Source organism: Thamnophis elegans, chromosome 12 (assembly GCF_009769535.1).
Source record: "Thamnophis elegans isolate rThaEle1 chromosome 12, rThaEle1.pri, whole genome shotgun sequence".
In the NCBI taxonomy this organism is placed as follows: Eukaryota; Metazoa; Chordata; class Lepidosauria; order Squamata; family Colubridae; genus Thamnophis; species Thamnophis elegans.
In genome coordinates, this window is record NC_045552.1 from 5,393,676 (window position 1) to 5,524,974 (window position 131,299).

Here is a 131,299-nt window from a genome sequence, read left to right on the forward strand (position 1 = left end):
TCTGGCTTCCCCCATTGACTTGGCTTGTCAAGAGGTCGCAAAAGGGGATCACGTGAAGCCCCCCCCCCCCCAATGCTGCAACCATCATCAATAGGAGTGAGTTGCCAAGCGTCTGAATTTCAATTCGCTGACTCTGGGGAGGCTGCAATGGCTGTAAGTGTGAAAAAACGGTCACAAGTCACTTTTCTCAGTGCCGTGGTCACTTTGAACGGTCACGGGAAGAACGGTTATAAGTCGAGGGTTATGTGTGTGCAAAAGTTAAGCCCATGTGTGCGTTTCGTGAGCCCCTTTCCAAAATTTGGAATTTATAGAATCCAAAGTTTGGTCTAGTGGTGAATAGCAGAATTCACTGATCAGAGAAGAGATTGCAGGACCGCATTTTAAAATCGGGGGAGAGAGTATCTCAACACAGAGGAAGGAGAAGGAATCATTTGTGGTCTGAATGGCAGGTTTTCTTGGGTGTGTTGTTGAGAATGGCATCTTGCAGCTGTCTTTGGCGTTTAGTCTCAGAACTGTGCAAGACTGCAGCTTAAATAGAGATTTAACCACTTCCACTATCTCTCTAAAAACGAAACTGCGGATGGCAGAGTGTCTTCCTTACACATTTGCATCACGGTTTTCTCGAAACAAATAGTTCTATAAATGTCATAACTAAATACTGGTGGGTAGCTCCCGGGGTTTACTACAGGTTCGCTTTGTGCAAGCTTGGCTGCGTGCGTGTGCGCAATTCAAAGTGAATTGTTCCTCGCGCATGCCGGTTCAGGGGCGTGGCCAGCCTGGGTCGTTGCCGGTTCTGCAACCCAGCCCAAAATACCACTACCAATTCAGCCAAACTGGGCCGAACCGGTAGCATCCCATCTCTGACTTAGTCCCGATTATCATTCCCAAATCACAATTGTGACAAAATTAAAATAAATCAATAAACTAAGAGCTAAAAGGCAGTTTAGATATTTCCCAGGAGCATCATAACAAGATTTTGGGGAGGGGGGGAAGTTCCATTTGTTTTCCATGTGTTTCTCTTCATTTTTGTGGTTTTTGACTACAGTGTTTTTCTGGTCTCGGTATTTTTGGGTGTGACATTTTATAACCATCGCTGCATTGTATTAATTCTAATGTTTATTTTGTCCCACTGTTTGATGGTACTGTAATAGCTGCCTTGCGGGGGGCTTTGTGCCCTAAAAAAATGGCCTAAAAGTAGTTTATAAAAATAAAACACAATATAAACAACCCTTTTATAAATAAGAACGACAACACCACCCCAAATAAATTTAAAACTTCAGTCCCGTAGCAAAAATCATACATTGTTCATGTAAAACTCGGTAATTTCACACCATAACCTGCTTCCCAGATGCTGTTCTATGTGCCTCCTCACCTGAATTTTTCATTTAGTCTACAGGTAATCCATTCACTTACAATCCTAAAGGCCTACTCATTAGGGTCGTAAGTCACATCAGTCATAACACAGGTCACCCATGTGACCCAACTACATTTTATGACCATTTTTGCTGTGGCCATTAGCCGTAAAATGAATGGCACGGTCGTAAAGTCATTCATCGTAAAATGAATGGCACGGTCGTAAAGTCACTTGTCGTAAAATGAATACCACAGTCGTAAAGCAAACCAATTGTTTGCCGTGGACCGATTTTGCTAAAACTGGAAATAAATGCCGGTTTTCCGGAGAGAAAAAATGTTGTAAAATGTAGATGTTTTGATGGCAAGACACAGCAAACAGCCATAAACGGGGGGGATGGTTGCCAAGTGACCACACAGAGGGGGGCGACGACCATCAGAATTTGTGGGCCTTTTCAGGCCTGTTGTAACTTTGAATGGCCACTAAACAGCTGGTTATATAAGTAGAGGACTATCGATAAGTGTGTGATCGAACCAAATCGCTGGGAAGAAGAGATGGAAGATGGAGCAGAAGAATGTAGACGGAGAAACCAATGTGCTTCCCATTCAATGCTTTTGTTTATCTCAGAGATAGTTGTAGGCCCTGTATCTTCACCACAAACTTGTCCAAGGAAGAAATTGCAAAGGCTAAGCACCCTCTCCTTGTGTTTGAGGATGGGGGTAGGAGGCTTTTGAAGCAGACTCCCAAGAAGGAAGCCCAGTAGGTTATCCTTTCGCCTGACATAATCGGGAATACTTTATCCTGGAGGCTGATAGAATCTAGACCTCATTGGAAGCCCAAACCGCAACTGTCTCTATGCAAGGATGTGGAGTTGAGGTCTTGAAAGAGAAAGATTTACGGTTTATGGCTGCAAATACCCTGGAGGCATAGATTTTAAAACAAACATGTCCGTGATGGCAACAAAGCAGGGGAGAAGAGGAAAGAACTGAAAAGGCCTTCTGCAAACAGCCTAGGGGAGTCGAGAAAGGGTATAAAAGCAGATGATAAGATGAATGGCTAAGGAAGAATGTCCAGACAATGGACTAAAAGCACATGATGCTATTAAGTTTGTTGAAGCTAAGCAGGGATCAAACTTCGGTGGGGGACATGCTTGACAATTGGCTTGGCTACTCTGGAAGACCCTGGCAGTTACCTCCAGGGCACCTGGCCTGCCAGCAGCAGACCTCCCACACAAATGAGGTTAGACCCCACTCCCACAGTCCTGGGAGATGCAGAAAACCATGGGGGGGGGGGAGATACTGTTATCAACTAATATATCAAAGTGCCTGGGGATCCGGCGGTGGTTCGAAGAAGCTTGTTAGGTTGTCTGGTTCTAAACCAGACAACCTGGTTTCCATTGGGTTTTAAGGGAGTTAATTGTTCTTTATGGACCGCTGCATTGGGTTTATGGCTTGTTTTAATGCGGCGAATTGCCCAGGGCCACACATGTGAGATGGGCAGCTGTGAAGGAAGGAAGGAAAAGAATGTAAGGGAAGGAAGGAAAAGAATGTAAGAGAAGGAAGGAAGGAAGAAGAGAAAGAAAAAAGGGAGGAAGAGAGGGAGGGAAAGAAGGAAAGAGGCAGAAAGAAAAGGAAGGAAGGCAAGGAAAAAATGAAAGACAAGGAAAGAAGGAGGGAAGGAAGGGAAAGAAAGTGAAAGAAAGAAAAAAGAAAGGGAGGGTGGGTAGGAAAAATGGAAGGAAGGAAGGAAAAAATGAAAGACAAGGAAAGAAGGAGGGAAGGAAGGGAAAGAAAGAATCAAAGAAAAAAGAAAGGGAGGGAGAGAAAAAATGGAAGGAAGGAAAAAATGAAAGACAAGGAAAGAAGGAGGGAAGGAAGGGAAAGAAAGAATCAAAAAGAAAGGGAGGGAGAGAAAAAATGGAAGGAAGGGAAGGAAAAAATGAAAGACAAGGAAAGAAGGAGGGAAGGAAGGGAAAGAAAGAATCAAAAAGAAAGGGAGGGAGAGAAAAAATGGAAGGAAGGCAAGGAAAAAATGAAAGACAAGGAAAGAAGGAGGGAAGGAAGGGAAAGAAAGAATCAAAGAAAAAAGAAAGGGAGGGAGAGAAAAAATGGAAGGAAGGAAGGAAAAAATGAAAGACAAGGAAAGGAGGGAAGGAAAGAAGGAAGAGAAAGAAAGAATCAAAGAAAAAAGAGGGAGGGGAAAAGGTAGGAAGGAAGGGAAAAATGAAAGACAGAAGGGAAAGAAAAAAAACAGAAAAAGGGGAGGGAGGGAAAGAATGAAAGGTAGAAAACGAAGGAAGGAAGACTAAATAAATACAGTACCAACAAAACTACCATTTTTTCCCCTTTGTCAGGAAAAAAAATGCCCTTTTATCTGCAACGTTATTGCTACATATACACATATTTTCTATTCTGCCCTATAGCCCAAACTCTCTGGAAAGCTTACAGAATGTACTGAAAACATTCTGACTCGGTTTGCAGTTGTCGAACGAGGCCAATCACTCGGGCTTGCTGAACACAACCGAACCGCCAGGCTGGACCACGCCAGCTGAGCGCGCCCAACTAGGCCTCCATCCCGCCTTTTCATCCCAGCGGTTTCTGCAAAGCCTTCATCCAAATCCACGTTACCGGAAAGCAGAAGAAGAAGAACTGAATTTCCAGTTGGCCTATAAGCACAAAGCTTTAAAAAAAAAAAAAAAGTCCTGCTAACTTGGGGTGAACGTCTTGCCAAAAAAAGGCAAAAAAAATTGTTTAGGATGCTGCTTCTGTGCGGGAGGCCAAATGGGCCGATTCCGGCAAAGCACCGGGTGGAACTCACCCCAGGGCTCGCCAGGATCCTGAGAAAACTCGGCGTATGAGAGGATGGGAGCAGAGCAGTTGTTTGTTCCCGGGCCACGGGGCATACAGCAGGCAGCAGCAAATTTGAAAGAATGCAAACGGGGTGGGATCTCTGTCCAGGCACGTTGGGGAGTGTGGAAGATTCCATGCTGCCCTGCGAGAGAGACAATGATCACAGCTAGGATGGAGGAGGAGGGGGGGGGGAAGCTAGCTGAGAAATCCCTGAGAGAGAACAGCAGCCCAGAGCACAAAATTATCTTGCAGCTGCAGTGCTGCACCCACAGAAATGGGAGCCTGTGGAGGACTTGCAATTGGGGAGGGGGGGGAACCTACTCCCTAAATTTGGAGGACTAATCCTGGATCCCTAAATCTGCATCCCTGGATCTCCTGGGATCTGAGCCTTTCGTAAGGCTTGAAAAAACTTGGCTGTGTAACCAAGCTTTCGGCTCGGAATGTGTGAAGGGCCTCCGTTTCTTGGCTTTAGTGTTAGTTGGTTAATTCCACGTGTAGGTATTTTGGGAAGTTTTTAGAGTTTGGGTTTCTTTTTTTTATGGTTTGAATTGTTTTATAGTTGTAGAAAGGGATGCGGTGGCTCAGTGGCTAAGACGTTGCGCTTGTCGATCAGGAAGGTCGCCGGTTCAAATCCCTAAGCGCCGCGTAACAGAGTGAGCTCCCATGACTTGTCCCAGCTTCTGCCAACCTAGCAGTTCGAAAGCATGTAAAAATGCAAGTAGAAAAATAGGAACCACTTTTGGTGGGAAGGGAACAGCATTCCGTGTGCCTCCAAACGTTTAGTCATGCCGTCCACATGACCACAGAGACGCCTTCGGACAGTTCTGGCTGTTCGGCTTTGAAACGGAGATGAGCACTGCCCCCTAGAGTCGGGAACAACTAGCACATACGTGCAAGGGGAACCTTAAGCTATAATGGTAGAATTGCCAGCTGCCCAGAGTCACCGAATTGAGATGGGCAGCTATAGAAAGTGAAACTGGGTGGACTTCGACTCCCAGAATTTCTGGGAGTCGAAGTCCACCAGCTTCCACTAGCCAAGGTTGAGAAACATTGGCGTAAGTAAATAAATAAAAGGAAGGAAGGAAGACAGACAGGCAGGAAGTGTTGACTACCAGAAAGTCAGAGGGGGAATTCCGAACAGCAGCAAGGAAGGCAACTGGATTTTAGCAACTGTCACTTGCTGCACAAAAGTGAGAAGAGTGATTCACTCACAACTGGCTTTGCTCGTGACCCAAGAAGGCATCAACCACAGTTTACAAATCAGACTGGTTTGGTTTATAGGGCACGCTTAGCCAACGTGAAAGCAAACCACATCACAGCCTGATGCTGGGTGTGAACAGTGAACCTCACCTGCCTCAGGTGCCATTTGCATCCACGGGTCTCCTTTGGGCTCGTGGAAATGGGGCTCTTGAATATGGCAGGGGAGGGGAGGGGGCTTCCTATCCTTCCTAGCAGGAATCCCCAGAGGTATCAGCCAGGTAGAATCCCACCATTCTCAGATTCCATTTAAATGTCTCAGTTGAAAAGACCAGATTTTCAGTCTTTAGGATTATGATCCTTCCTTCCTTCCTTCCTTCCTTCCTTCCTTCCTTCCTTCCTTCCTTCCTTCCTTCCTGTCTTTTCCTTCCTTCCCTCCCCCCTCTTTACTCTTTTCCTTCCTTCCTTCCTTCCTTCCTTCCTTCCTTCCTTCCTTCCTTCCTGTCTTTTCCTTCCTTCCCTCCCCCCTCTTTACTGTCTTTTCCTTCCTTCCTTCCTTCCTTCCTTCCTTCCTTCCTTCCTGTCTTTTCCTTCCTTTCCTCCCCCCTCTTTACTGTCTTTTCCTTCCTTCCTTCCTTCCTTCCTTCCTTCCTTCCTTCCTTCCTTCCTGTCTTTTCCTTCCTTCCCTCCCCCTCCCCCCTCTTTACTCTTTTCCTTCCTTCCTTCCTTCCTTCCTTCCTTCCTTCCTTCCTTCCTTCCTTCCTGTCTTTTCCTTCCTTCCCTCCCCCTTTCCTGTCTTTTCCTTCCTTCCTTCCTTCCTTCCTTTTCCTTCCTTCCCTCCCCCCTCTTTACTGTCTTTTCCTTCCTTCCTTCCTTCCTTCCTTCCTTCCTTCCTTCCTTCCTTCCTTCCTTCCTTCCTTCCTGTCTTTTCCGTCCTTCCCTCCCCCCTCTTTACTATCTTTTCCTTCCTTCTGGTATTTTCTTACTTTTTATTTTCCTTCCTCCCTCCCTCCCTCCCTCATCCTAATAAGTCCAATGCCTTGTGATGAAGTCTTCCCAGACATCTCAAATAGTTTTTTTTTTTTTTTACAAATTTAATCATCCTTTTCACCCGCCCTCCCCAGAGTAAATAGTCATGGTATGAAACTGTGTAAAAGGAAGTGGGATTTTTTGAAGAAAGGTTACTGTAAAGTTCCAGAAGAGGATTTGAAGGGAAGTAAAATGACTAAAGAAAGAGAAAGGAAGAAGGAAGGGCCAGTTTACACTTCCTCAAACTGGGATTAATCCGAACACATTGGGAAAGCACCAGATTCAACAGCAAGGACCTACATAACATCTCTGGGAACCTTCGACTAGAATTCTATGCATATATTTAACAAATAAATATCAGGTAGTGGTAGTTTTAAAACTTTCTGCGGATTTGGACACCACTGCACTCTTTTGATTTATTTGCATATCTCCTGAAAAGCCGCACCCAATACAACCATTAATCTTGTGGTGATTATGGGGGCCGGCCTCTGGACTATCCCTTGTTGGATATACAGGAAATTTGCTGCAAACACACATTGCCTTGAAGAGTATAACTGGATTCACAAAGAGAGCTAAATCACAACATGTACAGGTAGTTTTTGGCCTACCACCTAGTTGCTTAATAAACAGTCAAAATTATAATGGGCCCAGAATAGGCACTTTTTCCGCCAGTAAAACATACCTGGCCTCTGAATCTGAGCTTGGTTGTTTTCTTGCAGACATTTCATTACCAAACTAGGTAGCATCGTCAGTGCCACAAGGGAGTAGGGTTTGCTGAGAGCACTGATGATGTTATCTAGTTCGGTAATGAGATGTCGATAAGAAAACCACCAAGCCCCAAAGACCCCCCCCAGCTCAACCCTAAGCTACAAATGTTCTCTTCTCTTAGTAAACAGGTTCTGCCCTATAAATCAATGTGGCTCAAGCTCAGCCATTTTTAAGGGGGATAGAGTTTCAACTCCCAGAATTGCCCAGCTATAGCATAAGCTGGCTGGGGAATTCTGGGAGTTGAAGTCCACCCATCTGACAGTTGCCAAGCTTCAGAAACACTGCTGTGAACTCTGTGGAATAATGTGAAACCATTAAAAAAAAGCAGTTTTGACTGCTTCAAAAGGGTATATATAAGCTAAAAGTTCAAAAATTATATACTCTGAGGGCATCCAGGGAAGAACAGCCTGGAGGGTGCCAACTGAAAAATAACCCAGAAATGCCCAGAATCCTAAACACATCACACCCTTGATCTGCAGGTAAATATGACTGATTGACATGCATTAATTCTCCCCGCACCAAACCCCCCCCCCCCAAAATCCTGGAGCCAGATTCCTCACTGACCCCCACCCAATTGATCTGTTGTAATATAGTTCCTTATGTAGGTATGGGACACCCATGGCCCAGTTCATCCCGGGCATGCAGAGCCACGCTGAACCACACAGGAGAAAACAAACTCCTAAAACGCCATAACATTCTGATAGTTCATAACATAACATCCTGAGATGTGCCCTACCATTGACGTCCAGGATTTGACCATATATAGACTGAGCAGTAGATTAGAAATTGTACTTTTACAGGCTGTTTTTCATCACATGCTATTGCTCCTCCTGCCTTTGTCCCATCTCAATAAAAGGGGCTCTCAGACCCCCAATCTGGGTCGCTCCATCCCGAGAAAGGTCGTGTCTTGTCTTTTCTCCACATTGGCCTCATGGACGAACCACGGGAACGTTACATTGATCCCCAGGCTATTGTGAAATGGGTGATTTCTTGCAGCAGGGAAAAATAGCTACAAAAGCAATAAGCAAACAACTAATGAAACCACAGTGCCAGTCTGGTTTTAATCAAATCTTTCCTATTGCCAAGATAATCAACCAACATTTGGATTCTCTTACCTACGGGGCCCAAATGCCGAGAAGGTGATATGTTCAATCTGGCAGTGGAGTATAGTATTAAAACCTTGATCTCTCATGAGCAGGCTCCTAACCAAAACCTGGTGGAAAGGTTTGGCAGTTCATGTGAAATTTCCATTTAAGGGTGGTCCTCGACTTACAACAGTTTAGTGACCGTTCAAAGTCAAAATGGCACTGAGAAAAGGGATTTATGAACATTTTATCACATTTGGGGCCTCCCCGTCCTCAACATGATTAAAATTCAGACCCTTGGCAACTCATATTTATGATGATTGCAGCGTCCTGGGTCATGTGACCCTGGTATTGGACCTGGGTACTTGAGAGACCGCCTGCTGCCAATGACCTCCAATAGACCGATTAGATCCCACAGATTAGGCCTCCTCCGAATTCCATCCGCCGGCCAATGCCGACTGGCGACTACTCGGAGGAGAGCCTTCTCTGTGGCTGCTCCGACCCTCTGGAACGAACTCCCCGTGGAGATTCGAACCCTCACCACCCTCCAGGCCTTCCACAAAGCCCTTAAAACCTGGCTGTTCCGACAGGCCTGGGGCTAAAGAGCTTTTGCCCCCCCCCCTCGAATGGTATGGTTGTTGTGTGCTTTTAAATTGTGTATTGTTCTGTTCGTCTTTTTTATCCCTTATCTGTACCCCCTTCCCTGACTTGGATTGTGAGCTGCCCTGAGTCCCCTTCAGGGAAAAGGGTGGCATATAAATGCAATAAATTCAATTCAATTCAATTCAATTTTCTGACCTTTTGATGAGCAAAGTCAAGAGGGAAGCTCGATTCAATTAACAACCGGGTTAATTACTTATCAACGGCAGTGATTCACTTAACCACTGTGGCAATGGAGGTCATAAAATGGGGCAAAACTTAAGCATTGTCTCACTTAACCAGAGAAATGTTGGGCTCAGTTGAAGGAATATCTTCAGGAGCATCCATGGCAGGGTGTGTCCAACCTTGGCAAAACTTTACAATCTGTGGACTTCAACTCCCAGAATTCCCCAACCAGAGTTGAAGTTCAAAAGTCTTCAAAGTTGCCATGGTTTGACATCTTCGATCTAAGGCACAGGTGGGCAACTATGCCCCCTTTGCTTTGCAACCTGTGGACTTCAATTCCCAGAATTCCTGAGCCAGCATGACTGGCATAGGAATTGTGGGAGTTGAAGTCCACAGGATGTAAAGGGCCCACGGTTGCCCACCCCGGTTTTAAGGGCTCCCCATGGTCACCCAGCCTAGTAGGAACCCATGCTAAAAGTGGGCCACTATGTACAGGACTAATGTCACACAATGTCAAAGTGTGAAACGAACCCCTACTGGTTGAGTTTCCACACGTCGGTAAACCATAAACCATGATTTCCATGCCCCAATGCGTGACCCGTCAAAAGCGCGGAGGACAAAATCGCGCTCGATGAAAGCGCGCATGTGACGTCATCACAGTGCGACGGAAAAAATTAAAAATTGAAATAAAATTAAAATTAAAGCAAGCCGATTCACATAAAGGTAAGGGTTAGGTTTAGGGTTAGGGTTAGGGTTAGGTTAAGGGTTAGGGTTAGGTTTAGAGCGTTAGGGTTACGTTTAGCGTTAGGTTAAGGGTTAGCGTTAGGTTTAGCGTTACGTTAACGGTTAGGTTTAGGGTTAGATTTAGGGTTAGGTTAAGGGTTAGGTTTAGGGTTAGGTTTAGGGTTAGGTTTGGGGGGGTTAGGGTAAGGTTTTAGCTTTATTTTTACATTTTTCGATCACAGCGCGATGTTTTCGTCGCGCTGTGATGACGTCAAATGCGCGCTTTCATCGAGCGCGATTTTGTCCTCCGCGATTTTGTGGTGGAACCGCCCCAATGTCTGTCAAGCTGAAATCTAGAAAGCTGAAACCAAACTACATTATGGATTAGCATTGCGAATCTAACATATTTTTGAGAGCCATCCAAAGGAGCACAGGCCACCTTCTTAAGTTCTTCCCAACCTGACGCTCTCCAAATGCATTAAACTCCAAGCTCCATCGTTCTCTAACCTCCGGGAGGACCGAAGTTGAAACCCGCTATCTCTGGAGGACCAAGGTTAGAAGAGGCTAGGAACCAAATGATGCCAACTCTGAAGAATACGGTCTTTTGTCTCTTCGATATTCCAGTTCAGTGGCTCTTGAGTCATGGATTTCCATGGAAACTTATCTTCCCAAGGAGAAGGTCAGTAATAAAAGACAGATTTTTTTTTTCCAAAAAAGGAGAAAAAAAAAGAAGAAGAAGAAGCAGAAGTTTGTCCACCAATCCGTCACAATTCGCAGCTGCGTGAGAAGACTGGACGACTTTAGGATGCTGCCACATCGCAGATTCTTTAGAATTTGTCCCCAGAATCTGTTGCAACACGTTGGGTTTCCATGGGAAACAACCAGTCAGTGTTTCTTGGCAGAAAAATGAGTGGAAAAAGGGGGATTTCCTGAAAGCAATAAAGTTTTTAAAGCTTGGTTTAGCCTAAATTGTCCTAGAATTCTGGGGTAACTTTCAATGTCTCTTACATTCTATACAAGCCTGTAGCTTGGATTACAGTATCGGCCCATGATGGAAAACCTATGGCACATGTGCCGGAGGTGCAGTGGTGGATTCCAGATCCCGTTGCAACCAGTATGGTGCAATGGGACCCGGTGTCCACCACATGAATGCGCGCAACGCACGTATATACGTACGCAGTGCGTGCATGCATCCTACCCACCTGTGACACCTCCACGAGCCTCTGAAACGCTCCAGCTGCTCGGCGGAGCATCACGCAGGCACTGTATGCGCTGTGCGCGGAAGCGCCGAAGTGTTCAAATACAGGTAAGGACAACGGAGGGTGAGCGGGTGGCCCCTCCTGAGCACCAGGGGTGGGTTTCTCGCCCCGTTCCAACTGGTTCGATTGGAACGGGGCCGTCGTCGTCGTCATGCACGCACGCAGTTCACGCATGCGTACTAGCGCCTGTGCGATGCTCCAGCTGCTCCTGGAGGATCGCGCAGGCGCTGTATGCGTTCTGCGCATGCGTGGAAGCGCAGAACTCGTCAAAACCGGATAAGAAACGCGGGCGGGTGGGTGGATCCTTCGGCGTTCCCGGAAGTTACTTACTTCCGGGTTCGCTGACCAACTGCCGCAAACCGCCTGAAACCCACCCCTCTGCCGAGCACCGTATCAGAACGGTACCCAGTGCTCCAGGCAGGCACTGGTACACCTGTACCGCGGTGTACTGCCTGCAACCCCCCCACTGCAAAGGTGACATACAGATCCCTCTCTGTGGGCACACGCACCATCACCAGCTGCTCTTCGCAGGTGCCGGAAAAGTGCCTGAAAACAGCCACAAAAATGGCCTTAAAATGGCCCGAAAAACAACCTGAAAATGCCCCCAAAATAGCCTTAAAATGGCCTGAAAAACACCCTGAAAACGTCCCTTAAAATGGCCCAAAAAACACCCTGAAAACAGCCCCCAAAATGGCCTTAAAATGCCCTGAAAAACAGCCTGGAAACGGCCTCCAAAACGGCCCAAAACAGCCAAAAAACTGGCATGAGTGCACCAGCCAGCTGGTCTCCGGCCTTCAGCGCTCCGCCCCACGCGCATGCACGCACATTCCACTTTGGGCACTCCAGTGCTGAAAAGGTTCGCCATCACTGGTACAAGTGGTCCTGGACTTAACAACAGTTCATTTAATGACCAATCCAATTTACAATGGCACTGGAAAAAAAAGTGACTTATGACCGTTTTTCACATTCGTGGCCATTGTGGTCATGCGATCAAAATCCAGAGGCTTAGCAACCTGCTCCTATTTATGACGGCTGCAGCCTCCCTGGGTCACACGATCCCCTTTTGCGACTTGTGGACAAGCAAAGTCAATGGGGAAGCCAAATTCGCTTACAACCGTGTGACTCTCTTAACAACTGCAGCGATTCACTTAACAACTAGGGCAAGGAAGGTCGTAAAATGGGGCAAAGCACAACTTTCTCAGCTACAAACAATTTTGGAATCATTTTTAGTCGTACGTCGAGAATCAACTGTACCTCTTCAATTTCAACAGTGTCCTTCTTGCAGGGAAGAGCTGGGAAAATCCACAAATCTTAAGATAGATTTAAAAAATTGGGGATGTTGGCCACCGAAACCTTGAAAACAAGATTCCTATTCTTGCTCCCAATCTTCCGATTTTAACTTCTTCTTTTTTTCATTTCAGTTACAGGCAGTTCCCAACTTACGACTACAATTGGATTTCTGTTATTAAGCAAGTCGTTGGCCAATCCTCCTCTCATCCCTCTGGCGACCGCGCTGGGACTGATCCGTGCTCTCGAACCAAAAAAGGATGCATGCCACATCATGCCTCCCAATGCCGGGATTCGCCTGCTTTTCCTTCTGTTTAACTAAAGGGTTGGATTAAGACGGCAACCGAACAAGTTCCCGCCCTGCCTGAGGATTGCAGGTGCGAGCATCTCGTGTTTATTTAAGCTGTCATTTTAAACCGCCGAGATTTTGCCTTTTCTTAAGTAAATACGTTTTGTAGGCATGCCTGCGTAAGCAGTCACTCGGGAGTTGAAAAAAAAAAACCACGAGTTTAACATTAGCAAAAAGGCTGATGATTTCCTTAATGAACAAGCCCGCTACAAATTCAATTTGCACAGGATTCGTAATCTCTTCTACTGTGGAATATATCATCAGGCCATTATACTACTGCCGCTGGAAGTAGATTTCTGCGCTATTTCCTGGTCCATTACTGTGAAATAACATCCCAAATCTGCTTGCTCTTAACTACAATCCGCCCTTAGCCATAGCAATAGCAGTTAGACTTATATACCACTTCATAGGGCTTTCAGCCCTCTCTAAGCGGTTTACAGAGTCAGCATATTGCCCCCAACAACAATCCGGGTCCTCATCTTACCCACCTCGGAAGGATGGAAGGCTGAGTCAACCTTGAGCCGGTGAGATTTGAACCGCCGAACTGCAGCTAACAGTCATGATACTTATAAATTGTGTCCTCACGACATGCTTGCCCTGTTTAATGAAGAATCAACTCGTTTCTGGTTTTGGTACTGTATGCTGAAAGATAAAACTAACCCAGTTGTCTGGGTTCATACTAAACCACTAACCCTTCCATGAAACCTTTCAGTATACTGTGTGAAAGTAGCTGCTAGGTTTGCAACAGGTCAGCTTAAGTGTTTGCTGCGAACATGGCTATCCTACGAGCCGTGGTGGCGCAGTGGTTAGAATGCAGCATTGCAGGCTAACTCTGCTCACAACTAGGAGTTCGATCCTTACCAGTAACGGTTGACTTCCCTCCTTCCGACATTGGTAAAATGAGGACCCAGTATGTTGGGGGCAATATGCTGACATTGTAAACCACTCAGAGAGGGCTGTAAAGCACTGTGAAGCAGTATATAAGTCTAAGTGCTATTGCTATCCTCTATTGGTGAATTGGGGACCCTCCATAGATTGTCAACGTAAGGTTCCCCTGCACGTATGTGCTAGTCGTTCCCGACTCTAGGGGGCGGTGCTCACCTCAGTTTCAAAGCCGAAGACCCAGCACTGTCCGAAGACATCTCCATGGTCATGTGGCCAGCATGACTAAATGCCAAAGGCGCATGGAGCGCTGTTCCCTTCCCACCAAAGGTGGTTTCTATTTTTCTACTTGCATTTTTTACATGCTTCCGAACTGCTAGGTTGGCAGAAGCTGGGCCAAGTCACAGGAGCTCACTCTGTTACGCCACTCTAGGGATTCGAACCGCTGAACTGCCCACCTTTCTGATCAACAAGCTCAACGTCTTAGCCACTGAGCCACTGCGTCCCTTACAACCTACATAGCTAATATTCTCTAACCCCAGCTTCAGCACTGCAAGCTAGGAAGACTTCCAACTAAGAGTAAAAGTACCACAGTTAGCTAAATTGGCTAATCTAACTTTCTCTGAATATCTTGCAAATATAAACTCCAATCGTTTCGGAAACTATGGTCCAAATAGCTAGTAATCCTGGGAGTTGTGGTCAAACTGTCTCTGAAAATTATGACGTGTTTTTCTCTAGAATGGTTTTAGAAATTAGGACTTTTTCAGCATCGTAAGAGCCACGCGACTGGCTGTGGTTAAGCTATGGTTCAGCGTGATGTGTGAATTCAGTAAAGGAGAAGAGAAACGTTCTCAGTCAAACTGGGACTTCTAAGAATTGTCAATTCTGGCTTAGCTGCAAAATTCAAGCAAAGGGAGGGACTTTAAAGATGGCACATTTTGTTTTCATTACCCAAATGCGACATCTGATCTAATTCAGTATAAGGAAGTTCAGTATAACAATTCCGTATAATTAAGGAAGGCAAGTGAAAATTGGTGTGTTTGTGTGTGTGTGTGTGTTAGAATTTGTGTGTATTTGGTTTTCCCTCCTATAAAGGTAACCCCTTAAAACTCTCCAGGAACGCAGCAGAAACTTCATTCTGCCGCCCCAAATCTCTCTGCAGTTTTCCACCATTCAAACCAATAAGGTCCACTCACCGCCACCAGTCAATTTAATTAAAATTAATCTGCATGCTCTCCACACCCGTCCCCAAGCTCGGCTAGCTCGTGACCCTCAAAGCATCATGAGGCAATGAATTCCACAGGCTAACCCGAGGTATCAAAAATGGCTTCTTCCATGACCCTTGCGTTGTTAGTTGGGTGGGAAGCTACCGCCGAGAGGATAATGTCACTTTCCACATAAACCAGTTAAGTTGTTGTAGGGTTAGGGAGTTGTGCCTTCCTGGAAACCCCTTCCATGTCTCCTACACAAACCATTCACTGCTGCTAAAATGCAGCATCGAGAAAGATTTGCTGTATGCTGGACTGATCATCCCGGATTGAGGCTTGCTTTCCCAGCCAATGTTAGACGTATAGCGGGTGCAGAGGTGGGTTTGGGCTCCCATTGCAACTGGTACACTGCAATGGGAGCCACCGCAGGCTCAGATGGCCTGTTTCCTTCAAATACAGGTAACCAACGAGGGTGAGTGGGCGGGCGGGCCCTCCAAACAGAGGTGGTATTCAGCAGGTTGTGACCAGTTCTGGAGAACTGGTAGCGGGAATTTTGAGTAGTTCGGAGAACCGGTAAATAACATCTCTGGCTGGCCATGCCCCCATCTATTCTCTGCCTCCCGAGTCCCATCTGATCGGGAGGAAATGGGGATTTTGCAGTGTCCTTCCCCTGCTACAGCCCCCAAGCCACGCTCACCACGACCACAGAACTGGTAGTAAAAAAAATTGAATCCCACCACTGCCTCCAAAGCACCGTTCCGCTACGGTGGCTGCTACTCCCGACAGGCACCGGTTTGCGTGTACCAGGGCGTACCGCCTGCAAACCCACTGCTGAGCTGGTGTCTTACGAATCGTAGTTTATTGGGTTTTATACTGTAAAGCAGGTTAGCATAGCAGCTGATCAGGAATCAAGTCCTGACAAGCCATGAAATACTTTGCTTAGCCTGCGTGACGCTAATGAAGATGCCAAGCAGCAGTTCATGGAAACGCAGGGGAGCACTCTTTTTCAATCACCGTCAGCCGGGCTACCATCTTTAAGGGCAGGACCTTTGGGTCAAAGTTGCCCCTATGCACTAGTGGCAGGTTGATCAATAGGAAACATGAATTCTGTTCCCCTACCATGTTTTCCCGAAAATAAGACAGGGTCTTATTTTCTTTTGACCCCCGAAATAAGCACGCGGCCTTATTTTCAAGGAGGTCTTATTATTTTTGAGGTGCAGGAGGCGGCAAGCATGGTCATCTCATGGCTACTGCTCTGTTGCAATATTTTCAGGGAGGGCTTATTTTAGGGAGAGGGCTTATTTTAGCGCATGCACTCAAAAGCCCGATTGGGCTTATTATCTAGGGAGGTCTTATTTTCAGGGAAACAGGGTAGATCCGTGATGGCGAACCGATGGTACACATGCCACAGGTGGCACGCAGATCCCTCAGCTTCGCCGCGCATGGGCGCACGCCTCCCTCAGCCAGCTGGTTTTCAGGGGTCTGCTGTGCATGTGGGGAGGGGGGAGGGGGCATGAGGGAGACGCATGTGTGAGGACGGCTTGTATGTGCGGGGTCGTGCACACACATCCACAGGGGCAGGGCACGCACGGGGATTGCATGTGCATACACAGGGGGTGTTTGTGTGGGGTCATGCACATGGGGACAGGGCGCATGGGGGCGCACATTGCATTAAGGGTGCAAACAAGCCAGTGGTGGGTTTCAAAAAATTTTTGGAACCTCTTCTGTAGGTGTGGCCTGCTTTCCGGGTCCACTGGTGGAACCTCTTCTAACTGGTTCGGTAGATTTGATGAACCGGTTCTACCGAATAGGTGCGAACTGGTAGGAACCCACCTCTGAAACAAGAGCTTTCAGCACTCTGCGCCGAAAAGATTAGCCATCACTGCCCTCGATCAAAATGCAACAATAGGTTCGGGCTGTATATGTGGTATGTGTGTACAGTCATCATTGCCCCACACATCTCCATGGGGACTTTTCTCTCTTCTCCAGGCCTTGGAGCTGCACCCCAATCTCAAGGGGGTAATTACAGAGATGTTTGTTTTCGATTGCCTCATTTAGACACAAGTGACTTTTGTGCCGTAGAGAAGCTGCTTTGTAAATGTGTGTGTGCCTATCTCCATATATATATATATATGTGTGTGTGTGTGTGTGTGTGTCTGTTTGCATGTAACTGACTGATGCAACAATTCAACATTCGGGGAAGTATTGACACCTTCTTAATTAGCCGTGTCTTCTAATGCCGTGTTTCTCAACCTTGGCAACTTTAAGCTGGGTGGACTTCCAACTCCCAGAATTCCCCGGCCAGCATGGTCCTCGACTTACAACAGTTCATTTAGCGACCACTCACAGTTAGAACGGCACAGAGAAAAGGGACTTACAACTGGTTTTTCGCACAATTTACGACGGTAAATCAGAGGATCGAAATTCAGAAGTCTTGGCAAGCAGCTCATATTTATGACCGAGTCACACGATCCCCTTTTTGCAACTTTCCGACAGGCGGAGTCAACAGGGGGAGCCAGGCTCACTTAACAACCGTGTCACTAAAACTTAACAACGGCAGTGATTCACTGAGCAACTGCGGCAAACAAAGGTTATTTAACAAATGTCTCACTTAGCAGGAAAATTTTTTGGCTCTAACGTGATCGCAAGTTGACGATTACTGTGTTTCCCCGAAAATAAGACTGGGTCTTATTTTCTTTTGACCCCTGAAATAAGTGCTGGGCCTTATTTTTGGGGAGGTCTTATTATTTCTAAGGTGCAGGAGGCTGCGAGTGTGGTCATCTCATGGCTGCTGCTGTGTTGCAATATTTTTGGGGAGGGCTTATTTTGTGGGGAGGGCTTATTTTAGTGCATGCACTCAAAAGCCCGATTGGGGTTATTATCCGTGGAGGTCTTATTTTCAGGGAAACAAGATACCTGTACTTTGCAAGATAGGAGGAGAAGGCCCAAATAGGAATGGATCGTCTGAAGCAGGAATTTTGGGGGGGGGGACTGTCCTCTATTCTGCCCCCACCAGCCCCCATTCTTTATTTCTTCAGTATCCCTTCCAGGTCAAACTAAGGGCCTGGACCATCCCTGGAGACGGACTCTTTGAAACAGCGAGCACTAAAATTAGAAGCTCTGTAACTACGCGTGGAAGCGTGGGAGGCCGTAGTGGCTAGGGAGCGAGCCTAAATTATTCCTAACTTTATTAATTACAGTGCTAGGAACACCTGAGGCAGCCTGGAGCATGCATGCCCAGAAAGACACACTGCCTTTGCGGGCACACACACCTGTGCAAAGCCTCCTCGGGCGAGAGGAAGCGGGGCCTAACAAGCAGGTCTAAAGGGCAGGGAGGTATTTAAGGCGCCACTAACCTGCTCTCCAGTCCGCCACGGCTCCATCCCGTTTCGTGTCTGGCAATCGACATCCACAATGCATTCCACTGCCAGGGAGGGGGAAAAAAGGAGGGGAAACACAATTTATCTTTTAGGTCTGTAGTTGTCATCTCCCTGCGATGCCCAGCCGAATGACCAGTCATAAAACTCCTGAAATAGCTTGAGAATCACATCCAAAGGTGCTTTTTCAGGTGGCAACTGGACTTCCTTGATTTTTCCTTTAAAGGCGTTTTGTTTCTCCTCCAAGAAGCTTCTTCAGCTCTTACCGGATGATGGGGAAATGGAAGGATGGATATATCCTTTCAGGAAGCTGGTCCTCTGCATCCTTTTATTTTTTTTTCCCCAGAAACTTTTTTTAATTTTTTGTTCTCTTACATACCATTTCAAGTATACATCCACATAGTTGTTATTCTTCTTTCTTATACATTTACTATTTTATCTAAAAGGTTATAATATACAGTTTGTGTTGCTTTGTTTACCATCCCTTCCTCCTGCTGCAACACCACCTTATTTTCCCTTTCTTTTCTCCCTCCCTCCCTTCCCTGCTTCCTTCCTTCCTCCTCTCCTTCCCCTTTCTTCTTCCCTTTCTCCTACTCCTACTCTTCCTCTTCCCCTTTCTACCCTCTCCCCTTCTCTTCTTCTCCCTTCCATCCTCTTCTCCTTACCTCTTTCTTCTTTCCCCCCATCTTCCTTTCATTCTCTCCTCCTCTCTCCCTCTCTCTTTCTTTTCTATTATTGTAGCAGTGGTGGGTTTCAAAAAATTTTGGAACCTACTCTGTGGGTGTGGCCTCCTTTATGGGAGTGGCTTGCCAGCCATGTGACCTGGTGGGAGTGGCTTGCTGGCCATGTGTTTTCTTTCTTTCTCTCTTTCTCTCTCTCTCTCTTTCTCTCTCTCCTTCCTTTTGTCTCTCTGTCCCTTTTTTCTTTTTTTCTTTCATATCTCTCACTCATTTTCTTTCTTTTTTCTTTTTTCTTTATTTCTTCCTTTCTTTCTCTTTCTCTCTCTCTCTCTCTCTCTCTGTCTGTCTGTCTGTCCGTCTTTCTGTGTGTGTGTGTGTGTGTGTGTGTGTGTGTGTGTGTGTCAGTGGTGGGTTTCAAAAAATTTTGGAACCTCTTCTGTAGGTGAGGCCTGCTTTCTGTGTCCACTGGTGGAACCTCTTCTAACTGTTTCGGTAGAGTTGATGAACCGGTTCTACCGAATAGGTGCGAATTGGTAGGAACCCACCTCTGTATTGTAGGTGTCTCTTTCAGATCTCTGTTTATGTTTCCTTGGGAATTTGCGTCCTTTTAGAGCAGGGATGTCAGACTGGATTGCATTGAGGGCCGCATCAGGGCATGCCAGCTCAATGCCACTTGTGTTGGGGGCGCCTGTGGTGGCCAGAGAGCTCTGCCAGTTAAAACGGTCTCCTGAGCTCCATTTTCACCTGCGAAGGCTTCCTGCAACCCTCTGCCAGACTTCTACGTTCCCTTACAACTCTATTCCGATCCAATGCTATAAACGTGACACTAGGAAATTCGAACCATCGTACGTACACGCCAGTTGCCAAGTGCCCAAATTTTGAACCATGCGACCCTAGGGATGCTAGGATGGTCCTAAGTGTGAGAACAGGTCATAAGTCATTTTTTTCCCCAGCACCATAATAACTTCATAACTACTAAATAACTACTAAAGGGTCCAGTGGTGGGATTCAGCCAGTTCGCACCACTTTGGGAGAACCGGTTGTTAACTTTCTGAGAAGTTTGGTGAACTGATTTTTGGAAGAAACCATTAGGGTAGAGAACCGGTTGTTAAATTATTTGAATTCCACCACTGGAACAGTTGTAAGTCGAGGACTACCTGCAATTGCCAAAAAAGATGGGGGAAAGAGGACGTCATATTAGCAGCGGGGAAAAAAGGTCGACGAGGTTTGCTCCGACTCTCAAAATTGCCCCCTGGAACGCTGAGTCCATTGCTCTTCCTACTCATCGCCTTTTAATAAGCGACCACCGACCTTCGATAAGGACACACAATACCTTCCTTTTATTCCGCTTATTACAGCCGGGGCCCCTAGAGGAAAAGCATTCCTTTTTCTACCACTAGCATTTATTCTTTGGTCCTGGAAATCTTTGCCCGTAACGTCAATTTGCAATTGACCCCCCGAGCTGGCAACACATGGAAGAGCTGCAAAGGATTCTCCTTCGCTAGTCCTCAACTTACGACCACGACCGGGCCCAAACTTTTCGTGGGTTAAGCGAGTTCGGCCCCCCCTTTTTCGACATTTCGTGTCACTGTTACTCAGTGGATCCCTGTGGTTGATAAGTGAGTAATCCAGTTGTTAAGCGAATCTGTCTTCCGTGTTGACTTTGCGCGTCAGAAGGGGGCAAAAGAGGATCATGTTACACACACCCCCCTCACACACACACCATATATAGTCCCTGGTCCATATATATTGTATGTTATCTCACCCTTTAGAACAGACTTATCCTCCAGATGGATTGTAATTTGCAGCCTTCTTCAATCCTGCTGACTTCGGAATGGCAGGAATTTTAGGCCAGGGCACAACTGGAGGGCAGCAGGTTGGAGAAGGTGGGGGGGGGGAGATTTCAAGCGACCGACAGCTGGGCGAGGAAAGCTGGCAAGTCTCACAGCGCAGCTCAAGTCAAGTACATCAATCTCTAGAAATAAACAACTGATCTCTTACTGCACTCATCCCTCTCTTCTTCCCAGCCCACAAAGATAGATACGCATCTTTGTGATGAGGTAGGGTTGGGAGAAATTAAAAGGGGAGGAAAGCTATGACAAATCTAGACAGCATCCTAAAAAGCAGAGACATCACCCTGCCAACCAAAGGGCGCATAGTCAAGGCTATGGTTTTTTCCAGTTGCAATGGATGGCTGGGACCATAAGGAAGGCTGAGCACCAAAGAATGGAGGCCTTTGAACTCTGGGGGTGGAGAAGACTCCTGCATTGAGTCCCTTGGACTGTAAGGCGATTCAACCGGTCAGTCCTAGAGGAGATCAACCCTGATTGCTCTTTGGAAGGCCATACCCTGAAGAGCAAACTCAAAGACTTTGGCCACCTAATGAGAAGGAAGAAGGACTCCCTGGAGAAGAGCTTCATGCTGGGAATGATGGAGGGCAAAAGAAGAAGGACGGCAAGGCGATCCAACCGGTCAGTCCTAGAGGAGGTCAACCCTAACTGCTCTTTAGAAGACCAGATCCTGAAGAGGAAACTCAAAGACTTTGGCCACCTAATGAGAAGGAAGAAGGACTCCCTGGAGAAGAGCCTCATGCTTTCCAGTTCCATCCTCCTGTTCAGGGCAACAAAAGATCATCAGCAGGGAGGCAGCCGGGGCGTGGCCAGCCTATTTGCCGGTTTTGCAAACTACTCAAAATTTCCGCTACTAGTTCTTCAGAACCTGTCAGAACTGGCTGGATATCACCTCTGGTCCTAAGTGTGAAAAATGGCCCTATGTCACCGTAACTTTGAACGTTCACTAAATGAACTGTCATAAGCCGAGGACTACCTGTACCATTGTAACTTTGAACAGGGTTGTTAAGTGGCGGGCTACCTATCTTCTTTCATCTTCAAATCCTTTTTCTTTTTTTTTTTTGGTCTCTGTGGGTCTCTGGAAAGGAAACCTTCCCAGTGCAAATTCCTCTCTAGGAACAAAGAGAAGGGGAGGGGAGGCTCTGAGGCCCAGCATCTGAAGGGTTAACTGATGTTTGTGCTCCGGCACCTGTTTAAAGAGAATGTGGGAATGCTAGGTCCTGCCCCTGCCCCTGCCGCTGACCCCTGGCCACCAAATCTGCTGGGGGGGAAGCAAGCCAAAATATGGAAACCATCTCCCCAGGCACGAAAAGTGACAACTTGGGGAGAATGGAATGAAAAGAGGGGGGGGGAATCTGTGTATTTAGGGGAGAGTGGGGAGGGGAGAGAGACTATACAAGGACCAGCAATGGAAGACCCCCCCCCCACTCCACACATCCATCCCTCTCCCCCTTCGTCCCCCTGCAAATGTTGACCTCTGGTTCCTTTGATTTTTTTTTTTTTAAATTTCGTGCAGCCTTTCATAGCAAGGGGAAAATCCTGTTCAACTCCCCTTTTAGAAACCTCGCCTGCCCCGTTCTGCCCTTGAGCCTGGGGAGGGTGGGGGTGGTGTGTGTGTGTGTGTGTGTGTGTGTGTGTGTGAGTGAGTGGGGGTCATCCTTCTGAAGGCCAATCCACCGCCACCGAGGTCTGGTGCCACATCTTCTGGGCCCGCGTTATAAATAGTCAGCTTTATAAATAATGCAGCATTATTCTCTCTATAATTATCTGGTGGGAAGTTTGCGGCCAGGCAGGTCTTGTGCACATGGCGGGAGGGTGGGGTGACAGCGGGCCAGCGTCCCGCTGCCGCTTTGAAGCGCCCTCTCCTCATTTACAGGCTAGCTTGGAAGCCAACCAACGGATTCTGCAAACCTGTTTCTGTGTGCGTTTGTGTGCACGCGTGGGCTTCCCAAGTGAAGATTCCAAACTGCATCCGTTTCATCCAAACCAACTTTTTAAGATGGGGTGGACTTCAACTCCCAGAATTCCCCAGCCAGCACCTTCAAGTTACCAAAGGTGAGAAAAAATAATTATAATAGGACCCTTCCAGCCCTAGGATTTCTATTCTATTCTATTCTATTCTATTCTATTCTATTCTATTCTACTCTACTCTACTCTACTCCACTCTACGCCACTCCACTCTACATTCTATTCTATTCTATTCTATTCTTATTCTACTCTATTCTACATTCCATTCCATTCTACTCTATTCTACTCTACATTCTACTCTACTCCACTCCACTCTACATTCTATGCTATGCTATGCTATTCTATTCTTATTCTACTCTATTCTACATTCTATTCTATTCTACTCTACATTCTATTCTACTCTACTCCACTCCACTCTATATTCTATTCTATTCTATTCTATCTTATCCTATCCTATCTTATCCTATCCTATTCTTATTCTACTCTACTCCACTCCACATTCTATTCTATTCTATTCTATTCTATTCTACATTCTACTCTACTCCACTCTACATTCTATTCTATTCTATGCTATTCTATGCTATTCTATTCTTATTCTACTCTATTCTACATTCTATTCTCTTCTACGCTACATTCTATTCTACTCTATATTCTATTTTACATTTTATTCTACTCCACTCCTCCCCACTCCACTCTACATTCTATTCTATTCCATTCCATTCCATTCCATTCTTATTCTACTCTACTCCACTCCACTCCACTTTCTATTCTATTCTATTCTATTCTATTCTATTCTATTCTATTCTATTCTTACTCTATTCTATTCCTACTCTACTCTACTCCATTCCATTCCATTCTTATTCTACTCTACTCTACTCTACTCTACTCCACTCCACTCCACTCCACTCCACATTCTATTCTATCCTATCCTATCCTTATTCTACTCTATTCTATTCTACATTCTATTCTATTCTACTCTACATTCTATTCTACTCTACTCTACTCTACTCCACTCCACCCCACCCCATCCCACTCCACTCCACTCCACTCCGCTCTACATTCTGTTCTGTTCTGTTCTGTTCTACTCTACACTACATTCTGTCCTATCCTATCCTATCCTATCCTATCCTATCCTATCCTATCCTATCCTATCCTATCCTATCCTATCCTATCCTATCCTATCCTATCATCTCTATCCCTATCCCTATCCCTATTCCATCCCATTCCAGCTGGCTGGGGAATTCTGGGAGTTGAAGTCCACCCATCTTAAAGTTACTGAAGTTGAGAAACTCTGAGGAGAAGATAATGTAGGAGGTCCTCAACGTAGAACAGTTCCTTTACTGACCATCCAAAGTTACAACAACACTAAAAAAAAGGTGACTTTTTCCACGTTTTTCCACACTTACAACTGTTGTAGCCTCCCCATGGTCAAAGGATCAAAATTCGGGCGTTTGGCCACTGATTCATATTTGTGACGGTCACAGTATCCCGGAGTCATGTAACCCCCTTTGGCGACCTTCTGACAAGCAAAATCAATGGGGAAGCCGGGGTTTGCTTAACAGCGGTGTTACTAACTGAACAACTGCAAGTGATTCACTTAACAATGGCGGCACCAAAGGTTGTAAGGTGGGGGTGAAGTTTCACTTCACAAATGTTTCATTTAGCCACAAAAATTTTGGGCTCAGAGTTGGAGGACTACCTGTAGGCGGGGCTGCCTATCAGGAAGGGCAGGTGGGCAGAGGATCCAAGTGACAGGCAAAGCCTAAGTTAGAAATAAAGTCACTCAAACCCCTTGTTAGGTTTAAAACCTCTCTTAAGCTGGCCCTTTGAACCAGAATTTTCTTCCCTAAATGAAAAAGGGTCTGAGATTGCCTGTGGTTCTTTCAGTGGTCGGTTTCAAAACTTTTTCGAACCTACTCTGTGGGTGTGGCCTCCTTTGTGGGAGTGGCTTGCCAGCCGTGTGACCTGGTGGGAGTGGCTTGCTGGCCATGTTTGAAGTTTGAAGTTTAATAACATTTATATGCCGCCCAATCCCGTAGGACTCCGGGCGGCTTACAATACAAAATAAATAAAAAAAGAATAGAAGGAAAGAAAAGATAGATTAAAAAAACACGCCATACACTCCGTTCTAAGTGGGGCTGGATCATATTTTGAGGTCAACAGCCCCAGGCCTGCCAGAACAGCCAGGTTTTAGTGGCTTTACGGAAGGCCGAGAGAGTGGGAAGGGTCCGGATGTGTTCTCTCTCTCTCTCTCTCTCCCTCTCTCTCCTTCCTTTTGTCTCTCTGTCCCTTTTTCCTTTTTTTCTTTCATCTCTCTCTCACTCTTTCTTTTTTTCTTTTTTTCTTTCTTTCTTTCTTTCTTTCTTTCTTTCTCTTTCTCTCTCTGTGTGAGTCTGTCTGTCTGTCTGTGTGTGTGTGTGTGTGTGTGTCAGTGGTGGGTTTCAAAATTTTTTGGAACCTCTTCTGTAGGTGTGGCCTGCTTTCCGGGTCCACTGGTGGAACCTCTTCTAACCGGTTCGGTAGATTTGACAAACCGGTTCTACCGAATAGGTGTGAACTGGTAGGAAACCACCTCTGGATTCCTTGATGACCGGGGTGGGGTGGGGGAAGAATGCTGGGTGTGTTATAGAAACATTTTGGAAGTGTTTTTTTGAGAGGGATCCTAAGCATATTCCTAATAGCAACTCCTTTCTAATTAGGAAAACCATCCGTTCGGTGACCATCATACAGGTAGTCCTCAACCTACGTCCCCAATGGAGCCACAGGCTTTAGGTTGCTGGGTGAGAAATCTCTTAAGTGAGTTTTGCCCCATTTTACGACTTTTCTTGCCACAGTTCTTAAGTGAATCACTGCAGTAGTTACGTGAGTGACACGGTGGTTAAGTGGATCCGGCTTCCCCATTGATTTTGCTTGTCGGTGGGTCGCAAAAGGGGAATCACATGACCCCGAAGCACTGCGACCGTCATAAATGTGAGTCAAACAAGCCGAGGTGGCACAGTGGTTAGGGTGCAGTACTGCAGGCCACTTCAGCTGACTGCAGTTCTGCAGTTCAGCGGTTCAAATCTCACCGGCTCAAGGTTGACTCAGCCTTCCATCCTTCCGAGGTGGGTGAAATGAAGACCCGGATTGTTGATGGGGGCAATATGCTGACTCTGTAAACCGCTTAGAGAGGGCTGAAAGCCCTATGAAGTGGTATATAAGTTTAACTGCTATTGCTATTGCTAATTGCCAATTTAACCAAATGTAAATCAGATGATCGCGGGGACGCTAAGTGTCAAAAATGGTCCCGAGTTACTGCTTTTCGGTGCCGTTGTAACTTTGAATGGATACTAAATGAACTCTTGTAAGTCAAAGGCTGCCTGTAAATGATTTAGCTCTCCTTGTACAGGTAATCCTCAACATACGACCACAACCGAGCCTAGAATTTCTGCTGCTAAGCAAGACAGCTGTTAATTGAATTTTGCCTCACTTTACAGTTTTTCGTGCCACCGTTGTTAAGTGCATCACTGCAGCTGTTCAGTTAGTAACACGTTTCTTAAGTAAATCAAGTTTCCCCATTGACTTTGTCAGACAGTCACAAAACGGGATCACATGACCTCAGTATACGGCATCCGTCATAAATACATGCCAGTTGCCAAGTGCGCAAATTTTGAGCGTACGGCCATGGTTGTTAAGTGTGAACGGTTGTAAGTGTGAAAACCAGCTGTCAGTCACTTTTTTTCAGTGCCATCGTAACTTCGGACAGTCACTAAATGAATAGTTGTAAGTTGAGGATTACCTGTATATCGTAGCTCAAAAATCTTAGCACTTCCTTTTATACACAACTCCTGGCTGACCAACTGAATTCATTCCATACAAACCATAAAAAAATCTCTTCTCATAATGAACGAGCTCAACTTCCAGATGTGTTCAGCTCCTTTTGGAGGATTCTGGTTGTCCTCCAGCACATCTGTGGAGCATCCGAGTGGGGCAGGATTTGCTTACAGCCTGGATTCTAGCGATGTCCTACCAGTAGAAGATGGGAGAAACTGAGGCAGACATCCTGAAATGCAGGCGTGCTTATTCTCAAGAGACTGGCCGCTTAGAGCCATTGAAAGGATCCAGGAGCTGATTTTTCAGGACTTAAACCTTTGCGCACCTCCTCAGAAGTCAGTCTCATTGAAGTCAATGGGTGTTTTCCCCAGCTCTGTTTCACATATTTTTATTTTACCTTTTTTACTTGTTAAATTTGAAAAGTGGAAAGAAGGACTCAGGGTGATATGAGAGCCATGTTCTAATACAGTGTTTCTCAACCTTGGCAACTTGAAGATGTCTGGACTTCAAATCCCAGAATTCCCCAGCCAGCATTCGGTGCACCGCGGTTCGCCCACATAACACCGATCCTCCGTGAGCTGCGCTGGCTACCTGTTGATCTCCGGGTGCACTTCAAGGTCCTACTTACCATCCACAAAGCGCTCCATGGTAGTGGATCTGGCTATTTGAGAGACCGCCTTCTGCCAATTACCTCCCTGCGTCCCATCAGATCGCACAGGGTAGGCCTCCTCCGAATTCCATCCGCCAGTCAGTGCCGACTGGCGACTACGCGGAGGAGAGCCTTCTCAGTTGCAGCTCCGACGCTATGGAACAATCTCCCCGTGGAGATCCGCACCCTCACCACCGTCCAGGCCTTCCGCACGGCCCTCAAGATCTGGCTATCCCGTCAGGCCTGGGGATAGGACTTTACTCTCTCCCCTCCCGAATGCTGAGTGAATGTTGTGCTTTTATTGTTAATTATTTTTTACTCACATTTTCTTTTATGTCTTGTCTTGCACTCCCCCCCTCATTATTGTAAGCCGCCCTGAGTCCCCTCAGGGAAAAGGGCGGCCTATAAGTGTTCAATAAAACTCTAAACTCTAAAAACTCTAATCAAGGAGAGAAGTAACTTAGAACGAAGGAGAAATTTCCTGAAAATGGGAACAATTAATCAGTGGAACAACTTGCCTCCAGAAGTTATGGGTGCTCTTATCACTGGAGGTTTTTAAGAAGAGACTGGATAACCATTTGCCTGGAATGATATAGGTCCTCCTGCTTGACCTGGGGGTTGGACTAGAAGACCTCCAAGGTCCCTTCCAATATTGTTATTCTGATGTCTAGATACGCCCACGGTTACTTACTGAGTGGCTGTAGGGAAGTTATGCACGCACACTGTGTTTAAGGTACAAAGCCTCCTGCCCAATCTGCGATAAAAATCAGAAGAAAATAAATCTTCCTTCCAGGCAAGCGTGAGATTTTTTATTAGCTCTAAAACAGATGAAGAAGAAAGATGCTCTCCTGACAGATGTGGCACATATGAAGTTTCAGGCGCTTTCTTTTTTTAAACTCAACCCACTTCACCAGGCAAAGAGTAAAAACAGCTTTGGCTCGGCGCACACGTCCAGATTTAAAAAGGGCTCCCTTAAATATTTTTTTTTTCTTCGCCTTCCTTTTCCCTCACCCAGTTCCTTAAGTGGTCCGAAGGGTGACGAAAAGAGGCGGGATGAAGGGACTTTAAGAAAGGAAACCCCAAAACTCTTTTAAAAGAAGTTTAATTCTATTCCTGCTTTGAAACTATGGGTTTCGGGGACAAATCGGGCTAGGAGAGTAGAAGGACAATCCTTGTCGCCCTTCTAATATCCTTTACAGAAGCAGTTTTGACTTCCCTGCCCACCCCAACCACAAGCATCAAAAGTAAAGTACATCCATGCCCTTCCCCTCTTTGAAGCCCCTTTCGCAGCTTCCCCCTACCCCCAAAAAGAAGGGTTTTTCATCCAGGACCTCCCCCCAAAAAGCAGAGGGAAGGAAACCACAAGAATGGCTCCAAGAGACCCCCAAACCCGCCCCCCCCGCCCCCAAAAAGGGGCGAAGAAAACATCATAAAAGGCACTTACAGAGCAAAGAAGAGGCGGGGGTCGCGAGGAAAGCGCGGGGGGGGGAGTTTGTCCCTGTTTCAGAGGACTCCCTCTCCCCTCAATTGGGAACCTCGACCTCCCCCCACTCTCTGGCCCCCGGCGAGCTCCGAAAGGCGACTCGGGGGGGGACCGGCCAGCCGGGCAAAGTCCAGACAGAGGCAGGGAGAGGAAGGGAAGGCGATTATATTTAGCTCCAGGGCGGGGTCGACTTTAGGGAAGAAGGGAAGGAGGAAAAGAAGGAGTTGGCGGAGGAGGCTTAAACTTAGACAGGAGGGCGGCCGGGCGCCTTGTGACTCCTGCCGTTGCCGAAATAGCCAAAAGTTGTTCCTGCGGCTGAATTAGCAGCAGGCACTAAAAACAGCTGCTGTGAAATCTTCCCTCCCTGCCGTCGCCGCCGCCGCTGCTGCCGCCGCCCTGGGGAGCCTGCCAGTTGGCATCACCCTCCTTGCTTTTGCCCCGGGCGAGGGGCGCGGGGAACGCAAGCCCAGGCCGGCTCCGCAGCTCGCACGCAGCCCAGCAAAACGGCTCCCGTCGGCTCGCCTGCCCCGCTCGCTGCTTTTCCCAGCCAACCAACCAAGGCAGCTTTGCTTTGCTTTGCTTTGCTTTGCTTGCAGCCGGCGTGCGCTGGCTTCGCGGCGCCTCCTGCCGGCCAGCAATTAGCCCGAAGAAGCGCTGAGCCAGAGCCGCGCTTGGTGCGCGAGTCTCCGCCGAACAGAGCGCTCTTTGCAGCTGCTGCACCCCCAGCCAAGCTCAGGAGATGGAGTCCGGCCCGTGGGGGTTCTGCGGACCCTGCAATCGGGGGGTTCCAAAGGTGTTTGGAGGCAACTGGACTTTCTTGTTGTTGTTTTTTTCCTTTTGAAGACGTTTCGCTTCTCCCGGCAAAGAGCTTCTTCCTGGAACACCGCTCAGGGGACCCTGAGGACGCCGATAAACCTCCAAGTGCTTCAAAGACCCTCTTAAAGGATGCAAACAGGGGTGAAATTCAGCAGGTTCTGACAGGTTCTGGAGAACCGGTAGCAGAAATTTGAATAGTTGGGGGAACTGGCAAATACCTGGCTGGCCCCAGAGTGGGGTAGGAATGGAGATTTTGCAGTATCCTTCCCTTGCCATGCCCACCAAGCGCCTACAGAACCACTAGTAAAAAAATAATAATTCACCACTGGATGCAAATGACTGGCTGTCTGCAAAAAAATAGAAATCCTTCCCTTCCCTAAAATCCAGTCAGAGCTGAAGAAGCTTCTTGGATGAGAAGCAAATTGTCTTCAAAAGAAAAAACAGAAAGTCCAAGTTGCCTCCTGAAAAAGCATTTTTGGGACAACCATGACCGGGATGACTGAGAATCTCTATAGACTTTCTGCAATTGGGTTAATACGGAAGGGGGTTGTGTGGATGTAGCCATCTTGGACTTTATGCCCAGGGAGGGTGGAGTCAGAGGCTTTCTCAAGCTTTGGGAAGGGTGGAGGGGCGGAATGACCCTTTCCTACGTCTATGGAGATTCTCAGTCATCCAGGTTGGGATTGTCCCAAAGGTGCTTTTTTTTTTCAAGGGGCAGCTGGACTTTCAGGATTTTCTTTGAAGATGTTTCACTTCTCATCCAAGAAGCTTCTTCAGAGCTTGAGAAGCTTCTCGGATGAGAAGCGAAACGTCTTCAAAGCAGAACCAGAAAGTCCAAGAAGAAGCTGAAGACGTGACCCGACAAAAGCGCGAACGTCATAAGTGCGCCGACAAAACCACGGCGCTAAAACCACGATGTCAAAAGCGTGTTGACAACAGCGGGCCGACAACAGCGTGCCGACAGAAGCGCGATTTAAGGTAAGGTAAGGTTTAGGGTTAGGTTTAGGGTTAGGTTTAGGGTTAGGTTTAGGGTTAGGTTTAGGGTTAGGTTTAGGGTTAGGTTTAGGGTTAGGTTTAGGGTTAGGTTACAGCGCGCTTCTGTCAGCACGCTGTTGTCGGCGCGCTTCAGGGCTCATTCGTTGCTCCTTCGTCGCGCGGTTTTGTCGGCGTGGTTTTGTCACCGCGGTTTAGTGAGGCGCGCTTTGTCGTTCGCGCATTTGTGGTGGAATTGCTGAAGAAGCTTCTTGGATGAGAAGAGAAACATCTTCAAAACAAAACCAGAAAGTACAGTTGCCCTTGGACTTTCTGGTTACTTGTTGCTTCTCATCCAAGAAGCTTCTTCAGAGCTGGAGAAGCTTCTTGGATGAGAAGAGAAATGTCTTCAAAGCAAAACCAGAAAGTCTTGAAAGCCTCTTGAAAAATCACCTTTGGAGACAACCCTTTCACATGTTTTTTCTTCTCCTGAATCTCCCTGGATGTCACTGTTTTTTCCCCACCAGCCACGGGGGAACCTTCTAACAGTGAAGCGATTCTGTCTTATAAATTATCACAGTAATTTAGCCGCGGGCTCTTGCTGCCTGCTAGTATCAAGGTTTTGCCTGCCTTGGATATAATCGATTGTCACGACCCGCCTTGTTGTGATTATTAGAGTCTGGCTGGCTTCATACATTCACAGGAGGTCATTGTCAAGTATTGATGGATGATCCTAATCCATTTGAGAGGAGTGAATGTAAGCTAGTCAAATAAACAGACATAATTGATTTGTATGGGAAAGTCTGGCAGGCAAAATAGGCCTTTTGGGGGCCGTTTTCGGGCCGATTTTCAGGAATTTTGGGGGTGTTTTTCAGGCCATTTTCAGGCTGTTTTGGGGCCAAAAACAGCCTGAAAAAAAAACAGCTAACAAACAGGCATGTATGCGCTGGCCATGCACTGGTCTTCAGGTTTCAGTTCTCCGGTGCTTACAAACACCAGCTGGCCATTGCTGGGCACTCGGTGCTGAAAAGGATTGCCATCACTGGCCTAGCCTGTTTCTCTAAAGCCGGACCCTGTAGAGCAGTGTGTTCTCTGCTGGCTGGGGGATTCTGGGAGTTGAAGTCCACTGTTCCACCACAAAACCTGCGTTCGACTAAAGGGCACTCGACGAAAACTGCGTAGCTGACGTCATCACAGCGCGACAACAGCGTGGAGAAAAAAAGCACGCTGTAAACGCTAAACCTAAAATTAATCCCTAAACCTAAACCTAACCCCCCTAACCTTAATCCTAAACCTTACCCTTAACCTTACCCTTACCTAACCCTAACCCTAAACCCTAACCCTACCTAATCCTAATCCTAACCCTTAACCTAACCCTAACCCTAACCCTAACCCTAACCCTAACCCTAACCCTAACCCTAACCCTAACCTAACCTAACCCTAACCCTAAACCTAACCTAACCCTAACCCTAACCTAACCCTAAACCTAACCCTAACCTTAACCTAACCCTAAACCTAACCCTTAACCTAACCCTTACCTTAACTTGAATCGGCTTGCTTTCAAAGCGCTATTTAAAGCGCCCTTCTTTCTCCGCGCTCGCTGTTGTCGCCCTGCTGATGACGTCAGCGACACGGTTTAATCGGGCGCACTTTAGTCGAGCGCGGTTTTGTCGTGCCACGGAAGTCCACAGGACTTAAAGTGGCCAAGGTTGAGAAACACTGCTGTAGAGGTTTCTGCTTTTTAAATAAAATGTGTTCACAGGAAAAGGTGCCACCGGATTGATTTGACAGAATCTTTTTGACAGAGTCTTTTTTTAATCCCTTAGCCACAAACGCTGGGCTTTGGCCACAGCTGATTCCCAATGTGAGAACTCTATATATTTTTCGTGAACTTCCCTTCAGCCAGCGTGGAGACAAAGAGAAAACAATCCTGTTTTGCCAGTAAAAGGAAAGCAAGATTCGAATCTTGGCTCAACATGGCACAAATCCCACCTCTGCTTCTTTGTCAGGAGAGACTTCGCTTGCCATATTTTTTCTTTTCTTCCCTTCCTTCCAGCTTGGGGGTGGGGTGGGGGGAGGAGAGGGGAAGGTCAGAAAAATAAAAATCACAAAAGAAAGCAAAGTGGAAAATATGATATAAATGGAACCGAGTTTCTAAAATAAAGGCTGCATTCTTCATCCCGGGACGGCCATTTACAGCATCAATAAGAGTTTGTTGGGGAAAATTACGGGAGGAGGTTGCAGGACAAGTTCTGGAATGCAGCAAGGTTGGGCATCTGCCAAGACCCAGAAGTGATGGAGGGGGGGAGGTATTGTTTCCCGTGACCTGACAAAAGGGCGCACGACAAAAGCGCGCCGACAAAACCGCATAGCTAAAACCATGATGTCATCACCACCGCCGACAACAGCGCGGCGACAGAAAACCAATTTAAGTTAAGGTAAGGGTTAGGTTAGGGGTAGGGGTAGGGTTAGGTTTAGGGTTAGGTTTAGGGTTAGGTTTAGGGTTAGGTTTAGGGTTAGGTTTAGGGTTAGGTTTAGGTTTAAGGTTAGGTTTAAGGTTAGGTTTAGGGTTAGGTTTAGGTTTAGGGTTAGGTTTAGGGTTAGGTTTAGGGTTAGGTTTAGGGTTAGGGTTAGGGTTAGGTTTAGGTTTAAGGTTTAGGTTTAAGGTTAGGTTATGGGTTAGATTTAGGTTTAGGGTTCGGTTTAGGGTTCGGTTTAGGGTTAGGTTTAGGGTTAGGTTTAAGGTTAGGTTAGGGTTAGATTTAGGGTTAGGGTTAGGGTTCGGTTTAGGGTTAGGTTTAGGGTTAGGTTTAGGTTTAGGGTTAGCGTTATGTTTAGGGTTAGGGTTAGCTTTTGAATGCTAGTAAAAGTTTATTTTGTTGCATCAAATGGAATAAATATATCAATTACAGACAGTAAAATGTAGTACAGATGTCGGCGCGTTAGGGTCGCATTTGCTAAGCGCTTCGGAAGGCACGGGTTTGCCCTCCACGGTTATGTCGGCGCAGAAAAGGGCTTCGCGGTTTTGTCGGTGAACCATTGTTTTCCAGGCATTGGTAGCAATTCTGTTGATTGTCTCCTAATTTCAAGGGAAACCCCACCCCCAACATTTTAGAAATTGTTTACAGGAAGGCCGTGACCTACCGTCGTTCGTTTAGCAACTGTTTGAGGTTACGACAGCCCTGGGAAAAAAGTGACACACATCTGGTCCTCGCACTTAGGAGGTGCGGCCATGGTGGGGCGTGGCCTAGTCGGTCTCCTGCACCACGGTGGGAGGGGCTTTTTGGCCTCCGGGAGGGCGAAAACGGCCTCTCCAAGCTCCGGAGGCCCTCTGGAGGCAGGAAATGGGCCTTCCCAAACTTCCAGTAGGCCTGTTTTTCATACACACCCCCCGAGTCTCTGTGCGTGTCCTGCACTTACCTGCATCCAAAATAGGCTGCGTGGGACTCCTAGGAGGGGAAGGCATGTGGGCGAGGCCAGCCACGAGTGGGATTTGGGGGGTTCTCCAAACTGTACAGAATCTTAGCTAGAGGTTCTCCTGAACTCGCGTGAACCCCCAGCAGCCCACCCCTGGTTGCAGCGTCTCAGGGGTCATGTGATCAACAAACAAATGGGGGAATCTTGATTCGCTTAACTGTGCTATTCGCATTGACAACCATGGCCAAAAAAAAAGGGAGGATAAAATTGGTCGTGACTCATTTAACAACGGTCTTGCTTAGCAAATTGACTCAACTGTAGTCATAAGAAGAGAGCCTGTCCTGCAGGCATTTGAGAACGTGAATCCCCCCCGCCCCAGATATTCGATTTCAATTTCCATTTCAACTCAAAATCAGTACATTTGATTTCAACCAGAGAGGACATACATCCTAAATTTAAGATGGGAGGACTGATGCTCAGTGATGTGCAGGTATTTTACACCGATCCAGGTATTGTCTACACATCCACATCGCAGGATCCACCTCACCTTTCCGACTGTGGCATGATTTATTTAAAAAAGAAAGAAAACCTGACTTCACACAGCAAACACTGCATACAAATGATTCATTGTTAAGAAAGGGTAAAGTGCCCTTTATTACCATACATCTTGACCTTTGCCTATTGACAATGATCCGGTGATATATCTCTTAAACAAACACTGTGCACAGCCTCCTCCAAAGCTGTGCAAGCCGAAACATGCAACTTTTAACAGAGCCGGGGACACAGTAATCCTTATGTTTTCTTTTGCATCTATGGCTCTGACTGCATCAACAGTGTTGTTTTAAAGCGCCACATTCTTTCAAATCTTTGCAAGATATATATTCCCCCCCCCCCCAGTTGTTTGCAGCCAAGCCGAACCAAAAGGCATACAGGGGTGGATCAGTCTGTACATGTCTAGACTCTTGGTCACCTGAGAGGCTTGTGAACAAAGGAGTTTTGGGTGTGCACAAAAAGCTGCAATTCAGTTTGCAAGGAAAGTTTCCATAACTACCCACACTTAAGAAACAGAACGGATACCGGAAAATAAAACTCGTGTCTGAATTCAGCTTGGGGTTGAAACTGTGAGCCCCTAGAGCAGGGGTCGGCTCTGGAGCCGCATGTGGTTCTTTCATCCCTGTGCTGCGGCTCCCTGCTGCCAGTCGGCTCCACAATCGATAGGGCTTTCGGTTAGGACAGGTAGAGGAAAAAGGATGCAGCGCTAGGAGGAGACTCTATGATGGGGGGACCGGACTTCTGGTCAGCAGAGGAAAAAGGACGCCATGCTCGGAGGAGACTCTATGGTGGGGGAACCGGACTTCCGGTCTGCTCCAGAATTGAATGGAGGGGGGGCCTTCCGGTTAGGACCTTTGTGGCTCTTTGAGTTGTTAAGGTTGCCGACCCCTGCCCTAGAGCTAAAGTTAGCCTTCAAAAACTCAAAACCGAGCGTTGGAAACTTGTTTCAAACTAACCTGTTTTATTTAAAAGGGTAGAGGCAGTCCTTGATTTACAACCACAACCGAGCCCAACATTTCCGTTGCTAAGTTGAGACAGTGGTGAAAGTGAATTTTATGACCTTCCTAGCCACAGTGAGGGAATCAAGGCCATCCTTTAGTAACACGGCTGCTAGGGGTATCTGGCTTCCCCATTGACTTTGCTCGTCAGAAAGTCTCCCAAGGGGATCACGGGACCTCAGGACCCTGCAACTGTCATAAATATGAGTCCCTTGCCAAGCGGCTGAATTTTAGTCACGTGACTATGGGGAAGCTGCAATGGTTGGACGTGTGAAAAAAAGGTCCTAAAGCAGGGTGAAATCCAGCCGGTTCTGGAGAAACAGTAGTGGAAATTTGAGCAGTTCGGAGAACCGGCAAATGCCATCTCTGGCTGGCCCCGCCCCCTTCTATTATCTGCCTCCCGAGTCCCAGCTGATTGGGAGGGAATGGGGATTTTGCAGTATCCTTCCCCTGCCACGCCACCAAGCTACGCCCACAGAATCAATAGTGTAAAAATTTTGAATTTCAAGGAGAGGAGGAGCCAACGTCACGATGATACATTGTGCGGGCTTGACTATCCGAGCCCACCGATGACACTTTGCCCCTGGACGGTCCAGCAGGACCTAAACAGTCCCGGAGAGATGGGGATCAGGAAGTCAAAGCCTTGCTGGTCTCAGGGACACTGCAAAGTCCCTGATTGAAAGTCCTAAGTCACGTTTTTTCAGTGCCGTTGTAACTTTGAAGACTCACTAAATGAACTGTTGTAAGTCGAGGACTATCTGCATGCCTTTTAATAAATAAAAAACCAACCCTGTGGAATATGCTACGAGATTCCGTCAGATGTTTGCCACCATAAACTAATGCAGCCCCCCTTTGTAACAGCCTCTGAATTTCAATTTTTTGCCTTCTCATCACAATGCCAGGTGGGTTTTCCAAAATTTGGAGGCAGGACCTACCTGAAGGCAGCACCTTCGACTTAATCAAAGAATATAAACTGCTACTCCAACCCCAGAGAAATAACCCAGAAAAACTGGCTTAGACAATGTGACGTTCCTCACTTACTCGCTTTATTAAAGTGGTCCTCTACTTACAATCATTCATTGGTCATGTGACAATGTGGCTGTGGCAAACTCACGTCGATGGGCACTTCGTCTTAGCTGTTACAACGTAATAAGGGGTTAACCGGAGAGGCAGTTACTATAAGCAGGGCAATAAAGATGAGGCTAGAAACAACACCAGGATTTTTCCTTCCTGTCTTCCTTACGGGATTAGCCCTGTAAAGTGGGGAAAAAATAAAATAAGATTTCTTCCAATAACCAGTTCTCCCAAACTGCTTAGAAAGTTACTAACCGGTTCTCCCGAATAGGTGCGAACCGGCTGAATCCATCACTGCATTGCAGCATTCCCCACAACCATGTGACCACAATCCGGGTACTCGACTTGTATCTGCGGTGGCTCAGCCTCCCAGGGTCACGTGTTCTCCATCTGCAACCTCCTCAGCTGCCTTCTGACAAAACGACGTCAGTGGGGAAGGTTGCAAATCAAGGCCATCTCTTGTCTGACTTATGACTACCTTGTTAAATATTCCGGTCCCAGTTGTGGTTTACTACACGTACGGTACTTACTTCATTATGGTTTCTTCCCTTCCCAAAAATGTAGCCTCCAGCTAGTAAGGACTGGCCACATCTAGCGTTTCCAGACGGGTTCTACATACACCGCACCTTAACCCACAAAGAAATTTACTACAGGGAGTGTGTTTCCCCGCCTTGCTGACTCCTGGGATCATGGTCTATGGAGGTTCTCAGTCCTCCAGGTCATGGTTGTCACAAAGCTTTCAAGAGGCAATCAGACTTCATTTTTCTCTTTGAAAACGTTTCGCTTCTCATCCAAGATGCTTCATCAGCTCTGACTGGATGTTGAGGAATGGAAGGATTTATATTCCTTGGAGACAGCTGGTCATTTGCTTCCTTTTAGAGCATGGTCAGCCACCTGTGGCTCTGGAGCCGCATGTGGGCTTTTTCAGCCTCAGCTGCAGCTCCCTGTCACCAGGTTGGCACCACAATTTGAGAGGAGCTTCCGATTGGGGAGGGGAAACAGGATGCACCAGGAGGAGACTCTATGGCAGTGATGACGACCCTTTTTCTTACGGCATGCCAAAATTGCGTGGGTACGCGTCCTCCCCACCCATGCATGCACAACCCCTTCCCAGGCTCCAGAGGCTTTCCTGAAGCCTGGGAGGGTGAAAAACGGCCTCGCTGGGCCCTCCAGAAGGGCAAAAATCAGCTGGAACTGATGGGGCGGCGTGCCAGGAAATATGGCTCTGCGTGCCACCTGTGGCATGCATGCCATGGGTTCGCCATCACGGCTCTATGGCAAGGGGCGGGTTTTCCCGGTCGGCTCCACAATTGATAGGGCTTTCGGTTAGAGGAAAAAGGACGCCGTGCTAGGAGGAAACTCTATGGTGGGGGAACCGGACTTCCGGTCGGCTCCAGAATTGAATGAGGAGCTTCCGGTTAGGACTTTTGTGGTTCTTTGAGTGTTTAAGGTTGCCGATCCCTGTTTGAGAGAGTCGTTGAGGCCGCTTGGAGGTTCGCCTGTGTCCTCAGGGTCACCTAAGTAGTGCAAATGTGCTTGGAGCCCCCTTGGAGCTGCCGAAAGCTGTGGAGCTGTGTCCCTTCGCTGTTGCTTCCCAGGGCAGAAAACAACCTGCGAAAGCACCGTTCCACATCACGGTTTTTGAGAACTTGGCTGAGAACTTTGTACCCAACTTCAAAGCCTTTTGTTTGCAACAAAGAGGATTCACTACAAATACTAAGTAGCATTTTGCCCTGGAGTCATTTGGCAAAAGCTTTACAGAGGATCCCTGAAGGCAAGGAGGAGGAGGTGGTGGTGGTGGGAATAGGCCACTCTATGTGCTCAGAGGGACTGTGCTACGATGCCTGAAAGAAGCAGCCTCAAATCCTAGTTGTAGGGCTGCACCAACACTCACCCCCACCCCACCCCACCCCAGCATTTGGAAAAATCCCAGGTCTCCTGATCAGGCTCTGTGCACCTCTGTGCCACACCTTAATTCCATGCCTTGATCGAACAGACTATGGCTTCCTTTTCCACGATGCACTGCAATTACACACATACACACTTGCAACATTTCTAGCAAAAAACTGCGCCTCCCACTAATGGCTAGAATTTTAAGATGATCAGTAATGGAAGGAAAGCCACATATCCCACCCCACCCCCAAGGGTAGCTCTGCAAATAGTCCCCACTTGCTCTCCTAACCTACCTTCCAGGATCGTTGTGAGGATGGAGTGAAAGGATCAACGCAATGTGCTCAGATCTCAGAGGAAACAGGTGGATACTTGTAATAGATGGAAGGCTGAGGGAAGGATAGCGGAAAGCTGGGATATAAATGCAACCTATAAATGTATTTTAATTATAATTGCTGGGATATATTCTATTTCTCTATAGAATTGTCCAACCTTGTGAGTGTTAAGACATGTAGACTTCAACTCCCAGAATTCTCCAGGAGCATAGAGAATTATTGGAGTTGAAGGTGGGACATAAATGCAGTCCAATGTAACTTAGATTGGCTGGGGCTTATCAGCCATTCGTCTATACCAGGGTATCCAACCTTGGTGACTTTTAAGACCTTTTTAGACCCGCTAGCAAGGAGAATTCCTGGGAGTTGAAGTCCACAAGTCTTAAAAGTTGCTGTAGTTGGGACACCCCTGCTCTATCTGAATGCAGCTCAAATGTTAAAGAAGAGATACAAGGCCTGGGACTTTCCCTCTCTCTTCCTGCAAGTCCCAGAACTTTGTGGGAATTGCGTTGGTCTTCCCAAAATCCCGCATGGCACCACTCCTGTATAGAACAGGGCAGGGCAGGGCGGGGCAGGGCATGGGCCCGGACATACCATCTTTCGGGCAACGTTTTTACCTTGATCGCCCTATGCAACAACCCTGGAGTGAAATGAATCAAATCAAACCTTTATTGTCCATGCACAACATGTGTACAATGAAATTGGATGAGCCTCCCTTGGGCGCAGCCTCCCCCGAAAATAGAGAATACATAATAAAGAAATCCCTAAACCAAAAGAAATAATACCTATCATACATTCCCATATATGTATATAACATTAAAACCATAGCCTTGAATATACACACTTTTTTAAAAAATCACCCTGCAAAAAATAAAAGTGCGTATAGTCAAGGTGATGGTTTCCCCAGTTGCAATGGATGGCTGTGAAAGTTGGATCATAAGGAAGGCTGAGCGCCAAAGAATGGAGGCCTTTGAACTTTGGTGCTGGAGAAGACTCCTGCATTGAGTCCCTTGGACCTGCAAGGCGATCAACCGGTCAGTCCTAGAGGAGATCCACCCTGACTGCTCTTTACAAGGCCAGATCCTGAAGAGGAAACCCAAAGGACTTTGGCCACCTAATGAGAAGGAAGAAGGACTCCCTGGAGAAGAGCCTCATGCTGGGAATGATGGAGGGCAAAAGAAGAAGGATGGCAAGGCGATCCAACCGGTCAGTCCTAGAGGAGATCAACCCTGATTGCTCTTTAGAAGACCAGATCCTTTAGAAGACCAGAGCCTCATGCTGGGAAAGATTGAGGGCAAAAAGAAGGGGGACGGCAGAGAATGAGGTGGCTGGATGGAGTCACTGAAACAGTTGGCATGAACTTAAATTGATTGATTTAATTGACTTAAATTGGTAGAGGACAGGAAGGCCTGGTGACCACATGATCCTGGGACTCTGCAACTGTCATAAGTACATGCCAGTTGCCAAGCACCTGAATTTGGATCATGCTACCACGGGGATTTCGCGAGGGTCACAAGCGGGAGGACCGGCATACTCAGTGCACCTTTGAACCATCGCTAAATGAATGACTGTGGGTTGAGAACGACACGGAAGGAGGTAGCTGGATGAAGTCAGGGAAGCAGTCGGCATGAGCTTCAATGGACTCCAGAGGATGGTGGAGGACAGGAAGGCCTGGAGGAACGTGGTCCATGGGGTCGCGATGGGTCGGACACGACTTCGCAACTAACAACAACATAGAACATGATGTTACACCGACATAAGAGCACTGCACCCGTTAACTTTTAGGCAAATAAGAAAAATAAAGAGGTGCAGAAATACAACGCATGCACACGTGCGCGAGAAACCCCCACCCCCTCCCCAACTCCCAAGATCGGCCGGATTCCCACGTTGCCAAAATACACTCAACTCCCGAATTCTCGCCCGTTCTTGTCCTGTTGCAAGCGTCTTCGGATTGGTTGGCCAGCCTTCGCGAGGGCGACCAATAGAAACGCGCCGTGATGACTTCATTCTTCGGCCGCCCCAGGTCAGGATTGGCTGCTTTTCGGTCCCGCCCCTCCCTATCCCCACGTGGGGAAGGGGGAAATTCCCGGTCCGGCCGCTGATTGGTCGCGGCGTTGTCGGCGGTGGCTCCTCTGTTGCTGAGAGGAAGCGCGAGAGGCCCGGCCGGGACAACAAGACAGGCCCAGAGCGGACCCCCGGTAAGTTGATGAATATGCTAATGACATGCAAATCGGATTCAAAGGAGCCCTCCAGTGAGGGGATTCCTGAGGGGAGCGAAGTCTACCTTCCTTCACCTCAGGAGTTGTACTTTGCAGTCCTGCAGGGGGGAGGGGGGCGCCGTCGAATTAACCTGCACAGCCTGACGGGAGCGGTAGTTTTTCCACAGGGGGACTCCCCAGGATATCGGAAGGAAGGGTCGCCGCTGCGGACTACAACTCCCATGGAGCCCGCGCGCCGGCGTCTTGGGCACGTCCGCCAGGCGCTCCGTTTCCTCAAGCATGACGGGTGTGCTAGTCTTTTCGCTCTCGCACTCTTCCACTTCCCCTGTTGTTCGGCGCCGCTCCCGGAGGCGTTCGCTCGCCTGACTAATCCGGCGTCGCCGCCTTTGGAAGAGCGGCGGCGCGCGCTGCATCTTGGGAGTTGTTCGTCCGTCTAGGAGAACTTCCTGGTTTCTTCTCTGAACACTTGATGGAGGTCCGGGACCACTAAGGCCATGAGGCTTTGCGCGCCCAGGGGTGTTCGAAGACGGGGCGATTTTGTGTCCTGGTGCGGCATGGGATTTGGTGTCTCTTCTTTCCTCAGTGCCGCTAGATAAGGATAATTACAAGCCCCACAGAGTCAGGACTCTCTCTTCCCCTTCGCCCAGCCTTGTTTCGCGGTACTTTCTGGATTAAAAGTTTTTCTGGGAGAGTAGGACTGCTTATCGGGTAGAGGAGAGCCCTCGGAGGGACTACATGTCCCATGAGGCTTAGCGTAGGGTGCCTTCTTCCTGTTCGCCTTGCGCCAGGTAAACAAGTCTTGCCTTCTGGCTCCACCTTCTTCATTCCTATTGGCTACTGTATGTTAAGTGCCTTCCCCTCCTTCCCGAAGTCGCCTTTTCACAGGTTACTGTAAGTGCTCCTCTCAAGGGAGGGGCAGGAGCCCTTTGAACGTGCGGCCCTCCCTCTGCCGCGCTGATAGGCGGCGCTTGCTGCCTGTTGTGGGAGGCGGGGCAAGCGAAGCCTGCCCCGAGGAACCGTTGGCTACGGCGAAAATCTGTCAGGGAGTTGTGGCCGCTGATTGGACGGCTCTTCCAGCTGGTCCAGATTCATTCACCATTTTGTCTGTTGGAGTAAAAGGGGCTCGGAGGGGCCGGAGAGGGGCTCGGGCTGGACCATCGAGGGGGGGAAAGAGGGGGGGGAAAGGGAAAGAAATCGAACTGTTCCAAGATTTCCTGGAGAGGCATTCTGGAAAAAGGGGGATCGTTCAGGTAAGGGGGGGCTAGGAGGTGCCAACTTTAGCACCCCCCCACCCAAGGCGGGGAGCGGGGGGAGGAGAAGGGGAAGATCTGCAGAAGGAAACATCTGCACCCCGGAACCTTCAAAGTAGGAAGAGCCAACTTTATTGATCTGCCCCCCCCCCAATTACGTTGGGGAGGTATCAACTCTGGAACCCGGGGCATTCCCCACTTCTTTCCCACCCCCCAAGTTTTAATGGTTCGCCCCAGAGAGAACCTGCAGAGCTGGGACAGGGGGAAAAGTGGGGTGGGGGGGGAGAATCCAGGAGCGCCCCAACTTTGCCTCCCCCCCCCAATCAGAATGCAGGGGCTGGCTTGCTGTCTGTTGGTATGTGTGTGCGTGAGAGAGAGAGAAGGGGGGGGGGGAAGCGAGCGAGCGCAGGCATGTTTATTATGGGATGCCACCGAGGAGGCAAGGTTCCAAGCTGAGACCCAATACCAGTTATTATGGGATAGAGAGAGAGAGAGAGAGAGAGAGAGAGAGAGAGAGAGAGAGAGAGAGATTGACAGGCAAGCTTGGCCGGTGCCTGCCTTGTAAGCAGGAGTGGGACGGAGAGGCTGGTAAGTACAGGATTGTTGCATAATATGGGAGGGTCTTCCGAAGTGCAGAATGGGGAGGGTGGGGGGAAGAGGAGAGATCCATAAGATCCAAGAGAAGGATCGCAGATTTTGGGGAGCATTAAGGGTGGGGGGGGGATGGGGGAAGTGAGCAAGGTCACCTGCAGGAGAAGAAGGAAGAGGAGGAGGAAGGGATGGAGGGTTGGCTTTTCAAAGAGAAGGGGGTGAAGGGAAGGAGGAAAGATGGCACAAGCTAACTTGGGGAGCAAGGATAAGAGGGGGACTCTGTGGGAAATATCCCTTCCGAAGAGGTTTTCCAACGGGGGTGGGGGTGGGGTAGAGAATAGTATTTGGGGCGGGGGGAGCCCTGTGACGAGGAACGTAGCCGGAGCTGGATTGTTTGCAAACCTCCTCCCGGGCTGAGTTGCAAGGAATCTGAAGTAGATGCCAAGAAGATGTGATGTCATGGAGAAAGAATGCCTCTAAGCATACGCAGAATTCTGTGGCTTTAAGAAAGGCAAGGCTCAGGCTGGGTACCCCAAAGAAGAGGAGGGGGGGGCAAGGAGACTGCAAACTGATTGGAAGCTTAGCAGGGGCCATTGCCCCCACATCGGTGGTCCTTCCTCTTCTTAAATGTTTGATGTTTGCAACCTGGAAGGAGGAAGGGATTATATTATGGATCTTATACAGGGGATGCTTAGATTGCCTTTTCCCTGGAAGACTGGTGTCTTTCTCTCCCCCCCTCTCTCCCCTTGGCCCTTTCTTTTGGTAGGTTGGGGAGGGGGAGACAGAAAAATTTGGCCTCCGTCTCTTCTTGACTAAGTTAGCGGATGGGTGGTGACCATTCTGCATTCCTTTGCATCCTCCTCCTCCTCCTCTCTCTGGCCAGCAAAGGGAGATAGGAATTCAGGAGGACTCTTTGGGAGCCCTTCCCTGCCATCATTTACTATCAGAATTTGAGTTAAGTTTCCTCCGATGCTGCCTGAGCTTAAACCTATAAAATTTAGACTCTTCTCAATTGGGCCCAGGTTGGTGGGGGAATGAATGAGAGAGCCTCGAGTCAAGGAGCTTTATTAAAGGGTGATGAAAATGGCTTTTGAGCTGTTGGTTTATTGGCATCTCACCTCGATTATCTTGACGAACAAATCAAAGCGACGAACACATCCTCCTATTCCTCCTCCTATTTCCCCCACGACAACAACAGCCCTGTGAGGTGGGTTGGCTTGAGAGAGGGGACTAGCCCAAAGTCACCCAGCCAGCTTTCATGCCTAAGGTCAGACTAGAACTCACCTTCTCCTAGTTCCTAGCCTGGTGTCTTACCCACTAGACCAAATGGACTCTCTAATAATAATTATAATTAATGTTTGAAAAAGCATTCACTCTTTCGGACTTCACTGAAGTCCAGGAATGTCCTTCAGCAGAATCACCAGTGTTAAGGATCACATTTGTTCCTGCACACACACGAATCAAAATGCAGGTTAAAGACTGGCTTCATATCTCATACCGAACCAAGCCATGGTTTGCTTTACTCGTGATGCAATAAGCTGCAGTGGATGGGTGCATATGTCATGCTAAGCTATAAGTCATGGTTTGTCCCCAGAAAAGCTAAATAGACACTAAATCCACATCATTGGGATATTTTGAACCTAACAACCTAATCTCACCTAGAATCACATTGACACTGAATTGGGATCTAATATTAAAAGTGCTGGAACTCCTGATGTTGAACAAAATATAACTGGTGTGTGTGTGTGTGTATGTGTGTATTGTATGCGCGCATATATAGATCTCCAAGATTTATATATACAAATCCAATATTTATTTTAAATTAATTCTTTGCTTGTTCCAGCCAAGTGCCTAGATATCCCTCCTCCCCCTTAGGAGGGGGTTTACATTTTAAAAAACCACTTTGCCTACCTACCTATAGATATATTTGCATAATGTCTTTTTGTACATACATATAATGGGCAGCTTGTTAAAAAATCTGCCCGCTTATTTATTTCCAGCTCCCAGGCTGGGATTGAGAGGCCTTCTTACAGTTTGGAGTTAGAGAGTTCAGGATAAGGAATTGGACGAGAATAATGGGGAAGGGAAGCACAGACAAAAACGCCAACAGGCCTCGAGTCCTCAGAAGTGAGCAACAGCCGAGAAAGTAGGTGTTTATTAATGAGTAGTTCATGGCTCCAGCAAGAAAGTTATTTCGTTCACATTTCAAAACATGTGATAGGCGGTCCCCTTTAAAACCAAAATTTCAGACTTCTGGAGCTCGGAGGATTAAGTTGATGGTTGGAGAAATCCGATTACAGGGGAGTGGTAGAAGGGAGGATGGCCCGGTAACCTCCTTCTTGTCTGTTTCCTCTCAGCTCCCTGAATCTATGCCCAGCCTGGGAGGAAGATGAAACCAGTGAGAAAGGCTGCCAGTTCCTCCTCTTCCTCCTCTTCCGGTAACAGCAGCTGCAGCCGCTCTCCACCCTCCACCCGGGCCAAAACTCAGAAGCGCAAGACTGCCATCGACGAGAGCCCCGCGCTCGAAGAAGCAGCAGAAGAGGAGGCGCCCGATCAACCCCCAGCATTTGTGGGTGCCCGGCGCCTGCAAGTACAGATGGACCCCAGCTTGCGGGACTTGGCCGGAGTTCACGATGACCCTTACAAACTGCCCGAAGGGGAAACACAGGCGGGAGCCGAGGCCTGCGGGACAGAAGCCTCCTTAAACCGCAAGACGGCTACTTTTAAGTCGCGGGCGCCATGCCGGAAGTACCCCGGGGGTGAAGAATCGAATGGCAACGAGAACGTAGCCGCCACCTTGGTGGATGAGCCTCGGCGCTGCCCTTCTTCCAGCACGGACACAGCCAGCGAACATTCCGCAGACGAGAACGACAAGGGGTTGGGGAACATGTGGCCGACACCCTCCAGCGTGTACGACCTGCGCCAGCTGCGCTCCCAGCGGGTGCTGGCTCAGCGGGATGGGCTCTTCCAGCCAGCCATTGTGAAGCAGGTCAGACGAGGGCAGGACTTGGGGGTGCAGTTTGTGGGGGACCGGGTCACGGCGTATTACGAAAGGGCTCTGGGATCCGCTGCGGTGGATATTGTGCTGGACGCTACCCCTCCCCCTGGCGCTTTGGCTGTGGGCACCCTAGTCTGTGCTTGTGTGGACCCCGAGGAGACCGCGTACCAGGAAGGCACGGTGGTGGAAGTCAGTGTCAAACCTGCTTCTTACAAAGTGCGATTCACCCATCCAGTGGTTCTCCCGGGAACTGCCAGTGCCGCTCGCAAAGACTTCGCCTGGGTACCCCGCTCGGCCCTGCGCCTCCTGCGCTCCCCGTGGCATTGTGACAATCCTTCTGAAGACAACAAGCCACCCGAAACAATGCCTCCGTTGCCAGAGCCAGAGGAAGTTGCTCTGGCCCACTCGTGTCCCGAGTCCAAGCAGCCCGAAGATGCTGAAGTATCCAAGATCAGTGCTGGGGTGCGGGCAGAGGAGAAGTCCGTGGTGGTGCCACCCCAGATCCTGTCCCCCCCAAAGTCGCCAGCCTTCCCTCGCCTTCCTGAGCAGCGATCGCCTTTGCTGAGTCCGGAAGCGAGCGGAAGCCGCAGCAGCAGCGTGATGTCCGTGGATAAGTGCAGCACGCCGGGGTCCTCTCGCTCCCGTACGCCCCTCACCGCCGCCCAGCAGAAGTACAAGAAAGGGGACGTGGTGTGCACCCCCAACGGCAATCCGCAAGAAGTTCAATGGGAAACAATGGCGGCGACTCTGCTCACGAGACGGCTGCATGAAGGAGTCCCAACGACGGGGTTACTGCTCACGTCACCTCTCCATGCGCACCAAGGAAATGGAAAGCCTCTCGGAAGGCCGAGCTAGTGGTCTACGGGAAGGCAGCGCCGAATTTGACTGGGACGAGACGTCGCGGGACAGTGAAGCCAGCAGCGCCCGAGGAGACTCGCGGCCTCGGCTGGTGGCTCCTGCCGATTTGTCGCGCTTTGAGTTTGACGAGTGCGAAGCTGCCGTCATGCTGGTGTCCCTGGGCAGCTCCCGTTCGGCACCCCATCTTTCTCGCCAGTCTCCAACCAGTCCCCATTCTCCCCCGCCCCCTCTCCGTCCCCTTCCCCTCTCTTTGGCTTCCGTCCAGCCAATTTCAGCCCCATTAACGCCTCACCCGTAATCCAGCGGGCTGCCGCTCGCAGCCGCCACGTGAGTGCCAGCACCCCAAAGGGACTCGGGGGTGCCGTGCTGAGCCCTGAGATGTTGCACCACGCCACCTCCCGGGAGCGCCATCATTCGGGCATCAGCTTCCAGACCAACCTTACCTTCACCGTGCCAATGAGTCCCAGTAAGCGGAAAGCCGAGTCGCACCACAGCAGCACCAGCTCGGCGGCTGACTTCCACAAGAACGACAGTCTTGACTCGGGCGTGGAATCCATTTCCCACACCCCTACCCCTTCCACTCCCGCTGGCTTCCGGGCCGTGTCGCCTGCGGGCGCTGGGCCCTTTTCCTCGCGCTCCCAGCAGGCCTCCCCGCTCTTGCTGGTGCCCCCGCCAGCTGGACTGACCTCCGACCCAAGTCCCACCGTGAGGAGGGTGCCTGCGGTGCAGAGAGACTCCCCCGTGATTGTGCGCAACCCCGATGTCCCGCTGCCTTCCAAGTTCACGGAGAAGCCGCTGGAGAGCCGAGGGGGCAGCCCAAGGATGGGGAAAGCCGGCTCCAAGGAACACCTGTCGGGCAAAGGGCAGTTGCAAATGCCGGTGCCCATCAATGTGGGCCGAACTCTGCCATCCAGCCAGCCGAGTGTGGTATCTGTCCCTGAACAAGCCCCGCCCGTCTTCAGCGTGTCCTCCCCATTTCAACCTGTGGCCTTCCATCCTTCCCCAGCTGCCCTCCTGCCTGTCCTTGTCCCCGAGAGTACACCAGCCATCCTACCCCTAAGAAGGAGATCATCATGGGAAGACCTGGCACAGGTAAGCTTTGGGGCTTTCTCGATTCTCTTTGGTTCTGTCTTCAGGTATCGTCGCTTTTTCGCCTCTCTGTGTTTATTTCACTTTTCCCAGCCCCTGAAGCAGTGTTCAACCCTTGCTGCTTAGCCTTAGCGCAGGGGTGTTGAAACTTGGGAACTTTAAGACTTGTGGACTTCAACTCCCAGAATTCCCCAGCCGTCTGGCTGGGGAATTCTGGGAGTTGAAGTCCACAAGTCTTAAAAGTTCCCAAGTTTGGACACCTCTGCCTTAGTGGCTCTGTGGCAGGGGGTGCGGGTAGGTGGGCTGTATGACGATTTGCAACCAGCCAATTTGACTTGGCCAACTCACCATAGGTTGCAGTAATATCACAGTATTATTACACAGATATCATTACAGTTAATATCAAAGAAACAGTGGAATGAAATCATTAAAGAAAAGATGCAAAAAGGAGGAAGAACATCAAACGGGAACGACAACAATTAAAACATGGAAAAAAAAAAACATTTTGGATTTATCATTAAGTTGAATTGTTAAATTATCTCACGACGAGTTGGCCATGGCAAGTTGGCTGTAGTGAGTTGGCCGGGGCAAATTGCCCCATTCCGAGGGGAGGGCAGGGCCTGGAGGAGTAAAGGAGGGGGGAGGAGAACTTGGAGGAGTCCCAGTGCAAATGCCTGTTTTTGAGTTTCCGTCTTCCAGGTCCAGAATCCCGAGCAGTTCTGACAACCCTTTTTAAGAGCTGAAGTGGCGCAGTGGTTAGAGTGCAGCACTGCAGGCTACTTCAGCTGACTGCAGTTCTGCAGTTCGGCTGTTCAAATCTCACCGGCTCAGGGTTGACTCAGCCTTCCATCCTTCCGAGGTGGGTAAAATGAGGACCCGGATTGTTGTTGGGGGCAATATGCTGACTCTGTAAAACCGCTTAGAGAGGGCTGAAAGCCCTATGAAGCGGTATATAAGTCTGCTATTGCTATTGCTATTCTTTTCCCCCCTTGGCACGAGGCTTGTCTAAAGAACTCGTCCAAAACCGAACCTTGCTCGGGTAGTCCTAGGTGACCAGGAATCCATGCTGGCAAAATGAGTGGGCTGGTGCCAGTGGCAGGAGAAGCTGGGCTGATTTTTCTTTGCACAAGCCCGAAAGAGAAGCCATCTGCTCCAAGGGAGGGAAGCCTCTCTTTTTTCTGGAACCAAAATAGAATTTGCACTTCTGCATTCCTTCTCTATTGGTCTCGGCAGGCTATTAACCTTTTTATTTTTTTTATTTTTTTTTAAAAAGTCTGGTTTTCCTTAGCGGATTGATCTTGGAGAGCTGTTTGCAAAAAGGCTCGTTTTTTTTCCTAAGAAAATAAAATAAAATTGTGAGAATAAGCACATTGACAAGAGGAAAAAAGCTGGGGGGAAAAAAACCCCGTTTTTTTCCTTTAAAAAAAACCCCAAACCCTGGATCTCTACGGTTGCTACACTGGCAGAAGTTGTGATATTAGGGTTATTTATTGGGAGATAGTTTTTTTTCCCTCCCTGGCTTTGTCCTTCTCTGTCTGGTGGAAAAAGGGAAGGCCAGGTAGAGGAGAGAATATTGATATTAGCTGTGAAAGGTGCTTATGGGGGCAAATTCCATTGTCTTTTGAGAGTGCTTCTGATGACAAGCCTTTGCCATCCATCATCCATCTGCTTCTGAGAATAGCTTCCAGATGGTTCCGGGAAGCTGAGTGTGAAGTCATCCCTCTGTGGCTCTACCCACTGGAGATTCCAGCTATATGTTGTGTGCAGAATGGGCCTCTCCTTCATGATTTCATAGCTCCCAGTCCTTCACTTGGCTTGCTTTTAGCAGGACGGACTTTTTGTTAATGTTACTGTTTAGCGAGAGCGTTTTAATTCTTCTATCAGGGGGGCTCTTGACTTGAGCTGGCTCCTATCCATCTCCCATAATACCCTAAACCCATTTGATAGGTGTAATATCAGCGTCTGCAGAGCTGAAGTTGGAATTGTATCTTTGGCTCTTTAAGTTATGATTGTGTTCTGACCGAGGCTTCCCAAGAGCATGAAGCAAACTCCTGGTCCCGACAAAAAAACCCTTTTATTAATTGACTGTGGATTCTGCTCCTTCGCATCCAGCAAAGTCTTTTGAGGGAGGATTTACAGTCACAGACCTTATCTGGCTTGGAGAGCTGCCAGGCCGATCTCTGCAAAACTTGGCAAGGAGCCTCAGAGAGTCACGAACCAATGAAGCGAACTAATGATCTCCTGCAAACTCCACTCCCCTTTAGCTCCTCTTTTATTTCCTCTGGGAGGAGCCATTCATCATCCACCTGTGGCCTTACTCCCAAGTCGACCCCTGTTCCTTAGCTGTTCCCTTTGTCTGGCAACTCTGCACATGCCTACACTGGGAACAGGCTCCAGCTGTTCTTCTGCCTCACTGATGTCTGACTCTGAAGGCAGCTGATAACTGGCATATGGCTCTGGCCCCCTCTCTGCCTCCAACACAAAGCCCTCGTCCTAGCCTTCCCCAGACTCCAGGACTGGCTCATGTTCCTCCTCAACCTCCTCACTGTCCGAATCTGTTGCCAGCTCTGCTGGCGGGCCACAACAGATTGGAAGCAGGACCAAACAGGCTCCTTCTGGCTTCCAGAGGTGACAGAGGCAAAAATTTTCATGCCAAGATTTGAAAATACAGTGTGTATGTGTGTGTGTGTGTCGTGTGTGTATGTATGTGTGTATATATATATATGTATGTATGTATGTGTGTGTGTATGTGTGTGTGTGTGTCTGTGTGTGTATATATATATATATATGTATGTATGTATGTATGTATGTATGTATGTATGTTATATTTGTGCTGATAAATAAATAAAGGGAGACTAGTATAGATCTATTTCAAGCTATTTAGCTCTCATCAGCTAGCCATACCCTTACTGGGTTTCGAACCTGTGGTGTATTGCATCTTAGGCAGACGTCTTAGCCATTAAGCCACAGGCCCTCCTCCTTATCAGCAGAAGCCATGGTTGGGGCATACCAGAGGTTGTGACACTAAATAAATATACATATATTTTATATATATATATATATATATATATATACATATATATATATATATATATATATATATATATATATATATATATATATATATATATATATATATATATATACACACACACATACATACACACACACACACACACACACATACATATCATATTGGAAACGAATGTCTTGGGATGGTTCTGTTAGCTTCCCAGGTTGACTTCCTTGCTTCTCTACTTAACGCATGAAGGAGATCAGAGTGGCAGTGAACATGCTGGGTGACCCCATATCCATTTGCATAGGTCCAGTTAGGCAGCAAAATGAAGAGAGCATCCATGCTGATTAATGCTTGGATGGTTAATGGAGGGCCAAGGAAACCCACTTGGTTCAATATTTGCCATAGGTGAACATGGAAAACCTGTAAATAGCCCTTTGCCAGAGGTGAAGAGGAATTGAAGTGGAAGCTGCTTGGATCTTTTAGAATTTTCTTCCAGGCCATTCACAGGGTGGCTAGTCAATATCTTTGTCTTATCCAGCACAGAAAATCTTTGGGCAATATGATGCTGCCACTTTGGTTGAGGTGCCAGACTAGAAACTGGGAAACCGTGAGTTCTAGTGCCACCTTAAACACACAGCCAGCAGGGTGACTTCGGCCCAATCACCGGGAGACACAGAAAGAGAGAGAGAGAGAAGGAAGGAAGAAAGACAGAGAAAAGGAAGGAGGAGAGAGGGAGAGAAAGCCAGAAGCCAGAAGGAAGAAAGACAGAGCAAGAGAGAAGGAAAGAAGGAAGGGAAGGAAGAAAGACACAGAAAGAGAGAAGAAAGGAAGGAAGCAAGAAAGACAGAAAGAGAGAAAGAAAAAGGGAGGAAGAAAGAGAGAAGGAAGAAAGGAAGGAAAGAAAGACACAGAGAGAGAAAAGAGGAAGGAAGACACAGAAAGAGAGAGAAGGAAAAAAGGGAGAGAGAGAAAACATACCCCAGAGATGAGCAGTACTCCAACTCTTTCATGCTTAGTAGAACTTATATAAAGCTGTGATCTCCAATGTTGAAGGGAACCAGATGAGAGCAGTATAAAAGCCCCCTCCAAAACCACCCCTGCTTTGATCTGCTTCCTGTTAACCAGCAAGGAAAAGCGATTGAATCCTTTGCTGGGGGGTTCCCAATTCCCTCCCCCCTCCCCTCCTTTTTTTTGCAGCATCTGGAGCTCCTTTCTGACCGCTGCTGTAAAAAAAAAAATAGTGCCATAATTCCCTCCCCCTTTTTTGAGGCCAGAAATAAATAACGTAAACATTCCAACAGACGGGCTTGAAAGTTTAAAAGTTTTTTTTTTTAAAGCAAAAGAAGAAAGCAAAAAAAATAAAATAAAAGCCCATGCGTGCCAACATGTGTTACACAGCCACATTCGGCTGCAGCCCTTCGGTTTTCAAACTCTTTTCATGTGGTTTCTGGAGATCAAAAGGTTGCCCTCTTCTGCATTGGCCCCTCTTTTTTGGGGGTGGGCTGGGGGGGAAGCATCAAGGAAATATAGTGATCTGTTAAAAGACCAGAACTGAGAAATGAATGTATACTGTCGTCTTCTTTTTAATTGGAAAAGGAGGGGACGTTTCCATCTGTCTGTATTGGGGGTGCGTGGATGGCGGGTGGCATAGGGGTTGATTGCAGTACATTTATCTATTCAATCCCCTGCGGGAACAACATGACGCTTGAGTCTTGCCAGCAGCATGATAGGTTTGGCTTCCTGTAAGGGCTGGATATTATAAAAGTACCTTTTCTGGTATTGCCTCTTTTTAAAAATGAAAAAAAAATAAGCCTGGTATACGTGGGCTACTGCATCTGAGTTTAAGCCAGCTGGAGCATCACATAGGACACGTGATTGTGGCCAGAGTGGTGCAATGAAGTCATGAGGAAGCGTTTATGTAGCTAAGGGTTCCTGGAGGATCGAGCTCACCTATCTATTCTCCCCTTCGCTTGGTGCAGCTCCAGGACTTACAACCGCTTTCCCTATTCTGATTTCAATGGCTGAAATAAAGCCAAACCTGTTTGCCAGCTGTGTGTGTGTGTGTGCGCGTGCATGTGTGCATGTGCACAGTTCTACATTTTAGCTGTATAGGTCGTCCTCGAATTACAACAGTCCGTTGACGAACCGTTCAAAGTAACAGCACAGGAAAAAAAGTGACTTGCGGCCATTTTTCACCATTATGATCTTTGTAGCGTGGGACGCGGTGGCTCAGTGGCGAAGACGCTGAGCTTGTCAATCAGAAAGGTTGGCAGTTCGGTGGTTCAAATCCCTAGCGCCGCGTAACGGAGTGAGCTTCCATTACTTGTCTCAGCTTCTGCCAACCTAGCAGTTCGAAAGCACGTAAAAATTGCAAGTAGGAAAATAGGAACCACCTTTGGTGGGAAGGGAACAGTGTTTAGTGCGCCTTCGGCATTTAGTCATGTCGGCCACACGACCCCGGAGACGTCTTAGGACAGCGCTGGCTCTTCGGAATTTGAAACGGAGATGAGCAACGCCCCCTAGAGTGGGAATGACTAGCATGCATGTGCGTGGGAACCTTTACCTTTAGCATCCCCATGTGATCAAAATTCAGAGGCTCGGCCACTCGTTCATACTTAATGACCGTTGCTGTGTCCCAGGATCATGTGGTCCCCTTTTGCGACCTACTGACCAGCAAAGTCAACTGGGAAACCAGATTCACTTAACAACTGGGTTACTTGCTTATCAACTGCAACGATTCACTTCACCACCATAGCAAGGAAGGGGGGGACTCACTTAACAAACATGTCACTTAGCCAGAGAAATTTGGGGCTCAGTCATGGTCCTAAGTTGAGGACTACCTACCTGCAAAACGGAATTTGTTCATACATGAGCTTGTTTTGGAAAGCCTGCCATTGCTTGCTGAACAGGATAAGCCACCGAAAACAATGATAAAAACCAAGGGGAGCCTTTCTAACAACGGGTGCGGCTCGCCTCCCTGCGCATATAAAATGCTCCCCAAAAGGCAAGAATTCTGCAGGGAGTTAATCATTGGCTTAAGCTTGCCCAGCCACTGATGTCCTCCAGATGTTCGACGCTGTGAGGTTGACCACAGCTTGTTCTCCAAACAGTCATCTGGCAATCCCCCAAGGGATTGAGGGTCCTTAGATTTGGCCCCAATCTTATCAAAAGCTATTCCTCTTAACAAGCTTCACGTGTAACGCACCAGATCAGGAGATAGATAGATAGATAGATAGATAGATAGATAGATAGATAGATAGATAGATAGATAGATAGATAGATAGATGATAGATAGATAGATGATAGATAGATATAGATGGATAGATAGATAGATAGATAGATAGATAGATAGATAGATAGATAGATAGATAGATAAGGTAGGTAGGTAGGTAGGTAGATAGAGATAGATAGACAGATACAGTAGATAGATAGTAGATAGGTAGGTTGGTAGGTAGGTAGGTAGGTCGATAATAGAAAATAGATAGATAGAGAGATAGAAGATAGATGACAGGTAGGTAGGTAGATATAGAAGATAGATAGAGATAGATAGTCAGATATAGTAGGTAGGTAGGTAGGTAGGTAGATATAGAAGATAGATAGATAGAGAGAGAGAGAGAGAGATACAATAGATAGAGATAGATAGATACAATAGATACGGTAGATAGGGAGGTAAGTAGGTAGATAGATAGATAGATAGATAGATAGACATACAGTAGATAGATAGTAGATAGATAGGTAAGTAGGTAGGTAGGTAGGTAGGTAGGTAGATATAGAAGATAGATAGAGAGAGAGAGATAGATGATAGATAGATATTTGGAATGGGATATGATACAGCATGTTTGCCATTTATCTGGCTTTCTTCAGTCGTGCAGGCGTGCTCTTCAGGAACTCTGAATCCAGATCTTTAATTAGTGGATTATTTGGAGCGAGAAGGTTGTATATATTTATTAAGGCAGTGTTTGTCAACCTTGGGCCGCTGAAAGATGTGTGGACTTCAACTCCCAGAGCTGGCTGGGGAATTCTGGGAGTTGGAGTCCACACATCTTCCAGCGGCCCAAGGTTGACAAACACTATAAGGACATCCAGGTTTTACACACTGTTGTGCATGCGTGTGTGCAGAGGACGCCTCTGATGTGCTCAGGAAGGGGGTACATAGTTGGGGAGAAGCTTAAAAGCGAAGGAATTGTACGGCGTGTGCTTTACTGATTCCTAAGGTTGGTCCCCCCCCCCTTCAAGCATCACATATGCAGGTTGCTGTCACCCGGCAACTGGTAACCAAGACTACCGTCTCCCGGCTGCTCAGAGACCCGTCTCTATTTTTATCATTGATGGGAGGGATCTGATCCAGATTTTGTGTCGGAAAGGGGGGGGGGGGCGGCATTCTATATGGTCGCCTGTGGCTTCCAGCGCAAGGGGAGCGGGCTTGATTTTGGGAAAGACACTGCAAATGTACCAGCTGACATTACCACATCCACATGTGGAATGGACTCACCTGTATGTTCCCCTTAGTGTCCATAACAAAGATGCGTTTCCTGCATATGGGCTGCACACAATTTTTGCCTGTGTTTATTTCTCACAAGGGGTAGCAATTGGGAATCAATTTAGGGGCCCTTGTGCACCCTGATTTAATGTCCCCAGATGCAGTTCCATGCCTTGTATGACTAACCCAGTATTGTGGCCTGTTGGCTGCCACTCCCTCCAGCAGCCGAATCAGAGGAGGAGAAGATGTGAGGATCAGGGTCAGCATCAAGGCAATCTGGGAGCTCCAAGGGGGAAGAATGGAGCTGGCAGAGAGAGAGAGAGAGGCAGAGGCGGAGCCTGAGCTGTCCGTCAGCCCTTAAGTGGAGAGACAACAGCCCCCAGGTCAGGAGGTGGCTGATGAGGAAGAGGAGGAACAGCTGGGTCCAGTGCCTGATGCATGGATGCTTAGAAGGCAGAGGAGAGGAGAACAGTGGAAATCTATGGGCTGGTCCTTGGGACGGAAGAGCCACCGCTGCTAGCGAAGCCCCATCCTAACTCTGGGGATAAAAGGCAGGGGGCGGAGATGAATAGATGTGGCAGACAACTATTCAGCTCCCGGCAGGCTGGACTTGTTAGCCTGAGAGAGAACTCTTTTTTGCCTGCATCGAGAAACTTTTTGCCGACACTCCTAATAAAGGAATCTTTTGAGTTCACTTCCGAGGGGTTGTTGGGTTTGAGGGAACTGGTTCAGAACACCCAGTTACAGGTTGTCCTCGACTTACAATGATTTGTTTAATGGCCATTTGACATTAACAGCAGCACTGGAAAAAGTGACTTGTAGCTGGTCCTCCCCAGTGGTGAAATCTAATTTTTTTTGGCCACCGGTTCTGTGGGCGTGGCTTGGTGGTGGTGGTCATGTGACTGTGAGTGTGGCCAACTTTTTAAAACAATTTTTTCCTGCTGGTTCCGGTGAATAAGCAGATTAAAAAAGTTTTAAAAAAAGGAGGGGGGGAGAAGGTTCAATTCGTGCAATCCTCGGAAGCTTTTTTTTTTACTACCTGTTCACAGAACCCATGACAATCATCCCTACTGGTTTGGCTGAACTGGGCTGAACTGGGAGGATTTCTCCCCTGGTCCTCCCACTTAAAAGGGTCACAACAGCCCCACAGTCATATGACCAACATTTGGGCACTCAGCAACCGTATGTGTGTGTGTGTGTGTGTGTATATATATTTTATATATATATATGTATGTATGTATGTATGTATGTATGTATGTTATATTTGTGCTGATAAATAAAGGGAGACTAGTATAGATCTATTTCAAGCTATTTAGCTCTCATCAGCTAGCCATACCCTTGCTGGGATTTGAACCTGGGCTGTATTGCCTCTTAGGCAGATGTGTTAACCACTGAGCTACAGAGCTCAACTCCTTATCAGTGAAGCCAGGGTGAAAGGTATATATTTAAAGTCACAACCCCTGGTATGCCCAAATATGGGAGGAAGATCACTACTTCTGTTCTCTGTCCTTCGGCTCATCACAAGAGACCATCCAGACAGAAACCCAATATTTTTTACTGTTGCCTTTTTGTTACATTTGTTATATTTGTGCTGATAAATAAATAAAGGGAGACTAGTATAGATCTATTTCAAGCTATTTAGCTCTCATCAGCTAGCCATACCCTTGCTGGGAATCAAACCTGTGCTGTATTGCCTCTTAGGCAGATGTGTTAACCACTGAGCTACAGAGCTCGACTATATATATGACAGTTGCAGCATCCCAGGTTCATAGCATCATGGTTTGTGACTTTCCCAGTCAATGGGGGAAGTCAGATTTGCTTAACAACTGCACGATTCACTTAATGACCGTCTCAAAAAAGTAAATTGGGTGTGACTCGCTTGGTAATCCCCTTGCTTAGCAACGGGGAAACTTTGGTCCCCCATTGCGATTGTAAGTCAAGGACGACTATAGAAAGCTGTAGCCACGCGATCCCATTTTGCAATATTTGAGTTTTTAAAATATTAAAAGACACCAAAACTATGTCATCCTGTGTTTCCTCCAGTGCCTTATTTTGTTTTTATGCATCCCATTAAATTTTCTCTCCTGGTTCAGAACTTGGGAGTGAATTAGGACTATGATTTTGGAAGAAACTTGTGATCAAGATTCCATATTTAATTAATATGTGAGACTATAAAAACAGGGGCAGCGTTCAGAGGGGCTGAAGGGAGAAAGCGAATAGCGAAGTAACAAATACTTTGGACGTGATGTTAAATCAAACCTCTTTAGAATTCTGGCTTCTTGGGACGATGTAAACCTATTATTATTAATACAAGAGGCTTGGCCTTTGATGACAGCTGGAAGCCTCTGACTTGGTCTTGTATCAAAAGTCTCTAGTTTTGTTCTTTCCTGGCAAGTCAAAAATCACAAGCCAAGAATAAATCTTTCTTTATGCCACTGGGTTGTTAAGAGAGCAATAAGTTATCAGTCCCAGTTCGGTCGTAACTGTAAAGCAAGCCTGGGCAACATTATTAAGGTCAATAGCCACGCTTGATCTTTAAATGGCGTGCCCAGGGGGGGTCGCCCTCCGAAAAACAGAGGGGGGCTAGGAGAAAAGCTGGCTTGAACTGCTTTTTCATTAAATCCAGTTAATCAAAGAGTTTGATTATGTATTTGGTAATGTTCTTCTGCTGTCCCTGATCACAATACAGGCAGTTCTCGACTTACAACAGTTCATTTATAGTGACTGCTCGAAGTTACAAGCACTGAAGAAAAGTGACTTATGACCATTTTTCACAGTTATGACCTTTCTAGCATGGGACATGGTGGCTCAGTGGCCAAGATGCTGAGCTTGTCGGTCAGAAGACATTTTTCACACTTAACGACCGTTGCATCATCCCCATAGTCAGGTGATCAGAAGTCAAAAGTTTGGCAACTGACTCATATTTACAACTGTTGCAATGGCCTGGGGTCAGGTGATCAGTTTTGCTTCTGATGACCAAAGCCAGATTCACTTAACAATCTTGTCACTAACTTAACAATTGCACTGGTTCGCTGAACAACCGGTGCAAGAAAGGTTGTAAACTGGGGCAAAATTCACTTAACAGAGGTCTCGACTTAAGAACATTAATGTTGGGCTCAGTTGTGGTCGTAAGTTGAGGTCTACCTGCATCTTCAGAAAGTGAAAATGTTTGTGGGTGAGGAGACAGAGAGAGGAAGACAGAAACAGAGACAGAGAGACAGAGGAAGACAGAAAGTGAAACAGACAGAGAGACAGAGGAAGACACAGAGAGAGAAACAGACAGAGACAGGAAGACACACACACAGAGACACAGAGAGAGGAAGACACAGAGAAAGACAGAGAAACAGACAGAGAGAGAAGACAAACAGAGAGAGAGACAGAGAAGACAAAGACACAAGAGAGAAACAGAAGAGAGAGACAGAGAGAGGGAGGCACAGAGAGGGAGAGAAGAACACACAGAGAGCGAAACAGAGGAAGACAGAGAGACAGAGAGAGAAAGACAGAGAGAGGGAGAGACAGAAGACAAACAGAGAGAGACGGAGAAGACAAAGACATGAGAGAGACAGAAGACAGAGACAGAGAGAGGAAGACACAGAGAGAGAAGACAAACAGAGACAGAGCGAGAGAGACAGAGTGAGAGAGACAGAAGACAAAGACACAAGAGAGAGACAGAAGATGACAGAGAGGAAGACAGAGAGAGAGAAGACAGAGAAACACACAGAGAGAAACAGAGGCAGAGAGAGGAAGACAGACAGAGAGAAAGAGAGAGAGACAGAAGACAGAGAGAGACAGAGAAGACAAAGACACGAGAGAGAAGACAGAGAGAAAGGAAGACAGAGAGAGAGAGAGAGACAGAGCGAGAGAGACAGAAGACAAAGACACAAGAGAGAGACGGAAGACAGAGACAGAGACAGGAAGACAGAGAGAAAAGACAGAGAAACACACAGAGAGAAACAGAGGAAGACAGAGAGACAGAGGAAGACAGACACAGAGAGACAGAGACAGAGACAGAGAGAGGGAAGGAGATGGTATTCATGTGATTAAAATTCAGAAGAGCTTGGAATAATTCCAGTTCGATGGCCTGGAACTTCTATGGAGGGAGGAGAGGTTACATAAATAACAGGCCTGAGACTAAAATAATGAATGAAGGAGGACACCGTAGCCAGCCACTTTTGGTCACATTGCTGAGACCGAGGATGAGGTTGTGTCAACTTGCCTGTGACACTTCTCCAGCTGCAATTTGGCAGCCTTCGCACATAGCTCTCTAGCAAAGATCCTCCAGAAGACCAAACTGGTTCCTCCCGCCTTCGCTCTGGCTCATTCACACCTAGCTGCTTTCTCCATCTGTCATCCCGAGCATCTCTCTGGACACAACTCAATGGAGGGCCCTTCCTTATCCTCGGGCAATGCTTTTCTCGGAGAGGGGCAGAAACTCCTCCTTCTTTGAACCATTTAGAACAGGGGTCCTCAAACTTTTTAAACAGGGGGCCAATTCATGGTCCCTCAGACTATTGGGGGGCTGGACCGGCTGGGTGGACATGACTAGGTGGGCATGTGACCGGGTGGGTGTGGCCGATTTAGCAGTCCATTAAACAATACCCACAAATTAAACTTTAATTTGTTATGCTCTTGGGGGTGGAAAGTAGGTTAGTGAAGGGATGTGGCTGCCTTGGGTGTGTGTGAGTGAGTGAGGGACGTGTGTGTGTGTGTGTGTGTGTGTGTGTGTCCCCTTGGAGGCTGGGGTGGCCAAAAATGGGCCTGTTTTTTGTTGTTGTTTTGTTATTAATAATATGTATTTATAACATTTTTTCCCTACTGTTGACAATATACTTGAAGATTGCTTTTTTAACATCCCATAGATCCATCTTATCTTACAACGGTCCTACTTCTTCTTCCCTCCCTCTTTCCTTCCCTCGTTTCTTCTCTCCTACTCCCCTTCCTTCCCTCCCTCCTTCCCCTTCCCTCCTTCTCTCCTTCCTTTCCCCCTTCCTTCTCTCCTACATTCCCTCCTTCCTTCCCTCCTTTCTTCTCTCCTTCTCTCCTTCCTTCCCTCCTTTCTTCTCTCCTTCTCTCCTTCCTTCCCTCCTTGCTTCCCTCCCTCCTTCCCTCCCCCCTTTCTTCTCTCCTTCCTTCCTTCCTCCTCTCCTTTCCCTTCTCTCCTTCCCCTTCCTCCCCTTTACCCTTCCCCTCTTCTTCCCATTCCTCCCCTCTTTCCTACTCTTACATTCCCTCCCATTCTTCCTCTGCCTTTCCCTTTCTCCTATTCCTCTCCTTTCTCCTCTCCTTCCTATCTGTTTTCTTGGTCTCCAGAAGGTGGGGGGGGGGGAACTGGCAGATAGGTGGGATGATGGGGGTGGTTCCATGTGGGGCGGATTAATGGCTTCGGTGGGCCGTATCCGGCCTGCGGGCCGTAGTCTGAGTACCTTTGATTTAGAAAATGCTACTTGGCTAACAAAAGGAAGCTTCCCCAGGAGACACGTTAAGCGTTTCTGTGCATCCCGGAAGTCTGGTGTGTTTTATTGTGCGGGTGACCCTTGTAAATTCCCTGTGGAATTTCTGCCCTCGACTTACAGGTAGTCCTCGATTTACAGTGACAGCTGCGACCAGAATTTCCGACACCGTGGCTGCTATGTGAGTCATGCTATGTGACCTTTTTGACCTGGTTGCTAAGCAAATCGCTGCAGTCATTAAGTGAACCATGCAGTCGTTAAGCGAATCTGGCTCCCCCGCCCTTGACATTGCTTGTTGGGAAACGTTGCAAGTGGCGATCATAAGAACTGCAAGTGTTATAAATACATGCCAGTTGCCAAAAGTCCGAATTTTAATCATGCAACCATGGCGATATCTCAACAATTGTAAATGCGAATACCGATCGTAATTTTTCAGTGTTGCAAAAACTGAATGGATATGGGTTGAGGACTACATGTTTATGGTATCTTGCCGTACACAGGCAGGCTAACCTGTATGCTTCTCTGTTGTGTGAAAAGACGAACGAGGGGGTGACATGATCGCAGTCTTCCAATATTTGAAGGGCTGCCACAAAGAAGAAACAGCCTGTTCTCCAAAGCACCTGAAGGCAGGACAAGAAGCAATGGGTGGCAACTAATTAGAATAGGATAGGATAGGATAGGATAGGATAGGATAGGATAGAATAGAATAGAATAGAAAAGGATAGGATAGAATAGAATAGAAAAGGACAGGATAGGATAGAATAGAATAGAAAAGGACAGGATAGGATAGAATAGAAAAGGACAGGATAGGATAGGATAGAATAGAATAGAAAAGGACAGGATAGGATAGAATAGAATAGAAAAGGACAGGATAGGATAGAATAGAATAGAAAAGGACAGGATAGGATAGAATAGAATAGAAAAGGATAGGATAGGATAGAATAGAAAAGGACAGGATAGGATAGGATAGGATAGAATAGAATAGAAAAGGACAGGATAGGATAGAATAGAATAGAAAAGGACAGGATAGGATAGAATAGAATAGAAAAGGACAGGATAGGATAGGATAGAATAGAATAGAAAAGGACAGGATAGGATAGAATAGAATAGAAAAGGATAGGATAGAATAGAATAGAAAAGGACAGGATAGGATAGAATAGAATAGAAAAGGATAGGATAGAATAGAATAGAAAAGGACAGGATAGGATAGAATAGAATAGAAAAGGACAGGATAGGATAGAATAGAAAAGGACAGGATAGGATAGGATAGAATAGAATAGAAAAGGACAGGATAGGATAGAATAGAATAGAATAGAATAGAATAGGACAGGATAGGATAGAATAGAATAGAAAAGGACAGGATAGGATAGAATAGAATAGAAAAGGACAGGATAGGATAGAATAGAATAGAAAAGGACAGGATAGGATAGAATAGAATAGAAAAGGACAGGATAGGATAGAATAGAAAAGGACAGGACAGGATAGAATAGAATAGAAAAGGACAGGATAGGATAGAATAGAATAGAAAAGGACAGGATAGAATAGAATAGAATAATAGAGAAGAGAATTCTTTATTAGCCAAGAGTGATTGGACACACAAGGAATTTGTCTTGGGTGCAGATGCTCTCAGTGTACCTAAAAAGACAAGATACATTCGCCAAGAATCATAAGGTTAACCACTGAATGATAGTCATAGGGTACAAATAAGCGATCAAATCATACTAGGAAACGATCAATAGAAATCGTAAGGATACAAGCAACAAAGTCATAGTCATAAGTGGGAGGAGATGGGTGATAGGGAGGATGAGAAGATTAATAGTAATAATGCAGACTCAGTAAATAGTTTGACAGTGTTGAGGGAATTAGTTGTTTAGCAGAGTGATTGTGTTCAGGGGGAAACCTGTTCTTGTGTCTGGTGTGCAGTGCCCTATAGCGTCGTTTTGAGGGTAGGAGTTGAATCAACCGAGAACTAAGGAGAAATTTCTTAGTGGTGGGAATAATTAGCCAGTGGAACAGCTTGCCTCCAGAAGTTGTGGGTGCTTCTTCGTCACTGGAGGGTTTTTAAGGAAAGACTGGACAAAGTCTGAAATGTATATAGGGTCTCCTGCTTGAGCCAGGGGGTTAGATTGGAGGACCTCCAAGGTCCCCCCCCCAGCTGCATTCTGATTGATCCACCGACGGGTTGATTGATTGTGTGACCATCTTGCAAGAAAGAGAAGGAAGTTCAGGTTTCCATGAGCTGCCAGCATGTGGGTGGATGTACCTTGTGGAGCGTGAGCGAGTGTGGGCGTTGTCCTTTATGCATAGTTGTCGTCCTCTTGCCCCCCCTCCCCTCCCCACAATCGTGACCACTCTACCTCATTGTGTCCACAGATAGTACAGTGTGTGCTGGGAGTGGTGTGTTTGTGTCTCTCTCCCTCCCCCCCCCTTCCATCCCACTCCTTTAACAATGGGATTCTCGCCCAGGGCCCAGCCTAGTCTGGCCTTGCGCCCAGATGTAGCGAGTGGGTATGTGGGGGTGTTCCTGTGCGTCTCCTCGCTTCACCTCATTGTCTATTGGCTGCCTGCTGGGCGCTGGACGGGGGGGGGGGGGACACACTGGCTGTATCCCACCCACCCCCAGACATGAGCCGAAGCGGTATTTTGAGTCAGGCCTCGTGCAGGAGGAGATTGTGATGCTAAGGGAGGAGGCGAGGGTGAGTCATCGGGAGAGCAGCACGAAGTGGAGGAAGAGGAGGAGGAGGCAGGGAGGGGCATGCATCACACAACTACACACCACAGTCCAGACACACTGACATTCAGACATTCGCCCGTTCCCCTCCTGCATGCACTTCTCTTCCTGGCCACCCTGCCCCAGGGTAGGGAGATTATCCCAGGAATGCAGCTGTGCTGCAAGCTTTTAATCCCCAGCTGGGCTGCCTGCCAGCCACTAACTGCTTCGGTATCTACCAGCCAGCGAGAAACAGGAGTGACTCTCATTCAGTGGCACATTACGGGTGTGCACGCAACAATGGGCTTCTCATTTCAGGGTCTCTGCCTTCCTTTGCATGCCCAGCTGAACACATCTGTGCCCAAGCCAGGTGTGAAACAACGAGGCTGGCCTGCAGGGGTGTGTGGGTGTGTGGACAGCCAGCCCGGCGCTCACCTTAGCATGTTCAGACAGCCTTGGGTGTCAGCCGATCTGATGACCCCGGTCTCAACCTTCAACATAGGTGTGTAAACTTCAACAAGCCTTTATTCAGATGTGTGATGAGCTGATAAAGAGAGGCAGAAAATTCTTTTAACATGCAGAAACACATAAGAGAAAAGGAAGGAATGTGTGGTGTATATTGTCCATGCTGTTGAATGCATCTCTTCCCCCCCCCCTCCCCTTAGCATTTTCCTCAGCTGGACGGGGCCCAGGAAGCATATTTTTCCCCCCAGGTCAGATACAGGCAGTCCTCGACTTACAACCATTTCGTTTAGTGGCTGTTTGAAGTTACGACACTAAAAAAAGTGAACTTTTCACACTGATGGCTCTTTAAAATTCAGACAACTCGCACATGTTCACGGAGGTTGTTGCAAGGCAGGGTGTGTGTGAGGCGACCCCCTTTGGCGACCTTCGGACAAGCAAAGTCAATGGGGAAGCCAGATTCGCTTAACCACCCCGTTACGAACTTAAAAGCCGCAGTGATTTGTTTAACAGCGGTGGCAACAAAGGTCGTAAAATGGGTTAAAACGTACGGCCGGGGGCTGTCTTGCTTTAGCAACAGGAAATGTTGGGCTCGTCGTGCTCCTTATGTTGACTTGTCAAGTTTGGGAAGTTGGGGAGGTGGTCTCGGTGGTTCGTGTAAACTGTGACTGGATCTTAGGCCGGCTTCGTATGTCCCGCAAACTCCAGTCTTCCTGGATTCTTTAATGTCCGAGCGTTCTGGGCCGCCCAGTGTGAACTTTTTTCCAGGGATCACTTAAAAAAAACACCTTCACTCCAATTCATCCCCCCACACCCAGTTCTGCTTTACAAACCAATCCGATCAGAATAGGGCTGGAAGGGACCTTAGAGGTCTTCTAGTCCAACCCCCTGCTCAAGCAGGAGAATTCCATGCAATTTCAGATGTGGCTTCTTTCAAAGCCTCCAGGGATGGGAGGACCCACAACTACTGCAGGCAAATTCCGGCTGATTGTTCTCTTCTGCAGCTTGTTCTGTTTCCCCCACCAATCTCCCCCCCATTTGTCCCCCTCCTCTTGTGCCCCCCCCCCCAGCCCTGCTTTGCCCCTTCTTCGCCATTCCAGCGTTGCTCTCCTCCTGCACCCCCCTCCCTCCTTCCTTCCCACGTTGCCCCCCCCCCCCGCTTTTATTTTTGCTGTCACCGCCCCTCCTTTCCCCTTAGCCACCTCCCTCTTCTCCTCTCCTCCCCCCCTCTTTCAGGCGTCATCTTTCCCTCGCCCATTCCTTTCCTCCCCCCCCCCTCCGCCGGGCGTGGTCTCTCCCTCTCCCAGGGTTCTGACGAGGGAGCGAGCGAGCGAGCCCGAGGCGGTAGAGTAGAAAAGACCAAAGCGAAGGGGAGGGGGGGGAAAAGAGCTGGAGTAAACCGCAGCCAATAGGCTTCTCTTTGTCCCCGTGACCCGCTCTGGTTTTTTTGCATATGACTGACATTCCAGCGGCGGCCAATGGGAGGCCGCCTGGTGCGCGCGGGTTGACGGGCGGGGGGGGGAGAGAGAGAGAGAGAGAGAGAGAGAGAGAAAAACCCGGGAGGACGGGGAAGGGGGGTGCTTCATTTGCATGTGAATGACCCGACGTTGGAGGCAGCCAATAGCCTGCCGAGGGCTAATTGGGCATGCGTGACGGGGCTGGCGGTGCGCGCGCCCTGGTGTGTTTGTGTATATGTGTGTGTGTGTGTGTGTGTGTATGAGGCAGGGCGAGCCAGGGGAAGGGAGGGGTGAGGGCGGGGGGCCGCCCTTGTTCGTAGCCCAGAGCGGCGGGGAAAGGAAAGGAGGAGGAGGAGGAGGAGGAGGAAGGAAGGCGGGAGAAGGCAGTGAATGGTGTTTGGTTACAACCGGAGGGGACGGCGCGACAGGCGGAGCGGTAGCGACAGCCTCCTCTCTCCTCCTCCTCCTCCTCCTCCTCACCCCCTCCCTCCGCCACCAGCAACCGCCCGCCTGTAGCCGACAGCCCAGCCAGAAGAGGAAGCGGAGGGGCGGCGGCGGAGGGACGGAACAGCCGGACAACTTGGAGCCCTCGCTCTTCCTCCCTCCCTCTCTCTTTTCCCCCACCCCTCCGCGCGCTTTCCTCCCTTTTCCCTGCGCGCGCCCTTTAATCCTGCCCGGCTACGGTCGCTGCTTCTGCTGCTGCTGCTGCTGCTGCTGGCGGGGGACGGAACAGGCGAAGCGGCGGCGGCGGCGGCTTTTCCCTCTGCCGCTGCTCCCTTTTACTACCCCTTCCCCCACTTTTTTTTCCCCCCGGGGAGGGCGGACGAAGAGGGAAGCCCTCCCCACCCCGCCGGACGGTCCTTTGGCATAGCCCCCCCCTCCCCTCTTCCGACCTTTGGAAAACTTGGGCTCCCTGTGCTTGCACACACCTTCCTCTCCTGCACACCCACACCCTTGCACACCCGACCACCTGGTCGCCTCCTTTTCTTCCCCACCCCAAATATGCCTTCTGACTTACCCCCCGCTGCCCGCCAGGCTGGGACCCAGAGGCGCTGCACCTGCCAGGAGCATCTGAACAGGCCGTAAGAAGAAGAAGACGGCGGTCACCCCTCCTGCTCTTTTATTGCATGGTGGTGGTGGTGGTGATGGTAGCAGCAGCAGCGGCTGATCTTTAGAAAGGTGGACCTCCAACGGGCCTGCTTTCCACATGGATCCAGATAAAGCGTGCCCCTGGTCCCGAAGAGGAGGACCGACCTGCTGACCTCATCACACACCTTTCAAATCTACCTCCGAAGCTGCCTGTGATTTGCCTGGGCCACGCCTCCTCCTCCTCATTCCTGGGGAGGGAGAGTGGGGAGAATGGTCTCCAGACGGGCTCGCTGAGAGACCACCCCCCCCTGTCATCTTGCGTCTTGGCGATGTTCTCCACCGAAAGACCCCCGGCAACGTTGCCCCCTTTGCCATCTAGGGGGTTAGGCATGTTCGGTTAGTGCCTTGTGGGGTGTATGTATATACATATATATGTCTGTGCATGGAGAGAGCGCGGGAGGCGAGAGGGGCAGGGCGATCCCTGGGTTGAGCTGCATCCCGTTGAAACGATGAATGGTGTGATGTGAAGGTGGTAAGAGCCCCCTCTCCCCAAAAGGGGTGGCCTTTAACCTTGATTGTATCAAGTCCTGGCTTGTCTGCTATTTAATCTTGTGTTGATTGGGGTTTGAGTCCCGTGCAGTAGAAGAAATGGGAATTAGCCTCAAAATATCCTAGTCTTAATAAACCTACACCGGGGTTCCCGTTTTTTCTAATTCATCCGTTCGGTACAAAGACTCGAGCTTTGGATGTAACGTTTTGGCTTGTTTTTGCTGTCCCGTGATGGACATTGGGATCTTGTTACCCAGAAATTTCCCAGATGAACTTACTTACTTACTTCCTTTTGTTTTTTTGGAGTGGGAGATGTGATTGATTTAACAGAAGTTCTTCAATTCCAGTGGTCCGGGATGTTGTTAAAACGCGCAGTGGGTGAACTCAAGTGACAGTTCTGTTTGTGCACATGGCCATTCATAGTCCGTCCTCGTGGATGGGATGAGAAGTGGCAGGACAAGGCCAGCGCAAAAGCGCACAGTACTTTTGATTTTGTACAGTTTGTTTACATGCCGTGTTAGATGCTGTTTTTTCCCCTCTTTATAGAAATCAAACGTGTCCGTAGATTGCAGGATAGAGTTAACGGTTATATAAATTGTGACATAAGTGGGATTTGAATCCACGTTTTTTAGACCCTTCCTTTGTGTGTGAACACAGCGTTTGTAAACTCGGGCAGTTGTTTCTGGTGACTAGATGTAGAAGGGACTCTTAAATCTTGTATTCAACTTGTATAGCTTCAAGTGTGTGCAGTATTGTTATTTTTTGCCACATGTTTTTGGTAGTTTGATGCGGCTTCAATCTCAGAAGCTGAATCTTAATTCTTTGCTGGGGTGGGTGGGAGTAGTGCTAGGACGGCTGATGGCCTCTGGTTGTTGTATTTAAGATCTTGTCGTGGGGTGGGGGGTGTTTCTTAATGTTTCTGGCCCTTGTTTCTACTCCCCTCCTTCCTTCCCCCTTTAATCCTTCCTCCTCCTGCACAGGGATGTGGTCACCAGCCGAGGACAGGAAGCCACTGAGCCAGCGCTTCCCGGCAGAGTCCCTGACCACGATGCACTCAGTGCTTTTAATAATTGAGTTAACTTTACTCGCAAGTGCAGGGAGGGGAGGGGGGGGGAAGCAGTGCAGCCGATCCATTAGGGACTACAAGGGAGGGAAGAGGAAGGTTGGGGAAAGAGGTATTTTGTTCCGTGTGCCCTGTTGCAGGTCTTCTGCTTCTCTGTGGGAGCAAAGTCAAGCCCCTTCTTCTCCCCCCCCACATTTAATCACCAAAGCAAAGTTTTAGTCTTCTGAAAGTACTTCAAGGGGGTTTTAACCCTTCCCCCCTCCCCAGGAATCAAATTACAGATGCGATCTGTAGCAAAGGTGATCTGAGCCCCTTCAGCCGTCAAGCTGCTTACTAGTATATATCTCAGGCAAATTAAGAAATCATCTGCCCCGTTATCTCTCTTCGTGATCTTCTGAATGGAGATGCCAAGACTGAACCTCTGCCTTCTTTGCGCACGCAAAGCGGTTTGGGTTCGTTCCCTAACCTTCCTATTGACTGAAATGCTAAGGGCAGGGGTGTCCTTGTGCTGGGGAGGCCTTTAACCCTTCCAACACTCCCTTTTACGACACTATTCTCTCTCTCTCTCTCTCTCTTTTGTTGTTGTGCATTCAGTCATTTGTGCAGTCTCTGGGAATGGGACACCCTTCACTCCCTAGACTAGAGTGTAGGCGAAACGTGATTGTTTCAGGGTTGCTGGATCTTCCTTTATCCACCTCTGGGTGTTCCTGGCAAGTCCTGTGTTAATCCTGCGTTGGGATGATTGAGACCAGTTGTGGCTCCTGCCCATCAATGTCGGCTGGCAACTATCCGGAGGAGAGCCTTCTCGGTGGCTGCTCTGACTCCCCGTGGAGATTCGTACCCTCACCACCCTCCAGGCCTTCCGCGTAGCCCTTAAGTCCTGGCTGTCCCGACAGGCCTGGGGCTAAAGATTTTAACCCCACTCGAATTGTATGACTGTTGTGTTTTTAATGATGTATTGTTTTCTCATGTTTGTGACTTGTTTGTCCTCCCTTCCCTTGAGTTGTGAGCCGCCCTGAGTCCCCCCAGGGAAAAGGGCGGCATACAAATAAAGCATCTCAATCTCAATCACACTGAATGCTCTTATTACTTTGGATGATTGAAATCAATAGGACTGATCTGCAAAGGCTGCAGTGCAATCAGTGTTGGGTTAAGGGTTGTTGTTTTGTAAACATTGCGGTCATGGTCTGTTGCCCCCTGATGCAAAACTCTGGTCTGTTCCCACCTGTTGCTGTGTTAAGCTGTAGTTTCACAGTTAAGAGTACAGGTAGTCCTCAGCGTACGGCCACAATGGAGCCCAGAGTTTGAAGTGTTACGTGAGACATCCGTTAAAGTGAGTTTTTGCCCCATTTTGTGCGACCTCTCTAGCCACCGTTCTTAAGTGAATCACTGCCGTTGTTAACTTACTAACACAGTTGTTGCATGAATCTGGCTTCCCCATTGACTGCTGGTCAGAAGGTCGCAAAAGGGGATCCCATCGTCCCCGGGACACAGCAATGGTCATAAAATATGAACCGGTGGCCAAGTATCGTGAGTTTCGATCCCATGGCCGCGGGGATGCTGCAAAGGCCGTAACTCTGGGGGAAAAAAAAGGTCACGGGGGCCGTTGTAACTGTGAACGGTCACTTAAAACGAACCGTTGTAAGTCTGTATTGACAAGGGAATGTTGCTTATTGGCAAGGGGAGGCTGTTGTGAAATGTGGTTTTGAGGGTGTTGTAACCTGTGTGTGTGTGTGTTTTTGTGTATGTGTATTCAGGCCCGTCTTATTTGTCCCTTTGCCTTGGCCTTTTCCTGGACACCCCAAGAAGGAAGTGTTGCTCGGCTTGATTATGGGGGCAGCAGGAACCGATGGGAGGGCAGGAGAATTGGCAAGGTTCTTCATTTCGGCTCTAAATTGCCTGCAAGTCGGATCTGACCACCCCTGTCTTGTCTGCACAAAAGAGCCCACTCCCCCAAGCCCCCCTGTATAGAGTCCGTTCGTGTTTGGCGCTCTGTGCCCAGCACCGCGTGAGCTCCTGAGGATGCTCCCAAGCTTTCCAGTTGGGTGGAAGCCAAATGGCTTGGCTGCCCCAAGTGAGCGTGGGAGTCTGAGCAAGCAGGGCCCCTCAGCCTCTCCCTCCCCTTCCCCTCCTGCAGCTGTAAAATTCCTTTGCCTGGCTTCCAGCTGGGAAGGGCGGAGGACGGCCATGGTTGCTTCCTGGCAGGCGGAGAAGAAAATCTCCCCCTGGCCCCCTTCCTGGGGGGGACGGATGGGGGGGACGGACTCAAGTGACTAGTGATAAGGCATGGCACAAACTGCGACTACCAGGACCGAAAATTGTAGAGGAAAAACAAAGGGATCCCTGCCCAGGGAAAGGAGGGGAAGTTTTAAAGGGAAGGGAAAGCAGCGTAGTCCAAGTTCCCTAGTAACCCAACTCCCGTCAGTTCTGGCCTCCTGTTCGTGCCATGCCATCGAACCTCGCTCTGTTTCTATTCTCTCTTTTCTTCGAATTACGGGCCTGATGAAATAACTTTGTGTGTGTGTGTGTTTTTTTTCTCCCCACTTCCCTCCAGTGTGGACAAATGTGGAGCCTCGATCTGTGGCAGTGTTCCCATGGCACTCCCTAGTGCCCTTCCTGGCTCCCAGCCAGCCAGATTCCTCCGTACAGCCCAGTGAAGGCCAGCAGCCTGTCAGTCACCTGTCCACGTCCAATCAGAACAAAGGTAAGGTGGGCCAAGGGGGAAAAAAACAAAGAGCGTTTGCACAGATTTCCCCCTAAAGTCTTGTGAGTAGGAGGACCGTCAGACTCTCTGGGAGTGAAGGGAAACTTTGTGATAACCCTAACTCTGTGGAAGCAGCTCCCTGATCCCAAGCTTGGCGTTGATGTTTCCAGAACCTCCTGAATCGGCTGCGGTGGCCCACGAACTCCCCGGGTTGTCTTCGGAGGCCGATAGTGCAGGGAGGCCGACCCCCTCGCACCCCGACAGCCCCACTCCAGTTGCCCAACCTTCTACGGTGATTCCAGGGGGAAGTGGAGGTCCGCCTCAGCATGATGATGACCTCCCAGGGCACCCACGCCTGGACAGCGAGACAGAGAGCGACCACGACGACGCGTGAGTGTCCCTCTTTTGGGTTGTTACATCTCTCATTAGGCCGCTCGGACACCGATCCTTCGTAGCGGCACTTTCTCCTGTTCGATTTGGCAGCCTTTTCGCACGGTTCGTGTTTTTCACGGTGATCCTTTCCCGCTGGATTCCGGGAGGGTTGCCGGTTGTGATTTGAAGTGTAGTGGGAATTGGACGTGCAGCTAGAGGCAACTCCTTGAGGGAATGAAATTGAGCCATGCCTAGGAGAGAACGCCTTGGAAAGGAAGCCACAGGGGAAATAGAAGCAGGAGTGGATGGAGGGTGTGGTCAAAAAAAGCCCAGATGCTGGTTGCGACAGAAATTGACCCCTTCCCTTCCTCCTTCTTTGTAATGTGGGAAGGAAGGATCAGAGAGAAGGAAGGAAGGAAGGATCAGGGAAGGAAGGATGGATCAGAGAAAGAAGGAAGAAGGAAGGATCAGAGAGAAGGAAGGGAGGATCAGGGAAGGAAGGATGGATCAGAGAAAGAAGGATCAGAGAGAAGGAAGGAAGGAAGGATGGATCAGAGAAAGAAGGAAGAAGGAAGGATCAGAGAGAAGGAAGGAAGGATTAGGGAAGGAAGGATGGATCAGAGAAAGAAGGGAGGATCAGAGAGAAGGAAGGAAAGGAGGATCAGTGAAGGAAGGATGGATCAGAGAAAGAAGGAAGGAAGGATGGATCAGAGAAAGAAGGAAGAAGGAAGGATCAGAAGGAAGGAAGGCTTAGGAAAGGAAGGATGGATCAGAGAAAGAAGGAAGGATCAGAGAGAAGGAAGGAAGGATCAGAGAAGGAAGGAAGGATCAAGGAAGGAATGGGTGTGGTGCCCAGAAGTGTTGAAGACTGCTGGGAGGTCTCTGGGATAGGGGGCAGAAAATGGGGGTGCTGCCTTTGGGCCTTCACCTGATGTTTTCATACCTAGGTTCCTATCCATTTCATCTTCTGAGATCTCAATCCCACTACTGCCAGGCAAGCGGCGCACCCAATCTCTGAGCGCACTGCCGAAAGAGCGCGATTCCTCTTCCGAGAAGGATGGCCGCAGTCCAAACAAGGTGGGGGGGCTTTCTTCTTTTTCCCCCTTCTCCTTTTCCATCTCCTTCACCCGCTTTGTAGGGAAACTATTCCAGGAAAGAAAAAAAAAGAGTCTTCGGCCACCCTTTGCTTTTATTTGCGAAAGCGTCCTATTAAAAATACTCATTTTGTCTGCCTTAAGGGGGTAATGTAACCGTGGCTCTTTTTCCTACGTTCCCTCTCTTCTCTTTTTTGGCAGAGAGAAAAGGACCACATTCGGCGGCCGATGAACGCTTTCATGATATTCAGCAAACGACACCGGGCCCTGGTGCACCAGCGGCACCCCAACCAAGACAACCGTACCGTCAGCAAGATCCTGGGCGAGTGGTGGTACGCTTTGGGGCCCAAGGAGAAGCAGAAGTATCACGACTTGGCCTTCCAGGTACGGCCTCCTACCGAGCCTTGGTCAGAAAGTGAGGTCAAGGGTCCCGAGCCCTGGCTAGGCGTGTGCCATTGCCTTATTAGCTCAGCCGGCAGGGCTGGCGTAATTCAGGCTCAGTGTTGTCCGGTGTTCTGCCTCTGAGAAGTGACTGCAGCCCGTTTCCAAGCAAGGCAGGAAACACGATGACAGCTCGGATTGAATGAATCATCCAATATCGGCATTTCAGCAGAACTTCTCAGTTCCCAGAAAATCCTGGCTTTTGTGCAATTTTAAACAATGACTTTTATCTCCGATGGCAGCCGCCATGAGATTGTAGATGAAGCTTCGGTGAAATCTCAGAATTGGCCGTGGGAGATCTCCCAACGTTGGCCAGCAAGGCTGTCTGTCACGCTTGGAAACCCATCTTTTGCAGTGGGCCTCAAGGCTGCCAAATATTTTACTGTGGGAGACTGGGGTGGGGGTGGGGGAGTTTATATGGAGCCTGGGAGCTTTGTAGTCAAAATAACATTCCTTCTCAGAGAGTCACGGTCAACTTACCCCCACTGGGAGGAATGTCTTTTGGGACAGTGACTGATTTGACCGTGTGGATGCTGGGGCTGGGTCTTGAACTTTCAACTGAGTGGGGAAAACCTGGAAACTTTCAGATTCGGGTTTCCCCAGCTGTGCCAATATGATATCTCTAATCAAATGGAACTTTGAGGAGCCTCAAGCCTCGGGGTCTTCTTTCATTTGGGGGTCTTAGTTGGGACCCTGACACCATCATCGGTTTAGATAGGAAACCGGCTTCACACTGGGTGAAGCCTTGCAGCTTGACGGGAATTACGCAGATATACGGATTTATGGAGGTTGTGGCTTCACAGCGGTTGAGAATCTTCCACAGTGTGGAATCTCTGCAGCTGGAGCGACGACGGGTTTCCCAGCTTAGCCCTCCAACATCTGGAATCTCTCCACTTGCAGTCTCTCTCTCGTTCTCCCCCGTCTTCCTCTCTCTCTCTCTCTCTCTCCTCACTGTTTTCTTCCCTCGTCTTCTCCCAACCCCAAGGTGAAGGAGGCCCATTTTAAAGCACATCCCGACTGGAAGTGGTGTAACAAAGATCGGAAGAAGTCCAGTTCGGATATCAAAACTGCCGGGCCAGGCAGCTGCCCCAAGGAGATGCGTGAACGCAGCATGTCAGAGACAGGTACGGTTAATGCTTACTGGAGGTGAGCGCCTTTCATGCCACCAGCCATCCGCTAGTGCAGTGTTTTTCAACCTTGGCGACTTGAAGTCCACAGGACTTCAAGTCGCCAAGGTTGAAAAACACTGCGCTAGTGGGCTTCCTCTAGACCAGTGGTAGTCAACCTGGTCCCTACCACCCACTAGTGGGCGTTCCAGCTTTCATGGTGGGCGGTAGGGGTTTTATCCGATACTGAAGCACTTTTCTTTTTTTAAATTTAATTGACTTTTTTTTTTAAAAAAAATCATAGCATTATTTAAAAACATTTTCATTAGGTTTTCATAAAATCACCATTACTGTGGGTCCGGTGGGTGGTTAGAAAATTTTACTACTAACAGAGATACAAAAGAGGGCGGTGGGTATAAAAAGGTTGACTACCCCTGCTCTAGACCAATGGTGGCTATCCTTTTTGTTGTTGTGTGCAGAAATTACGCATGCACGCACGCACGCACACACAGCGCATATGCGCGCCTACACCCATAATGCAATGTGCTTGTGACACCCCCCTCCCATGCGACCTTCCACATGTGCCCTGCCCCGCGCATGCACATGCAACTCCCTTTGCAACATCGCTTTGGGCCTGGAAGGGACCTTGCACCAACCTGGAAGCCAAAACGGGGCACGAGGGATGCTGTGCGAGGCCCCAAAAGGCAATGCAACGCCCCTGCGCATGTTCCCCACCCCCACACACGTGTACGTGCATCCCCCTGCATGTGCCCTGCTTCACAAGCATGCGTGGCAGACACCTGCAGACCAGCTGGCCCGTGGGTGGCGCGTGTCCATGTGCGGTGGAGCTGGGCTGGGGCGACGGCCGGCGTGAGGGCTCTGAGTGGCACGTGTGGCATGCGTGTGGCCTCTAAACTTCCCTTACTTTTTTCCTCTTTTCCTTTCCTTTCATCAGTTGCTTCTGAAATGCTGCTGGGCCCAGATGTTAAGGCAGGCGTCATGGGATCTGGGCACTGCCACGGGGAGCGAATCTTGCCCTCGGCACCTGATGCTCAGCGCCCACGGGCCTTTTCCCACAGCGGTGTGCACGGCATGGACAGTGACCGAGACAATCAGGTGTTGCAAGAGCTTACCCAGGTAAGTCAGCAAAGGAACCACAACGGGAAATCGAAGAACATTCTTCTGGGATGATTCGGGTCGTGCTTACCCTAAGATTTCAGGAGGCTTTGGGCTGCCGTTGAGGGTTGTAATGTTGCTTTTTTACGAACACTGTGATGACTTCTCTGTCTCAGCTGGGAAAATATTTGGTGGCCAGAGCGGAGCGTCTTTAAAGTTTCTGGAAGTTGTGAGATCTACAGTGGAGCTATGCTATGCACCCCTGTGAAGTTGGGATTGGTTTCCTAGATATTATATAGACTGGCCTACTCTTCTCTTTAACCTCACCGATTAAACCTAACATTATTTTGGAGGGTTTTCTGGAGGCTCAGAAAAAAGGGTTTAAGGAATGCAGGCGATCTTGGAATGTCAGGTTGTCCATCATAATTTAAGATTTCTGTCCATCTGCAGTCTTCCATTATGTCCTTAGATTGCATCCTCTCTCTCCCTCCCTCCCTTCCTCCATCCCTCTCTCTCTCTCTCTCTCTCTGCTTGTCGATCGGAAAGGTTGGCTTTCTTTTGTTCTTCTATCTGTCTATCATCTATCCATCCATCCATCCATCCATCCATCTTTCATCTATCTATCTATCCATCCATCCATCCATCCATCTTTCATCTATCTATCTATATCTATCCATCCATCATCTATCTATCTATCTATCTATCTATCTATCTATCTATCTATCTATCTATCTATCTTATCTATCTAATCTATCTATCTTATCTATCTATCTATATCTATATCTATCTATCTATCTATCTATCTATCTATCTATCTATCTATCTATCTATCTATCTATCTGGTGGTTCAGTGGTTCAAATCCCTAGCGCTGCGTAATGGAGTGAACTCTCATTACTTGTCCCAATTTCTGCCAACCTAGCAGTTTGAAAGCACGTAAAAAATGCAAGTAGAAAAATAGGAACCACCTTTGGTGGGAAGGGAACAGCGTTCCATGCGCCTTCGGTGTTTAGTCATGCTGGCCACATGGCCACGGAGACGTCTTCGGACATCGCTGGCTCTTTGGCTTTGAAACGGAGATGAGCAATGCCTCTTGAGTTGGGAACGACTAGCACATATGTGTGAGGGGAACCTTTACCTTTACCCATAATATGAAACGGCAGAGTGTATCAGCCCAAAATCAGTACACTAGGCAACATAAGGTGGAGCTTCTAACTCCTCTTAGTGTCCTCTGATCAACTGCACTTTTTCGTTTCCTTGGAGTGCCTTCCTTCAGCCAGTTCTTGTCGGAGCACCTAGTCTGGAAGGGCCTCACAGGTGCCAAGCCGTGAAGGCCTTCATAGGCCATGAGCAGGAACTTGAATTGTACCTAGAAACGAATTGGCAGCCCTTTATAGGGCTTGGCATATCGGTGTTCTGTGCGCTGAGTGCAAACACCCCCCACCCCCCCCGAAGATATTGTCTTCACCGACCATTAGAAGTTGCCTCTCCGTGTCTTTAACAGTTGACTCTCTTGGTGTTTCAGATTTGCTCGGGACAGTCTCCGTATGCCAGCGGGAAGGGTCAGTATGGGGGGCTGGGCCCCTCAGGGTCCCCCTTCGCAACCCCAGGCGAGGGTCCCCGTCATTCCCTGCACCCACATTCCTCCCGTGCCTCTCGTTCTCAACGCACCACCAGTGAGGACATGACCAGTGATGAGGAGCGCATGGTGATCTGTGAGGAGGAAGGGGACGATGATGTCATTGGTGAGGACCACACACCTGAACTGCTTCTGCACTTTTGACCTTAAATCAGAAGTCGGGTAGCTGCCTCCTGCAGGTCAAGGAGAGTCAAAGGAAAGAAACAGAAGCCGGCGACATTTTGAGAGAGGTTTTCAATCGTTTGAAGAAATACACCTTCAATATTTCTTAAACGCCCCTTTAAATTCCCCATACACAATACAGGTAGTCTACAACTTACGACAGTTCACTTAGCGACTGAAGTTCCGACAGACCCCAAAAAGGGTACAATCCAGATTCAAAGAACTAGGTAGCTGCAATTTATAATGTTGTTTTTTTAACCAGAAATTAGCGCTTATTTCTGATTTTTGGCAAAAGGCAACAATAGTAATAGCAATAGCAGACTTATATACCGCTTCATAGAGCTTTCAGCCCTCTCTAAGTGGTTTTACAGAGTCAGCATATCGCCCCCACAGTCTGGGTCCTCATTTCACCCACCTCGGAAGGATGGAAGGCTGAGTCAACCTTGAGCTGGTGAGATTAGAACCGCTGAACTGCAGATAACAGTCAGCTGAAGTGGCCCGCAGTACTGCACCCTAACCACTGCGCCACCTCGGCTCTTGTGCCGAGGGCTGTTGTGAATGATGGGTTTCCTTAGCAACCACAAATTCACTTCACCACCGTGTTGATTCATTGAATGACCACTGCAAAAATGTCATCAAACGGGGTCGGTTGTATGATAAAATCCACTTAACTGACACGATTTGCGATTTATTATGGTCATAAATTGAAGATTATTTTCATCCAAAGATTTAACTGTACTTTTTAATTTTATCTATTCTGATGAGACTCTGAGGGCAATTAAAGGGATTCTTAGGGCTCCAATCCCTTTGCCTGCTTTATATTACGAGTAGCTGATTTCTGAAAAATGGCTCTCCAGAAGCTAAAAATCTAATTCTGCCAAGTAGAGAGACGAACAGAGGGTGAGATCAGGGAGAGAGGTAAAATAAATACTGGTGGATAGAAGATGTTAGCGCCCCCTTGGATTGCCTTGGCTACATAGTTTTGACATTTGCAAACGATAGCTAGAAATTAAAAGGTGCTTCTTTTTTTAGCACCAAGATCCTCTGTGAACATTTTCATCTTGTTAACACTCTTAATACGTGAACCACTTTAAAGAGCTGGTTTGCTTGAGCAACTTTTTAACCATGATCTGGATGACTGAGAATCTCCACAGGTGTCTGAATGCAGCATTTCAAAACTAGATGCTGGGCAGTTAGGAGCCAGGCATTTCTGCTTCCCCTCTGCCTTTACAACGGTTTCTTCTGCCCGTAGTTATTTGCCGACTGTCACCTTCATTTCCTGCGTTTAATCGGTTCTTTGATCCAGTCCGTTCCGCTGAGTACCTGAAATCCTCCTTTAGAAAAACCTAAGATTCCTAATACCGTGTTTCCCTGAAAATCCGACCTACCCCAAAAGTAACTCCTAGCTTGATTTGTTTAAACGTGCACCAGGGCTGGGTTCCGGCAGTCACTACTGCTGGTTCACTTGTGGGTGCACCGCCCTGTGCATGCGCAATGCAATTAAAATTCCTCTGTGCATGTGCAGAAGCAAAAAAACCAAGGTGGCGGTGCCATAGGAGAACCAGTTCAGGGGCATGGCAGGCCTGGGTCGCTGCCAGTTCTAGTGACCCAGGCCGCCAAACCACTAGCAGTTCAGCCGAACTGGGCCGAACTGGTAGGAACCCACCACTGGCATGCACCCCATATAAGTCCTACCCTCAAAATAAGCCCTAATTAAGACCCCTCCCACTCCAGGGTGCACGGGTAAAAATTAAGCTTGGGGGGGGATGGAGCTGCCCTTCGAACAGTTGCAGCGAGACCTTGCGTACCTCGGCCCATTTCTTCTGCAGCCGGCAAGGCTTTCCTGCAGTCCTCTGTAGCCGATAACAGATCTCCAGCTCCATCTGGAGCTCTGTTATCGGCTGCAGAGGCCTTCGCTGGCTGAAGAAGTTCCTGAAAGCATCTGACAGTGACAAGGAGGCCAGGGACGAGGCACGCAAGTGAGGTGAGTCGGGGGCTGACATCCCCCTCCTCCTGAAAATAAAACCTAGTGCCTTTTTTGGTGGCAAAAAAATATATAAGACAGGGTATTATTTTCCGGGAAACACGGTATGTGCCCTGGGACACGCATGCTGCCCTCCCCAATCCCTGTTCTATTGAGCTTGCCTTTGCAGTCAGCAGATCTGCAGTAACACTATCTCCTGGCAGCCACCCTCTCTGCCTCTCATCCTGGAGAGTTTTCATAGGGGAAGTGAGCTGGGGAGACGGTGTCTTGCTGACTCATTGCTTTCCTCCCGCAGCTGAAGATGGGTTCAACCCAGCTGACGTCGACTTGAAGTGCAAAGAGCGAGTGACGGACAGCGATAGCGAAGGATCCTTAGGGGATGAACCTGACACCAAGGTGCGTGAGGGGCAAGATTCAGGCTTAGCGCAGAAGCTTTTAAGTGCACCGATAAGTACAGAAATCCGTCCCAGCTCCTACCCACCAGGCAGTTTTGAAAGCAGGCAAATGCAAGTAGATAAATGGGTACCATGCAAGTAGATTAATGGGTACCAAATGGGAAAATAAGAGGGACTTGAAAGGAGCCCCCTCGGATTTCCCGGGGGCAACGGTGATGTCACTGGCTAATCCTTTCAACCCAGAAGCGCATTGGGAGATGCGCCCCACATGAACGTAGTAGTAATAGTACAGTAGCAGCAGCAGCAGTAGTAATAGTAAAACAGAAATGGGGAGGGGTCACAACTCGGGGGCATGAAAAGGCCATTCTGACGAGTTCTATTTGAGCCTCTCTCTGTTTGGGAACATATCACCTTATATTAACCCGCGTGTCGTTCTCGTGCATCTGATAGATTGAAGCTGGAGAAAGACTTGCCCCCAATTCATCTCGGTAGCACTAGCGCTTAGACTTATATACCGCTTCACAGGGCTTCGCTGCCCTCTCTAAGCGGTTTACCAAGTCAGCCTATGTCCCCCAGTAATCTGGGTCGTCCTTTTACCGACCTCAGAAGGATGGAAGGCTGAGTCAAATTGAGCCAGTCAGAATCGAACTGCCGGCAGTCAGCAGAATTAGCTTGCAATACTCCATTCTAACCACTGGGCCGTGATGAGACTCAAGCTGGGACCTGATCAGTTTCAAAGCTGGTCTTTGTCAGGCAGAACATCATGGAAAGGATTTTCCCTGTTTTTAAGAGCGTTCCCCTTTGCTTGTAGGACTTTGGACGGAAGCTCTTCGCCCCGGTGATCCGGTCAGCAGCCCTGCCTCCTTCTTCTGCCGCCTTCGCCCCATGTCGCCCACCCCCTCCTCTGGACTTGGAGCCACCCCCACCGCCCCCACCCCTACCGCCCCCTCACAGTCACGAGGAGCAGCCCCCACCCAAACCTTACAGTTCCTTCCAGATGTCCCCCAGCACCTTCAAGTCCCAAGACTCGCACGGAGCGCTCCGTCCCCACAACACCCCAACCAAGCGCTTGGAGGCCCGCTTTGACCCAGCGGCTGCCCCCTACAGGCGGAAGAGAGTGGACAGCGCGGGCGGTCCCCAGGGGCCCCCTGAGGCCGGAACAACTCCCCTCTCTGTCCCCGCCTACTCCGTCATCTCTCCGCCCAGCGGGGCGATGCAGACGCTGGTGCTTCCGGATTCGACCCGCTTGTCCACTGGCACCGTGCTGGTGACCGCCCCATCCCTCAGCACCCCGAGCATGGGGGTGATCGGCTACAGCGGATCGCCCAGCTTGGTCCGGACTGCCTCCACCGTGGTCACCAACGTGGTCAAGCCCGTTAGCAGCACTCCTGTACCTATTGCCAGCAAACCTTTCCTGCGGGCGACGGGGGAGGCGCTGCCGCTGGTCAGCCCCCCGCCGTCCGACGGCAATGCGAAGGCCGAAGGGATTTCCGTCGGCCGGCTCGGTTTGCTCTACACCGATAAAAAGACGCCGCAGGCCTCTGCCATGGCTGGGATCCAAGCCACCTCTCCTCACTTAGTCGCTGGACCGCTTCTGGGCCAAAGCTTGGCTGCGGTGGGGAAGTGCCCTCCCACCCAAGGAAGTGTCGTGACCAATCTCCTGGTAGGAACCCAAGGTTACAGCCAAGCCAGCGGTGCCGGAGGAGCTGGCGTCCCCGTGACTGTTTTGCCAACTGGGGCCATTGCCCAGCAGCCTTCTGTCCAGTTCATCACCCAGAATCCCTCCGGACAGAATGGGCCGGTGCCACTTAGCATCCTGCAGCCCCAAGGCATTTTTTCGGGCGCAGCAGGAAAAGCTGGGAGCATCACTCAGGTTCAGTACATCCTACCTACCTTGCCTCAGCAGCTGCAGGTGGCTGGGGGGAAGATTCCAGCAGCAGCAGGCACACCCACGGCTGCCAGCATTCACTTCACCCTGCCTCCCCCCAATGGGAAAGTCATCACTGCCCCCCAAGCCATCCCCATCATCCAGCCCGCCCCGGGAAGCAACAGCAACAGTGTTACCGTCATGTCCTCGGCACCCAAAGGTAAGCTTGAGACCAGAGATGGTCCAATCTCTCTGACTTTCAAGTCTTGTGGACTTCAGTTCTCAGAATTCGCCAGCCATGGCTGGCTGAGGGATTCTGGGAATTGAAGTCCATATGTACTTGAGAGACCGCCTGCTGCCAATTACCTCCAATAGACCGATTAGATCCCACAGATTAGGCCTCCTCCGAATTCCATCCGCCGGCCAATGCCGACTGGCGACTACCCGGAGGAGAGCCTTCTCTGTGGCTGCTCCGACCCTCTGGAACAAGCTCCCCGTGGAGATTCGAACCCTCACCACCCTCCAGGCCTTCCGCAAAGCCCTTAAAACCTGGCTGTTCCGACAGGCCTGGGGCTAAAGAGCTGTTGCCCCCCGTCTCGAATGGTATGACTGTTGTGTGTTTTTAAATTATGTATTATTATGTTTCGTCTTTTTATTTTCTGTCTATACCCCCCTTCCCTGATTTGAATTGTGAGCCGCCCTGAGTCCCCTTTGGGGAAAAGGGCGGCATATAAATGAAATAAAATCAATCAATCAAAATCAAATATGTGTTAAAATTGCCAAGTTGGACACCCCTGAATATTCTGGACCTTTTCAAGGAACTAAAGCTTGGGCAGCTTTTTTTGGGGACTAGACCAGGGGTCGGCAACCTTAAACACTCAAAGAGCCCCAAAATGGGGCGGAATTCACTTAACAAATACCCTGCTTAGCCACAAGAATTTTCAGCCCAATTGTGGTACGTCCAGGCCTTCCCCTGTACTTTTAGAAGGGATTCACTTGAAATTGTAAGTTGAGGACTGCCCATACAACTGTAGCCTCATCATCATTTCAGCTGCAATTACGTAACTGGCGGTTCATGGGCCAGATGGAGTCCAGTGACATTTCTTTGACCCCGGGCAGCCTCCACCGAAGGTTGCGCACAGAGTTCCTTCCAAGCAAAATATTTTAATGCTTTGAACTCTTGAAGGCTGTGAAATAACTTCATTCTGCCAGATCTTTTAGTTTGTCCATCTTGGGACTAACTTTTTTTTTGGGTGGTGTATTGTTTTTAACCATCTTATTTTTAAATTTGTTTAAATTTGTCTTTACACTGTGGTATCCCGCCCAGAGTGCAAATTGGAGTGTGTTAAAAGGAAAAAAAAATCCGGTAAAATAAATATGTTTCTCCCTCTCTTTCTCCCTTCTCCCCACAGTTCAGTCCGTGTCCCCTGTACAGGCGCAATCTCCCAGCAATTCAGCCCACCTGGTGTCTGGGCAGGTGATGCCCCCCGCAGGGCTACAGGTGCAAGGCAAAGTCTTGGTGCCTATGGCAGCCTCCCAGGTGACAGTAAGGACCACCTCAGCCGCCCAGCTGCCTCTGGTTACTCCGCCTTTCCCTGTCCCGGTGCAAAATGGAAGTCAGCCAGCCAGCAAGGTCAGTATCTGCAAAACAGGATGAGGTAAGGAGGGAGAAGAGGCAGCGTGGAAGAAAGGGAGTGATGAGTTGTTGAATTTCATTTTTGGAAATGTATTTCTATGCAACAACTACAGTCGTGTTCAGCCAGTGGATGGCAGTGTTTACAGATTTGGATCTGTGATATATAATCTAGGCTCTTTTGTTCTAAGAAGAGTTTCCTGTTTCAGTAAAAATAGTTCAGCAGTAAAACACATGGTGACTGTACACTTTGTTTGCTCTATGGTGCTTTATATAAACAGACTTTCTAATACGAATAAAGAGTTTTGTATACAGCAAACTATAGAAGTTGGAAGTGCAGGGCGGGCACAAATTGTTTGTTGTGCTGCATTTTAGACAGGTAGTATCTGAAGCACATTCCCTGTGCTAATAGGTAGGTGAGGGTCAGGTTCATGAGGGTAATAGAAAGCATAGGGGCAGTGAAAAAGAAATTCTCAATGATAAACACAGAGAACTGCAGCCTCAGAAACATATATGTAGTTCTCAACTTACAACCATAATTGATCCTGGAATTAAGAGTCATAGGTAATAAGCATTAACTGGGTCACTGCACAACTAAACCCATTTACAGTATTTTTTGTGACAGTCGCTAAGTGAACATCACAGTTATTAAACAAGTGCGTTTTCCTCAGTGGATGCTTTTTGGTGGAAACCAGAAATATTGGGGTGTTTGGGGGGGGGAAGGCATCCCTGTGTGTGTGTGGGTCTGTGTGTGTGTGTGTGTGTGTGTTCCAGCCTAACTCTGGAACGCCTGGGCCGTTAAGGAGAGCGAGTGCTGCGTCCTAGAGCGGCAATTGTTTGTGATGTCAGTTCCTTCGCAAGCTTCCTCTGGAAAGCCAGCCGTGACGTTCGCCCTCCAGTGGACCAATGGGGAAGTGCCTGATGGATTTGGGGCAAAGTGCCAGGATTGTAGACAGGGCGGGAAAGAGGAGCGCATGGGAGGGGGTAGGGAGAGGGCAGGAATGATGGGCATGGGAGTAGGGGGAAGAAAGGTCCCCTGTCAGACAAAACTTCGATGTCTGTAAATACCTGGGCAATGCCGGGTTATCAGCTAGTAAATGTTAAATATTGCACATCTATTCTGCAAAACTGGGATCTCAAAAGAAAAGAAAGCAAGGTTGAGTCTCCTCCCCCAGCCTGATGTTCTCCAGATGTATTAGCCTGCAAATCGACAAACATTTGGAAATTTCTCATATAGGGAAATCTGTATTCTTCATGACTGCTGTTAGAAGTCTGAGTGCCTCATTTTGCTTCGTTTGCTACTTTCTTTTTTAACAACAAATCTCTCAGCCTCTCTGGACTGTGAAACAGAGGAAAATGAGATTTAATAACAAAAACATCCCTTTGGTCCTATATCAGGTTTTGGAGGTTTTGCTTCTCCAAAGTCCCAATTCTTCAGCAGGTCTGAAAAAGTGAAGGCTTTCATATGCCCAAAGGAGCCTATAGTCTTGGTGGCACAGTGGTTAGAATGCCCTTCTGCAGGATAATTCTGCCGACTGCCAGCAGTTCAATTCTGACCGGCTCAAGGTTGACTCAACCTTCCTTCCGAGATCGGTAGAATGAGGACCCAGATTGTTGGGGGCCATATCCCCTGACTCTGTAAACTGCTTAAAGCACCATGAAGCAGTATAGAAGTCTTAAGTGCTATTGCTAAAGAGAGCCACCATCCCACTTTGCTGGTGATCACCATTTCCTGCCCGCGCGTACTTCCTCTCTTGTCTTCCCTGTTGTAGTAAAGCCTGAAATCCTACGTTGTGCCCCGTGCAACAGACTCCGTCGTCTGTTTCCAATTGTACTTGAATACTATTGCTTGCTAAATTTATTTACCGCAACAGGACAGATTTGGTAAATGACGTTGAGTCTGAATCTGGTTTTGCTGAATAGCAACAACAACAACAACAATAATAATAATTTTGCACCTGGGCTTCACCTCCAGCCTAAACCTCCTGCTGTTCCTCTTGGCTCCCTATGCCAATAGAGTCTTTCTGCCCTTTCAGATTATTCAGCTCACTCCAGTGCCAGTTGTCCAGCCTCAGTCCTCTTCCCAGAGCAGTGCCACCTTGGTGCCCCCACTTAGCCCTGCTGCGCTCCAGGGCACCATGGCCACCGCTGTCATTGGTTCCCCGAGCCAGGCCCAGAAAGTCCTGTTGCCCTCCTCCTCAACCAGGTAGGAATATGCCGTGTTGGTTTGTAGCACTGGATCTTCAAGGCATGGGGAATATATGTGCCTGAAGCCACTGTCATAAAATAACCCTCCCTTCCTGTCTCTCTGTGTCTCTGCCTCTGTCTCTCTCTGTCTCTCTCCCTCTGTCTCTCTCCCTCTGTCTCTCTCTGTGTCTCTGCCTCTCTGCCTCCCTCCCTGTCTGTCTGTCTCCCTCTGTCTTTCTCTCTGTATGTCTCTCTCTGTCTCTCTCTGTCTCTGTCTCTCTCTCTGTCTCTCTCTGTGTCTTTCTGTCTGTCTCTGTCTCTATCTCTACCTGTCTCTGTCTCTCTCCCTCTCTCTTCCTCCCTCCCTCTCTCTCCCTCTCTTCCTTTGCCTCCAGGATCACCTATGTGCAATCAGCAGCTGGACATGCTCTCTCCCTGGGCACCTCAACTTCTCATTCTCAACCCAGCATCCCCCCGGCTGCTCCTACCACCACCTACGTCCAGTCCCCAGTGGGGCCTGCCCCCATGGCACTGGGTTTCACAGCTATTGGGCCACTGCTCTCAGGTAAGGCCGGGGAGGCAGCTGTGGGGGAAAAGCAAGCATAATGCCAAGCTCACAGACTGCTTGGCTACACTGGAGGAAAGGCCTGAAGACACAACATGGAGGAAACCAACCTCCAAGGACAAGGATCCGAAACCTGCATTTGGTCTGTTTCCTTCAGGTCATAATCCTGTGCTGGCTTCAGGACAAGTGGGGGTGTCCCCACTTCAGAGCCCTCAACTCCCAGTTTCCGGTGCCGGTCAAGGGCAGGTCATCACTGCTGTCTACCCCACCCCCACAGGGACCAGTCCTGTCCAGTCCGCTAGTCACAGCGTGGTCTACTCAGTGGCTGCCACGGGCACTACCACGGTCTCCTCTCCCACAGCCATTCTGCCCAAGGGGGGGAGTGCCAGCCAGAACGCCGGGATTTCCAACCACAGCCTGATTTCCACAGGTATGGGGTGCGCGATGGGGATCGGAGTCACAAGGGGAAAGGAAGCAGTGGGGAGGGGGGGTCGTCTCTCAGGGTTCCACCACAAAACCGCGTTCGACTAAAGGGCGCTCGACGAAACCGCGTAGCTGACGTCATCGCAATGCGGAGAAAAAAGCACGCTGTAAACGCTAAACCTAAAATTAACCCCTAAACCTAAACCTAACCCTAAACCTAACACTTAACCTAACGCTAAACCTAATCCTAACCCTTAACCTAACCCTAAACCTAACCCTAAACCTAACCCTAAACCTAACCCTTACCTTAACTTGAATCGGCTTGCTTTCAAAGCGCTATTTAAAGCGCCCTTCTTTCTCCGCGCTCGCTGTTGTCGCCCTGCTGATGATGTCAGTGACGCGGTTTAATCGGGCGCCCTTTAGTCGAGCGTGGTTTTGTCGTGCCACGGTCTCTCAAGAGAGGAAAGGAAGACAGCGACCCAAAAGAACCTTGTTCTGAAATGGCAGATGAAGCTCTCCCTCCTTTTTAGCTTTTGCTGGTCATGAAGAAAAGGAAAAAGGACGACATGTTCTTACTAACTCCAAGGTTAACATCACACCAACTCTCAAGTAAACACTGAGCTGAGCTTGCGCAGTGGTTAGAGTGCCGTCCTGCAGGCTACTTCTGCCCTCTGCCTGCAATTTGGCAGTTCGAATCTCACCAGTCTGAAGGTTGACTCAGCCTTCCGTCCTTCCGAGGTCGGTAGAATGAGGACCCAGATTGTTGGGGGCAAGAGGCTGACTCTGCAAACCGCTTAGGGAGGGCTGTACTGTGAAGCAGCTTGTAAGTCTAAGTGCTATTACTACTGCTAACTTAGCAACTGCAGTGATTCACAGCATCTGTGGCAAGAAAGGTGCTAAAATGGGGCAAAACTCACCTTAACAAGTGTCTTGCTTAGCGACAGAAACGTTGGGAGAGCGAGTACGTTCAGAGAAGCATAAGAGTGTTGTTGGAGAACGCACACACCAACATACAGAGACACTGCAGTTTAAATAGGCTTTTACTTTCGTGGAAATAGAGGTATCAGAGTCCATCAAACAGCCAAGTCATACACGGATAATTCAGTCAGTCATCAATGTCTTTCAGTTAAGGGATAATCAAGATAACATAGTCCAGTATCATATAATCAGTTCGGCATTCAAAGTTTGCTAACAGTTGCAAAACTTACAATAGCTCATGGCAATTCCAGCTCCCAAAAACACTCAGATCAGATCAGATCAGCCCAGCATCTAACGAACAGAGAGAGCTAACAGTCATTTTGGCTCCCTCTTATGGCCGATTGAGGAAACAGCAACCAATCACATTTTACAGTGTGATTTAAAGAAACAGGTATAGCATTGTTACATGATTTATATGTTGCCAACCCAACCGTTATATTATATTCCTAACAGAGGACTACCTGTATTGTAAGTAGGATGACTCTACTGAACCTATATTGCTCACGATCACCTTTTTCTGTTCTTCCCTCCCAGCCCCACAAGTGATCCCTTCCACGCCCACTCGGCCCCAGCGCCCGCCACTCAAGCCTCCCCAGAAAGTCAAAGCTGCCATTGCGAACATCCCCATTGGTTCTTACGAAGCCGTTGCCTCACCAGGCCCCGTCCGGCCTCCTGCGGGGCAGCCGCACGACTCTGGAGCATCAGCGCGATATCACCGGGAGACCGAACACTTAGAACGGCCTTCGCGGGAAGCAGGGCCCCAAGACACGCCCTCTTCCCCCGCCTGCCAGGGTCCTGCCGAAAAGAGTCCCGCCAAAGCTCAGGAGTTGAAGCGCGATTGCTGGGAGCCAATATCACCCCCAGCATCCCAGCCGTCGCAAGTAACTGAGATCCCGGCCGCAGAAGTTGCCTGGAGCCAGCGGGAGATGGCCGTGGGGTCCAGCGAAGAGGGTGCTGCCCGTGAGCCTCCACCACCCTCTCTGTTAGGCAGCAAAGGGACCGAAACGGTAAGAAAGCTGGCCGGCACCGCCTGGCCTCTCCCCCTCTTCCCATAAGTCATCTTTGCGACTTCTGGCTGCTACGATGCTACAATTGACCACACAGGGGAGCCAGTTGCTGGCACCCAAAATGCAATCAAGTGACCACTGGGAATGCTTTGCCACCATTGGAACTCTGGAACCAGGTCTACCTTCATGTTTGAACATTGGTGGCTTTTGGATTTGGATTGGATTTGGATTTATTTCATTTATATGCCGCCCTTTTCCCCGAAGGGGAATCAGGGCGGCTCACAATTCAATCAGGGAAGGGGGTACAGACAGGGGGATAAAAAGACGAGACATAACAATACAAAATTTAAAAACACACAACAACCATACCATTCGAGAAGGGGGGCAAAAACTCTTTAGCCCCAGGCCTGTCGGAACAGCCAGGTTTTAAGGGCTTTGCGGAAGGCCTGGAGGGTGGTGAGGGTTTGATTTGGGTGATGTGCTGCAGTCCAAATAAGCCTCCTCCCAATTCCTGCATTATCTTACCCCAGGGGCATCAAACTCAATTTCATTGAGGGCTGCATCAGTGGTTGACCTTGGGGGCCTGGGTGGGCTTGACACCACTCACTGGGCGTGGCTGAGTGGGTGGGCGTGGCGAGCTTGACACCACTCCCCAAACTGCTGGCATGTTTCCTCTTTGCACTGGGTAGTCCGGTCTGAAGCCACGCTGGCCCGATGTTGCCTCTTCGCATCGGGTAGACCGGGCTGAAGCCACGTAGGCCAACCCCTTACATTTTCTAAGGCGGCCCTGCTGGCTGGATCTGACCCCATTGTGGGCTGCATCTGGCGCATGGGCCTTGTGTATGTCACCCCTGCCTTTACCCGATGAACGAAGGCGAATATATATGTCCCAGGGTTATATAGGATCCAGTCTGGATCCCGGTGGCAGACCCAGATTGGATCCTGTCATACTCTGGTTCTTAAAAGAATCAAAGAGGATCCGCTTCCCGTTTGTGCCTCGCCCACTTGCCGCTGTGTTCCTCCTCGTAGCCGGAGTCCTCTCTCCCAAGCCGCTCACGAGACCTTCTGTCCTTGTCCTCCTCTTCCAGGCCCCCAAATTCCCCGGCTCCCCTGACTGGAGAACAGCCGGCCCAGAGGCTCGTCCTGAGGCTTCGGCTTCATCCGCCGCTCCCCCTTCCTCCTCTTCGCTGAGTCCGATGCCGTCAAACGCCGGGGAGGGCTCCCGAAGCGGCGCTGCCACTCTGCCCCCAGCAGCCGCCCCTACGACCGACGGCCTTGAGCCTAAGGAGGGTCCAGGTGGGAAGAAAGTGAAGGTCCGGCCTCCCCCCCTGAAGAAAACCTTCGATTCTGTTGACAAGTGAGTGACGGGGAGGCGAGCGGGGACAGTGTCTGTGGCCACAGTCCTAAAGATTCCCATTACTTTATTATTATTATTATTATTTTTTTGGGGGGAGCTTCTTTGTGACTTTCTCCTGGTGGTGATTTGCAGCTGTAGAGAAGGTGCAGCTCATCCAGCTGTGTTGTCTCTCCTCACTGGCCAGTCAGGCCAGGCTTGGTGGGGTTCTAAGAGTGCCTTCTGCTTAAATTCAAGTGACAGTGACCTTGGGGATGAACTGTGAGCGCCTGTTAAAAACTCTTCCTCGAATCCTCTATGGATGGTCCATAGTTCCCTCACTGGCCTTAGAAGCAGGGGTGCCCAAACTTGGCTGGCTGGGGAATTCTGGGAGTTGAAGTCCACAAGTCTCAAAAGTTCCCAAGTTTAGACACCCCTGCTTCGAGTCTCTTGCACAGCGCAAGACCAACAGAATATTTGCAAGACATGATCCCTTTTCATCAGAGAACAGGCCCAGGTGGGCTCAGAGGAAAGGCGAAGAGAGTCTGGGGGGGATATATAAAAACTTAGAGAGAGAGAGAATCATTCCTACATGTTAATTTATTTTTGTTTTGTTTATTTTTTATTTATTTTATGATTTGTATACCAACTTTCGTATTTTTGTAAATAACTCAAGGTGATGAATACACACAATACTCCTTCCTCCTCCTCCGCCTATTTTCCCCACAACCACCACCACCACCCTATGAGGTGGGTTGGACTGAGAAAGTGACTGGTTCTCATGGCTGAAGGCCGGACTAGAACTCACAATCTTCCGCTCTCTAGCCTGGTGCCTTAACCACTGGACTATTATTGCCTGGGCAACAACTTAGTACTGGAAGGTCCCTAACATGGGCAGTTTTTACATTGGTGCATAATTCGGCTGCATCCACAGGCTTTCTTGGAAGCGCCTTTTAACACGCTGAAACAAACTCCCCACTGTGTCCCAGGGGCCGTATTTCCTTGCAGAATAGAGGCTGTTACCCGTATAATAGCAATAGCACTTAAGACTTAAATACCGCTTTATAGCCCTCTCTAAGCGGTTTACAGAGTCAGCCTATTGCTCCTAACAGTTCGGGTCCTCATTTGACCCACCTTGGAAGGACGAAAGGCTGAGTCATCCTTGAGCCGGGTGAGATTCGAACTGCCCGATCTCAGGCAGCCGGCAGCCAGCAGAAGTAGCCTGCAGTACCGCACTCTCACCACTGCACCACCACGGCTCATAAGTTCTATTTAGAAAGGACGTTTCCCTAGAGGGATTCCTGGAGTGATTGGGCAGCACTGCCGCATGGGGGGCTGGCTTGGAAGCAGTAAGGGAGAGTCTATGGGAGAGGAGGCCGTCCGTCTGGCTTGCCTGACCCAGACCTCCTCCCTGCCCCCCTCCTCCTCCTCGCCCCAGCAGGGTTCTCTCCGAAGTGGATTTTGAGGAGCGCTTCGCCGAGCTGCCCGAGTTCAAGCCGGAAGAGGTCTTGCCTTCCCCTACGCTGCAGTCCCTTGCCACCTCTCCGCGGGCCATCCTGGGTAGCTACCGCAAGAAGCGCAAGAACTCCACCGGTGAGTGGGAAGGAGGCGGCCAGGGAAGCCCGTGAAGGTGGATGAGCCTTGGGAGAGAGGACAGATGTCTTTAGACCTGCGGCTGACAAGTTTCTAGGCAACTCTACAACGCGAGGACCTAGATTTACTGCAAAGTGATTTGAAAGTGTTTTTTTTAAAAAAAAAATACAACGTAGTGGAATGATTGAGTTAACCGGAAATAGACGGCTAAGTTTCTTGTTCACATGATTGGGGTAGTGCAGGAATTTGTTCACTTGTATTTGTATCTTGCCTTTATTATTTTTACAAATACCTTAAGGCAGTGAGCATCTCCAACACACCTTCCTACTCCCTATTTTCCCCACAACAATGACTCTGTGAGGTTGGATGAACGGAGAGGGAATGATTGGCACCGTGACCTGTCAAAACCGCGGTCCACTAAAGCGCGCCCGATTAAAGCGCGTACCTGACGTCGTCAGCAGCGCGACGGAAAAAATTAAAAATAAATTAAATTAAAATAAAATTAAAGCAAGCCGATTCACATAAAGGTAAGGGTTAGGGTTAGGGTTAGGTTTAGGGTTACGTTAAGCGTTAGGGTTTGGTTTAGAGTTAGGTTAAGGGTTAGCGTTAGGTTTAGCGTTAGGTTTAGCGTTAGGTTTAGGGTTAGGTTTGGGAGGGTTAGGGTAAGGTTTTCGCTTTAATTTTAAATTTACCGCTCACAGCACGATGTTTTCATCACGCTGTGATGACGTCATGTACGCGCTTTCATCGAGCGCGCTTTAGTCTACCGCGGTTTTGTGGTGGAACCGATTGGCACAAGGTCACCCAGTTAGTTTCCAGGCCTAAGGTTGGTCTAGAATTCACTGCCTCCTGGTGGTTGGCCCAAAGCCACCCAGTCATCCTAAGCCAGGACTAGAACTCACAATCTACTACTAATTTCTAGGCCACCATCTTAACCACTTCATCAAACTGGCTCTCCACTGAGAATGGGGAGGGCCTCGGGCAGCTTTTGGCACAGCATTTGGGACCAGGAAATACTCTCTCGTGCTTCTGGATCATTCTCCCTTTCTTTACTATCCCCATCCCCATCCCTCTTGTACGGCAATGTGAAAAACAAGCAGCACCAAAGTATGTTTCTAATGTGACAGATTTAATTTGAGTTTCGTGCGGATGGGGTAGGTTGCTGGAGTGCGAGCCTCTCTCTGTCTCTACCGCCTAACCTGGGGTTCTTTTTCCAGACCTTGACTCCTCCACGGAAGACCCCATCTCCCCCAAACGGAAGATGCGGCGTCGCTCCAGTTGCAGTTCGGAGCCCAACACTCCCAAGAGCGCCAAGTGTGAAGGGGACATCTTTACTTTTGACAAAACAGGTAGAGGGAAGCTGGAGGGAATCCCCTGCCCAAGGGGGAAGAAGGCGGCCAAGGGAGTGCCGTCTCCGCTCAATGAAGGAATTTATTTAAGAAAATGTGTAAGCCATCCCAGCAGCTTACAAGGATAATAGCCCAAGATAAGAAAAATAAAAAAACACCCCCATCCCCTGGCTACAATTGTCAAGAGTTTGTTGCAGAAATCAAATCCAGAAAGCACATACAGATAACTGATTCAGCAGGATTGATTAATTTCTCTTTATGTACATAATAACACATGAAGTAATAATATACAATACCAAGAGCTGGTTCACAGGCAGAGGAGAGGACATGGTTTCCAGCTTCAATTCAGAGAGCAGACTAGATTAGTTCTCTTGCACAGACTCCGAGCTACATAGGTAAGCCACGCCCAGGCTCTGAGCCGTCTGGCACAGCTCTCTGTCACCAAATAGTTCCCATTGGCTGACCCAGTTGCCATGCCTATACATTGGCTGACCTTGTTACCATGTCCTGTCCCAGCCAGTCCCCAATGGCTGCCCTGTTGCTGTGTCCTATTCCAGTTCATGAATATTCTGACAACAACAATCAAACAAAACACTTGATGGGCTCCATCCCATTCTCTGGTCCCCAGGCCCATTGGCAGAGCCCTGTCTTCAGGGCCTTTGGAAGGAGTGTCAAAGGGTGGTGGGGGGGGCAGTGTTATTTCCACAGGGAGGGTCCCCCTACAGAGAAGGCCCTTCTCCTTGGTGCTGCTGGATGGAGTTCCTTAGGAATTGGCAAGTGTACAGTCTCTACAGGCTCCTCCTCCTAGCAGCGTCCATCTCTCTGTAGGCACAGATACGGATGACGTCCTTGGGGAACTGGAGTATGAGAAGGTGCCCTACTCTTCACTCCGACGGACCCTGGATCAGCGGAGAGCTTTAGTCATGCAGCTCTTCCAGGATCATGGCTTCTTCCCTTCCGGTAGGAGTAATTTTTGTGGCTTTTGAGTCTCGATTCACCGCCTTTGCCCTGTTTGACTTCCAGCTGAATGGCTGTCTTGAGCATCCATGGGCTCGGGATTTCCTAGAGCAGGAGTATCAAACTCAGTTTCATTGAGGGCCGCATTTGAGTTGTGTTTGGCCGGGTTGGGGTAAGGTGGGGGGCAGGTGGCTGTGGCCATGGTGTGTATGGCTGGGGTAGGCATGGCCAGCTTGATGTCACTCGTGTTGGTGGCGCCTGCGGGCTGGGATCTGTCAGTGGGGGAAGCCAGATTCACTTAACAACCAGGTTAATAACTTAAGTTACTCAACTAACTCGACTGCAGTGATTCACTTAACTGCTGTGGTGAGAAAGGTTGTAAAATGGGGCAAAACTCACGTCACCACTGTCTTGCTTAGCAACAGAAATATTGGACTGAATTGTCGTAAGTCGAGCACCCCCTGTGCAGGGAGCTGCTCCCTTACCATTGTCTCACCTGTTCTGAATTTTATTGTGCTTCCCTGAGTTGTTGTTTTTTTCCCCCCTCTCCCCTTTCTCCAGCCCAAGCCACTGCAGCTTTCCAAGCCCGCTACTCGGACATTTTCCCCACCAAGGTCTGCTTACAACTGAAGATCCGGGAAGTGAGGCAGAAGATTATGCAGGCAGCCACTCCGACGGAGCAAGCCCCCAGCACGCCGGAACCCGGAGGCACCCCGGGCAGCATGGCGGGGGGCAGCAGCGCAGAGGGACAGCTGGCGGAGCTGGGCCTCCCGCAAGACTCCGCCCAGAGCACAGAGGCTGCCCCCCCAGCAGCCAGCCCTTCCGCCACAGCCACTGGCTGGGACTGTAGCCAGCAGTCTTCCCCAGGGACGGCCGGCAGCAGCACCGCTGCTCCCACCAGCAGCAGATGAAGAGCCACCCCCAACAGCAAGCGAGAAAAGCCGCCGCCTGGAGGGTGGGGGAGCCCCAGAGCTTTACCAGCCCCCCCGCCCTTGCCCTGCTCCTCACCGGTGCCCCTTCCTTTGCTAACCTCACCTGCTCTCTTCTGTGACTGTACGGGAGAAGCTTCCGCAACCTGTAGACACTGCCTGGGCTCCTTGCAGGCCTCTTCAGCCATTCTGATCCGACATGGATGGGCCCTCTGCACCTTCCCTCCTCCCAAAAGAACTCAAGCGGTGGTGCTGACCTATTGACCATTCCAGGACACAGGCCAGGAGACCTCTGAGGAGGGGGGGGGGAGGCTTCTGCCAGAAGGCTCTCCCAGGCGTACCAAACCCACCCCTGTAAAATGACAGACCTCGTGTTGATTTCCTCTCCCACCTCCCCCCCCCCACAACACACACACGTCATCTCCTTTGAATAATGTTATAAGTATTTGGAGATCCCACCTACTTGTTGCTTCTGTGTCAAGTCATGGGGCAGGGGGAGGGGAGGGGAGGTGGGGGGGAGGGGGAAAAAGGAGCCTTTTCCATCCATCCTTGCAGTGGGAAGAATGGAGGCTTGGGCCTCCCGGGACAGGTGATCGCTTTGGTCATTTCGGCAAGCTCGGGTCATTGGAGAAGCCAGAAGGAAAGAAAAGGAGGAGAGAGGAAAGTCGATCCAGGGCAAGGCTGGGCTCCCCGGAGTCTCGCCAAGAGCGCCTTGCAAAGAGAGGAACGAAGAGGGACTCTCGTGTGTGGACACAGCCTAAATCTGGGACGGGAGTTAAAAGTGGGGTCTTGGGAGAGAGGGAGCTGGCCTGGCGGGCTCCCCTCCCGAGTACGAGTGCCCTGGTGGCCACAGCCACATGTTGACCATGTGTAACCCCCTTCTGTATTGGGGTGGCCCCACCTCACATACTATTAAAGCTCTTTAACAATCTGGTTTGGTTGTAGGATTTCAGTTCGTGCTGAGAATTTCAGTTCCTTCGGCATTCTGCCTGCGTTTTCTCCGCAGTGACTCTTCCGTTCTGACCTCGGCTTCCCCAAAAAGCAGGAAGCAGAGCCTTGGTCCCAGCAAAACCCCTTTTATTAAATGTGAATTCCTCTCATTCACATTCAGCCAAGGCCTGGTAAGATAGTCTTTCAAAGGTGGATTTATGACCACAGACCTTATCTAGCTTGGAAAGCTGCCATGGAAATATTTTCCAAATGAGGCGCTGTGCAAGGAAAGCCTTGGCACAGAGTCTCTGAGATTCAGGGACAGATCTTCACACTCCTGAAACGAACGAGCGTCTCACTTAACAAGAGAAATGGGCTCAATTGTGTTCCTAACTCTATTCTATCTCTATTCCCCAAAAGTTCAACTGAGAAGGAGAAGGCAAATGTTACAAGGTCCTCCCAGCACAGCTATAAGCTTTGTACTCTGTCTATAAAAGCTGGCTAAAAAAACCCAACCCCCTACGTCGTCCCTCTCAGCTTCAGGAAGATAAAACTTAAGGAATTCAGAAAGGGAGCGACCAGGAAGCCATTTGCGGAGAGCAAGAACAGATTTCTCCACAAATGTAAAGAACTTTGCATGCAAATTGCTGCTAATGTCTTCGGGGAAAACCTTATTTTTTTTTTTCTTTAAGCCAGGTGACCAGCCAAACGGGACAAATGACTCGCCCCCATTACGGGCATTAATTACCCTAGTCTGAAACTCAGCTAATAGGTAGAAAGAAACACAAACCTCTGCCCAGAAACTTCAAGTTATTTTTATTACTTTAAAAAAAAAAAAGACAGGTTCCCATTAACTTGTGCCAAAAAAATTTTTTTGGCAGCTCACGGTGCCAAACATTTCCCAAACCCCTTGCAAGAAAACGACCCACACGGAGGCTTATGGAGTTAGTAAAGGAGTACCCAGTTTCAAATGCCAGATGGGTGGGAAACTTGGCACTCTGGAGGAGGTTTTTTTCCAACCTTGGCAAGTTTTAAAGACAGGTGGACTCCCAATTCCCAGAATTCCCCAGCCAGCTGTGCTGGCTGGGGAATTCTGGGAGTTGGAGTCCACTTACCTTATAGTCAGCATGGTTGAAAACAGCCAATCTGCAACCAATCTGCAGCCAATCTGCAATCAATCTAGCTTCTAAGCCTCCGGCAGTCCCTCAAAACCAACGACAAGCCTCTTGGGTGTGTGATTGACGGGCATCCATCAAGGTGTTTGAGCATGGCATTCTCCCAGAAGGCAGAGCAGCAAGCGGTGCAGCCCGGGGCAGAGTCTGGCATAGCCGTTGCGGGTCAGGTGGAGGTAGTCGTACATATCATGGTGACTGATAGTCCCGTCTGAATGCACAAAACCCGGGTCGACATTGAGGAAGGAGGCATTGGGTAGCAGCGGCATCTTACTCTCCAGCAATTCGTTCACCCTCCTGTTCTTCTCGCGTAACGGGTTGGGGTTTTTGCCCCGTGGCAGCAAGCCCTGTGCAGGATACAGAAACCCCCCCCCACAATCTTAAAAGTCACAAAGGGTTTTGTGTCTAAACTGATGCAATGTGCGAACCGGCCACTAGCTGGGCTCCATGAACCTGGGAAAGCAGTCTTCATTTAGGACACACCGTCCTCGCTTAACGACCAAAGTCTCGACCCTTCTCCCCAGGACTACTTAAAGAATTGATTTTGGAGTTCTGATGGAGACACAGACATACTCAACTGGCTTCCGTTTGCAGTGTGGCTACAATTTTTTTCCAAATTTTTTGGCCAGTTTCTAGCATTTAATTCCATGTCCCATCAAAAAAAATAATAAATGCACCCATTGAAGAAAATAGCTTATTTTAACGACTGTGTTGTTTGCTTTATAACCACTGCAAAAGTGGCATGGTGACCCACTTAATGACAGCCATGGCTTAGAACTATAATACCAGGCTCAATTACGGCCATAAGTCAAAGACCACAGCTATAAGCTTCATAAATACACTATATTGCCAAAAGTATTCGCTCATCCATCCGAATAATCAGAATCAGGTGTTCCAATCACTTCCATGGCTACAGGTGTATATAAACTCAAGTACCTAGACATGCAGACTGTTTTTACAAACATTGGTGAAAAAATGGGTCGCTCTCAGGGACTCAGTGAATCCCAGCGTGGAACTGTGATAGGATGTCACCTGTGCAACAAATCCGGTCATGAAATTCCCTCGCTCCTAAATATCCCATCGTCAACTGTCAGCTGTATTATAAGAACGTGGAAGTGTTTGGGAACGACAGCAACTCAGCCACAAAGTTGTAGGCTACGTAAACTCCTCCAACATCAGTGTGCGACCTCACAAATGCGCTTCTGGAAGAATGGTTACAAATTCCCATAAACACACTCCTGAACCTTGTGGACAGCCTTCCCAGAAGAGTTGGAGCTGTTGTAGCTGCCATTGGTGGACCGACGTCATATTGAACCCTATGGATTAGGAATGGGAGGTCACCTACAGTAAGTTCATATGCGAGTAAAGGCAGGTGAGCGAATACTTTTGGCAATATAGTGTATGAAGACAGAAATATCTTGCAAGCCATATGATTCTAGTTTCTTTTGCCAATTAAATTCTGGCTTAATGTTATAGAGCAGCAGAGGGATGCAGTCTGGTTGAGAAGGTGGCATTTTTAAAAAAAGGCGTTTTCATCAGACTGAGCCGGGCTCGGAACTCACCAATACAACCACGCGGGCCTGCGGTTGTTGCTGATTGATGACGCGCACGATGGACTCTATGCCCGCAGCCACTTGCTCCGCAGTGTGTCCGTGGTTATTGGTGCCCACCCAGAGTACCACAATCTAAAAACGTTGGAAGAAGTGGGGGGAAAAGAATCATTGTTGATTGTATTGACTGCTTGGGCGAAAGGAAGTAATGAATGACGTTGGTGCTTATGCATAGCTACCCATTTAGCACCGTAGCACAGGAAATCTCTTGTGCCCAGGAAAAACCTGTGTTATAAAAAGTGGGCATTCTGGATCTTTAGTCTGAAAAGTAGCCTCAACGACTCTAAATTGAATGCTGCTCTGGGGGGGTGGGGGGGTGTATATTTTGAAGAATCTCTGCACAACCGAGAGAGCAGCTTTTCCCAACTTTGGCAACTTTTAAGATGTACGGACTTCAATTCCCAGAATTCCGCAGCCAGCCATAGAGAAGCACACTGCGGTAGAGGTGCTGTGTAGCATTTTTACAAGTAATACGTTTTTAAGAAATAGGTTTCGGGTCTTTAAACGTTCAATGAATCCCAGACAATCTCAGGCAGTTTGTTTCCCCTAATTATTAAGCGGAAGAATTAAAGGGGTTGGGGGAAACCTTAATTGGGATATTTTTCAGATTGTATAAACTCATGGGTTCCTTAGCTTGCCCTTCTCTTTAACTCCCATTTGATGCTTCCATTAAGAAAATAGTCTTTTCTGATGGAATACATTCTTTGTATTTCTGGCTGGCTGAATTTGGGCCAATCACCAGGAGACGGTGAGTTCCAGTTCCACCTTCGCCATGAAAGCTAGCTGGGTGAGTTTGGGCCAATCACCAGGAGACGGTGAGTTCCAGTTCCACCTTTGCCATGAAAATTAGCTCGGTGAATTTGGGCCAATCACCAGGTGACGGTGAATTCTAGTTCCGCCTTCACCATGAAAGCTAGCTGGGTGAATTTGGGCCAATCACCAGGAGAGGGTGAGTTCTAGTTCCTATTCACGCATGAAAACTGGCTGGGGAATTTGGGGCAATCACCAGGAGAGGGTGAGTTCTCGTTCCACCTTCGCCATGAAAGCCCACAGGGGGACTTTTGGCCCAACCCACCTCTCAGGATTGTTGGGGGGAAACAGAAAGAGGAAGGTGTGCTGAATATGTTCCCCGCCTCAACTATAAAACCAATAAAGGTGGTATATAAATAAATATACGGGGAGCTGGCCCGAGTAACGTTTTTCAGAACTGTTCGGGAGAGGATGCTGGGCTTGAGGCCTAGTTCATCAGCCGCCATCTTGTTACCTTTGGGCGGATGTGCTGCAGTTCTCCATTCTGCAGGCGCCAGAGCACGTGCTGGGTGGCATCGCCCCCGATGCCAAAGTTGAGGGCATGCAGCGGGGAGAAAAGCTCCCTCCAAATCTGGAGGGGAAGAGAAAGAAAGGCCAATGAGCAGATGATAAAACCGGGGGATCCATTTGGTGATTCCCCCCCCCCCCCGAAACTCTTTTTCCGAGACATTTTACCTCAAACTGGTGGAGCAGCTGCACCAGGGAGTCCCCAATGAAGACGACTTCAGGTTCCTTGTCTTTGCTGTCGGCAATGAAACGGTGGTGCTGCAGAAAGCGGACAAAATTGGTGAGTTTTTGAGAGGGGAAGCTGATGAGAGGCTACATTTCTGGAAGGGGGACCGGGGGTAGGGGGGAGACAGCAGAGGAATAGCCCAACAATTAGAATCCAAAGCAAAGTTCAGTGGATTGAGACAGGAGATTTCTGAGTGCTAACCCCAAGATTTCACACACACACGCACACACAGACATAGATAGATAGATAGATAGATAGATAGATAGGTAGGTAGGTAGGTAGGTAGGTAGGTAGGTAGGTAGGTAGGTAGGTAGGTAGGTAGGTAGGTAGGTAGATAGATAGATATAGATGATAGACAGACAGATAGATTAGATAGATATAGATTAGATAGATAGATAGATTAGATAGATAGATGATAGATAGATAGATAGATTAGATAGATTAGATAGATAGATTAGATAGATAGATGATAGACAGATAGATTAGATAGATAGATATAGATTAGATAGATAGATTAGATAGATAGATAGATAGATCTATCTGTCTTAGACAGATAGATTAGATAGATATAGATTAGATAGATAGACTAGATAGATAGATTAGATATATAGATTAGATAGATAGATTAGATAGATAGATGATAGACAGACAGATAGATTAGATAGATAGATGATAGACAGACAGATAGATTAGATAGATAGATGATAGACAGACAGATAGATTAGATAGATAGATAGATAGATAGATAGATAGATAGATAGATAGATAGATAGATAGATAGATAGATAGATAGATAGATAGATAGATAGATAGATAGATATAGATAGTCTCCTTTGGCTGTTTGTGGAAATTAGTGAATTGTGTCTCCAAGGGTAAAATGGCCACCATTTTTTCAATCTTTAAATCAAGGGTCTCCAAACCTGGCAACTTTTAAGACTCGTGGACTTCAACTCCCAGAATTCCCCAGCGAGCATGGGAGAGTAAACCCAGAGTTAAACAAATTGGTGGAACGACTTGCCTCCCAGAAGGGTGCTCCATTACTGGAGGTTTTTATGAAGCAATTGGGTGGCATGAAATGGTATAGGCCAGGTTGGACTAGAAGACTTCCGAAGAAAAGAATAGAATAACAGAGTTGGAGGTCTTCTAGTCCAACCCCCTGCTTAGGCAGGAAACTCTATACCATTTCAGACAAACAGTCTTCTTAAAAACTTCCAGTGCTGGAGCATTTACAACTTCTGGTGGCAAGCTGTTCCAATTGTTCTCACTGTCAGGAAATTTCTCCTTAGTTCTAGGTTGCTTCTCTCCTTGATTAGCTTCCATCCATTGCTTCCTGTCCTGCCTTCTGGTGCTTTGGAGAATAGCTTGACTCCCTCTTCTTTGTGGCAGCCCCTGAGATATATTTTTGTTGTTGTTGTTAGTTGTGAAGTCGTGTCCAACCCATCGTGACCCCATGGACAACGTTCCTCCAGGCCTTCCTGTCCTCTACCATCCTCTGGAGTCCTTTGAAGCTCGTGCCCACTGCTTCGGTGACTCCATCCAGCCACCTCCTTCTCTGTCGTCCCCTTCTTCTTTTGCCCTCCATCATTCCCAACATTCGGCTCTTCTCAGGGAGTCCTTCAGGGGTGGGTTGCTAACCCCGTTCCAACCGGTTCGGTTGGAACGGGGCCGGCGGCGTCCTCGTGCACGCGCGCAGTTCGCGCATGCGTCTTAGCACCTGCGCGATGCTCCAGCTGCTCGCGGAGCCTCGCGCAGGCGCTGTATGTGCCATCCAGCTGCTCGCAGAGCCTCGCGCAGGCGCTGTAGGTGCCATGCGCCTGCGTGAAAGCGCAGAAGCCTTCAAAGACCGGTAAGGAGCGCGGGTGGGCGTGTGGGCCCTTCGCCGTTCCTGGAGGTTACTTACTTCCACGTTCGCCGACCAACCGGTTTGCGGGGACCGCCGCGAACCGGTTGAAACCCACCCCTGGAGTCCTTCCTTCTCGTCATTAGGTGGCCAAAGTAGTTGAGTTTCATCATGTCCTTCTTTTCATTAAACTAGACATACCCAGTTCCTGCACCCGTTCTTCATACGTTTTAGCCTCCAGTCCCCTACTCCAGTGTTTTTCAACCACTGTGCCGCGGCACACTAGTGTGCTGTGACATAGTGTAAGGTGTGCCGTGGGAAAAACACCCGCCGGGTGTTTTTGCCTCGGGACATCTCCCGAAAGTTGCTTTCGGGACACAGGGATGCCTCTATTAAGTCCCTGCGGCCCCGCGTTTACTTTAAAAACGCGGGGACCGCCGGGAGGTAGCGCACGCAGGGACGTCACTGACGTCCCATGCGTGCGCCCATAGCAACAATCGCAGAGGATTCAAGAGAATTACTTTATATATAGTCAATATAGGCACAGAGTTAATTTTTTTTAACATTTTCTAATGGTGGTGTGCCTCGTGATTTTTTTCATGAAAAAAGTGTGCCTTTGCACAAAAAAGGTTGAAAAACACTGCCCTACTCATCTTCGTTGCTCTTCACTGCATTCTTTCTAGAGTCTCCGCATCTTTTTAAACATCGTGGCTAAGGTCCCTTCCAACTGTTACTTAACAGCATAAAAGGGGATCGTTCCAGAGAGGGGAGGGGGGTTCCCTCCACCCAAAGACCCTCTTTTCTGCTAGATCCCTGCGGCTCAGCAGGCAGCTCACCAAAGACATCCATCGCCCATCCCCTTGGACGTCGATGACCGGGGTCGGGGTGCTGGCGGGGTTTTTGTCACCATCACTCATGGTCCCTTGCAGATCCTAGGGAGACAAAGCAGAGAACAAGGGACTCGGTATCCCGCCCCGCACCTCCCCTGCACATCCCACAATGGACCCCCGATGGCTCCCTCTGCATCCAGAGGGCTAAAACCAAGGAAGAGCGCTAAGGACTACTACTCCTTCGTCCAGGAACAATACAGGCGGTGCCAGTCACCTCTCCTCCCTCGTCAATGGTTTCGTCCATTCATCCCCCCCCTCCGCCTTACAAAGCTTGGGCGGTACCATTCCTCAAAGAAGGGGGAAACGTAAACCTATTCTGTGGCAACCCCCTGTAGGCCTGTCTTTTTTTTTTTTTTTAATAGCGCTAGAGAGGTAACGGCGAAGCTGTCAGCCATTCCGATTTCCACCCCGGCGAAAGAAGAAGTTTATCTGCAGCGTTTTGATATTACAAAGCTTTGCACCAATTCCATCAACCCGGACAGTAGTGGATCAATGCATCAATGCATAGAAGGGAGGGGGGGGGAGACGCGGAGGATTGCACACACATACACACACACACCCCATCACATATAATCCTTGATATGCATCCTATGTTCCACTCTCTCTTTTAAAGCCTTCTAATTGATTAGTAATCACTTCCCTTTTCGGAGAGGAAATAAAAGTGGCCTTAATCCAATTCCTCCTCCCTGGGCACAATGGTTCATTCCCCCTGCAAGCTCTGCCTGCGGCAAACAGCCGGTACCATTCGAGAAAGGGGGGGGGGAGAAACTGCTCACGGTATTAATGGGGGGGGAAAATAATAATAATAATAATAATAATAATAATAATAATAATAATAATAATAATAATAATAATAATAATAAATAATAATAATAATAATCAACTGTGCTCCCCCAACCTTTTAAGCTGCCGGAGAAACTGCTCGGCTCGCCCGGTTTCAGCTCCGCTTTGGAAGCGGTTTCCTGACTGCCACCTGGACGGAACCACTTGACCTGGGAAGCCGGGGGGGGGAGAGGAGGAAGCTCGCTTTGTCTCTCCCACACCCTCCTGGGGAAGCAAATGGTATCGCCTACTCTAGTCCCATTCATTTTTCGCCTCTTGGCTCCGTCGACTGCTTGAGAGCATCCCCTGTGGAACTGCGGCCTGGGAATCATGCGCTCTGCACAGTCCTATTATCCCTTTTTAGCCAGTTGGGCATTTAGGCTAGATTCCCTCAGATTTACGGTCGAGTAGGCGTGCATCCCAGGGGGTCCCCAAACTTGGCAATTTGAAGACTTGTGGACTTCAACTCCCAGAATTCTCCAGCCAGCTGGAGTTGAAGTTCACAAGTCTTCAAAAGTTTGAAAACCTCTGATCTACTTGCTTTTCCCTTTGCCCTATGCTGGCTGGAGAATTCTGGGAGTTGAAGTCCACAAGTCTTCAGGTTGCCAAGTTTGGGGACCTCTGATTTACAATATCTATTTGCTTTTCCCTTTCCCCTATGCTGGCTCCAGGAAAGCTTCCAGAGCCTGGGGAGGGGGAAAATGGGACTTCTGGAATTTTCTTTTCTTTTGGGAGCGGGTATCAGAATTTCATTTTTAATGTGTGCCAGTGTGTTCGCAGAAGAAAATGTCAATAAAGGTTGTAAGATAAGCATTTCTTATAATTTGAGGCTTTAGATCTCTGCATTTCTTCCACAACATTTAAATGAAGACTGTTTTGCCTTGTTCCACATATAAATGTGCTATATGTTGTAGTTAAGTAGGAACTAATGCGGTAGTAATTGTTGCAGTCTCTCCATCAGCCACATGAGGGTCCCAGTTTTCTACAAATCTTCAAGCAAAAAGGATGGTTCCTAGCTCGGCACTAAAGGCAATTTTGGGGGAATAGCAGCTCACTTAAATTGGGGTCACAGCCCTATGAGAAGGTGACATTTGCCAGCTAAGGGGGGAAATCTATCATGGGATAGCTGCACAATATGTTGCAGAAACAGATGTAGTAAGAGAAATCTGATTATGGAAATTAGACCAAAAATTCATAGACAGGTTAAATAAATTTGTGACTAGAAGAGGGTTTATACATGATTAAATGTAAAATGGTTTTATCAATGCCATGTATTATTTAAATAATACATTCACAGCTATCATTCATATCCTCAAAGGTATTTGTAGGTGTTTATCCAAGTGATATGCTTAATTTCTCATTTCCCAGAATTCTGCTACCTTTAACATGGAGCTGAAAGTTTTCACATAACAAAGTATTTGGAGTGCACAATGTAAGGATATTGGGTTTAAAACCTAAATGGCCCCAATTAAAGAATTCTTTGTAAAACATGATCGAATTCTAAAAGTCTTTGAAAACTGCAACCGTTTGATAAAAGACAGTCGACGCTCCAGCAATACTTCTCAACGTTTTATTGGCAGCAAACTTTTGGGCCACGAATTCAACGCACGTCTCTTCTCCTGAATCAATCATGTGCAAGATCCCGTAAGTGGATCAAATTCTTAGCGTGTCCTAAACCTGGTTTGGCTTATCAATCATCTCTCTCTGATTTGAGAAAACGATGGGAAACACCCTTTTCAAAAAGAAATGCAAACAAACTTGGCTACTAAAAGCAAACTTCCTGTTGTCTAAACTATAACAATGGTTCAAGTCAAAACAAACTCGGCCTTCCATCGGGGCACAGAACTAGTTAAAAAGGAATCGGCGGTGTTAAAGGATCTGGACTTGGGGCATTACACCAATAAAAGGTACCAGCAATTGCAAGAATTCAGTTGCAGGTAGAATGAAAAACAAGCTAAGGCTGCAACCCGAAGTAGAAGCCACCTCTCTTTCTCAAAGACTCCCAATCAGAAGACTAACTGGGCAGGGAGATGGAGCCCATTTGGCCGATGCTCAAAGACACCGAAGGGGAGCCGTTGGCCTGGTGGAGGTGGCTTGGCTGCTGGGGGTTTTCTGAGACTTGCTGAACAGACTGGCTAGGCGCTGGTTTGGATGCCAGGCGGTCGGGCTCTGCTTCGGTTGAATCTAAAAAGAACAGAGGAAGCCTGTTAGATCATTGACACTACATGCCATCGAGCTCCTATTGCAGAGGTGGGTTCCTACCAGTTTGCACCAGTTCGGTAGAACCGGTTCGTCAAATCTACCGAACCGGTTCGTCAAATCTACCGAACCGGTTCGTCAAATCTACCGAACCGGTTAGAAGAGTTTCCACCAGTGGACCCGGAAAGCAGGCCACACCTACAGAAGAGGTTCCAAATTTTTTTGAAACCCACCACTGACACACACACACAGACACACACTCACACACAAACAGACTCACACAGAGAGAGAAAGAGAAAGAAAGAAAGAAGAGAAAAAAAGAAAGAAAAAGTGAGAGATGAAAGAAAAAAAGGAAAAAGGGACAGAGAGACAAAAGGAAGGAAAGAGAGAAAGAGAGCGAGAGGGAGAGAGAGAGAGAAAACACATGGCCGGCAAGCCACTCCTACCAGGTCACATGGCTGGCAAGCCACTCCCACAAAGGAGGCCACACCCACAGAGTAGGTTCGAAAAATTTTTGAAACCCACCACTGTCCTATTGCCTCCTATATCACAATTACACGGACACCCATCCAGACATAGATTTTGGCAAAAGACTAGCTGTCAGAAACCCAATTCGAATGGTGCGGGAGTATAAATGGATTTCCAGAAAAATGGCTGATTGCAGGAACCATTTGCGCTTTGGTTTGAGATGCAGTTCCATATCAATGATGGGTTGGGTGTGGATAATTATTGTTCCACCTTGACTGGGTTACCAGTGTCATACGGTGCTTGGTTGTTTTTAAATGTAAGAGCTTTGGTGAGGCAGTGCCTTGAATGCAATACTGCAGGTCAACTCTGCCCATAGCCAGGAGTTCGAACCTGACAGGCTCAAGGTTGACTCAGCCTTCCATCACTCTGAGGTTGGTAAAATTGTTGGGGGCAGGATGCTGATTCTGTAAACTGCTTAAAGTAAAGGCAAAGGTTCCCCCTGCACATATGTGCTAGTTATTCCCAACTCGAGGGGGCGGGGCTCATCTCCGTTTCAAAGCTGAAGAGCCAACGCTGTCCGAAGACGTCTCCGTAGTCACGTGGCCAGCATAACTCCATGCCGAAGGCACATGGAACACTATTGCCTTCCCACCAAAGGTGGTTCCTATTTTTGTACTTGCATTTTTATGTGCTTTTGAATTGCTAGGTTGGCAGAAGCTGGGACAAGTCACGGGAGCTCACTCCATTAGGCAGCGCTAGGGATTCGAACTGCCAAACTGCTGATCTTTCTGATCGACAAGCTCGGCGCCTGAGCCACTTAGAGAGGGCTATAAAGCACTATGAAGCGGTATAGAAGTCTTAGTGCTATGGCTATTGATCTCTCTACTTGCTCCACAGGCTTTCTGAGCAACTGCAAAGATCTCTACATAAAACATCCACTGGGTATTAGGGACCACACTTCTCACCATCTCAACCTCTGCCGTACTGGTGGGGTGATGGGAGTTGCTTTATGTGCTTAATGCACGTAGCGGCAGCATTAACCTAATGTAAAATAATGAACTTCTGAGCACCTGCAGAAGAAGTCTAACCTTTTTCATCCTTGCTGCCAGGCACCTTACGGCTGTTGTCGGGCTCTTCTTCTTTGGGCCTCTTGCTGGAACACTTTCCTTCTTGGCACTGCTGGGGTTGGCACTGCGGAGACATCTGCCCTGGGAGAAGCACGGGGTCTGGGAAGGAGGGATGAGCTAGAAGGCAGGGGCCGGGGTTCAGCAGAGACAAACCGGGAGGGAGCATGTGCAGATCCATCCCAACGGGGGAGCCTGCTTGGAAGGGCATGGTGACCGAGACATCCATGGGCGAGACACAGAAAGGCATCAGCGGCGGATGGCCAGGAGCGGAGCCAGAGGGAGCAAGGACTTCAACGCTGGTCTCGGAAATCCAGCCGGTCTCCATGCTTTGGGGCAAGCAGACAGTCTTTTGCATGGAGCCCGAGGTACTGTGGTAAGTTCTCAAGTTTGGGGCGAAATGATAGTGGCTGTAACTGGACGCCGCACTGAGGCTTGGTTTGACGGGCTGGATGCTGGAAACCATGAGAGAGGTGGCTACCTGAGCCCCTCGAGTTGGAGCGACCGAGAACAGCCGGACGTTTTTGTATTGCTGGGGGTGAGGGCTACCATGGAAGAGTGGAAAGAAGAAGGGCCCTGGAACTGGTTCGGGGTGGGCACTGACCGATTCTGGGGGTACGTGGGCTCGCTTCAAGGCTAGGTCCCTAGAGGCCTTGAGACCCTGAGGAACATAAGGAGGCAGGAAGTACGAGGGATGTGGCTGGAAAGGGCTGGGAATGGCAGGGTTGGGAATGGCTTCCATAGGGTGGGAGAAGCTCGGGGGCCCCATGAGGGCAGAGATGGTGTTGGCAGGGGGCAGGAGGCCTGAAGGGGAAAGCATGGGGCTAGACTGGGGGGCATTTCTTAACACCATCAAGGCTTCGGCGGCCTCTTTCTGGAGCTGTTGTTCAGAAAGGGGCGAGAAGAAAAAACCTCGGGTGGGCCAGACTGAAAGATGAGCAGAAGAATTGGGCTGAAAGAGAGCAGGACAGACAATTAACCTCACAATCAACAAAGAGACATCAGCAGGACCCAAATTCTATTTTCAATTCAGGATAACAAGAGTTGGAAGGGGCCTTGGAGGTCTTCCAGTCCAACCTGCTGCTGAAGCAGGAGACTTCCATATCAGGGGTGAAATGCTCCCGGTTCGGACTGGCTCACCCGAACAAGTAGTTCCAACGATCAGCTGATCGTCACACAGCTGATCATCCGGTAGCATTTTTTTTACTACCGGTTGGGGTGAACCAGTAGCTCTGACAATCAGCTGTGCAACGATCAGCTGTGCTGCGCGATTAGAAATCAAGCTGCAGCACAGCTGCCGGAACTACTGGTTCACCTGAAACGGTAGCTCCGTTGATCAGCTGTGTTGGTGCGCATGTGCACGAAGCTAAGCGGTAGCAGACTTCAGAGCATTTCACCCTTGTCCATACCATTCCGGATAAGTGGCTGTCCAATCTGTTTTTCCAGCAAATGAGGAAACCCTACGAGGGCAGGATAAACATAGCCTCTCCTAACTCATCCTAAGATAACAGAGCCAGATGTTCTGGCAAAATATACAAGGCCCTGGGCTTTTTCTAGCTTTAGTTTCGATCAAGCCCAAGGCTGGCTTAGGAGGTAGCAGGTGACTTGGGTTCTTCTTTTATAGAACTTTCAATTCAAGTGGAATAAAGATGACATGTTGCTTGCTTATGTAAGTACCCGATGCGGAAACACTGTCCCAGAAATTAGTCATTTGACCACCTGCCGGTGACAAAGAGCAAAATTGTTTGTTTTCATTAATCCTTTTATGGATAACTTTTAGGCTGCCTTATCCCCCGGCTAGGCATTCTGTTTTATTCATTTTGCTCAATCCGTGCGTTCTGTAAGTTATTGTACATTATTGCATCGTCTGCAGATTCTTGCAAGGATCTGTGCTAAACAGGAAGCAAACCCGCAGAGAATGCCTGGCTTCCTGCAATCTACTTTAACCCTACAGCCACAGTAACAACTTAATTGCTGTGCCTATATACAGGGCGGGGCATAACCTTTTCCTAGGGGGTCACAGCAACACTTGTAATAACAACACAAATAATTCATACACCATTCGAAAGCCCATCAAAAACTGAGTTTATTGACACGATTTAATAGTCAGTATGATTATCAGTAACCCAATCCGGATGACGTTTCAATTTGTTTGCAATCCATTTTCGATTGATAAACGTCGCTCCAGCATCGCGAGCCTCTCGAAAGGCAATGCATTTTATTCTGTCAATGATCCTTTGTTCTTCCGAATCGAATTTTCCAGCCATTCTTAAAGCAAATTTAACATTTAATAGCTCATTCAATTCAGTTTTTTATGGGCTTTAAAATGAGGTGTCGCGGAAGTTGTAAACTGCTGTCGATCTTGCTGTGACCCCCTAGGAAAAGGTTATGCCCCGCCCTGTAAACGGCCATGCCCAAAACAAATATTCCATATGAATGGCTTAATGGATTGGCCCAGCTCCCAAGATCTGTTAAAATGGGACTAGCTTCCCACAACATGGCAAACCACAAACCAGAGGTGCCTGTGGCTAGCCACAATGATTAAAGCTGCGTCACATGTTGCAATGTGCATTTTGCCATTTGAGCCTCCTGCAAATGCCTATGCCACAGAGGGCCTGGGTAGTTTAGCTTAGCCTTGCGTGCTGGCTGAATTCAGCCAGTGGGTTATTTGGAAAGAATATGTTTATCTATTCAAAAGTAGCACTGAAGTGGGAAGTCTTGCACTTCTCTATGACAATACAGGTAGTCCTCATCTCGCAACCACATTTGAGACCACAACTTCTTGGAAATGAAAAATGATATACTTATGCTTTAATTGAAGAAGTTGAATGATGATATAACTATGCTGTGAAATAATCTAACAATGATACAATGAAAAATTAATATAAGGTCTGGTGATATAATGTATAATGTTAAGAACATATTATAATGATATTTCGCTACTGATAAACAATTTTAATAAGGGAACAATTGAAAACTGGTATATATATACAGTGACGTTTTGTTGAAAAATGAAGGAATAAGATCTCTGTTTGAAGGTATGAAATACAAGGACAATAATGAACATAAGTATATTTTCTGGAAAAAAAAATACTAATGTTAACTGAATATATATTGTAGAATGAAAATGAGGCTTTTAGTTATACTAGATGAAAAGTTTGAGATGGTAAATATTATTCAAGGATGTGGATGTTAAAACACTTGTAACCAAACGACATGCTGCATGTGATGATGGTTTTTTTTTCGTGTTTTTTTTTAATTTTATTTTATTGTGGTGTCTATTAAATATATAACAGAGAGATACGGTGTGTGTGTGTGGGGGGGAAACGTAGTTGGGATGGATTGCCACAGGTAGGGGAATAAGAAACGATACTAAATTATAATCTATTAAATGAAACAATGAATGTATAAGAAGGAAGCAATGCAGTTGTTAAGTGAGTGACAGCCAATAGATCTTTTTTGCTGCAGTCGTTAAATGAATCTAGCTTCCCCATTGGCGTTGCGTGTGGAAAACAACCACTGGGACTGGGAATGTCGCCAATGACCATCATGCAACCCCAGGATGCTGCAACTGCCATAAATACATGGGGGTTGCCATGTGCCTGAATCAGTCATGTGACCATGGGACACTGAGATGGTCATAACAGGGAGGGACCGGTTGTAAGTCCCTTTTTATCCAGCGGTTGCAAGTTGAGGACTACTTGCATCCCACTCCTAAAGATAGAGGTTCCCCTCACACATCTGTGCAAGTCGTTCCTGACTCTAGGGGGTGGTGCTCATCTCCGTTTCAAAGCTGAAGAGCCAGCGCTGTCCGAAGACATCTCCGTGGTCATGTGGCCAGCATGACTAAACACCGAAGGCTCACAGAATGCTGTTCCCTTCCCACCAAAGGGGGTCCCTATTTATCTACTTGCATTTTTATATGCTTTCGAACTGCTAGGTTGACAGAATCTGGGACAAGTAACGGGAGCTCACTCAGTTAGGCGGCACTAGGGATTCGAACAGCCGACCTTCTGATCGACAAGCTCAGCGTCTTAGCCACTGAGCCACTGCGTCCCACTCCTATCAGCCACTAACTGGAAATGGCGAGATCAAGAAGCCCAACCAAATGAATCTGTTTATGAGCCTGTCCCCTTATGAGACCCACAGATGAAATAATTCTGTGCGTCTCTTTCACCGTTTCATCGCAACTTCCCTCCGGTTGGTTCCTTCTGAGGAGAGGAAACAGAATAACTCCAGTTCATGGCTGAACAAAGATGAAATAAAATACCTGACCTCCCAGAGAAGGGGCCTTGGAACGTCGGCTCAAATCCATGTTGCCACTGATGGGGTTCAGGGCCATGCGGCTGGAAAAAGAGAAAGTGAGAGAGAAAGTGGTCTGTTTGTAACATTCTTTGGTGGCAGCTGGTCTCCCACTTGCCTTCTGTCCTTAGTAAAACACAAAGTGTTGAGGGGGAAGAGACTACTACAGCTGTCATTCTTCCAAGTTCTCCTTACATATACACCCACAGCTTGCTGTTTGGAGTAAATGTTTGTCAGTATAGACATCTGTCCCTGTACTCAGATCAGAAAATAAAAGATACCACATCAGAAAATACAAGATACTGACTTTAAGTTGGCTATTTCGTTCACTGAAGTATTTTTTCCTCCCAGGACGTGGGGCTTAGCCTTACACAGATCTTAAAGACTGTTGGCAAAATCATTATTCCAACAGTTTTGTTTTCTGTTTATCCAATGAATCCATTCTGTCTCTTGTATCTGGTTCATGATTTTGACTGCATGCTCCCACTACATTCTTCTAGTGGAAGAGTTCCATCCAACTAGAACTAACAAGTTCCAACTAACTAACTAGTTTGAGCATTTTCTTTACCAACATAACATGGTACTTTAAAAAGTGTTAATTTTCTCTGCATTATTTCACACATTTCTATAATAAAACCTAGCTTGTTTTTAATGTGTGTTTATTTGTATCTAGGCTCTAGTGTAGCCCCTATAATTATATTATTTCACTTGGTTCACATGGAATGAAGAATCAGGGTTGGGTATCGTTTTAAATAATTCTGCCAGAATTTCTTTTTATCACTCTTTTCATTAAAAAACCTTCTTTCTCAAAACTGCAGGAATCCAGTATTTAAAACTTCCCATAGTTCATCCAACTGGCATAGCTTAAATGGCTTCTTGTAAATATATTCCTATAAACCAATTCACTTCATTTCTCCCTCAAGATAATCTTGACTCCTGTTGAGTTTTATTGTTAATTTATTTAGAATGTTTTCATGGCTGCCCAACTCAAATGCGACTCTGGGTGGCATGCAAAAATATCATTAAACTAAAACACAGAAGAAAAATAACACGCCCCATTAAAGGCAAACGAAAACAATTAAATGGCAATCAGGATGAAACAATCGGCTAATAAATAAACCACCACTATTAAATCGCAATCAGGATTAAATAACTCCAACTGGAAGCTCTACTCGTCCTGACCCAAGTGCCAGGAAAAAAGCCAGGCCTGAAATGCCTTTCTAGAAGCCTGCAAGGTCAGGATTCAGGGCCCATCTTTCATCCCATGGATTTAGGGCTCAATCCAGCTTGATATTTGCAAAGGTACTTTTCAGCTTTCCAATCTTGTTCACAGTCTTGGGATTCCCTGATGGATTTCCTCCCGTCCAAGTGATAACCAGATTGGACTCTGCTTGGCATCTCTGAAAACACCCAGGATCAGCCTCTGAAGTCTCTGCCCAATTTTCTCTGCACGGAAATGCTGAAAAAGACCACTGTGGCGGGATCCAATCTGAATCGGTCACTGGGACCAGAGGTTGATTCTTCTGAGCTTTCGGACTCGTGCTGGAGCCCATCCTCAGGGATCTTCTCTCTCTACAAAAGGTGTCACTTTGAGGAGAAAGAGACTGGCCGGGAGATGAATAGTTGTCTGCCACATGCATTCATCTCCACCCCCTGCCTTCTGTCCCCAGAGTTAGGGTGGGGCTTCGCTAGCAGCGGTGGCTCTTCTGTCCCAAGGACCAGCCCATGGATGTCCACTGCTCCTCTCCTCTGCCTTCTGCACATCCGTGTGTCAGGCACTGGACCCATCTGTTCCTCCTCTTCCTCATCAGTCATCTCCAGACCTGGGGGGGTGTTAACTCTCCATCTGAGGGCTGACCGCCATCTGAGACTCTGCCTGCCTCTCTCTCTCTCTCCCTGATAGCTCCATTCCCTCTTCCTTCTCGGAGATCTCAGGTTGCCTTGATGCTGACCCTGACTCCCACGCCTTCTCCTCCTCCTCTGATTTGACTACTGGAGGGGCCAGCGGCCTAAAGGCCACAATGGTTTTCAGGACAAATCCAAAAGCTTGGAAGAATAAACTTCTGGTCCCAATGACCAACTTGCATTGGATCTTGCAACATTATCCTGGACAGTCCCAAAGGTTCTTTTTCAAGAGGCAACCTGTTTTTTTTCTTTGAAGACGTTTTCCTTCTCATCCAAGAGATTTCTTCAGCTCTAACTTTAGCTCTGACTGAAGAAGTTTCTTGAATGAGAAGCCAAACGTCTTCAAATAAAAAGCAGGAAGTCCAAGTTGCCTTTTGAAAAAGCACCTTTGGTACAACCATGACCTGGATGGCTGAAAATCTCCCTAGGCATTTCTCCTGCGACAGGTATATTTTGCTTTCCTTCACAAGCCCAGTCTACCTGGATAGGTCAGTAGGTGGAGGTAGGCACCAGGGGACACCAGGCACCGGATGAAACATCTGCCCTGGAGCAGGCAGGTAACTCTCTGGTGTGTATAAAGCTTCATTTCCATGGCAACCTGCAGGGGAAAAAAGAAAGACAACTTTCTTTGGCTGTGGCTGTTGTCAAGCCTGAGTAGGAAAGCCAATAAGAGGCTTGCCGTATAAAAATATTATAAGCTTTTTATTATGTGATTTATAAACATGATTATATATTGTATATGCAGCCCAAGATAATTCTTCTTCATTCCATACAGCCCAGGCAAGCCAAAAGGTTGGGACCAGGGGTGAAATTCAACAGGTTCTGACCGGATCTGGAGAACCGGTAGCAGAAATTTTGAGTAGTTCGGAGAACCAGCAAATATCACCTCTGGCTGGCCCCTGCAGTGGAGAGGGAATGGGGATTTTACAGTATCCTTCCCCCAGGAGTGGGGAGTCAATGGAGATTTTGAAGTATCCTTCCCCTGCAGTGGAGAGGGAATGGAGATTTTGCAGTATCCTTCCCCTGCAGTGGAGAGGGAGTGGGGATTTTACAGTATCCTTCCCCCAGGAGTGGGGAGGAAATGGAGATTTTGCAGTATCCTTCCCCTGTCACGCCCACCAAGAACCGGTAGTAAAAAAATTTTTGAATATCACCACTGGTTGGGACACTCATGTTAGCTTCATGACTAAAATAACAGGTTACCTACCTTCCATACACGGAAGATTGAAGGAATGCTCCGGAGGCAGGAAAGGGGAGAAAGAGCTTGGGGGCATTGCAAGGGGAGGTGGGAACCAAGAAGGAGGGCCATGATGTCCTCCCAGGCCCCACGGCAGCTCGGTCACTTTTGAACAAGGAGATAGAGGTAACCAGGAATTTTCCTGAAGGACAACGTATAATATAATTTAGTAGAAGAAACATATTGTAAATACTACACTGCTAAATATCTTACACGTTATTCTGTGGTGTCAATGAATTTCTCCTCCCCACCCCAGGGTCTAATTTATTTGCAGGAAAGGATGTAATTTTTAAAAATAATTCTTTATGTTTGTTTGTTTTTTAATTTTAGGGAAGCTTACTTAGAGCCAAAAAACATGTTAATGAGTTATCCTTGGAAAATCACTATTGTATGTAGACTATTCATTACAGAGGTATTTGTCTTAGGCTCTTAGGAACACAGAAAGAAAGCATTGCCAATTAGGAAATCCTGTTTTCGTTTGTCAGAACTAATGGCTGCATGGTGATTGCTGATAAAATATTGAAAGTAAATTATTTCCCTACAAGGTGTCGCAGTGGTTAGGGTGCAGCACTGCAGGCCACTTCAGCTGACTGTTATCTGCAGTTCAGCGGTTCTAATCTCACTGGCTCAGGTTTGACTCAGCCTTCCACCCTTCCGAGGTGGGTGAAATGAGGATCCAGACTGTGGGGGCGATATGCTGACTCTGTAAACCGCTTAGAGAGGGCTGAAAGCCCTATGAAGCGGTATATAAGTCTAACTGCTATTGCTATTGCTAAAATACAAAAATAGGCATTTCTTGTTTATGTATTTATGTAACCAATTTCGTTGCATTTATTTCGTACAATGACAAAGACTCTACAATACTATTTATGTTTGAACAATATAATGAGGATTATAAAAATAATAAAAATAATAGAAAGATTAGAAGTTCACAGATGTTAGGCATTTTTTAAAATGCACGTTTAAATAATATGAGGATTAAATTGGTTCATATATAATAGAGAAATGTTTAGATTGAACAAGACATATAGAGATGAAGATAGAGACAAAGATGAGAAGTTAGGCATTTTTTGTTTATGTATGTTTGAACAATATAATGAGGATTACCTAAATTTGATAAATGTGATAGAGATTACTAATACTGTTATTGTGAATTGGAAGAATATGAAAAAGGGGATAAGAATTCAAGCACAAAAGAGGAGAAGAGATGACGTTAGGCATTCTCATTTTATGTATGTTTAAATAATATAACGAGGATTATATAAATTAGATAAATGCGATAGAGATTATTAACGATGTTAGCATGAAGTGGATCAATATGAATGATACATAATCAAATTTGTTCATATATAATAGAGAAATGTTTAGATGAAGACAGAGACAAAGATGAGGAGTTAGGCAATTTTGTTAATTTATGTTTGAACAATATAATGATTACTTAAATTTGATAAATATGAGAGAGATGACTAATAATGTTATTGCGAATTGGATTAACATGAATGATACCCAGAACCAACTCTGTTCACACACAATATGGGTATATAATGTATTTCCTACAAAATATGAAGAGTTTCCACGTAAAAATCCTCAACTTACGACCACAATTGAGGCCAACGTTTCTGTTATTAAGAGAGTCATTTGTCAGGTGAATTTTGCCTCATTTTATGACTTTTCTTACCACAGTTGTTAAGCGAATCACTGCAGTTGTTAAGTTAGTAACGAGGTTGTTAAATGAACCTGGCTTCCCCATTGATTTTGATTGTCAGGTCACAAAAAGGGATCACGTGACCCCTGAGACACTGCATCCGCCGAGGTGGCGCAGTGGTTAAATGCAGCACTGCAGGCTACTTCAGCTGACTGCAGTTCTGCAGTTCGGCTGTTCAAATCTCACCGGCTCAGGGTTGACTCAGCCTTCCATCCTTCCGAGGTGAGTAAAATGAGGACCCGGATTGTTGTTGGGGGCGATATGCTGACTCTGTAAACCGCTTAGAGAGGGCTGAAAGCCCTATGAAGCGGTATATAAGTCTAACTGCTATTGCTATTGCTATAAATATGAGCCAGTGGTCAAGTGTCTGAAGTTTGATCATGTCACTATGGGGATGCTGCAACAGTGGTTAAGTGTGAAAAACGGTTGTAAGTCACTTTTTTCAGTGACGTAACCTCAAACAATCACTAATGATCTGTTGTTGAGGATTATCTGTACTATACTGGTCATAGAATAAATAGCGTTCCTTTTTTTTTGTTTCCTTTTTCGTGGATTTGTGAACTTTTTAAAAGGAATCTTATTTGGGGGGAAGTATGAGAGGTGAGGCGGAGCTACGTGGAATCTGCTATTAAAATGACTTCATCAATAAGGGCTCCTTTTCTCACCTTTCTTGCAGTTCTCCGCCTTTGTCTTCGCAGGAGCCCTGGCGTTCCCCGGAGTCCATCTTCGGACTCGTTCAACGGTTCTTCGTTTTCTTTCTTGTCTAGCCAGCCAAAGGGGAGAAGGGGTCCAGGGTGAGTTATTGTTGGGCCAATGGGCAAGATTGCCAGGCTGAACCATGTCAGGGTCCTCAGTAGTGATGCAACACATTTTCTTAGATCAGTGTTTCTCAGTCTCAGCCACTCTTAAGATGTGTGGACTTCAACTCCACAATAGAAGAGCCGAGGTGGCGCAGTGGTTAGGGTGCAGTACTGCAGGCCACTTTAGCTGACTGTGATCTGCAGCTCAGCGGTTCAAATCTCACCAGGCTCAAGGTCGACTCAGCCTTCCATCCTTCCGAGGTGGGTGAAATGAGGACTCGGACTGTGGGGGCAAGTTGCTGACTCAATTTGCTAAAAAAATTTGTAAACCGCTTAGGTTTAGCCCTATGAAGCGGTATATAAGTCAAATAACTAACTAACTAACTAACTAACTAACTAACTAACTAACTAACTAACTAACTAACTAACTAACTAACTCCCCCCCAGCTGGGGAATTCTGGGAGTTGGAAGTCCACACATCTTAAAGTGGCTGAGACCGAGAAACACTTGTTCTAGAATCTAGATCAGGGGTGTCAAACTCGATTTCATTGCGGGCCGCATCAGGCTTGTTTGACCTCAGGGGGGCAGGGTGGGTGTGGTCAGGATGGGTGTGGCCACCTAGACGTCACTTGTGCTGGGGGTGCCTGTGGCAGCCCAGTGAAAAGAGGCTCCCAAGCTCTGTTTTCGGCTGTGACGGCTTCCTGCAACCCTCTGCCAGTGAAAATTGGCAGAGGCACCGCCGGCCAGCTGGTCCTTCACTGTTTCCAGGGCAGCCCTGTGGGCCAGATCTAAGCACTTCATAGACTTGATCCTGCCCGCTGGTCTTGTGTTTGACACCCCTGATCTAGATCATCTACTCATTGCTAAGCCATTGCAACCTTTTTTTTTTTTGTATCCCATCAGATGCTAAAAATGGTTTTACCTGTCCCTCCCCTGCATGGTTTAATCGCTTTCAGCGGTTTGGCCAAGGGGAGGAAGTTTGTTGGCCCACTGTCCTGAAGCTGTAGCAAACCACTGGGAAATTGCCGTTTCAGCTCCAGCTCCTGTTGTCTACGAAGAGCCACTTGGGCGGCCATGACCCGGCGTCTTTGCCTAGAGAAAACCCAATAGATAGACAGACAGACAGATAGATACAATACAATACAATAGCTGAGTTGGAAGGGACCTTGGAGGTCTTCTAGTCCAACCCCCTGCCTAGGCAGGAAGCCCTATACCGTTCCAGACAAATGGCTATCCAACATATTTTTAAAGACTTCCAGTGTTGGGGCATTCACAACTTCTGGAGGCAACTTCTGTTCCACTGATTAATTGTTCTAACTGTCAGGAAATTTCTCCTCAGTTCTAAGTTGCTTCTCTCCTTGATTAGTTCCCACCCATTGCTTCTTGTCCTGCCCTCAGGTACTTTGGAGAATAGTTTGACTCCCCCTTCTTTGTGGCAACCCCTGAGATATTGAAAGACTGCTATCATGTCTCCCCTAGTCCTTCTTTCTATTAAACTAGACATACCCAGTTCCTGCAACCGTTCCTCATGTTTTAGTCTCCAGTGCCCTAATAATCTTTGTTGCTCTTCTCTGTACTCTTTCTAGAGTCTCCACATCTTTTCTACATCGTGGCGACCAAAACTGAATACAATATTCCAAGTGTGGCCTTACCAAGGCATTAAAGTGGTATTTTATAAAGATAGCTAGAGATAGAGATAAATAGATAGATATAGATATTACACTCAAATAACAGAAGAAGTAAAGAGAAACCATCACAAAGCATTGTTTGCACTATTATTCTAATAATCCTTCCCCGTTGACTGCACAAGAATGGCCTGATTGTCTCCAAGCTCAATCAAGCAGTTCAATTGGACTTTATTGCCTCGATTTATAATTAACTTCAATGCTTAGAGAACAGGATTGATTGTAAATCGGGTACTAAGTACATTTCTGTACTTCCACAATTTCACTTCCCTCTCATGTTTGGCTGTCAATTAACCCAATGGGGCTACAGAGGCTTGTAACCTAGGAGTAGCTTCATGGATCTGCTTTGGGCTCTACAAGGGATGTGTAATTAACACAGGTAGTTCTTGACTTACAGCCGTTCATTTAGAGCCCATTTGAAGTTACATTGATCCTGAAAACAGTGATGGATGACTGACACGACCGTTGCAGCATCCCCAGGGTCACATGATCAAAATTTGAACCCTTGGCAACCGGCTCGTATTTATGATGGCTGCAACCTTTCCCGGGATCACGTGATCGCCTTTTGCAACTTTCTGACAAGTAAAGTCAACAGAGAAGCCCAATTCCCTTAACAACCATGCTGTGATTCACTTTACAACTGTGGGGAGGAAAGTCGTAAAATGGGGCCGAACTCACTTAGCAATTGACATGGTGAGCTCAATTGGGGCTGTAAGTCGAGGACTACCTGCAATGTCCCCCCATGTTGTTCAAATGATGGCTCAGTTGTTAGAATGCAGTAATGCAGGCAAATTCTGCCCATTGCCAGCAGTTTGAACCTGTCAAGATTGTGATTTAGCCTTCCATTCTTCCCAGATCGGTAAAATGAGGACCCAGGTTGTTGGGGGCAATATGCTGACTCTGTAAACCGCTCAGAGCATGCTGTAAAACACTGTGAAGCGGTATATAAATCTATATGCTACTGCTATCTTCCCTTGGCAAAAGCAAACAGCACTTGTAATTTAACACAATCTAGAGGGCCATCTTGTGTCTATCCCTGCTTTAAAAAATGCTTTTAAGATGCTAGCCTATAGTCTATTATATTTGTACACTTTTTTCTTTTTAAAAAAGGAGGAAGATATATGTTAAAATTAAATATATATATATATTGAAAAATAATTATAAATACCATCAACATAAAATGGAGCTTGCTAAGAGGCTGAAATACACCAAGCAAATGAGAGGAAGAATGCGAAGTAGAGGAGAGAGGTAAGGGAAGAAGAGAGGGATAGGAGATAGGGCAGGGGGGGAGAGGAGTAGAGAGAGAAGGAGTGGAAAGGGGAGAGAGGAGAAGGAGAGAGGAAGGGGAAGTAGAGAAGAGAAGGACGACAGAGGGAAGAAAGGAGGTAGGGAGGATGAGGAGAGAAGGAGAAGAAAGTGATGGATAGGGTATAAATATGTTGAATGCAGAGCAGAAGAGCCAATAATTGTTTTTGGGAATTGATAGTAAGACGAATTGATGTAAACATTTAACAATATAATATGATGCTGGCTATGTAATAGTATGCATGTGGTTATTTGTTATGAAAATGAAAAAATAAAAAACTTTATATATATATAAAAAAAGATGCTAGCCTATAGTTGTGTGTCTCCCATTAAAACTGTACACTTCCAAGGCTGTTTTTCATTTTCAGAGCAAGTTACTGGCCGAGAAGCTGTTAAATTCAACCAGAACCCACTGTTATTCGGAAAGAAAAGCAGTCATTATCCTCCTGAACATGTCTCCAAGCTACCAAATCCCTGCAAAGAGCAATTCAGTTCTTATTTACGCTTCCCACTTAGGCCCATCCGACGATGCCATCAGCCGCAGCGCATCTCCCAAGAACAGCAAAGCCCGGCATTTCATGTACACCATGTTCCCCCTCGTAGCTTACAGAATAAGGGCGCATTTGTCGCACTGGCAGTCCATGAACTGGCAACAGTTCTTGTGGCCTTTCAATGGCACCCTGAGGCCATGATTGCGGCAGCGGGCGCAGGTTGGCGAGCGCGCCGTGGTGGGAAGAAGGTAGTCATCTTGCGTGGCACCGTTCTCCATGGAGGAGTCTGAAAGGCTGCTCTGAACATTTGAGGCGCCGGCAGCATCCAGATCCTCATTGTCCCCCATAATGTGTGAACCTGAAAGAGAGAGAGGAAATAAACATACAGGGCCTTGCTCAGTCAGAGTGGATCCAAACACAGAGTTAATCGGCTATGATTTAGGAAATAGCATGTACAGGAAAATAAATGAGATCATTTTTTAAAGTGAGAATTTTGCAGAAAATTCTTTTCTAAATAAGCGAAATGTTGGCTTGAAGCCATAAAGATAACAATGGAGGCCAGGAATGACACTAGAATCTCTTCTGCAAAAAAGGGGGGTATTTATGGGAAAGCCTGGCCTGTTGATTGCCAGCATGAATTGCTTGGGGATATTTCCTATTTGCAAGATTCATGGACACCCCAAGAGTTGTTTTTGATATGACTGAAATGATCGTGCTGGAATTGGACAAGTCCATCAAAGTTAGGGGCAGCTATAATCAATGAAATCAAATGAAATAAACAAACTCCCGGGACAATAAACGTTTGACAAAGGGTGCAGACTAGACCCCAGCTGGCAATCTTAAGCATGTGGCATCTTCTAAAAGGACCTCAGGTCATTCAGATTGCAATCACGGCTTGACCTAAGCCACAGTTTGTTTAATCCTGGATTGTTGGCTGGCTGGCTTCCCCTATCCTGAAGCGTTAATAAACCATGGTTTGCAAAGGCGGCAGGTCTCACGGGAGATCAAAACCAGAGACCCCCCCCCCAAAGGCTTCACACAGTTTCACACCATGGGAATCAGGTGGGAATCAGGATCCCACAATAAGCAAGGATGCAACTGCACCCCAAGGTGCCCAGGTACCCCCAAATTTTTGGCTAGGAAAAAATAGATTTGCAGGGTGTTTTTTTTTTTAAGGCAACCAAGTCTTTTTTTAAAAAAGGGATTCTTTTAAACTTTTCAATCAGGAGGAAGAGGAGGAGGAGGAGGAGGAGGAAGAAGAGATTTAAACGGATCGACCTCAACCTGGGTAGTTATGTGAGGCAACCCAATCGATCTCTCGGAAGGAAGTCACTCCCCGGGACTAGGCAGTAAGGTGCCACTCAAATATTGCATCATAAGGGGCTATTCAGGCGGGGAGCGCCGAGACAAGAGAGGGACTTTTACCCAAGAATTAAATCTGCATTCCTGAAACCTCTCTACACCCCCCCCACTGCCCCCCCCCTTAAAACGGTCCCTTGCAACAGCTCGCCGCCAAGCGGCCAATCGCAGCTTTCCTAACGGCCTCCCCTGGAGAGGCGAGCCAATCAACGACGGCCTGTGATTTTCCCTCCACCCCAGCGCCCAATCAGAATCCTCCTGATTTGCCTTGTTTTTTTGATCGGGCACTTAAACTGTCGCTTTTTCAAGGCCGGGGAATACAAAAAGCCAATGGAGAGGGGCTCGCGCCGCGGGGGGGTGGGGGGGAGGGAGAGAGGGGCCGCCCAGACATTTGGGAAAGAGGGAGAGAGAGAGAGAGATAAACAGTTGGGCCGAACCATTGCAACATCATAGGGGGGAAGGAGCGTCAAAGAGAATCCAAAGAGGGGGTATCACCTCTTTTATATAAGGCAATAAAAAAGTTTTCTTAGAAGCATAATTCTGTCTGTCTGTCTGTCTGTCTGTCTGTCTATCTATCTATCTATCTATCTATCTATCTATCTATCTATCTATCTATCTATCTATCTATCCATCCATCCACCCACCCACCCACCCACCCACCCACCCACCCACCCATCCATCCATCCATCCATCCATCCATCCATCCATCCATCCATCCATCCATCCATCCATCCATCTATCTATCTATCTATCTATCTATATCATCTATCTATCTATCTATCTATCTATCTATCTATCTATCTATCTATCTATCTATCTATCCATCCATCCATCCATCCATCCATCCATCCATCCATCCATCTAAAGCAGACGTAAAGTGAGATTTGGACATTAAGTGTGAAACCTACTGGGTCAGGCTGGACAGCCTCTTAGAGCCCTTTACTTCTATATTAAAGCCACATAGGCAGAATTGCAGCTTGCAAAAGAACAGGAAGCCAGTGCCTAACCACAAGATGTCAGAAGTCCAAGGTTCAATTAAAGTTCGTTAACGACGCGTACTCCATAAACAAAAGGAGAAGTAAGTCCCCATCTCATAAGGTTTTCTCCTCAAGGTAACCACTAAGAAATGTGTGAAGTATTTCCGTGTTGCAATGCTTTTGGGAATGTATAAGAATGCGTGCTCCGATAATTAAGGTTGTTCAGAACTTGCAATGCTAAGCCATGGGCTGGCTTTCTGAACCTGGCTGCCATATAAACTTTTCCTGTATCCTGAGAAGTCTAAGCCTGTCATTTTCTGCAACACATCCATCCATCCATCCATCATCTATCTATCATCTATCTATCCATCTCTCATCTCTCTATCATGCCTAATATAGGCTATAATATATAAAGGAGCTACACACACACACACACACACACACACACACACACACACTGCTCCTTTATATATTATAGCCTGTATTATGCATGATACTATGTATGATGTGTGTTTTGCACAAACAATGCCACTGTGTTGCAGAAAATGACAGGCTTTAGACTTCTCGGGATACAGGAAAAGTTTATTTGGCAACCACGTTCAGAAAGTTAGTGAAATGGCTAACATTGCAAATTCTGAACAACCTTCATCATGAAAGCACACATTCTTATACATTCTCAAAGGCAGGGTAACACTTAACTCATTTCTTATTGGTTACCTTGAGGAGAAAGCTTTATAAGGAGATGTGGTCTTACTTCTCCTTTTGTCATAGGTACTGAGTAGGCGTCTCTAAGCGAACTTTAGCTAACCCTTGTGGTCTTGTGAGACTATTGAACCCTGGGGTTAGGCCCTTGCTTCCTGTTCTTTTGCAAGCTGCAACTCTGCCTATGTGGCTTTTTAATATAGAAGTAAAGGGGCCCCAAGAGGCTGTCCAGCCTGACCCAGTAGGTTTCACACTTAATGTCCAAATCTCACTTTATGTCCTACTTTAACTGAATTCTAAACACAGGGGGTTTAGATACACGCAATTAAGTAATCCAGGTTATAATTAATCAAGAATGGCGTATTGGAAAAATGCAGGTTACGCTAGAGCTGCCATATGTATATAAACTTCTGGAAGTGTTTCTCAAGTTTGGCAAACTTTTTAGATGGGTGGACTTCAACTCCCAAATTCCCCAGGCAGCGTTCTGGGTTGGGAATTCTGGGAGTTAAAGTCCACCTTTCTTAAAATTAACGTTGAGGGACCCTGCTCTAGAAAACCTTGATGGTACCCCAAGTTTGGCAGGGAACTAATAAGAACTTGATCTTTGCATTTACCTTTGCCTACTCAAAAATTTATTAAGGGTGGGGGTCAGTTTTGGGCTCAATTGTCATAATTCGAGAACTATGCTATCTGTAATGAATTCAGCTATTAGTTGTTCCTTTGCAAAAAAGCCATTTTTGACTCCCAAAAATGAGGTTGGTTGATAGCTGTAACATACAGTGTGTCTTCTTTCCTCTTTTGTTATTTTGTGCATTTAAAATTTTAACTGAGTCCATTTAAGCTCACGCCTATTGCTTCGGTGACTCCATCCAGTCACCTCATTCTCTGTCGCCACCTCATTCTCTGTTCCCATCTTTTACGTTTTTGGCTGCAGTCCCATCTGCGGTGATCTTGGAGCCCAAGAAAATAAAATTGGTTGGGTTTGGGTTGGGTTTGCCCCAAAAGCTCTTTTTGCTGGAATATAAATAAGAAATAGAACATGCTCAGATAATCTCCCTGCAGAGCTCCCAAGAGAGTTACGCTTTCTGTTGCTGCTATGAATCAACCTGGTTCCTTTCAGCTGAGCTGGGAAACCTCTAGACTACTGAGTCACCAGTATGCAGGCATTCATTTCCCGAGCGGGAGGCATTTGTGGGTATTTATATTACCCTACCTGACATCACCCCAACTGCCAATCGCAGTTGGAGGCACGATTGGCCATGTTTAACACCTTGTGAATCCCCCCCCTCCATCCCTCCCAGCAGCTTACTTCAGCTGACTGCAGTCCTGCAGTTCGGCTGTTCAAATCTCACCGGCTCAGGGTTGACTCAGCCTTCCATCCTTCCGAGGTGGGTTAAATGAGGACCCGGATTGTTGTTGGGGGCAATATGCTGACTCTGTAAACCGCTTAGAGAGGGCTTTCATAACTCCTCTATGAAGCAGTATATAAGTCTAACTGCTATTGCTATTGCTAGCTTCAAGTTGTGCATGAAAAAAAACTATATTTACTTACTTACTTTACTCTATTGTCATTGTACGTATATGCACTGTTTACAGATACAACGAAATTCACATAACACCCAGAGACCAGGCCCAACACAGACAACAATCCCCAAATACACTCCCACCCACCAAAAAAATCCCGGCCCCTAAACCACCCAAACATTCACATAACAGATCAAGTAGTGCTGTCCAATAGCTCACTGATGGTGGCCCTTTAGTTCATTGTTGAGTGCAATTATAGCTCTGGGATAAAAGCTATACAGAAGACGTGTGGTCCAAGTTTTTTAAAAAAATATATTTTTATTCTTTTTAAACAAAACAACACATACAAAACAAAGCAAGAGAAGAACAAAGAACAACTTTCGTCCACTTCATCAGGCATGTCGTTTGTGCATCAATTCTTAAGCTTAGGATTAATATCACTGGTTTACATTAAACATAACTGGATATTTTGCTGTCATTGAGCATTATGTGTTCAGATTACCATTAATATTCTTTCATTTGTAACAATCCTTGTTTGGTTAAATTCATAATTATCTATCAAATAACAACGAATCTTTAAAGTATTATAGTATCACCTATCTCTAAGAAGTAAAAGCGAATAGTAAAACAAAGAATTTCCATTCGTTTATAATATACATTCATATTTTCAATTGACCATAATGTCACCAATCATCCAGAGTTCCAAGAATAGTTTTCCATTATTAATTATTAATCCATATAATGGTTAAGTATTTCAATTCATATATATCTCAATTGTTCATTACATCATCATTAATCCGTTTAACATACCAAGGTCTTTCTAATATAAAATGGTCACTACATACAATTATACCAAAAGTATTCAAATCATCCCACACTTATACATGAAGATCATTATTGTCCTTTATTTATCATGTGAATAGTACACTATATCATAATAAGAAAAAAAAACTATTACTACATAAGTAAACAGTTTCATTCCCAGGTTTTTTTAATCTATTGATAAAACAAGTCCCATACTTTATAGTATTGCTCATCCTCTCATTCTCTAATTTCAAATGTAAGCTTACTCATTTCGGCACATTCCATTATTTTCCAAATAGTTTCCTCCTGTGATGGTACTTTCTCGTTTTTTTCCAATTTTTGGCAAATACAATTCTAGCGTGTGGTCCAAGTTTTAATTGTTCTGTATCTTGTGCCAGAAGGCAACAGTCTAAAAAGATTGTACCATAATGTCATTATGGTACAATAAGAGCCAAGGTGGCACAGTGGTTAGAGTGCTGTACTGCAGCCACTTCAGCTGACTGTTATCTGCAGTTTGGCAGTTCTAATCTCACCGGCTCAGGGTTGACTCAGCCTTCCATCCTTCCGAGGTGGGTAAAATGAGGACCTGGATTGTTGGGGGCAATATGCTGACTCTGTAAACCGCTTAGAGAGGGCTGAAAGCCCTATGAAGTGGTATATAAGTCTAACTGCTATTGCTATTGCTATTGTAAACAGGATGGGAAGAGTCTCTTATGCAACTTCCTCAAACAGGGAGATGCAAAGATGTCATCCAGGACTGGGAGCTGGAGCCCGGTGATAAACTGGGCAGTTTTCATGATTATCTATTTTAATGATAGTCTTAGATAAAATATGCCTTTGTTTATGGAGACTCTCAGTCATCCAGGTCATGGTGGTCCCAAATGTGCTTTTTTTTCAGATTAAATACCTATAAATCCTTCCATTCCCCATCATCCAGCCAGACCTGAAGAACTTTCTTGGGATGAGAAGCGAAACGTCTTTCAAGGAAAAAACCAGAAAGACCAGTTACCCGTTGGAAAAAAAAAACACCTATGGGATATGGGAGCCCATGCATCCCTCTGTCATATGCTCCTGTCGATTATATTCGCACAAAAAAAAAGGGATGGCAATTTTGTAGAAGCCCGGACTTCCCTTTGCGTGCAAAGCACAGGACCAAAACAATCGGATTCGGGGATGCCCAGATTTCTCCATCCCGCAGTCTTCCGTTGACCCGTTTATGGTAGATGCTTAAACTCCCTTGCCGAGAAACCAGCCCATTTCGGGGAAGCGAAGAGACCCGACCCAGCCAGGCTTTGCTTTCGCTTTCGGCGGCTGCTTTATAAAAAAACTTCCCAGGCGAGCCCAGGAGCGGAGAGGGACCGCTGCAGGCTGCGAAGAGAGACGGAGGGCGACCCGCTGATTTCCTTTTCAAAGACGGTAGTGGGGAATGGGCGATGCTTTCCCCCAGCTTCCCCCGTAGCGGCGGGGGCTTTCTGGAGTTGGGGCTCCTACTCCGGCGAGGCTGGGTGGGTGGGTCCCCCTTGCTGGCTCTAGCCGAGCACGGGCAGGGGATCTAAGAAGCAGAGACTGCGAAACTGGGATGGGGAGTGAAGGGTTGGTGGGAGGGTCTGTTGGGATCCAGAAGGGTTTTTTGCCATCCGACAGGGGCAGATGAGAGGGTTGGGGGGGGGGGCTTCTGGGCAGAAATGCTTCTGGAGAAGCTGCAGGGTAGGTGGTCCCCTTTGGCCCATCCCTGCCTTCTGACAGGTGTGTCACCAAAGGCTGGGTTGGGTCTGGAGACCCCCTGCCTTTCAGCTGAGTGGCTTCTGGAGGTCTGGGGGGAAGGGATGGCTTGAGAAAGGATCTGGGATTACAAAGCCCATGTGCTCATTGACCTGGGATGGGCTTGATGTCACTGTGATGAACATGGGGGGGGGGGGAAGGGTCTTTTATAATTCTTTGGGAAGAAAGTTCCTGCAGCTGCCACATCTTCTCTGCAGCTGCATCTCCTCCAAAGCCAGGATGGAGGCTCCGGTGTGCCTGATTGAAAACACACCCAATGGCCTCCACGTTTCTCCGGAGGCCCTTCGGTTGCTCTCGGAAATCCGGCAGCCAGTGGTGGTGGTGTCCATCGTGGGACTGTATCGCACGGGCAAGTCCTACCTGATGAACAAGCTGGCTGGCAAAAATTCAGGTGAGGAGGATTGAGATGAGCCAGGGCGATATCCACAAGGTGAAACCCCTGGGTGGGAAAAGGAACACCCCCAAATCCAGGGTTTTCTGCTCTGAAGGGCAAGTGTGGAGTCCAGGACTGTAACTTTCCCCGAATGGTCACTAGGAATGATGATCATCCGGTGACAAGGAACCCTTTGGACCAATGTTAACTTGCAAAATCTTATCATAGTTTTTATGACTACTGTTGGCTCCATGGGGCAAACCAGATGGGGAATCAAATCTGCTAATCTACTGTATTGTAAAGCTGCCTTGACAGAATCTTGCCGGTATGAAAGTACAGTTCTCCACTCATCTACTTTACCACTGGAGAAACTAGGGAGGGTCTCTTCTGAGCCTCTTGCCTCTCCCACTATCCATCTGCAGGTCGAGCTGCCTCTTATTCAACCATTTTTTAGGCAGTGTCTCCAGGCCTAGATGCCCAAGGCCTTTCCCACATACCGTTACACAAACTTTAAACTGCTGATTTAATCAATGCATATTTATACTTTTGCTCCTGAGGTTTTTTTCTTTCTTTCTGAGAAATGTAGCCCCTTCCCTCTTTCTTTGAGGATTATTTCTTCGAGCATTTCCACTCACACCAGTAATACTATTATCAAATTTGCAGATGATACATCAGTGGTGGGACTCCTCTCTGGGGGTGGGGGTTGAGTCTGCCTATCGAGATGTGGTGGACCGGTTGCGACCACAGAGACATCTTTGGACAGTGCTGGCTCTTCGGCTTTGAAACGGAGCACCACCTCCTAGAGTCAGGAGTGATTGGCATATAGGTGCAAGGCAGTGGTGGGTTTCAAAAATTGTTTGAACCTACTCTGTGGGTGTGACCTGCTTTGTGGGAGTGGCTTGCCACCCATGTGACCGGATGGGAGTGGCTTGCCACCCATGTGACCGGATATGAAGATGCCGACAACACTTGTCAGAACCACCTTAAATTACCTCACACACAGCACTGGCATGCATAAGAATAGGATGTAAACTTGTTTTTTAAAAGGCATCTTTGGTTTGCGTTAAAACAACTTCAACACACGCAATGTTCTGATTGCACCACAAACGCAGTCGTCATCCTTACCTTTCACAGAGGCACTGAGTTTTATAAATAGGAGCATGATAGTGTAGAATAATCATATCCAAGGACCAGTGGTGGGTCCTTCTGTAGGTGTTGCCTGCTTTCCGGGTCCAGTGGTGGAACCTCTTCTAACCGGTTTGTTAGATTTGACGAACCGGCTCTACCGAATAGGTGCGAACTGGTAGGAACCCACCTATGGTGCAAGGGGAACCTTTACCTTTACCTATAGAAGAAATAGATCACCCATCCAGCCCTTGCTTATCAATGGAGACCAAGTGGAGCAAGTGGCCAGTTTTAAGTTTCTGGGTGTTGTCATAAAAGAGGAGCTGACTTGGGGTACCCACATTGCAGCACTGGTCAAAAGGGCCCAGCAGAAATTACACTACCTGGGACTTCTCAGGAAACAACAACTGAATGAAAAACTGCTGGTGACCTTCTACTGCACCATAGAGAATATTTTAACCTACTGCACCCGTGTATGATTTGCCAATTGCACAGTGGCAGATAGGACGGCACTCCAGAAGGTTAACATCATTGCCCAGAGGATCATTGGATGCCCTCTCCCCTCTTTGGAAGAGCTTTGTAGCCCCCACTGCTTTAAGAAAGTTCAAAACATTCTTAAAGATCCATCTCATCCTGGGCACCCTTTTTTTTTGAACTATTACCATCTGGCAGCCGGTACAGGGCAATAAAAACAAGGACAAATAGGCTGAAAAACAGCTATCCCAAGCAACTATATTGAATTCTACTATATAGTGCAATATTAATGCAATATCAGGGGTTTTCAATTCAATAGTTTAGAATGTGAAGGATTTGTGCTTTGTCTTATTTTTTATCTATGTTGTACACTGAAGTTGGCATTTAATTTCATTGTATGAGTGCTGTTAGGTAAGCTCCCCGTTGGGAGAGCGAGTACGTTCAGCGAAGCGTTGCGAGAGTTGTGTTGGAGAACACACAAACCAGCATACAGAGACACTGCAGTTTAAATATGCTTTTACTTTCGTGGAAATAGAGGTATCAGAGTCCATTAAACAGTCCAAGTCATACACGGATAATTCAGTCAGTCATCAACGTCTTTCAGTTAAGGGATAATCCAAATAACATAGTCCAGTATCATATAATCAGTTCGGCATTCAAAGTTTGCTCACAGTTGCAAAATTTACAATAGCTCACGGCACTTTCAGCTTCCAAAAACACTCAGATCAGATCAGCCCAGCATCTAATGGAGAACTAACAGTCGTTCTGGCTCCCTCTTATGGCCGATTGAGAAAAACAGCAACCAATCACATTTTACAGTATGATTTAAAGAAACAGGTATAGCATTGCTATATGATTTATATATATTGCCAACCCAACCGTTAGATTATATTCCTAACATTTGCAATGATAATAAAATAACTGAACTAACTAAACGTCTGTTCAACGTGATATATATTTGATTATTTTCATCTGGGAAACCGCACCCTTGCATAACTTCCTGCTTCAAGGAGTAAAGACAATGAACAACCAGAAAAGCTAGTAGTGAAAACCTGTATCTTATTATTAACCGTAGCTCACATATTACAAGATGATTGTTTGGGATTTAAAACATATTACATTTTTCCATTTGTAGGTTTCTGTTTGGGCTCCACAGTGCAAGCAAAAACGAAAGGAATCTGGATGTGGTGCGTTCCCTATCCGGACAGGCCTAACCAAACCCTTGTCCTGCTGGATACTGAGGGATTAGGTGACGTGAGAAAGGTGAGTTTGTGTTTGTATATTCCTTTTTACAAAAGAATGCCATTACACATAGTCCTTGACTTACAACAGTCACATGATAAAAACTGAGAACCGGCATGTACGGTATTTAGGATGGTTTCCCAGGATCACGTGGGATTGATTAGATAGATTAATCCTAGATTAATCACGATGGCAAAAAAAAAAGTTGTAAAAGTAGGTAAGACTCATTTAAAAACCACCTTGCTTGACAATGAAAATTCCCAATTGTGATCATACATTGAGGACTATCTGCACTAAATATGACTTTCCAGAAAAAAGATTTCAATATTAATATCAGGCCCAATATACCTCTACCAAATCTAAAGATAAAAATCTAAAGGCTTCTAATTGTCTCTGAACTACAACTCCCAGCACCCTGTATAGATGAATGAGTTAGTGAATGAATTCTGGACTCATTCTCCTAAGACATTACCTTGGGTATTCCAACACTAGAAATTTTAAAGAAGACATTGAACAACCTGTGTCTGAAATGGTATAGGGCAGTGGTGAGAATCAATTTTTTTTTACTACAGGTTCTGTGGCCGTAGCATGGTGGCCGTGGCAGGGGAAGGATTCTGTTAAATCTCCATTCCCTCCCGATTGATTGATTGATTGATTGATTGATTGATTGATTATATTTATATGCTGCCCTTTCCCCCCAAAGGGGACTCAGGGCGGCTCACAATTCAAATCAGGGAAGGGGGTACAGACAAAAAAATAAAAGACGAAACATAACAATACATAATTTAAAAACACATAACAGTCATACCATTCGAAACGGGGGCAACAGCTCTTTAGCCCCAGGCCTGTCAGAACAGCCAGGTTTTAACGGCTTTGCGGAAGGCCTGGAGGGTGGTGAGGGTTCGAATCTCCACGGGGAGTTCGTTCCAGAGGGTCGGAGCAGCCACAGAGAAGGCTCTCCTCTGGGTAGTCGCCAGTCGGCACTGGCTGGCGGATGGAATTCGGAGGAGGCCTAATCTGTGGGATCTAATCGGTCTAGTGGAGGTGATTGGCAGCAGGCGGTCTCTCAAGTACCCAGGTCCAATACCATGAAGGGCTGGATCAGCTGGG

The 131,299-nt window shown here is 47.6% G+C and overlaps 4 protein-coding genes across 6 annotated transcripts in view; 2 read left to right on the forward strand and 2 right to left on the reverse strand.

Annotated features, from left to right (window-relative positions):
• The first annotated feature begins 42,067 nt into the window (after window positions 1–42,067).
• On the forward strand, window positions 42,068–94,733 carry CIC (capicua transcriptional repressor). Its single transcript, XM_032227247.1, is given in 24 exon segments — window positions 42,068–42,152; window positions 45,101–46,449; window positions 46,451–46,769; window positions 46,772–47,629; window positions 47,632–47,691; window positions 70,522–70,671; window positions 70,842–71,061; window positions 71,991–72,120; window positions 72,339–72,521; window positions 73,564–73,702; window positions 74,640–74,821; window positions 76,324–76,543; window positions 78,879–78,979; window positions 79,790–81,065; window positions 82,258–82,478; window positions 84,515–84,684; window positions 85,061–85,230; window positions 85,388–85,660; window positions 87,166–87,638; window positions 88,727–88,995; window positions 90,413–90,564; window positions 91,782–91,913; window positions 92,742–92,873; window positions 93,432–94,733. Coding segments are annotated over 23 exon segments (7,497 nt in total). The 5' UTR covers window positions 42,068–42,152; window positions 45,101–45,132; the 3' UTR covers window positions 93,782–94,733.
• An 893-nt stretch (window positions 94,734–95,626) lies between these two features.
• On the reverse strand, window positions 95,627–102,775 carry PAFAH1B3 (platelet activating factor acetylhydrolase 1b catalytic subunit 3). Of its 3 annotated transcripts, none has more exons than XM_032227249.1 (6): window positions 102,683–102,775; window positions 101,731–101,826; window positions 98,997–99,086; window positions 98,776–98,892; window positions 97,464–97,586; window positions 95,627–96,248 (listed from the first exon to the last, which is right to left on the reverse strand). In XM_032227249.1, the coding sequence occupies exons 2-6, from the start codon at window positions 101,809–101,811 to the stop codon at window positions 95,982–95,984; spliced, it is 678 nt and encodes a 225-aa protein (XP_032083140.1). In that variant the 5' UTR covers window positions 101,812–101,826; window positions 102,683–102,775; the 3' UTR covers window positions 95,627–95,981. The 3 variants fall into 3 exon arrangements, with proteins under 3 accessions (XP_032083140.1, XP_032083139.1, XP_032083141.1); XM_032227248.1 differs by lacking the exon at window positions 102,683–102,775 and adding an exon at window positions 101,999–102,310; XM_032227250.1 differs by lacking the exon at window positions 102,683–102,775 and adding an exon at window positions 101,962–101,985.
• A 1,514-nt stretch (window positions 102,776–104,289) lies between these two features.
• On the reverse strand, window positions 104,290–107,303 carry LOC116516251 (SR-related and CTD-associated factor 4-like). The gene is made up of 2 exons (XM_032228688.1): window positions 106,362–107,303; window positions 104,290–104,790 (listed from the first exon to the last, which is right to left on the reverse strand). The coding sequence occupies exons 1-2, from the start codon at window positions 107,248–107,250 to the stop codon at window positions 104,621–104,623; spliced, it is 1,059 nt and encodes a 352-aa protein (XP_032084579.1). The 5' UTR covers window positions 107,251–107,303; the 3' UTR covers window positions 104,290–104,620.
• Window positions 107,304–126,507: 19,204 nt separating this feature from the next.
• The window catches only part of LOC116515692 (guanylate-binding protein 1-like), a 16,019-nt gene continuing 11,227 nt past the window's right edge, over window positions 126,508–131,299 (forward strand). Inside the window, exons 1-3 of the mRNA XM_032227857.1 lie at window positions 126,508–126,609; window positions 127,173–127,366; window positions 130,083–130,210. Coding sequence (XP_032083748.1) covers window positions 127,195–127,366; window positions 130,083–130,210 — 300 coding nt within the window. The 5' untranslated portion in view covers window positions 126,508–126,609; window positions 127,173–127,194. The remainder of the gene's footprint in view (window positions 126,610–127,172; window positions 127,367–130,082; window positions 130,211–131,299) is intronic.

Coding starts and splice junctions, on each gene's coding strand:
- PAFAH1B3 (XM_032227248.1), bottom strand. CDS start 102,028: ATGGACGAAACCATTGACGAGGGAGGAGAG. Junction 99,087..101,730: donor ATGGGCGATGGATGTCTTTG/GTGAGCTGCCTG, acceptor CGCTTTCTGCAG/CACCACCGTTTCATTGCCGA. Junction 97,587..98,775: donor TGCAGCACATCCGCCCAAAG/GTAACAAGATGG, acceptor CAACGTTTTTAG/ATTGTGGTACTCTGGGTGGG.
- LOC116516251 (XM_032228688.1), bottom strand. CDS start 107,250: ATGGTGTTAAGAAATGCCCCCCAGTCTAGCCCCATGCTTTCCCCTTCA. Junction 104,791..106,361: donor TGGCAGCAAGGATGAAAAAG/GTTAGACTTCTT, acceptor TGTTCTTTTTAG/ATTCAACCGAAGCAGAGCCC.